The sequence below is a fragment of the Lonchura striata genome, chromosome 1, assembly GCF_050655825.1.
Source record: "Lonchura striata isolate lonStrDom1 chromosome 1, ASM5065582v1, whole genome shotgun sequence".
Taxonomy (NCBI): domain Eukaryota; kingdom Metazoa; phylum Chordata; class Aves; order Passeriformes; family Estrildidae; genus Lonchura; species Lonchura striata.
Genome location: NC_140703.1, coordinates 57,426,634 through 57,570,812, shown reverse-complemented (window position 1 = coordinate 57,570,812; position 144,179 = coordinate 57,426,634). Strand labels below are relative to the sequence as shown.

Genomic DNA, 144,179 nt, shown 5'->3' with positions numbered 1-144,179 from the left:
CAGGAGGACCCTGCCCAAGCAAGTGAGGCTCCTGAAAGAAAGTGATTTTGTCAAGTTCTGATAGAATGTTAGCTAAGAGTTAGTGTGCAGTGCCACTTTATGATGAATTGGGAGGTGACAGCAGCTTTCTAAGGGAAAGTCTGAGGTTTAGCTACACAATGAGATTTCTGAGATACACAGACATACAGCATAGCAATGATAGAGGGGACAATCAACTTCCTTCATTCCTAGGTCAAAGCACTTTCCCTCTGCTCATATAAATAAAGACTCTCTCTTGCAGTCAAGTACCATAATGTAAAAACATCTCAGTGTTTTTTTCCTAATCACATAAATCAGTATAATATATATCCCTCTTGGCTGAAATGTCAACTTTCTCCAAAATTAAATCTATTTCATGTTTCTGATCATAATACAAAATTAATTTAATTTCATGTCAATGAGACTGCAGGTGTGGAATTACTCCCATCTAAATAGAACCACAGTCAGAGTTTTTAAGGCAGATTGATCAGAAATCAGTGTCATAGAGGTAATGGTGGTGTAATAACATCCAGCAGGTGGCCTAGACAAGGAGCTGCAATGCAAGGGGGAAACTACTAAATTGCCATCCTCTTCATTAAGAAGAAAAGGTGGAAAAGAAACAGGGAAGAGGAATCTTGCAGCAAATATCTTTCTGTTGAAAAACTGTTGCCAGCAGTTCTATTAAATTTGCTACCAGTACTTGCAGTAAATGCAAGTGCTAGGAGACCATGAGAAGATGGGGGGGGGGGGGGGGGGGGAACTATCTGTTAAAGAAATATCTTACATTTAAGTGATGTTAAATAGAATTTAGTGTAAGAAGGTGTAGAAGCAGTTTCTGCTGAGCAGATCAGGAAAATATTCCTTGATAAAATATTACAACACATTTCCCTAATTTCCCTTCGTGCAAGGTTATATGACTCGGCATCTCTTGATAAAAAGATGAATGAGTGTGAGTGTTGAGTGTTCACAAGGTCATTAGTAATTTTAAAAGAATGATTCAAATATTGTTCATTTGTTAAGAGAAGGTAGAAACACTTATGCCATCTCTTCTGCCTGGTGTTTGCATGCAGCTGATACACTTAATGCCCAGGGGATGAAGTGGGTGAGTGTCCAGCTCGGGGCTTGCTCCCACAGGGAGAGCAGGGCACAGGAGCTGGCTCTGTGCAGAGGCTGTCGCTTCAGACAGAGCATTGCATGATCACAACTGCACTGCTTCCAGGGTCAGCACTAGTAAGTCAAAAGCAGTTTTAGCTACTTCTCCATGGCTGATTGATCAATTCATGACTCCTACAAGCCCGAGCCTGCTCTTTAGAGTGAACTGAGAGTCCTGGGGTGCCTGTTTCAGAGGCAATTAACTGTCCCTCAGCAGAATCAGCCAGGCTCATTTCCTCTGGCTCAGTCCCAGCACCCCGCTGAGCACCACAGAGCCAACCTCATGGCTTTGCATCATTCCTCCCAGGGCACTGAATTCCAGGAGGCTTATTAACTCCCTCAGCAGCACTTTTGGAGCAGACAGAGCCAGCTCAGATCTGCGGCCGTGTGCCAAAACCATTGATCAGAGGGTGCTACAGGACACAGCAAGGAGTCTGAGTCTCTTCTGTTCTCAGCTCCATCTCATGCTGAATGCTGGCTGACTTCAGTGGTGCTTCTTCAGTACCCCAGCACTGTATTTCCTACTAATCATATTTTGGGGGATTGACATTAGTGTGTCTTGATTTACCCCAGATAATAGAGAATTCAGCTAATATTTTTGGAGCTTACCTCATCAGCAGGTGGAAGAGAGAATTTTTCCAAGGGTGGCTCTTGGGTGGCTGTTGGGTGGCTTTGTGACCCTATACTAATCTCAACCCTAAAGCCTATCAAGTTGGAAATATGACTCAATTATTTTAACTGTACGTAGGCCATACAGCCCAGTATTAAGGCTGTGCTATTTAATTTGATATTTAAGAAGCCTGATGCTATTATCAGAAACTGCATATGAGAATCACCACCAGGAGTGATCGAAGGCACATCTAAGGTGGACACAGAGCAGATAAAAGAATTGCCTCACCCTCATTTTGGATACTACACACTCTGCAAGAGGAGGCAAGAACTGTCTGAGCTGGGTGTGACAGATGAAAAATCTGCTTTCCATTAGGTGGATGCAGGTGTTAAAAAATTAAGCAAGGTACTGTATCAGCTGTTCTTTGCAGCCCCTGCATACATCAAAGATCTGTAGGCCAAGAAGTAAAAGTATATCCTATATGCTTTTTTTCCCTGCCTTATGTTAAGGGAATAATCCTTTTGTGTCCTGCCAGCTCATGAAAGCACAAAGAATGAATTCATGTGCTTGTGAAAAAACCCTTCTGATAATACTTTCTGAAACCTTAAAATGAGCTCCCAAATTGGTCTTTTACGTGAGTAAGTGCTGTCAAAGTTACAGAAGTGCTTTCTGGAGCAACTGTTGTGTAGAAACCTGTCATAGTAAACACTCTCTTATTTCTGTTGCTTAGTTTTTATGTTGTTATGTGCAATAGGGAAGGTAATAAGAAAAGCAAAAGAATAGCTACTAGAACAATTATGACATTTTTAAAAAAGGGAAAACAGCAGTGCAAATGTAGCTAAGGAAGTTTATTTGGTTGCTGTACTTTCTAGAAGATATCCAGTCTATGCATTACTCTGTGAAAGCAGTCAGGACAGTTGAATCATTGTCAAAAAATCCCTCCTACTATGGAAAAAAAATGGGAACAAAATAGTTGCATTAAACTGAGGCACAAACCAAATTTCTTTCCCAATACAGGACTAGGGAAAAAAAATCCTACTTTTTTTTTCTCTCAACCTCACAGCAGGGTTTGACTCATTGTTGGGAATAATTTTATAATCTAAATCAAATAACCATCAGCTTGCTGATTAATTTGCAACAGTATTTTTAATTTGTTTGTTGCATTATCTCAGTTTTAGTTTAATAAGTAATGGCCTTTACATCTTAATGTGTTTATTAAATCTTTATATTGCGATCTAAATTTCTTCTAATATGCAATAAGGAAAACTGTAGAGATTCATTTGTTCTTTCAAACAGTATCTGTTTCAGCATGTCAAGACTGAAATATATCAGCTATAGTATTTGTGTACCCATTATTTCTTATCCTTATAATGAAAATGCTCAAAAAGAAAGGAACTAAGAGAAAGGAATTCTCAGTCTGGGGAGAAGAGAAAAAGTTTTCAGTGAAAAAACGGTAACAGCAGACAAAGAGTTAACTCAGATGGCTTTGGGGAAAATCCCCTCTCAAAGAAAATAGAAAACATATTGGAGTCACTGAGATGACAGGGTATATAGAACCAGAATCACCATTTGGGTTGGAAAGGGACCTTAAAGATGACATGGGCAGGGGCACCTTCCACTAAACCAGGTTTCTCCGGGACCAGTCTGAACTGGCCTTGAACACTTCCAGGGATAGAGCATCCATAGCTTCCCTGGCCAACATGTTCCACTGCCTCATCACCCTCACAGTAAAGAATTTCCTCTTCACATCTAATCACAATCCCTCTTCTTTTAGTTTAAAATTGTAAAAACCATTTCCCTTTGTCCCATCAATATCTGCCCATGTAAAAGCTCACTGTCCCTCTTTTTCAGAATACCGTTCTGGTACTGGAAAGTGCTATAAGGTCCCTCAGAGCATTCTTTTCTCCGGGCTGAACAGCCTCAGTTCTCTCAGACTGCATTCATAGTAGAGATACTCCTGCCTTCTCACAACTTTTGTGGCCTTCCTGTGAACCCTCTCTAACACGTCCTCATTTTTCTTGTACTGAGGACTCCAGATTTGGACATGGTATTCCAGGAGGAGCTCTCGCAAGGGCAGAGCAGATATTTAAGCAAAGTTGCATGGAAAACATAGATGTAGAAATGGAATTTTCCCAGCTAGTAGGAGTTTGTTACCATTAACTTAGGCAGGTAAGTATTAGTGACTATTAGGGTACATGTTACTGACCAGCAGTGGCTATGTCTGAGAAATGTGCCTTTATGTATTGTGTGCAAGGTGTGGCACAAGTGTGGTTCCTTGCAGTTAGTGCCAGCTGACTGATGGCTCTGTGAGTGCTGGTGCCATCAGGAGTTACCCCTCACGATCTGGATAATGAACTGCTTTTAGAGAATTGCCCCGAGGCTTCTCAGTGTCAGTCCTTGTTACTAACAAGTGCACATGCTACAGGTGAATCAGCTGTTAGCCAAGCTTGGCCAGTTTGCACCACAATGGGTCCAACAGTGCTGCTGGTGCTCACTGGCACCTCCCGCAGGGCTGCTCTCGGTCACGGAAAAGCCCAAGCAGAAGCCATGGGAATGGTGGAAGCCTGTTACAGCGCACAGCTGCCACAAATCCTTATGATGAGGGGGTTCCCTCCTGTTTCCTTCAGCAATGGCCCTTTGCTTTTGTTTTGGGTTTTGTTGTTGGTTTGGGGGTTGTTTTTTTGGTTTTGTGGTGTTTTGGGGTTTTTTTTTGGTTGTTGTTGTTTGTTTTGTTTTGTTTTGTTTTGTGAGGGGGGATGGTTTTTGCACTTTAGGCATTGTTGGTGATAAAAAAGATAAGATCCACAGCTGTCCAGTATTGGAGAATATCAAACATATTTCAGCATTGGCTATTTGAGTAGGCTGAAGAACAATTTAAAAAGAAAAATAACTAAGTGAAGAGAAAGTCAGGAGACAGTTGTTCAAAGAATGACCACAAGGAAACCTCTTACCTTCTCTGAAGATGTGTTTCTAGAACCTGTTTCTCTGGTAGTTGTGTTTTGGTTCGTTTTCTCTCAGCAGGGCTAAAGGTTGATCAGCTGATGATTTCTGCAGAAGACTTACCAGTGTTCATTTTCCTTTAAACCAAGACTATTGAAATAGTGTATCTGATAGTAGTTTCTTTGTATACAGGAGTGGTTAGTCAGTTGTTATTGCTGACCATATAAATGTAATTAAAGTCAAACTGAAACAAAGGAAAAGCTGAAAATTGAGTGCTGCATTAACCTGCCATGCTAGCCCAGATCCTGAATGAAATCTTAAAAAGTATCATTGGTCTGGCTGTAATTATATTTGACTAATAGCAGAAATTTATTCCTGGTTTCATTCATTTTGGATTATCCCTATTTGTAAAATGAGCAATTGAAAGGACCTTGATCAAAGAGTATTTTTAAATTGTTTGCTTTTTAATGAGAGAAAAGAGATCAAACAGTAAGCTAGATGTACCTCAGAGAAATGAATCTGTTAAGGGAGTGCAATGATTAGGGAAATTTTATCTGTGGAGAGGAGAGAAATCTGAAACTGCTCATTCAGATTCTAGTCTACTTCACCTGTGCCACCTAGTGAGGCAAAAGCTTGACTTTAAATTTGTACACAGGAGAAAATCTGCATGAATATAAGCTGACTAAAAGTGGGGGGATTTTCTGTTTTCCTTATTGTTTATTATAAATTTTTGTTTGGGTTAGATCTAATAAATTGTGTCTATGCAAACAACCAACACATATGTTCAGATAAAATGAGAATATTCTATGTTTCACTGACATGTGCAGGTAGGTGGCCCATTAGCACTTTTATCATGTGATGCTCACCCATGGGAGCATCAAATGGTGAAATCTGCATTTTGACCTAACAGGGCTCTGAGTCACTCACTCAGAAGAGAGAGCTCTGTATTCCACTCAACCACTCTTGTACATATCTTTAATATCAGTCCTCTCCATAGCACACTCGTACTGTATGTTATATTTTACGAGTAAATCTTCCAGCCATGGGAATTTACAATTAAAATAATCTTCATGTTGAGGACATTTCTGGTACTAGCTCTGTCCCTCCTTATCATATTTCTCTTTAAGCCTCTTAGATGTGAAAGTGAAATGGTTAGTTATACATGGTAAAACAAGGAAAATTTATTTTTATTTTAAAATGATGAAGCTTTCTGGTGTATTGTCTGGGACAGAACTTGAGCATGGTAAATTTTCAGCATGGTATGTAGGGGGTTAGCTACAGGACTCATTAACGTTAATTCCCATCTGTAAATAATTTTGAAATACTTTAACCAGCGGGGGAGCTATTTCATCTTTTATACTTAGCTGAATGTAAAAATGTATGCTGAAACCATCTGGCCTTAGTGCTTTGATGGACTTCAGGCTTTTAATAGCCAGTCTGATTTCCTTTGCTGAATTGGGGTTTTCTAATCCCTGGCCCAATTCTCCTTCCAAACTAGGCAATACTGTGTTGCTATTTGTTTGTCAATCAATCCCTATCTCACCAATTGAGATGAATAACAGAGTTGCTATAAAAACTTAGGAAGGCTTTGGGCCTAATTCTCATTCATGCTAAAGTTACTTTACACTACTCTAGTTGCTCGTTTACTGGGTGTAAATGCAATTTACTGCCTAAGCAATATAAAGCGACTGTAACATAAATGAAAATCAGGTCCCCTATGTTCAGAGCAGCTAACAAATTCAAATTGCTGAGTACTATTTTCCCACAGGAGCTAGTGTACTAGAATTTCAATGCATATAAAGAATGCAACAAGCCAATTAAAAATGAAGATATTAAAGGAGAAATGGAATGGTTATTTCTAAGGTCTGTTTAGAGACGGTTGATCCAAACAATGAGACTGACTTAGGCTGGCTGTTTCAAATATGCCAACTTCATCTAAAGTTCAGCCCTGCGTGGCGCTTGGAGATTTGCCACAGTACATGGAACAGACTATTCTTATTACTTGGAGAAGGAGGACTGCATTTCAGAAGTGCATGCAGGGCTTTTTGACTTATCTCATAGGATTTCCCTCCTAGGGACTGTCACTGAAATTCAACAGTTGTTAACAACTGATGCACAACAGTGTGTTTTGGTAATGGTTGACTGAGGGGATAATGACAGAGGTATCTTGAAACTGTACCTACAACAAACGCTAAAGCAGAAACCGCTACCTCACTGCTTTCCCAGTTTCTGAAGTCATGGTTTTTATTGCCTAAAATATTTTAAAAATGGGTTTCCTTATAGTGCTCTGTAAATGATGTTGATGATCTAAGCCAATGCTGGTGGTCTAGAGGAAGGAAGATATTTGATGGCAAGTAGACTGAGGAGTGGGCTATTCCAGTTTAGACAGAGGTCAGTCATCCCCATGTTCTCCTTAGACATCTTACCCCTCTCTTACACCTGCATATTCATATCAGCATGAATATCCATTTTGATGTGAAGTTCACATTCCTGTCCATCTCCTCCTTTTCTTTTGGTCTGCTGAAGACACTTCAGTAACCCACATACTAGTAAGGAGTTGTTCTATTGAGAAAATCACAGGCACAAGAAGACTGATTTGTAATTTGCTAATACACGAATCCATATATGCCATAATTGTCCCCTTTGTTCTGTTCAGTACTTCAGACCTATAAATCTGTGACTATTCTTCTCCCACCAGCTGCTAATCAGCTGATTTCAGTCCTACCTTCACCTTGCTGAAGAGCACTGGGGATGTATTGTATCTATCATCTTATACAAAGGTTAATAGCCTTCTGTGGTTGTTAAATGGCAGCCTGGTTGTCTAACCTGGGGCTGTGTTAAGGTGCACAGACCACAGTCCAGATCCTTCCTTTGTTTCAGCAGCATTCTCAGATATCGTGCTGCTGTCTTTGCAGTACTCCTCATGATGAGCAGCTCCTGAGGCTCGATTCTGTGAAGGAAAACCCATGTGGTTCCTGTTCTGAAATAGTAGGTGTGTTCCTGTCGCACAAATAAACATCAACAAGCTTTGTCCATTTAAAAGTGACTTTTGTACTTTTCTAAGGAAGACCTGTGCCTAAAATTACTTTGCTGATTTTTAAATGAAATGTAAAATTCAGTCTATTGCTCCTATAAGTAGACAATGGATTTTGTGCTTATGGCTGCTAATATACAGAAACCTCTTTTACACTGAGCATTGTGATTTACACCATTGTAATTGATAGTGGAATATTTTCCTAGTTCTCAGTTCAGATAAATCAGTGTAAAAAGGAAAATATTTTTGAGATGTTGCTCCTTATATTGTAATTTTCTGTTTTGCTGTGAGAAAAAAAAAATCTATGTAAGTGTTTTAGAGCTAAGTTGATCATCATATATTACTTAGGCAGTTATGATTAGTTTTGAAAATGTTAATATGCTATAACATTATTTAATGTTGTCGTGAATGTAGGAATTTGTAGTGTCATCTATTGTTGGAAGATATAGACTTGTTGGTTTGCATATTCTATGGTAAAAGAGTATTAAAAATTTAATGTTTTACAGCATTTTATTGCAAAATGAAATAGTTTATGTAATTGTGTATTTGGAATGTTTGTACTTGGCATTCTTTGAAATTTGTCAGTATTCACAGAGAATATTCTCTGGGTTTTATTTTCATTACTATCTTGCATTTGAAACCAGACTCTATTTCAGTTTTAGACACCAAGGAAAAGCTTGCAGTGATTTACTGTACAATAGGGAAGAAACCAAATTTTTGCTTGTTGGATACAGTTAATTTTGATTAGAAAATTCTTCAAAGCTGCACAGTAATTTGAGCCTGAGTGTTGTCATTCCTAAGCAGTGCTGGGATCTGCTCCACTGATTGAGAAGCTTGGGTCCATTCTCAGGTTCTTCACATCTTTGTGGTGCTTGAAAAGTAGTCCTGGCCTTTACTTACAGCAGAGTGACATGAGGCGTGCAAGGCATCTGTGGTGGAAGGGGCGAGTGGCTCAGAACATCTAACTGCCATTCCTACCTTTCAGCATTGATGCAAAAGGAAACCTCTGATGAGCAAACCTGAAAGAGCAGATGAAGAGACAGGGATTTTCTCACCCTCAGCGTGCCTGCGAGCGGTTGCCTTGGGAATTGCAGTGGTAAATTTTTTCCTGAGGAAAAGCTGAGACCTGTTTCCTACCACTGTTAGAAGCCCTGAAGAATTGCTACAGCATATCTAGAGCTCTGTGGCCTCTGGCTGCCACAACAGGTGACATTTGAATGATGTTTTCTTAGTGTTATTTTCCTTTTTTGCAACTGTTTTCTGCATTGCCACACTACATAGGAAAAAATCTTTGTCAAAATGGGCCAGTTTTACCCCAGGAGTGTTAATCTGCCTTGGAAATACCTCTAAACCCCCTTCCCAAGGGAAAAAGGAGGGATGGTCTGCAGGGACAACATTGCAGTCACACTGTGTGAGTACCTCAATCAAGTCTAAGTGGGAGGGAGCACAAGAAACAGCAGTCACACAAAGTTTGGATGCTGTTCCTGCCCTCAGTAGGTTGTATGCAGCTGGAGCTGAATCCCTTTGGCTCTGTTCTGTCCATGGACCTATACTGGGCATTCCCAGGGGCTTCAGGCACAGCGGCCTCCACTGGAACTGAGGGAGATGCTGGAGGAGTTCAGCTCATGCCTTGTCTGGGCTGTCACAGGATGCGAAGAAGAATTTCTTTGGACACACACTTCATCATCTGGATTTTTGGGGCACTCCTGCATTTTGCTGCTGTTACTGTACAACAAATAGCCAGAAGATTTTATCTGTGGGAAGAAGGCAGTGACTATTTACATCAATAGGTACATTTGCAGGATGCTGACATGATCAGAAAAAATGCAGTCTAGCTAAACCCTTTTTAAATGAGGCTAAAAGTCAGCTATGTTGCCCACAGCCATCCATTCCAGACTTACTCACTCTAATTTGGTAGTGGTGCGTTCCTGCCTGTCCCTTCTTCCTCCACTGCAGTCCCCACATAGGCAGGCATTCCTTTGGCTCAATTCAAATCCCTTCAACATATCCTGATTTTCAGACATGAGCACATCATGACCTATGCAGCATTGTGCAGCTCAGTATACAAGGTCCATGTGGAAAAGCAGAGAAGCAAAGCCTAAATAAAGGTTTGTGGAAAAAGGAATCATCCAAGAAGGAAGAGAGCAGTGATTTCCAGACAAGGCTTCTCGAACAGTAATGCTTACATTAAACTGTATTTGTTTAAAAATATAAGCAACCTTCAGAGCAAGGACCAAAACTTCCTCCCATGTTCCAGCAGAATGCCCAGAACACTTCCTATTTTAGTATAAGAAGATTGGGCAGTTTGTGTTTTTTCTTTTTCAGTATGTTTTCTTCATAAGAACAGAAATGTAAACTTTGAAAAGTTGCTCTGTTTCTTTACCACTGACAGCATTATTTTTAACATTTAAAAATAACAATGCAAGAAGAAATAGCTATATCACAGAATGATTAAAATAACTCTAACTGAAAAATATTCTATTTCTGTATGGCAAAATGGCTTTCTTGTGACAAATTAGCATTGCTGTTTTGCTTGGGTAAGTCACTTCATAAGAAAAATATAGCATTTAAATATAGAATAATTTACTTTTAAATTACAAACTGTATGTTTTAGCTTTAAATGAATGTACAACAATCCTTCATTGCCTCACAAATATATTTTTGTTTTTCCTTCAGTTTGCAACTCACAAAATATAACATTTTGGAAATAACATCCTTCTTTTCTCTTACAGCTCTATAATAAGAAGAATAGCAAGACACAATTCCACAGAGATATAACTTGGGAAGTTAAGAAGTTTGAGACCTTTCAGATTGTTTTATTTTCCCCTGAAATTGATTTTGCAATCAAAAATGTCTTTGTTGTAATCTTGTTTATTTTTGAAAAATGTACATGGAATCCTATTTTCCTGAATATGGTGGAAAATAAGAAATAGGAGACACATCTTTCATCTGATAACATTTTACTCTGAATTCTTTTCTTTGGACTGCTCTCTGACTTATTCTCTTGCTGTTTCCTGTGTTTTCCTTCCAGTGTACACACATGCACACAAAGTAATTTCAACTCTGGTTATCTATTAATACTTAATCTGAATTTAGAACACAAGTCCTGTGAGGAGCAGCTGAGGACTTTGGGTTTGTCTAGTTTGGAGTGAAGGAGGCTCATTGCTCTCTAGAGCAGCTTCCTGCAGAGGGGAAGTGGAGTGGGATATTCTGATTGCTTCTCCCTCCAAGGAGTGATAGGACAGAAAGGAATAGTTTCAACCTGCACCACAGGAGGTTCAGACTGGATTAGGAAGCATTGCTTCTTGAGAGGGTGATCAAACACTGGAACAGGCTTCCTAGAGAAGTGGTCCATGTCCCAAACCTGTCAGTGTTTAAAAGGCATTTGGACAATGCCCTTAACAGCATGCTTTAACTTTTGGTCAGTCCTGAACTGGTCAGTCAGTTGGACCGGATGATTATCCTAGGCCCCTTCCAAGTGAGCTATCCTATTCTAAGGTTCCATTGCTGTCTACCATTAGTGAAACAGTCAGAAATTTTATTGCTTCCTTCTTTGGCTTAATGAAATAGCTGGCCTTGCTAACCACATAAGCTTTCTAAAATATCTGGTCCTATATCAGCTAAAGACCTAAGAATTATAAGCCATTCATCTTCCTGCATAACAGCTGAACTGTGACAAAACATTAAACTTAAGCTTTTCTGTTGAGATATTTGCCTTCCTTATGTTTTAATGGCACTTGGGGCAACCAACGAGAACAAGACTTGAGTGTGCACAATGCTGATTAATAATAAGTTATGTCATGCTAAGTTTCAGAAAAAGAAGACTCTCATAGGAAAAAAGTAGTTATTAAACATGAAATAAAAAGACATGAGAGTACTCTAACTCCAAATTCAGAACTTTTTTGAAGAAGCTCATCTACAAACTTTAACTTCATTTTTAGCATTATGTTGAAATTTTTTGCTTTGGTTTGTAGCAATAGATGAGCCGCTGTCATAAATATAGAGAAACTGTTGTGTTTTTTTTAAATCTTATAAATGGCTGAAGGCAATTTAATAAAAATATAATTCTCAACTGTTTTGATAAAAAACATCTTAGCAGGTTCTCAGTTGCCAAGTATTTTTAATGTCATTCTGAGATTGGATAGAAGTTTGATTGAGTTGATGCTTCACTCAGAATAAAATTACAAATCTATAATCACATTTTAGATCTGCTAGCTCAAATAATTAGGTGTCACAAGGCAAAACACAAGTCAATGAGGAAGCTGAGTTTTATGGATCAGATGTGTTCATAACTCTATGGGGGCAATCCACTCGACTGAACACTGCATGTGCATAAGATCCATTAGAAACACTTCCATATACTGCAAATATATTTTGGAATGTTTTAAGGTATGTAATATAGGTGTTGAAATGTCTAATACCATTTGCAGTATTTCTTGTATTATATGGCTACAGCTTATATTGGTTCCAAAGTTCAACCATACCTCCTCTTGCATACTGATTTCCAAATTTGAGAGCACTGTTTATATTTGTCACTATCTGATGTCTTGAATTGTTGGAATGACAGCTGAAGCCATGTATGTATTCATGCTTGATTGGAGGAGATAATGGCAGAGAGCCTGGGCTGTAGAAAAAAAGAGGAAGGTACAGAAGGCTGCCTTGGCTCTGCTTGGCAAGTGTGATGCCTGGATAAGACATTAATGTCATTATGGTTATGTATTCATATATTGACAAATGCTACTTTGTGCATACATCTTACAAATTGAACATTTAGGAAGAACCAGAATTAGTTTTCGAATGTTATTTGGGGTAATTTGAATTATTTCCACCCCTTCTCTGTAATTAAAAATGAGAAATGAGGAAAACTACTAAGAATAAGTTTTGAGAAATTAAAAAATTATAAGGTGTATGTATGTCTTTTACTGGAATGTCCAGCTTTACCCACAAAGTGGCAAGTGAAAACTTTCATTGGCTTAGCTTAAGAACATGAAGTTACATGCTCATATTTTTCTAAAATTGTGACTTTTTCAATACTCTCATTTGATACAGTTCAAATTAGAGATGCTACTAAGATGATACACTGGTATGGTAGATTACCCATGGCTAACAATCTCCTACCCTGCTGCTCTTTCCCTGCTCCTCCTCAGTGGGACAGGATGAAAAAATAAGAAAACAACTCATGGGTTAAGATGAGGGCAAGGAGATTGCTCACCAATGACTGTTGTGGGCAAACCAGCTTGACTGGGAGAAAATTAGTTAATATTAACAATTAAAATAGAGTAGGATGGTAAGAAAAATAAAGAAAAAGTAAAGCCTCATCCACCACTCTCATCCCCCATTTCTCAGGCTTCACATCATTCTTTCATTCCCAACTCGCTCCTACCCCCAGTCTGGTGCAGAAAGAATGGGGATTGCACCCAGGCCATAAAAGCTTCTCTTTCTCACACCTTCCTCCACTTAGTTTTCCTCTGCTCCAGCATCTGCCCTTCCATGGACTGTAGTCCTTCAGGGTAAACTTGCTTCTGCATGGACTCTTCAGGGGCTGGCTGCAGAGTCTAAAGGGAATAGGATCTGAGATTAAAACTTCTGCAAGGGTTTGAAGATAAAAACTCTGAGATAACTTTTTATGCGAGCAAAGCTACAGATGATGGTGCCATTTTGTGGTGATCTCTGTGGGTCTAGTATTCAAGAAGGTTATAAATTAATGGGGGTGGGAGAATTGTAACACATTGACTCACTGGTATAGTTGGCATTCCTTATGATGCTATGATTTTATTTGGATACATGAAGTTTGTTTGTTTGTTTTAAATAAATGAAGACAGAAATTATGGGCAATGAATGACTGTCTAACTCTAGTCTTGGGTAGACCTGTAACAAGGAAGGGTATTATCTAAACCCAGGAGGAAAGACACTTCTGCCTCTGAAAAAAGAATATATGTTGAAAATTGGAAAAGGAGACACTTACCAGCTGAAGGACTTACATAAATGCCTATGAGTAAACAATTATTCACGGTCTCTAAAGATGGCTAATGTCAGAGCTCCGGAAGCGCACATTATTCATTGGAAGAGGATGTTTCTGCAAGATCAGCAATGTCCATTTGTTCAGTGTGGGATGGTTGTGATTAGGCTGCTATTTTCTCTATTGACTTAGAAAAAGTTAGTTTGGAGAAGTATTTTAGCCAGTAATATGGTGGGACACAATTGCCTAAGGATCAGAATCAGACTGAGATTTCTTTAGCTACAAGGAGAGATTGTCTTTGTTGCTTGTCCATTTATTTCTTTTAATACATGATAGTGACTCATGAAATCCATGCAGTGGCTCTTGTGGAATATCAGTGTTATCCTTCCTTTCCTCTTTCAGAGTATGTAGCCATTATGTTGCCCTCACTGGACATGTGACAAGGGATATCTGCTGTAGTTGTATTCTACAAAAGAGACGATAAGATGATATTGTAAGCTATCTGCCAGGTTGTAGAATTTAATTTGCAAGACCAAACTTCCACAATATTGTGTTTATGTTGCAGTGCCATTTTCTGTTTAATAGAAACATTCAGAATGCTCTAGTTCCATCTGTTATAAATAGCGAAAGCTGATAAACACTGCAAACACAAGATGCAGATTTGTGGCAAATTATGTTTAGTACGGCCCCCAAACATAAAGCAAGATTTATAATTTTTGCATTGCCTTTTTTTTTTTTTTTAATTTACTCTACAGTAATTACTCCAGAGTTTTAAGTACACGCATAAATAACACTCAAAATTTTACATTAACTTATGGTGTGAGAAGATAGGGACAAGTATATGCACACACACATAAACACATTTCACACCTTCAGTTGTAATGCAGTTACAAGTCTTGTTATGGCTGGAGAATCTTTGATAAAACTACATGCAAATACATTTTTTATCATGTCAAGAAATTTGAAAGGGAAGTCCACAGACTATTATGCATTGTATGGAAAAAAAATTCTTAGTTTTCAATTAAGAAGATGGAGATGAACCAGATGAGTAGGAATAGAATTGCAAAGGGCTCTGAGAGGAATAGCCGAAGATGAAACTACTGCTGTTCCCTGTTCTCAGATGAAACTGTGTAGCAACAGAGCGAGTGACTCATTCAGAAAGACTGCTAGAAGATGTGGGTGAGCTGTTGTAGCAAAGGAAGATTCCTGGTAATGCTGTTTGCCAAGAATGGAAACAAAGCCATTATACACAGTTAAAGAAAATCTAATTTATAATGTGAAACACCTCACACAGTCTACAAAGACACTTGAAAAGACAGAGTTAAAATAAGTTTATGTCTTCCTTTGCTCAGGCTGGATTCCAGCAGGTGACTGATGCATCCACTCAAAAATTGGAAGAAAGATTTTTTGTTTGTTTTATTTTTGAAGCCAAGATATTTCAAAGAAATTAACTGGAGAAACCTCACTGCAGCCACTACTACTTATTAAGACTAGTGAATATTTCATCTGCTGCAGAAAATATTTGTTTTTCCAGTCAAGTTGCCCAACTTTGACTTAGTTGCCCTTTCCAGGACATATTCACACCACTTAAAACTTCTGTCTGTGTGACCAGATGATCCTATAGACTGGGCCTTTTGACAGCTGAGGTAAAACAGCTGCTTTTGGAAGTAGCAATAAAAACGTCTGAGATTACTCTTACATATCAAACTCCTCAATTATAATTGATCTTGGAGTAATTAACTGGAGACATATTCTTTAAGACAAGAAGTATATTTCAGAAAACAATTTTCTCAGGGTGTCATCCCTGTGCAAGACATTTCTTCCATATCCACAGCCTTAGCTGAGCAACCCATACTGCACATATATTCACAGTTTGATATTCTGTTTTCCCCACTGTTAGAAGTAATGAGTTCTCCTGTCAATACAGGGACACGGCTTTGATGTGACCCTCAAACTGGAGAGGAAAACAGCAAAGAAAATGTGTATATTCATAACCTACTGGCCAAAGTAGCTGTTGTTTAAACCATTAATGTGTTTATTTCTCACTTTTTGCTGCAATAGAGTATGTTTGGTTTCTGCAATAAAAGTCACATGAAAAGGAGAGATGTCCTTAACCCTTAGTGTTTGTCTGCCAGTGCCCTAAGAAAGCTAAGACCCTTGTGTCCAACCACTCTGTCAGCATCCTGTTCTAGGGTCTGACAATCAGTCACTGAGTGATCCTGCTGGATCTGAGGGTGGTTTGACTGATTTATTCAGGGACACACATAGACACCACAATGGAGACTCCTCAGTGAGTCTTCCCCTCTATTCCAGTGTTTCCCCTCTGCTGGTGATTGCCAGAACACCTGAAGGATTCACACCAAGAGTTTACAGAATAATGCACTTTATTAATATAAAATTTTATATTTATATTTTATGTGACAGGTTAAGGTTTGAGGATTATTTGTGATGGTATTTGACTGCAGAAATATATTCAAAGCAATGTACAGACAAACTCTAATCCACAATAAAAGTGTTCAGGACACACAGAATGTGGTTCTTGTCCCTATGAGTGAGAGAACAGGTTCAGCCCATCAACTGATCCCAGCAGTTACTATGGAGTCTTCCCTAATTTTTCTCAACTCTCAATGTATTTTTATAGTATTCCTTTATGCTTAGGTGGAGCTTGAATAACTGTAGTCATATAGATGTTTGTTACTGATTGGTGCAAAGTCCCTTGCTTCACTCTTAAGGGTATAGTCACTAAAATGTAGACACTTGCTCAGTGAGGGGTGGTCATACCTTGGGGGAGGTAACTTTGGGATGGAGCTGTGTGTTGTATTATAATTAGGCTGTAATGAACCAAGTTCATCCAAGGAGAGCGAATTCTCCAGAGCTGCTGGCTTGGCAGCAAGACACCTTCTCCGCTCCCCCTTGGGTGGATAAAACCCTTTCCCGTGGGGTTTATCAGCTGCAAAGCACCATTGACTTCTCTTCCCTGCAAGGGTTTCAACAGACCCTTGGCCACAGGGTCTCACTCTGCTCCTCCCTCCATTCCATCCCCCTCAGCAGGTGCTTAAGGCTGGAGATTGAGTATGTGGGGAATCTTGGTGGAATAGGTTTCGAGCATACTGATCACATTCCATCCAGGGCACAGCAGCTGCATTTTGCCATATAATTTCTGTACCATTACAGCTTGTGTTAGGTAGGATGTGATTATAACTTCTCTGTTGCCTCTAATTTTACCCCCAGTCATCTTTCCACATAAGGCATATCTAATCAGAACATATAATCAGAAAGTGTCCTTAATCTGGAATACAGTAAAGTGTCAAGGAAAAAGATTTCTTTCAAACAGACAGAAGCCTACAAAAAAGGCAGGCCATTTATCCCTCTGGCCATTATTTCTTTAAATTCTGGTTTTAAGTGTGCATTCTTCTTATTCCTTCTTTGTGACCTTTCTCATAAGGACAGGCATTTTCTTATCTTTTTCTTCCTGGAGTCAAGTTAATTTAATTTACTGATCATATCAAAGGCTTTATTCTTATGTATGTATTTCACTAGATTAGTTTAACTGGGTGTAAAAGAATGTTAAGTAAAGATAATAGGATGATTATTTTGAACACAACAGGTACAAATTAAGTTGTTAACCATATTATATACCTTGCATTGCTTATCATGTCTGATAAGCAAGCTCAATAACATTATGCTTTGGCACAGCATGTAGTTTCATCAAGAACATAAGTCTTTGGACCAATTTTTAGTCACAATGAAAACAAAAAAGAGAGATGATGATTCAGAAATTAGTTTTGCCCATGGTTCTGCTTCTTCTCAATCATCTGCTCTCCATCTGCCTTGGAAGAAAGTGTTTTATGCAGGGGCTACTACAACATTGCTGGAAATTATGGCATGAGGAACTAAAACTTGTCTATTTTGTAGTACTGAAATTTATGCTAGTTTATCATATCAGGCTGAAGTGTTAAGAGAAGTAGTTTAGTTCATGCAGGAGAGACAGGGATGGCCAAGACAAGCACAATGGATGGTTGGATGAGATGGACATTTAGCTGTTGTCTGCTGAATAGCATTTTGTTTGCATGAACCAGCACCCTGATAAAAATCCCTGTTCCTTATCAAATATCATATAAGATCTTGTGCAAAGAAAGGTCTGCATTTCAAGCATAAATTACAGCACAGCTTCAGTTACACCACTGAGTTAGGCCAGCAGACCTAATTAATTAGTCATAGAGCCAGAGTCATGTAAACTGGAATGAACCTTTCTCTGGTGGATCTGCTCTGATCCACCCCTCAGAGTAGGTCTGGCAGGTTGATCAGAACACTCAGTTAAGCTTTGAATATGTCTAAAGATAGTGGTTCCTAATGGTGGAGATACCTGTGGCTGCTTACCCTCAGTAGGAGTAATTGTTTTTTCCTCTCAATATTTTACCAGAAATTCCTTTGTAGCAGTTAGCTCTCACTCTGCCTCACGTTTTCACTCTGCACCTTCAAAGAGAGTTCAGCTACATCTTCCCTACACCCCCCCAATGGGCTTTTTAGACAATGAATTCCCAAACCTGTTCCAGGCTAAACAAACTCAGTTCTTTTAAGCTTGTCCTCATAAGTCATGTACTTCAGGTTTTAATCACTAAGAGCAGATAAATGGTTTATCTAAACTTGTGCGTTGAACATCGAATAGAGTTCAACCCTTGGAATTCCAGTCCTAGACATATAGCAAATTTATCTTTGTGTTCAGGAGACAGAGGAGCCAAAGAAAATTACAATATTTATCTTAGATGCATGGAAATTGGCAGGATAACCTAATATCTAAAGTGTCTAAATTAATTGCTGTGGTCCTTAGATAAATTAACAAAGGCATATTTCTATGCTTATATATGGCATTACTTCAGAAAGGAGTAAGGAATAACATTATTTTCTTCTGTCTGGTATTTAAAAATACATACCAAATACTTTTAGTTTCTTCAGAATCTTTCTCAATTTGGTAAGGTTTTGAAATCCATACCTTAAAGCCAGAAGAAGTTAATGAGTTTCATTTAATAAGTTTAGGCAACAGGAAAGTCAGGGGTTATTTGATTTGTTTGTCCAGTGGGATGAGATAGATCAGAGAACAGTGGAATCAGTAAGATAACATAAAATTAAGTTCTGTAGTTGGAAGACAAATATACCAATTCAAGCTAATATAATGTACATCATTTTAGAATGATGGCAATTTAAAATCAAAACAACTTGCCTTGGGAATTAAGGAATTTATCACAATGTGAAGCCTTTAAATTATGACTGTGTGTCTTCCTAAGAGACGATCTCCAGCCCAGTCAGAAATTATGGGTCAAGAATTATCAGGTGAAGTATTGTGACCTCTATTATGCAACAGATCAAAGTAAACTGTCTGCATAGTTATTTCAAGTTTTAAGTCTGTGGACCCATAAAATAGAATCAAAGTGATGTCCTCCAAGGTCAATCCCCAATGGCTTTGTAGACTGGAAGAAACCCTTTCCTTCTGTGTTAGGTACTGCCATCCTCTCCATTTTACAACTTTCTTATTGCCTGCATTCATTTTTTCAATAGCGGTTTGAAAAGATTAATATCTTCTTTTGGTATTTCAACCTGGGTTGTATCTCCTATTGCAATTAACTAGATTTATTTTAGGGCAGTTTCTGACCACTAAGCATAATGAAAATGAAACCCATTAAATAATCTTGGTGGATTAGACTCCTTAAAAACATATCACTTTCATATCCTTTGAATTTATATGTTATTTCTTGAATCTACTGCATATGAGAATCTACAAAACAAACAAAACTGATGCATATAACTTCAGAAGAGAACAGTGTTCCAAATCTAGGAAATAATTTGTCTCTCTATTATTGGAGACTTGTGGAAGCAGAGAAACATTTAAATCACCCATAGAAAGCTCAAAGGGCAATTATAAGCTAAAACTTCTGCACTTCATCTTTCAGTTCCTAGTCAGAAAAGCATTAGGTTTCAATTTGACATGGTTTTCTCCAGTGGAACTCCTCCTGCTTTGCAGGGCTTGTTGTTCCTGGAGCTGTTCCTTCACTGCTGGAGTACTGTACCATGTGCATTCTTCTACCTCCTTACACAACAGATAGCAGTAAATCTCCAGTCTATTATCCTAAACCCTTTTTTTTTATAAAGCATAGAAATAAGCTTTCCTTCAGTAAGAGATCCTTTCTCAGCCTTCCAAAAGCAACAACTAAGTTGAGAAACCTAAAATAAATTGCATGCATGTTCTGTAGAAAGCCTCTAAACAAATAAAACTGAGAGACACTTTGTAGCAGTAATAATTTCTTACTTGCAAGTGTTTCAGCAGACTCCCACAGCAGCAGGTGTTAAGGAAGTATCCATCTGTTCTTGTTTCTCTGCACAGAAGTACATTGAATAGATAAGAGTTTCTAAATGTTCAGAGTTGTCATTAAAATGGGTTAGCTGTGATCGTCACTTAAGGCATTCCTGATATTGAAATTAAAATGAAGACAATCTCTGGCTCTGTTGCAATTTGAAAATGCGATCAATGGTTCCCTGAAGAAACATCCTGTCAACTGAGTGCTTTTTAAATTATCTTCTGAAAACCACTTCAGTATTCCTGTGACTGAACTGGAAGTGCTGTATCAGCAACATTACTGTTCTCTGAAAATATGGATCAAACCCCAGCTGTTGCAGATATGTTAATTGATGAATAAAGTTAAGAGATCTGAAGCCTTTATACTACACTTGAAACTTATGTTTCTGTTTAAATATTGAAGGCTTTTCAGCTTTCTCCTCCAAATGCAAAAAAATTACTTGAGTCACTTCTAAGGAAGTCTTCAGAATCTCTAAACTTTAATGCTACAGCATAAAGACCAGAGGACTGGAGCTTCATCAACACAGCAGTGAAATCAGCATGAGAAAAAGGAGATAGAAAACAAGCTGTAAAAAAACGATGTCAGTTTGTTTGGAGTTCCTTTGGACAGAAAATATACTGGGCAATAGTATAAATGAATCTACGAAACAGCTATGAAACTTCTACGCACTCCAAGGTGTTTTTATACCTTAAGTGTTATATAAGCTACTACACTATCCTATATTCAGATCAGAAAATGGATCTTGGCAAGCAGTGTGAAAGTGTTAAGAATGAAAACTCCCTCTCTGCTCTTTCAGCATTGTATCCTACTCAACAAAAGGAAACAAAAGGAAGTTTTTGCATGTAACACATGTAACAATTTAATATCTTTATAATTAAAGCTAAAATAATACCAACTGAGGTATTAAGGCTTCACATTAGTTTGCAATTTGTGAAGTCCAGTAGCTTCCAACTAAGAAAACACTAGCAGTACCTTGCTTACTAAAGTTTGATCTGTTCATTATTTTTTCACTTTCTATATTTCTCTGATACTTTCTCCTCTCAAGAAGGCACATTGCCTTAAGTAATTTTGCTATTTGTATGTGAATTACGTGGTCTGGATACTTGGTAGGCAAATATTCTCATACCTTGATGGAGCAGTCCTGGTAGTGTCAACTACAACTTTTTACAGCTGAATCAATCTCCAAAGCTTCTGGATCTCAGCTTTGCAATCATCAGTTAAAAAAAAAAAAATATAAAATGCAGACCTTTGCATCTCCCAAAGAATCCCCTCAAACAATTAATAGCTGGCCAGCCTTCAGCTGGTATGGGATCTTTCCAGATTTTCAGTCCAATCCTAAATGTAGTAATAAATATAAACTTCACACTGAATTTTTGTAGTTTATGCAATCTTTTTTTATTCCTCGGTTGTTATCTTTACTGTGATTGTTGGATGTACAAAACTGTGAGTAGAGGAAACAGGGTTTTCTTTTAGAAAATAGTTTATTTGCAATGTTACAGCTGAAAAGTGGTAAATTTTTGAGAATAGAATTGTTATCCAGGAAAAAAAAAACAAAACAAATGGCAAACAAAAACCAACCCACTCTACCATGATATGGACAACAGAGCATGTGATATACTAATTTGTTTGATGGAAAAGTATAGATTGCATGCTAGGACTGCTTTGGCACTTGGCATTTTGCTAAGTCACCTGCCAGGTTAAGCCACTCTAATCACATAACCATGGCAATACTGCTGGCGTCAACGTGAAGAACTGATTTGTGCCACCAGTAAGGACTGGGCACCTTAGAGCTCTAACTGGAACTGTTAGGAAATAAATATGTAAAATAGGAATAAAAGGTTCCTTTAGTGTGTTTAGTGTTTTGCTTCAGGCAATATTTGTTAACAGCAGGCCACCCTGTTTTTCCAGCTAAGAGAACATGGTTGTGAGCACTGAAATAGATAACAAACTGCTGGTAAATAACTGCTGGTTGATTCTCCTCTGCTGCTTTGCTTTTTGTGCTTCGATGGGAAACAACTGCTCCAGTTTTAGCAGGCAGTGCTACCCTATGTTTCTGCTCTGCTGAGGTAAACCGGCAACTTGCAGCAATAATTGCATAAAATCTGAAAATAAGAGAAACCCAACAAAATTTGAAAGTTTTAATTAGGTTCTATAAAGATGGTCAGAGAGTTGGTCAAAGTGTTGCTTCCATATATTATACCTTTTATTCCTATCCCTTGGTTGTTTTCCAAATGCTTTTCCCACACACACCTTTCCAGTCCCTCTCACACTTGCCTTTCATATGCCCCTCAGTTATGTGTTTTCCTAACGCCTTTAATTTGCAGCTACACTGCTCCACAAGTAATGAGTTTGTTTTTTTTTTTTTCCAGAGAGGCAATGATCTGATGATATACTGTCTCTAGCATCAGTGCTGGCTTAATTAATTTCTACCCCTATGTCAACAAGGTGCAGGACTGGAACGTGAATCAGACCAGAAAAGGGATCCATTTCAAAGTAAAAACTTCAGCATTCCTTCTCTCCAATTTCCCTTTCTTCAGCCAGGTGCCTGGTTCACACAGCAGTCCCACAAGCATAAGCATATGTAAACATAATTAAAGGAATGCCTCAGTGAATTTTATAGAGGGTGGAACACAGTACTGATTATTTCTGATTTTGTGGCCAGATGAGGGAAAAAGATAAACTCATAAAATCTGTATTCACTCTCCAAGCCAAAAGCCTCATTTTCAGGAGAAGAAAAAGGGAGTCCTTAATGACCTCTCTACACATTTTTATTCTGTATCTACTTTGGTTTGCTTACTAGTAGCATTACTTGATGTATTATTTTAGTGATAAATTATTTTCATTCATGGCATCTTATTTTACTGGTCTGAGTGTCAGTTGATGCAGGTAGCTCAAATTGTTGCACTCTGCTGTGGCCCAGTTGTTGCCAATTTTTCTTCATTCTCTCAATTTTTTATGGTCCTCCTCCACAGCTTTTTCTTCTAATCCCTTATTCCTCCATTTCCCCCCCTTTTGGTAATTTTTCATGGTGACTGCCAGTTTTCAGTGGTTCACTAATCTGCCAAACAGCATGGTGCTTTCTGGAGTACATTTGTGTCCTCCAGACTGGCAACTGTTGGACTCTGTACAGGACAGTTGCTGCATTAACACATATATTGGCTTTTGTATTAAATCACAATTTTTTGTAGGCTGTGAAAAAAGTGAAGTTATGATTTTGTATTGAAATAAAGGAATGAAAACTTTTAAAACAACTGTGGCAAGCAGGAGCTCTCTTGAGGATGTGGGACTTTGAATATTTTTTAGTCTGTGAAGCTCCTAATTCTGTTCTTATGGTCCCATTTCTGTATGGACTCCATTTGAAATGTCTTAGCTAGTTAGGATAAATATGCAAGTAAGGGAAGTTCCAAGTGTATCCTTACCAATAGTGAGAAATTGTTCAGGGCTCTAGCATTTCTGTTTCTTTTCATTCTTCATCTTGGAGAACAGGAAAATTTAATCAAAAAGAAGAAAAATAATATGCTGCTTTTAATAACTTAAAATTTGTAAGGCTGCTTTAAGGATGATTCTGTAATTTTGTAATCCCCTTGTTAATAATGCAGTTACTCAGAAAATACGGCCCAGTTCTCTCTTGAAAGCAGATTTAAAACCTACCATGAAGATCAGATGATTCACATTCTTTTGGTTTGTTGTGTTTTGGTAACAGGCAGGAAAGAAGGAGCACAAAGGACAGAACAACCAAAATCAACAGATACAGAAGAGATACATAAATAAATAAATAAGAATTAGAAAATAAAGGAACTGAATCACTCATAAGTGAAGGTCAGCAAACAGCATGCCCAGTTATTGCACTTGATTGTTAGAAGCATTTATTTTCCTGATCCTTGAAAGTTCTTACAAAATTTAGTTATCTTTCCAAACTCTACTGCTTTGGGCCTGCAGACTACAGGGGAAGAGCAGTGGCAGGCAGAAGCTGCCACATCTGAATAAAAAAGATGCCTAACAGTATATTTCCCTGCTAGGAAATAACAAAGAAGCATTCTTGCCTGTTTAGTGGGTATTAAATCATGGATAGAAAGTCAACTGCTTATCTGGAGCCTGGCATAGATTTCCAATAACTCGCTTTTCCTCAAGCACAAACAAACGATGACACTTGAGGAAAACCACAGAGTGAATCTTTTATAATCCAAAAATAACCTTTTCAGATTTCCATGAGAAAACAGCACTTATTTATTTAGTCTTTTTCTCTCACCTTGCAATTAAGTCAAGTGCTGACACAGATTACTGTGTCATTTATGCCCCAACTGTTCAATAGAGATGATGTCTTCTAGTATTGTAGATATACAAACAACTTTTAATAGCAAACCCAATATACAGAATTCCTACACAGCCACATACACGTGGTGTGTAGGTAATAGGTAGTGCATGTAATAGGCTGACACTGTAGTCACTGTTTTGCTGCACAGCTGTGCTCTCCAGTCTAATCTGTGTTTATAGTTAAGGACATATCCTGTTCATGTACTATGCAGGATGATAGTGTCTGTGCCTGTGTGGCTCTGACAGGCTGATCTACAGGCTTCCATTACTTTGGTGTTTGGGGCGTTGCTGTCCTACTCTAGAGAACTTGGCTTAGTTTTAACAGGGATGTCCATGCAGCTGGACAGGCAACCCTACAATGTTCCATCCATCCCCACCCTGCAGGTTCTTTACATCCTGATGAAAGCTCCCTGACACTTTGTGAGGTATCCTCTTGTATGGCACTTACTCCACAAGGCCTTTAGCCTCCACAGTAAAACTGCTGTCCCTAACTTGTCTATTGTATATAGGCCACCATTTCTTAGCATGCAGCCAGCCCTTACATGAGCAGCTCTGCCCAGTAGTGCTGACCTTAATTTTATTGAGACAAGCTTTCAACTTGAAAGCTGGGTAAGCATGAAGGAAGCAGAAGCCTGCAGAGAGGACCACACATTCCCTATCTGCTCTCTTCCTATTTGAGGGCAGTGTTCTGTCCTGTACATTGAGGGACTGTATGGCCAACAGCTGACCTCCAGCAGTGTCTCCATTGTCACTGAGCTTTGTCCAGTTGCATCACATGTACTGATTTCAGACACCAGGTGACAGTCAATGGGCCACTAACTTTTCCGTGTAACACCACATTCATGCTGCTGGGATAGGAGCTCTCAGGAAGCAGCAAGCTTTGGCTGTCCCACAAGAGAAGAAAGCCAGGAGCTGAGGGCAGTAGCAGGGCAGATAGGGCAACAATCCCACCCAGGAACACATAGTCCCACAGTACCTGAGCAGGTGCCATACTGGGAAGCAGGGTAAGGCAGTATTCAAGGTTACCAGACATGTCTGCAGTGGTGAAGCAGGTGTGACGTCAAGTCAGCAAATCAAACCAGTGGTTCAGGATCAGCAAGGCACATGGACAGGCACAGGCAGACCTAAGACAAGTCTCAAGGATGGAAGCCTGAGCTTCAATGCAATTCCCAAGCAAAGAGTGGGAGGCCCCCATGAGGCTTCCCATAGCCCCTCCTCACACAGCTCTGTCCCCGACACCCTGATCCAAGTCTACAGCTTCACTGTATCAGAGCTGCAATGGAGGATGGGCAACCAAGCCCCAGGGAGTGGGGAAGGGACTGCAGAGCCTCTTGGTGCACTCAAAACTGACAACAACATGCTTAGTTCCAGATTTTCATCCAGTCCAGAAGGTATCAGTCTCTTAAAAGTAATCTTGTTAGGGACAAGGCACAGCTGTTCAGGGCTGAGATGTTTACTGCAGCCCAGTAAAGTCTGCAAAGCCATATGCTGTTTGATCCTCTGCTCCCTGGCTATTTACCAAGTCAGCGTCCAGAGGGGCAATAGGTTGAGCTGTGCCAGAATGGCTGACAAACACCAGCCCTTCTGCTGGCCCACAAGGGGCCCTGAAAGCATCATAATTATATGGAATTACATTCTGCACTACTTAGTGATTCATCATACCCTAGTGATCATTGCAGTGGTTCATCTGCACTTTCAGGTCTGAACTGCTGAGATTTTGATAGGCAGCCATGCACAGAGCCAACAACAGCATCATCGTGCCATATATAAATGCCCCATCCTGACAGCCAGAGTGCCTCGCCGAGTGTGACGCTGTCTTTTTGACTGGCATAATGCCAGTGTGAACTATATCTTTAAGGTGCTTGACATACACTTAGTGATTTTCAGGACAAAGTGGGGAGTGTGGTCAAACTGAAGGGTTCCAGAAGAGGACAGTCAGGTGACAAATCAATTAGAGCAGCCTGACAAAAATGTTAGTCTTGGCCTTTAGTGAAAATTCTCTCTCCTTGCAACACCACCTTAACAACAGTCTGTGGCTATAGGTGATGGTATTATGCCCAAGACTTCATAATCCTTTACCATTTCCATGTAGGATATGTACTTGCTTTGTCTTTCCTCCATCCTGCTTCTTTCCAAGCCTCTCTCCTTCCTCTCCCCCATGAAGAAAATCTTTAGTTCTGTAACTCTCCCTTCTTCTTATTAGTCTGTGAAAAGTTAATCTCTTTTCCAGCTGCCATATAAGAAAGACTGTGTGCTGAGTACTGTCCTTCACATAAATCATACACAATATTTTAGCTGACATGCAACAATACAGGTAGAAAAGCTAATCCTTCTGACTGCAGTCAAATCAGTTTAGGACCCAGTCCATCACAGACCATGGAGAGGCCACCACTTTTGTTCAAAACTCCAGCACACTCCTAGAAATAGTGACCAGAAGGAAAGGCCCTTTCCATTCAGTGCCCAGTAACTTTCAGCTCCAGATCCAGGATAAGGATAATCTGCTTTTATGTTCAGTAAGCAGACCTGTTCCCTTCAGATAACGCAATGAAGAAAGCATATTTTATGGAAGACAGAAATTGAGACCAAAACAGACTTGCTGCTGCTGTGGGGACCTCCTATTATACCTGGTATTCAGGGTCTTCATCCCAATGTTGGTGCTTTCAGCACATCAGGTTGGGATGAAAGATGCCATAACTCATGATGAGTGTTACAGGTTTCTGCTCTTGCTCATTTCTGGAAAGTGCGGTCAAAAGTTTCAGCTCCCCAGTTTTGTGAGCCTACTGTTAACCAAGAGAATTGAGCCTGGAACTGGCAGGAGATGAAGGGAGTAAGGATGAATCAATCCAATGAATCAAGGAGCCTACAGGGCTGCTTCAAAACCTGGCTCTTGCTGTCTTGTGCTGAGTGCTAGTTCTGTTAGAACTGTCTCACCAGAGGTGCTCGAGTAGACCAACCCTTTCAGGTATTTAAAATTACAGAACATTGTGAAATAACCTCTTTGGCACAGATTAAGCTGTCCCAGGGCACATGGGCAGCAGTCAAACAGAACTGCATTTTAGGCAGTTTGGACAGAAGAAGTCCATGTGAATTTTGTGGACAGTGATGCACTGATTCATCTGGAGCAACAAGCATTTTCCAGAGAAAGCTCTGAAGGCATAGAGCCCCTTACAGGAGTGCAGAAGTTTAGATTGGTCCCTGTACAGCCCCAGGTACTTTGGTGCTCATTACCTTCAGCAACGTCGTTTATTCTAAAGGTGATCGATACAGAGAATATACTCTAAGAATGTTTTATCACAAACAGCTGGTACTGAGGGTCTTAGCTGCAGGTTTCTGACTGTCTGGCAGGCACTGCATCACCTTTTGTTTTACAGTGGAACTAATTGCTCACCTCGGTTCAGCACAGCCAGCAGCAGCTACAAACTACAAAGCTCAGGCAGTGCCCTCTGTGAGCAGAGAAACATCCACTAATGGGGACTTCTCCTGTACAAAAGGAGGCATATGTGAATACATACACAAACACATCTCAGCTTGCATATAATTAATTTGTTAGAGCAGATGCCTGCAGACCTTTAAGAAGCATATACATTTTCTTTATAATAGATGGTGTTTAGTGCCATGAGGTGCAACAGCTAGCCCTATGCCAGCATAAACTGCTGGTATAATTGCCTGGTGACTTTAATGAAGATTTAAGTAAGCAAAACCTTCCATGTCTTAAACTAACACTAGGCAATGCAAAAGGTCTGTAATTCTCATTATCTTCTCCTAGGTCATACTCCATCCCTTACTAATTGGCTCTATGGGCATCCCATTTTGAGTTACAATACTTACAACCTTTTCTTGATAATCTAATGTGCAGACAGGTCAGACTCCAAATGCAAGTTCTTTTTATTCCCATTTCTTTTGCATCATAAGTTCTGAACTGAAACCACACTTATCTGCTAGTGCTTTTCCATGTCAGTGGCTGTTACTGCTGCAACATGGGTGTGACTTGGCCACTGACATTTCAGTGTGACTCTTCTGCTTTACGGTATTCCTCGTCACTAATTCAAGAGTTTCTTTTGTATAGACATACAGTAGGTCTGTTTCGGGGCTCTTGGGTGGGCTAGTTCTCTTCTAGTTCTATTCCTTTTGCAGCTTATGAGCTTATGCTCACCTGGAGCCTTGTCATGACATAGGACTGCACAACCTCTGATAATCCACTTTCCCAAATAATAATGCTCCCTCTGCTATTTTTTTGTGGTTATTTAATGACCACAAGGATTAACAATTTCCTATGGCTACATTCATTATTTTGAGATTTTGTTGGCAGAAATCCCATGTTAGTCTTCCATTTTTAAGCTGCCTTTTTTTTTAAATTTTATTTTAGGTTTATGTTAATGCTCATGACCAAGAAAGCTTCAAGAATATATATAGCATTATGCATTGTTCAGTTGAATAATATAGGTTTTATTTCCTTCATCTGTGTCAAGATTTATTATCAATTATCAACTTACAGATATATGTGTTTTCTTAAAATTAGCATCCACACAGGCCACATCATACCTACTTATGACAAAATTTTTGTCCTAGAGTACATAACCTATAGACACAAAAGAAAATACCATGAATGAGCAGCACAGAGTGTTGTGTGCAAAAATCCTTAGTGATTTGTACTCAGTATGGCAAAGAGAAGTTTTCAGGTGGATCAAACAATGAAACCAAAGAAGACTCAAAAAAACCCTCAACAAAAGCAAATTAAGCTTTGGCTTGAAGATGCTGCATAAAAATTGAAACATCTTGAGGGTGAAAATAACCCATAAAGAAAAGACCACCTTTAATAGACAAGCACAGCAGATAGACAAGTTTCAAAACCTCAGTGCTGAAAAAAAACATTTGGCATTGATGGGTTACAGAAGTAGCTGGACATGATGCACTAATGCAAATGGTCAGTGTTTTCTGCAGAGCAGCTGACCTCACCTGCAGGCAGAAACCCTGAGCACCAAGGCCTTGAAAAAGCATTTTCTTAACTCCTGACCTGCCCATGTTCACCTTCTGGCTCTTTCTCTGGATGCTGGAACACAGAGTAAACAGGGCGACGGTGTTCCCACCTCACCTATCACTGGCACCGGAGGGCACTGGGCACTTGTAACAGCAATGATGAAAGAGTGCTATTCTGTTAAAGTATAATTCCCTTTAAAAATACACATAAAACCCTCCCAAAACATTCATATCAGTGCCCAGCATTTTAGGGCAAATCATTAAAGAAAACAACCCAAACAACAAATTGCCAAAAATAAAAGAAACACAGGACCAGTCTTTCAAAAAGAATTATTAATGTTGCGAAAGACCATTAACAATGAGCCCAACCATTAAGGAGCACTGCCAAGTCTACCATTAAACCATGCCCCTAAGCGCCACATTACAGCTTTTCTGAATACTTGCACGGACAGGAATCCCACCACTTCCCTGGGCAGCCTTTCCAATGCTTCACTCTTTCTGTGAAGAAGTTTTTCCTAAAAAGCTTTCTTTTAGGAAAAATAGGAGGTTTAGACATCTAAACCTCCTGTGGCACAACTTGAGGCCATTTCCTGGCCATTTGCATTCATCCTACCATTTGTCACTTGGTAGAAGAGGCCGACCCCCACCTGGCTACGAGCTCCTTTCAGGAAGCTGTCAAGAGCGAGAAGGTGTTCCCGAGCCTCCTCCTCTCCCGGCCAAACACTCCCAGCTCCCGCAGCTGCTCCTCATCTGACGTGTGCTCCAGACCCTTCTAAAAATCCCTCCTCGCCCGCAGCACGCGTTTGAGGGCCCGAAGGAGAGCCTTTTCCAGAACAACGCTACTGTCAATAATGCTATCCATAGCCGGAACGCGTTTAAGCAAGCCCTTCCGACACTGCACGGTGGCAGGAGCCAGCCGCCGGAGCGGGGCCGGCGCTCCCCGGCCGCGCTGCCCTCACTGCTTCCCTTCCCCGCCATGGCGGCAGCGGCTTCCAAGCAGCCGCCGGTCGCGGGCTTTGTTCGTCTCTGCCTGCGCCGCCCCCGCCCCTTCCTTCCCTCCGCTCCCTCCCTCTCCCCTTCCCTCCCTCCCTCCCCTGGCCGGCCCGAGCGCCCGGAGAGGCCCGCGGGGCGAGGGAACGAGCGGGCCCCGCGTCCCTCCTCCCCTGCGAGCGAGTGCCGGGGGTCTCCGCAGCGCCCGCGGCCCCGAGTGCGGCGGGGGAGGCGCCATGGCCGAGCGGGCGCGGGCGGCGCTCTCCGAGTCGGGCTGGTAAGTGGGGCCGAGCTCGGCCGCGCCGCCGCCTCCGCCCGCGGTGCGGGGCGGGCAGCGCCCGTGTCCGAGCCGTGCGGTGCGGGGGATGTCCCGCCCCAGCGCCGCTGGGAGCCCCTCGGCGCCGGGCAGGGGCTGCGCCGCCCGCTGCGCTCGGGCCTGGCGCTGGCTCGCCCTGGAGAGCAGCTCCCGGCCCGTCCCGCCGGCCCTGCCGCGAGGACCGGCACCCCTACCCCGCGGCCACCCCCGAGGTTCCTCGGGATCGGCGGCCTCCCCGCCTGCCCCGGGACCGGCCTCGCCCGCAGGCCTGGCGCCTGCCCGTACTGCTGGGGCTGTAAACTGCACCGTGCGCCCCTTCTGTAAGGCAGGCAAGAAGCAAAAGTGGAGTTAAGGTGGGGTAAATGAACCACACGTGAGGCTTGAACTCGGTTGCTTATGTTTTCTTAAGAGTCCCAGTCGCTGGGCACACAATATCCATTCTGGAACAACGTGTTTCAACGAGTTGTGCTTTTCAAATACCTACTGTAAACGCTTATTTGCTAGCCTACAGCTGAGATTGCATTGTAGGAAGTTTTTATTTTGATTTGGGGCTTTTTTGTTTGTTTGTTTGATTATTTTGTTGAAGTGATTCACTTATTAGTCAATACTGACTTTTTCCCATAACTACTTGGAAAGTCTTTCGACAAACCTAAAGTTTAGTGCTGCCTGCTAAAGCACAAAGCAATGTACGCAAAGTTATTTCCAACGGCATGTTTGAGATATTTCTGGTTTACTGTTTACATTAGTGGTTGTCCTAGATTGTGGTTTCATGTACGGTCTAAGATGGAAAAAGTTAAAGTGGGTATCCTGTGATTTAGAATAGAACAAGACAATTTACTTAGAAGGGACCTATGATGATCATCTAGTCAAGTCACTTGATGAATTCAGGGCTGACCAAATCTTGGTATGTTATTAAGGACACTGGCCAAATGCCTCTTAAACATTTGACTGCCACCCTAGGAAACCTCTTCCAGTGTTTGATTATGCCCTCAGTATAAAGAAATGCTTCCTTATATCCAATTTGAACGCTCTCTGGCACAGCTCTGAACCATCCCCATTCATCTGGTCACTAGATCCAGGCAGAATCTGTCTTTGCTTCCCCCACTCAGGAGGCTGTAGAAAGCAGAGGTTTGCCCCTCAGCCTCCTGTTCTCCTATCGAGACAAGCCAAAGTCTTCAGCTGCTCCTCACAGGACATGCCACCAGCTTTGTTGCCCTCCTCCACATTTAAGGACCTTCATGTAGCTTTCCAGTTTTTTGCACAGTAGTCCAGGTAAGGCCCCACCAGTGCTGAATAAGTGGGAATCACCTCCTTTAACCGCCTGGTGATGCTGTGTTTGTTGGGCCAGCTTTTGCTACTTTGTGGTAATAGTAACCAAACAGAGTAATTAGGTGTCCTTTGCTATGCCTCTTGAATAAGTGTATCAAGAGCCAAAACATTGTTCTAAATGGTTCTGGAGAGCACAGTCCTATGACTCCTGGCTATTGCCAAATTGATACAATCAAAACTAGTTCTGCTACTTTTTATAACATTTGCTTATTTGACGGGAATTTTGGACTGTGACTTGAAACTTGCCCCTCTACTCTTCTGTTATGTAGACCTCTCCAAAATTGGAAAAGTTTTACATAAAAGTAGTTTTATTTTCTTAGTTTTCTTTTCTTGCTTTCTATTGCCTATTCAAAGTTTTTTCCCAGTTTTCAGCTCTTGAGTTGTTTTGCTGCCTTTTCAGCTGAATGCATGCCATTGCTTAATGGCTTTCAAGTTTTTGGCAGTACAAATATGAGGTGCCTCTGAAACAATCTGTCCCTTTGCAGTGTTTGCTGCCCTCCTTGGTGGCAGAGACTTTTGAATGGCTGTCAACAGTTGTTACTCTTGCAGTCCTGTAGGGTGGGAGCCAGAGGCTGAAAGTTGAAGGGGCAAGTAATGGGCTCATTATCAGGTCCACTGGAATTATGCCTTGACCAGGTTGTATTGGGAAAGGTAGTATAAAAGGGGAGGAATTAATACATATACTTTTGAGGAATGTGAAGTGGAGTGGAAAAATAAATAATGATTTGGAAATCTTGCTTAGCTGTGTTCATGCACTTAAAAAAAGAGTAGTAACCTGAGCACCCATGCTTCTAACTGCTTTGCTGTTGCTCTTATGATTTTTCTCATATTATTAGATCTTAGAGTTATTTACACATCTGTGAGTGAGCCTTCAGTGATGTTTAATGTCGGTTTAGTGTTGGTGATTAAGTAAAGTTTTGTACCAAATTGGTGGTTACTGCTGCTGTCACCTGCTGTCAGAATGATAATATTTCTAGTACAAAAGAAAAACTGAGTTTATGTGTTAAAATCTATCCCCACTTAAACTGCAAAAGCACTGCATGGCATGTCAAGTAAAAAATCTTTGCTTAGCTTAAAATCTGCTAGCTTGTAAAAATCTACCTGTACTGTGGATTTTACAGTAAGTTTCTTATACATTACAGAATTAGAGAGTTAAGGTAGACACTTGTTTATTTCAGTTTCTGCAACTAGTGTTTACCTTTTATAATTCTGAATGAAAAATAAAGTTATTTTTCAAGTAGAACAGTAATAAAGTGTAGTTAATACTGAACAGTAATTATAGATCTATTCCCCTCCCCCAAGCAGGTATTGTCAGAGTAATCTGTTATAAAATTGTCTCTGAATTTGTAATGTTTGCCTTCAGTATATCAATTACATTTTTTGTCAGCTTCTGAAAGGTAAAGGAGCCCTACCTAGTAAACATAACAGTGGTAGGTAAAGCTGGGAGACATTTTTTTCTTTTTATGATGATGGTGGTATTTTATGAAAATGAGTAAAAGGCTCCTGTAGTTTGTGTGCGGAATTGTAGTTTTTTTCTCAAGACAGAGCCCTTTTTGGTGCTCGTTCTTTTTGTTATGCACTGAACTTTTTGTTATGCACTGCACTCGTTCCTTGGAATGAGATATTGGCTCCAGCTAGGGGAGAGATAAGGTGTTTGTATTATGTGTCAGTGAAAAAGATATTCTTCTCTTGGAACAGAAGTTCTGTATTAACTTTTTATTTAATTATCAAACTTGAGGAACGCCAAGTGGCAGAATTACCTTTTTGTATTGTTATAGTTACATTAATAAATTTCAGAACCAGTTTTCCAGTGTTCTTATTAAAATATGGGCCTTAATGGAGCATGAATTAGTGAATCCAGTTTTATTACTAGAAGTGACGTGCAGAAGAACTGCTGAATACATCCCCTTATGTAAATAATAAGTTGTAAAGCACTTCTTACTGGCTTGCAACAGAATTTTTGGTGGTGTATTTTTTGGTTTGTTTGTTTTTTAAATTTTCTGGGTGGCATTTCACAAGTGAATATGACAAGCCAAGACCTCTACAGTGTTTGTAGATCTTTGCAGGACTTGGGAATTTATTACACATAGAAATGCCAACCTATTGTCAAAAATGAAAAATATGCCACAGCCTACAGCAGGTTTAGCCTGTGGTTCACCGATCTCGGGTCTGGTGATTGATCTCTGTGGGAAAGAAAGAGGTGCAAACTGGATAAGTAAAGATTTTTTCAGTACTGCTAAATGTACTTGCGAGTTCTTTGTCAACTAGTGGAGATTTTTTTTATTGCACTGTGTGATGCCATAGAAATTAGTGACTTTATGGGAAAAAATACTGTCTTGTAAAACATAATGTATTTTGAAGATTATGTAAACAAAGCTGTGACTATGAAAAGTTACTCCCAGACATGAAGAGGAAATGGAATTGTACTAGGTGTTTGGAAACTAAAGAATGCTGTGTAATAGTCCCTGAGAAAACCTTTATATTAATGTCATTGTGGTTCTATATTCTTTGTAAGTGAAAAATATCAAGTTGATGTACAACAGACTTTTAAACTGAATTTTTGGTATTTCACTGAGTGAGTGATGTGCTGCATACTGGGTAGCTCTGGGTTTAAGATTGGTTTGTTCACATGTACCCTCTTGTAGGACTAATCATCTGATATGATCCAAGCTCCAAAGCAAAAGTAGGTGTATGCCTGGAAACACAAGGAAGTTCTCAAAGGGATGAATCTTAACACCATTTTCTGAGAGCACAGCAGGCATTTGGCAAAGTAGTCAGTTCCAGAATTCTGCAAGATTATCTGCTTTTCCCTTGTGTTTTTTTTGCTATTCCCATAAAATGTTTTTGGAAATCACAGCTGAAATTGGTTCCTGCATATTGAGCAAGCTCAGGCAGGAGACAAGATTTTCCTTAGACACAAGCATAATACACATCTCATGTTTCACAGGAGAGATACATCTGTTTTGAGATTCTTGAGACTTCTTTTGTGATGTGCAAATTCTTGTGAAGTTTGATTAGTACCATAAAATCTCAAAATGCCAGTATAAAACAAAATGCCACATCATTGCATTTTTTTATTTGTTTAGGTGTATCCCTTACTGGCTGATCTGATTGGTTTACATTCCTTCTGGGTCACCAGTAATTGGTAGCTAGAACCTGAATTCTTCATGTCATTTTCACTCTGGAGGAGTGCAAAAGGTCCAGCATTTTGCATTCTGTTAAGGGGAAGCAGCACCAAGAAACTAATTCAGATGCTATTTTTTTTTTCCTTCTTTTTAAAGAAGATGAGAGATGTTTGAAAAATAACTGTTGCTAGCTGGAATTGTTACAAGAAACAAATTTACAGCTATCATTAAAAGTTACAAAAAAGGATGGGTAAAATAAGGAGATGGAGGGAGGCAGGGGACTAACGTTTCGAGCGCCGCAGTTTGCAGAAGAGAAAACTGAAGGGGGTGAACTTGATGGGGTTTATATAATCTGCAGGCAGGACATAAAATGAAAGTAGATCTCTTACTCACCAAATCCTACACAGTTATTGCTCACTGAATGCTGCAACGCTAGAATTGGAAAGCACTTATTGAAGTCAGTAGCAGATTAATTTAAAAGTGGGTAAAATTTTTGACTAAGGACCTCAACCAGAGCTTATTTGCTGAAGACAAATGGTTATCCTGTGGGTTAGTATTGTTCGTTAAAAGATGAGAAACTAGGTAGAGAAATGATTGCTTCCTGTTGGAACAACGTTAGCAGTAGGTTTCTGCTAGGATTAAGGGGTTCATTATATTAAAAATATTCTTAAGGAGTGACAGTATTGTGGCACTGTTTGATCTTTGAGGATTGGTAAAATCTGAACTTATTGGGTACTTGCATCAAACTCTTCCAAAGCCATTGTCCAGTTCTCTCACATGCAAGTGTAGTTTGGTTCTGCTGAATGCTGAATGATGCTCATAAAGGGGAATATAATGTAAACCTGTCTACATAGTGATAAGCTCTAAATTTGCTCCTGTTACATATATACAACCATGAGAAAGGCAGTGGTCAGACATCTGTTGGGAATTGTTCACAAAGAATTAAATCATTATTAGGTCATTATGTTCATCGGTGGTGTGTTGAAATCATTAACAGTGTGCATTAATGTAATCATCCCAGCACAGCAAGGGTTTAATAGATACTGAAAAAGTGGGTGAGAGGTGTGGAAGATAGTCTGTGCTGAAAGATACTCTATGCTGAGAAACAGAACCATAGGGGGACAGATGATAGAGATCTATAAAATCCATAGATCATAAAGAAATGATGATTAGAAAGCAAGAGTAGCTGTTTTTCTTCGGACAAGAATTAGGCCACATGTTGAATTAAACTTGCTACCTGATGAAAATTAGAGTAGCTTGGTAAGTAATGTGTAATTAAATTGTGGAACTTATTTGCCATATGATCTTGTGGAGCAGAAAAAGTGTGAGTGAGTTAAAATTGTAATTAGGCAAAGCCAGGTAGGGATAGTTGCACTGAATACTGAACTCTACAGTGAAGTTGGACTACCAGCTCTAAAATGGCTGATAGCCGGGAATTACTGTGGACACTTTATGTCTAGATATTTGCTGTGGTTTGCATTCTTGACCTGGATCACCTGCCTCTGGCCACCCTTGACAAAAATGGAACCGTGTTAGACAGCCCTAGACTGCATAAGTTAAAACACCATTTAGGTTCTTATTTTTATGTTGTTAGGTAAGTGTCCTCACACCGTAGTTCTGAAGAAAGGATTTTCTCCTCTTGATTGGAAATGAGGGGAGAGGGAGTGAGGATTTGAAGAGAAATGAACTGTTGAAAACAGAGTGAAAAGGCAAAGCAAGTGTGACAGTCCCCTATGTACTCCATCTCAGCCGTGATTTCCACTGCCTTGCTGCAGCTCACCCTTCTGGTTTTCATCAGTTGCTGGGAGAGACTCTCCCTACATCTTTTTATGTGAGATCTCAAATCGATTTATGCAATGTCTTGGGAAACACAGACTTCACTTGCTGGTTTCTCTACTAGGAAGCTAAAGCACTAATCATAAGGTGTCCTTGATTTGTAGAATTGTTGCAACTTGGAATGCAGTTGTTGCAAGTGTGGAAAAAAGAAGGAGGAAAGAAAAGTGCTTTTTCTACTTGTACTATATCTAAAGTTAAAGACCTTTAAATTGCTGTAGATCTCTTTAACGCCCACCTTTTCAGTGTCCTGACTTTTCTTGGTATAGTGTGTCTCACATTGATTCTTTCCAATCAATGAGTTCCCTGGAAATGTGTAGGTTTCCCATAACTAGTCTCCTTTTCGGACTTCTTGGAATTTTAATGTATTGAGTCTTGTTTCAGAAGTTACTCACTTGGCATTGTAATTCTTAGGCTTAGCCTTCTTTATGGGATGCAAGTACTTTGTTAGGATAAGTGTTATTTAATAGGTTTGACTCAGTAACTTTCTAGTTTCCTTCTTTCTATCTCTTTTGGTGTTGTTGCTCTTTGAAGAACTCATATTAAATACTGCACATTATCTCCTGTCCACTGAGTTTCATAACATTTTCTATAATTTTTTCTGTTGCTAAACTGGTTTATATTGTCACTGAGCAAGGTGATGGGGTGAAGCTTGTTACACAATTGAGATTATTGTTCTGGCTTGATTTACCTCTTCCAACAGAGAAATTTTGTTTCTTGGTGTAGTGTTAATGGATTTTGGTAGGGATTTGAGGGAAAGATAGAATTAGCAGCATGCTTGATTGTTATTTGCCTTTTCCAGCAAACCCAAATGAACTTCCCAATGGAAGGGTTAATTAATAAAAGCAGCAGTGTGTTTAAGAAGTCTAAAGTTTTATGAAGGTCAGTATTTTATGATTTGAGCAAAAGTAGGTTCTTTTAAACTTACATTTCCTGGTAATTTAAATTATTAGTCAGAAAGCCTGTGTCATCTAGATTGTGGAAATTTGAGGCATTTGGAGTAGATGTTGCATATAGATGAACTGGGTCTCGGGAGAAAGACCTTTGCAAAGTCTTTGTGTTCTGAAATAATGTTATAAAACTCTTGAGATTTTTTTTTAATCTCTTCCAGTGAGTACTTTAACAGCAAGCTGGTGGGAGGTAGCTGGTGATCTTGGAGTAAGGTACTGTTATCATTCATACTGATAACAGGGTGGTACTCATTAGGGTTTTCTATGTGTATATTTTCTGTGTTACTGCTGGCTAAAATACAGCTTTATGTAAATAATACATGCAGGAATACATAGGAGTAAGGAGCTGTCCTGAAGTTTTAGTTAGCGAGAATTACACTTGGAAACATTGGCTATTAAATATCCTATGCATCGGTTTTGTTTTTTTTTTCTGATTGTCATAGAAATAAGATTAAAATAAATTTAAGACTGATTCTCCAAGCTGTGCATCTTGTTCATACTTTCAGGAATAGTACATTTTCTACTTCTTTAGAGCAAAAGGAGCATATTTAATTCCAGTAAGAATCATTCTAATAGAGCTGACAGGAAGAAGGAAAGGCTCCCTAGGGGATGAATAGTATATGCATGTTTCTAATCACTTTTTATGTACTTAATGTAATGCATAGTCATGAGGTGTCAGATTTTAGGAGGGCTGGACAGCTCTAGGAGTGATGTACAACCTTTGAGTTTCTATGCACATTTAAGGAAAAAGAAAGTCGTTTAAATAACCACTGGTAAGTAATTGAAGCACAACAGGTGTTCTTGTATTGGCACCATTTTGAACCCTTGACTTTGGGAAATGTAGCCTAGGTTTTGGAAATTAGAGTGATGGCATTAACTGACAGCAAGTGAAGACTTGCTGGGGAACAGACTGCTGAACTTGCTTCTTTGTGAGGGAGTGCTGTCTGGGGGCAGTGGTCAGGACTGGATTTTTCTTTCTTCTTGTTTGTCTCCCAGTGCTCCAGGAACAGCTAGAGCTTCTAGTGCTGTGTCATAAAAAAAAAAAAAGCTGTTGAAGAAAGCCAGAGGAGAAAAAGCCATGTGTGTTAAGACAGCTTCAAGATACTCTCTGTGGCGTGGCAGCTGTGTCTTTGGCATAGCCCCAGCTTTAGTATATTTGTGTTCGACTTGGCACTTTAGGGTGGCTGCTCAGCCTTTTCTTGGGAAAATGTGAGTGAGAAAGTGTTCACAGCTTGTATCTGAGAAGAAAAGAAAAAAATAATTTTAAGAATTTTGTTACATGAGCAAAGTAACCCCTCCACAGTGTTGTGACTTTTGTATATCAAATTACTGTGGCCTGTTGGCCTGTTATGAATCATGGAGTAGCAAATCTTCTCAAGGAGCAGAAAACTTGCAAGAGCTCTTGTCCAGCTGTTTATGACTGCAGGGGCTGTTTCTAGCATCTGCTGTTTTACAGCAGTGCTGCTTGCTGGAAGCTTATCTTATCAAAGTTTGGAGTTAGTGAGGTTATCTTGGGCACATCTCTGTGTGTTACCTGGGAAAGTTTGACATTTTTGCATCACAACTATTACTGTTAGATAACAGTATGCCTGTGTTATCACTAAATCTGTTCTATTAAGTAGTTGTTAGAGACTCATGTTCACTTGTTTTTTTCAGTCTGCTGAAGTTTCACTGTGTTATATTCTTCTACGGTTGTAAAATACAATGTTTGATCTTATTGTTTAAATACTTACAGATGTAAATTGAGATACAGCATTAAATCACAGGCTAGAAGTGTGCATTATCCAGTACCCTTATGAAAGGCATTATTAATGTTATTCTATTTTGTGAGGATATGAAATCACTTAGCTCTGATACTGATGGCAGTGTAGTGAATAGGTAAAATACATCTTTCAGCGGGTGGATCATCTTGTTTCATGGTATTGCTTGTTAGAATGATAGAGATGGAAATTACCATTTATTATTATATATATCAACCAACTTTTTTTGGTTGATATAGCTGTAATTTCTATTAGGTTCATTGTACAGTGGGAGTGCGGGAGACTTTAAAAGGCATCAGGGCAGTTTAGTTTACTCAGAGTTTCCAAGTACATACTTTTTTTTTACTTTTGTAACTGTGATACTGTGTCCAAGACAGTTTTAAATACAAAGCAGAGGTGAACTTTAAACTACTTGTTATAATTGTAATGCTAATGAATGTTACATTTTTCATCTAAGCACACTTTCTGAATACAGTTGAAAGTACTAGTGATTGTGAAGTTTTCAATTTAACTGTTACTTGGAGAAGAGCACGAGGGGGGAAAACATCAGTGAAGGAGCTGAAGAGAAGGTGGGTGATTTTCAAGGGTCTGGTTCTGACTGTGCAGGGTAGTGATTTCCGAATGAGGCACACTTTGTGTTGAAGTAATGAGCTGCTAAGGTATGTGGAGAGGATTCTTAGGTAAAAATGTGATCCATCAAGCTGCTTTTCATTAAAAACAGAATGTATAATGAGCACAGTCATGATTCTTGGGTTTAAAACTTATTTAAAGTTGTATTTTTAAATTCAGATGTAAGGTATAATACACAGTTGTGTGTAATACACAGGTAGGTTTTGATAGATTAGAGCATTGCAGTTCAGCTAGTGTAAGAAACAGCCTGGAATTCTGCCTTTTGGCAAATACTTGCTGAATACCTCTGCAACTTTTCAGTTGAATGCTATCTACAATTTTTGATAGGAAATAGCATCACATTTGTTTGTAACTATGAAAATCAGAGAAAGTAAAGGAAGTGGATGCATCATTGCTTATACTTAATATTTTAAGATTAACATGTTTGGGTTTGATTAATAGTTAAATCATTGTTGAAAAGTAGCATAAAATTGTTCCAATCAATTTTTTTGTCATTAAATAGTAGTAACAGTTTATGGTAATCTCTTTGTTAATGGCCAGAGAAATCTCTCACTCTGAGTTTGGTCTGAAAAATTTCTGGGGTACATTTCAGAATTTAATTTTGAAGAATTGTTTAAAATAGAGAGAATAGCTATGGAATAAGCAAATGAATAAACAAGAACTTGAAGGTGTTTTTATGTTTGAGGATATGAAATGCTTAAAGCTAAGTTTTTTAAATCCACTGAGTTTTCAGCCTTGATCAAATAACTATTGCAGAAATTTGCAGTTGATGTTCATTTATGATTTTGGAAATAGGGAAAAAGATTCTCTACTTGTGGTTTTGAGATGGAAAAGATTTCCTTGGAGAATGCTGCTGACAGTTTCCAAATGTCATTTTCTCTGGGTTTGGGAATGGGGAAGAGAAGGAAAGAGAATGTCTTTCTGAACAGTACATTAGTCTCTGTTCTGTTTTCTTAATTTATATTTTAGTTCCTAACTAAAGCATGCCACCATATGATCATAACATGATGAAATGGAAAAAGCTTAATTTAGTCTAGAAGAGTAATTGTTGTTATGCTTTAGCTGTGTCATATTGTCCTCATGCTGTTGTACTAGAGATGAGCTTAGTGCTTTGTAACTGCATGGTTCTACTCTGAAGTGTCTTGCAGTATTTTTTCTCTGTTCAGAATAATTATTGTGTGTTGATGTTGTTTGATTCTTATAATAATAATTTTTATCTTTTAATAAGATAAAAATTCCTTCCCCTGTCCCTTCCCTTCCCTCCCCCTCAACTTACTGACAAACCAGAAAATTATTTTCTGTCAGATGAAGTGCTTCTGTGACTGACTTGGGAAGGAAAGGAAGCAAAAGCTTGAATTAGAGGATCATTCAAAAAAAGCAGGAGAATAAAGAACATATGTTCTCTGGTTACACATCACCTGGCTGGGAGGTTAGATAAATCTCAAATGCTAGAGCCCTTAATTTAAATCCTTTCTCTTCTTGAGCCTGCAGTGCCAAAATACTAAATTGTAAGTATTAGTTAAACCAAAGAATATGAAAATTAATCTTAATAGTGAGCTACTTCAACACCTGATTTTCACTTGTTACTTCAAATAATATTTAGGTAAACAGTATGAAAAGGAATATAAATTGGTGTCTTACTATGGTAGATTTTTTTACACTTTGGCAGTAGTAGTGAAGGGCAATAAATATTTTCTCTTGTGCAAAGTGGTCTTTAAATTTTTGCTAACTTTGAAAAAATATTTCTCTATTACAATTCTGTGGGCATTACTATAAACATTCAAATGAAAGAATACAGTTCATTTTTAATGAGAGAATACACTTAGGAAAAATATGCTCCTGATAGCATGTTTAGACTGCACTTCTGGATGCTTATCTTCGTTTTGCAATAGTTTGGATGATCACCTTTACATTTTTTACAGACCTGTACCTGGATTTAGGATGAGAATGCTATTGATAGCATGCTGATGTTTTAGTTGCTGCCAAGCAGTGTTTATATTGTCAAGGACTTTTCAGCTTCTCACTCCAGCCTACCTGCAAGGAGGCTGGTGGTCACAGGGAGCTGGGATAGGACACAGCCAGGACACCTGACCCCAGTTGTCCCAAGGCATATTCCATACCAGATAGCATGATGGTCAATGTATGTACTAGGGGAAAACTGATCAGGGTCTGCTGCTTGGGAACTGCCTGGGCCTTGGCCTATAAGAGGTGAGCAACTGCATTGTGCTTCACTTATGTATATATTAATTAAGAATAATTTTTTTATTATTTTACTTCCTTTTGTGTCCTATTAATCTATCTTTATTTCAACCCATACATTTTCCTTTTTTTTTTTTCCCCCCAGCTCTTTTCCCCATTCCACTGTGGATGAAGGAATGAGCGAGTGGCTGTGTTGTGTTTAGCTACCTGCTGGTTAAATCATGACAGTCCTTTTTTGGCACCCAGCATGAGACATAAGGGTTTCAAATAGTGGAAGATATGACTGGAGCTTGTTGAAACAAATCTACAAACAAAGTTGTAGAATGGCTTGGGTTGGAAGGGACCTTAATGATTACCTGCTTTCATCCAACCCCCTTACCTCCAGCAGGGGCACATTCCACTAGACTCTAGATTGGATCGCTCAAAACCACATCCAGCCTGGCCTTGAACACTTGCAAGGATGAAGCATCCACAGCTTCCCTGCTCAATCTCTTCCAGTGCCTCATCACAGTAAAATATTCTTTCTAATATTTCATCTTCATCTACCCTTGGTTTAGAGTATTGATTTGTGTGTGTAGAGCTGCGTTGTGTATTGACAATACTTGCTTTAAATGTCTAAGTGAATATATGTATAAGCATTTATATGTTGTATAAGTAAGAATACTGTGCCGTTGATCATCTCTGGCAGCTGAGTTGAGGTTTTCATTGTGTTGAATTTTGTAGTGCTGGCTCCTGGTAACATCGCGGCTGTGAGATTGCCGTGGTGCTTGTGCTTCCACTGCCATCATCTCCGAGCTTCGGGAGCCATCTACGGGAACCAGGAATAATTGCACTGTGCCCCTTTCCTTCTCAGACAGTCTTGGCTGCAGGGGAGACACTTCTCCATCTTCCCCCTCTCCTCCAAGCTAATTGCAGTAGCTCTGGAGGAACTTCTGGTATCCTCGGTATGTTCGAACCAGCATGTTCCTATTGCTGTGTCTCCTTAATGTGTTGCAGGTCAAAACAACTATTTAAGAATATGACATAGACATTTGCCTCTGGTTTTGGGTAGCTATGGGTGGTAGTAGGGTGTGTGGGATGGTACAGCCAAGTGCCTAGTACAGCGGTCGTTTCTAAATTTTGCAATTTCTCCCCAAACAAAACAAAAAAACAAGGGCAGAGAGTGAGTGTTTGTACTTTTGAGTCATATTTTGTAAATATGCTCTAAATCTAGTTTTAAGGGTCTGTAGAAATGGTTATATTAGCACAAAGTAGAATAAAAGTAAACAAGACACTTTTGCAGGGTTGAAAATACTGCTCTGTATCCAGAAAAAAAATTCTGTATGGAGTTAAAATTGCACGGTAGTAGTAATAGGGATGTGTGTCTGTTTTAAGCATTGATGACTACAGCTGTAAAAGAAATTACTTTCTGCCTGGTGTTTCAGTTTTAATGTACTTCATTGTTTCAGTAGTGATCCTCATCTTTCATCCTTTTCTTCTAAGCAGATTGTAACTTTTTTTTGTTTGTGACAATTTTGATATGTAGAAGGGAAGGCTGTGCCTTGAGTGTCTTGAAAGGCTAAGGTTTTTTTAGTTAGAGCACTTGAATTGATACTCTTAAGAGCAATACCCACTATGGCAGCTATTCTTGGTGTCTTTGTGTTGGTCATAAAATTATGTTTTAAATGTTTCAAATAAAACTGAAGGCATTTTCTTAGCATCTTGCTTTTTGAGTCAGCAAACTGGGTATGTTAAGCTTTTATTATTTCTGAAATTAATGTGAAGTGTCTTGAAGGAGAAGTAGTCCAGGTCTTTGACACTGGTATGGAAGATATGCTTTAATAACAAAATAGCAATTAATAATGTTTCCAAGTTTCATTTTGTAGTTTTATGGTTCAGTACTGCTTTTGTGTGGTAATGAAGTAAGATTTTACAGCTTGAATTGAGAAATATTAATAGCCCCCTTCATGAGTATAGTTGATAAGCTAAATAAGGTGATTAAAAATGATCAAATTTATACTTGGTCTACTAAAAATTGAGACTTTTGTTATTTATATGTAAGAATATTATGTTACATATTACAGTCTCAATAAGCCAGTTTTTAAATATTCTTGCTTGGAAAAATGTAGAAAAGGTTCCTCTGAGAAAGTATTTTTGGAAATTAATTATTATAAAGATGCCAAGTTTTGCTTCTTTTGCTCAATATATAATTAAAAAAAAAAGTTTACTCGGCCAGATTCTGAAGAGGCAATCCTAGTCCCAGCCCTTGCTCAGACAGGGCTAACTTAAGCTAGGTCACCTTGCTTAAGGTCATGTTTAGTTGAGCTTTGAATATCTTTAGGTGGCCTGCTCTAGTGCTTAGCCACTCTTTGGGAAAATTTTTCTCTCTATGACAATTTGAGATTTCCCAGGTTTCAGCCCATATTTCTTGCACTTTCTCATTTCACTTCACAGCACTCAGAATTGGCTTTGTCTCCTTAAGCCATGTTTAGATGGTGGGAAGGGCAACAACTTCCTTTTCTGGTCTGCTCTTCTTTGCGATGAACAACGATGCTCTCAGTGTCTCCTCCTATGAACATGGGCTGCAGCCCCCAGAATACCTCAGTGGCCTGTTTTCAGTTTGGGGATGTTCTCTAATAATGGGTACCCCTGAAACTGAGCACAATACCTAAGACATGGCTTTGTGCTATGGGGAGAAAAATAATGACATTTTTTTATTTGCTGACTAGAGTCTTGCTGTTGCAGCCCAGCAACACATTAGTTTGTGTTCAAATTGTTCTACACCATGAACCCACAGAGCTGCTTTCTGTTCAGCTATTTCCTAGTCTCAGTAGTTGGAAGGAGGAGTATGGCTTGGCTCTTATTGTTGGGCTCTGTGATGTTCCTTTGAAACAGCTAGCATTGTTCAGTTCTTACTAGTATGTCATCCTCTACACTCTCCCCCCACCCCAAAAAAATAATTTATGTTACGTTTTTTTGATGAAAAGTTGTGCATCTATTTTAATGTGGTCATGTTAATAAAATTTTGACATGCTTATGCTAGCACAAGCTATGCTGATGTGTAGGAAAAAATGTAATGTACTTCTTCATTATAGAACGTATATTTCAATGAAAGTAAGTATAATAACCATTACTAGAATGACTTTTTTTGGTCTGGCTGCTTTGTAAACTTCTGGTTTCTCTAATTTCTGAACCGGAGTGTGTGGAGACCAGCACAAAAGAGCTCTTCATTTTAAGTGAAAGCAATATTTTGAGTTGACTTTGCTACAGGTCCAGGAAGCTTAAATCATTCTGTTCATGCACATCTTTCCTTGTTTAGTCTTTACAGGGGATGATCTTCACCTGTCCTTACTGTGTCAAAATTTCTGTCCCAGAACTGTCTCTAATCAAGTGCAATAACTTACATTTGCAGAGAAGCCTGAGAGTGTGACCAATGTGCATAGATGTCTCACAGTGTTTCTCCAGCTTTTAACTATTGGGTTTTTTTCAGTGATTTCCTCAGCTAGATGTTTTCTTTCTAGTGAACTTCTGATAAACTTCTTTTGCATGGATCTGTGCAGTGCTTTCTTGAACCCATGTTAAATTTTAGCAGCCACTGAATAGTGAATAACACCTTCATATGCTGTATGAAGCACCTTTTCCTAAGTTCGCTCAATTTCCCACCTGCTAACTCCTTTTTTATCTCCTTAATGTCACTTTCAACTATATGGATATGTTAAGTACCCTCCTTGGTCTTTTTCATGGTGAAGAAACCTGGTCTTTCTAGTAAATCTTCAAAAGAAAAGTGTTCTGTATTTTTGATCTGCTTTGTTACTGTTGAGTAGAGAAGGGCAGACAGGAGGGAGAGTTTAGGAAAAGCAGATGAGGAAAAAGAGAAAGATGAAGGGAGATACATATTCCATTTCTGTCATTTTAGAGGAGAGTACCACATGACTGAGAAAATGTGATGTGATGCAGTTACAGTATTATTCAACTTCCTAGACCTCAAAAAAAGTTAATTACCAACTTAATAAGCTAAATACTGTGCATGGTAAGTTACATGAAAGTTTCAAAATTGCAAGTGTATGGCCTTTGCTTGGTGCTTTTAGCCTGTCATGTACTTGTGATTTTGGGTAGAAGAATTGGCTGTAAGTCATTTGCATATACAAGAGGTACAACTTGGCTTACACGATTCCGTGAGAAGTGGTGACTGGATGTGGTATGTTCCTATGCAGAATGAAAAAGTTTAGTGTTAACATGCCATCTCTTTGTGAAGATGATATACCTGTTTTATTTCAGTTCCTACTTCTCAGCTGAGAGGTAGATATTGCTTGAGGTATCTCTGCTGGTTCTTACTTGCCTGCCTGCTCCCATTTTTCTACAGGATGCAGATGTATATTTCATTATGTACCTTTTAGCTTAATATTGTTTCCTAAATGTTGTGGGACAGACTTGACTTCATTATTTCTTAATCACAGTATTAGAACATAAACTTTTAAACACTTGTATTAAAGAAAGTAAATAGTCCAGTTTTGAGTCATAGCATCGTATGATTACTTCGCTCCATTGATGAAATGAAGAAAAAGTTGCAAATAGGCTTTTCAGACCTATGGAAATCTGAAAGTGTGGTTGTCTTCAAGCTCCTAATACTTTAATTATTGTAAACTTTCCCCTTTGACTTCCATGATGGGGCTGCTGCACTGCCCTTGGTACTCCCCAGTAGCTGAGTACTATCATGCCTTCATTTCCTTCATGTCCTACCCCAGGACACATTTGGCTTCCTCTCACGTCCCTCTGCATTTGGCAAGCACCAGTCTGTGTTATGGCTGGTTTGGAACTAGGCGAGTGCTTCAATTGACCAGTTGATTGCTCCTGCTGGAGATGGATGACAGCCAAGTTCTGTTTCCTTTTTCCACAATGCAACTGCTAATTTGTATGTCTTGCTCCTACCAGGCAGCTGATTTCTGGGAAACTTAGGGGAAACTTAGGTGTCTTTGAGACCTCTGTTTCTTTGTAAAATTTGGCTAAATTTGGCTTGTGTGATTAGAATTCATGTGTGTGACAAGGCTGCTGGACAAACTGCATAATATATAATCATTGTTTTTCTAAGACTAATTAAACTGCATTTAAAAAACTTTTGGATTTGGTCACTAAGACAAAAATGAATAAACTAGACTTCATGTGAAACAGTTTATCTATTTAATCTTCAAAGTTTGCTTTTTCCAAATACTGAATACAAAAGGAGGGGAGAGAAATTTGGCAAAAGTGCCTGTCTCTGCCTTATGCTCGTTAGTTTAGCAGCTGGAGTGTTTCAGTCTAGATAAAATGGATACCAGCTTAGGCCCTGGGGATTTGAGACATGTATTCTGCCTCCTTTGTGCTTTGTGAATCTGTAATACACACTGTTGTGAATAGTCATTTCTCTTTGATGCCATTCCCCAATTTGTATATAATCAAACTTTCTTCAGAGTTGCCTCAGGATCTCAGGCAAATTACCCCTTAGGCTTAGTGAGCCAGTCTGTGGGTTTATTTGATTGTTTTTTTTCCCCCTTTTTGTGTATTTTAGCATTTAGAGCAAGTTCAACAGAAGAAAGTGACAAAGGGTCAGATACCTAGCCCTGAAATTGTGGGGAGATGCTATGTTTATGCAGTGCTGTAAGATGAATTCTAATTTTTGTGCACAATGATATTTGATATTACAATTATCCACTGCAGTTATTCTTTGCTAGGACAATGTGCAGCGGTGGTAAAATGTCTTTTAATCCCTTCATGCTTTCAGAAGCAGAAACTAAGCTCTTAATTGAAGACAGGTTGAAAGTGGCTGTTTCTTGAAAAATTGAGGTAGATAAAACTTAAGCAGGTGCAGGGAAGACTATCAGAACTTGTCCAAAATGAAACTGGCTGAGGGATGATGTTCTCTTATGATTTATTTTACAGAACATATATAGGTATTGGCAGATAATTATTCTTCAGAACAGGAGAGGATAATTTTTGAAGATAATTTTTGTCCTCATAGATACAGCTGAACATACCTTGATTTATTCAAAATAAGGAAGATTATGATCCTGAGCATGATTTTTAAGATTTTACTTTTTCCTAACTGTTGATGAGGCACCATAACTTGTCCTAACTCCAAGTTAGCTGTGTTCTATTCTCCCTGGAAATCAGAATGCAGCAATTGTGAATTTTACTTCTCTATTTATTCTGATGCATTACTTTTGCCTTTTAACACCTCCTTCAGCTGTTAGAGATCAAGAGCAGGTGTGTACTAAGGTGTTTAGCTCTTAATACTTCAGATGGAAGTAGACTGGAATTTAACTATCTGTAAAACTTGTAAGGAAGACAGAACCTGAAGTAGTTGAGCAGGGGGTGGGTGTGTATGAATGAAGGATGGCAGAATTGCTGGTAATTAGAACTTTCAGCAGTTAATCAGCAGTACCAGGAACAGATTACAAGAACATGAGTCTCCTTTTAGAATGTTTTCATATTTGCTAACATATTAGATCCAGTCAAATAATCCTAAAGCAAAAAGAGAAAAAGGAAAAGCATTTTTAAAAAAGCAGCTAGTTATTTGACAAAATGGCTGTCATACTAGTTACTGTTCAATAAAGACATGTCTCATGTTGCTCCATTTTTTCTGCATATCCTTTCTGAAATCTACTGAAAAGACATCAGAGTGTAGAAAAATGAATTATCTTAGTTGAAGCAATGTTAAAAAAACAGCAGTTTACTTATTTTGTTTTCTTCTACCTGTGTTCTTCACTCTTATTTCTCCTTTGACACTATTTTTTATCCGTGTCCTTTGCATTTCTGTGTACCAAAGTTTGCTGTTTTCAGTTGTATGAGGAATTTAAAGAGATGTTTTTGGTCAAGGGAAAGTTGGAGTGTGTAAATGCTGCTCGTGGCTGGAGGTGAACATCTCAATGTTTAGTGCCTGTAGAACACCACTCTATATCTCAAGGCTTGCTCACAAATTACCCCATTTCACCTCACTGATAAAATAGGTGGAGCCATGAATACACTTGTAGTTAGTTATGTAAGTTTTGATGATATACTGCCATTTGCCTATAGAAGATGGAGCTGGAGATTACTTAATTCAGGCCCATTAAAATTTTCAGAATTAGGAGCAGAATGTATGAATTTAATTCATGTCAAGAATACTTGGATGTGTGCTATTGTGCAGTTTTGTGAGGTGGGACTCTTCACAGTAAATTTTGTGATTGCAGCTGTTAGCACAGAGATCAGGAATTTTGTCTACCCATTAACAAAACCTCAGAGGAGATAAAGGTGTATGTGCAGATAGGCAAAATGTATAGCAAAGACTGGTGAACAGCCAGGTGGTGCCTGGTTGAGGAAGAAGTCTGTGAGTAAAGAGGGAGTTCACTGATCAAATTTGTATGGGCAAAGCAACTTTATGAGATCAGCACTGTGACTCATGGCTATTTGACCAGTCTGCATGAAAGCCAAATTTTTTGTGGTCAAACCATTAACTTCTCTTAACTTCTCACTAGTAAGCAGAATAATAGTATTGCCAAAGTGTAGGCAGTGACTTGATCTTTCAAAGAGTTATGAGTAATATCAAAGAAAAGAGAGCAAATTATGTTTGTGGAGAGGGATGTGAAAATATGGTAATGAGAAGCATTTTAAAAAATTTTATTTGCTGTCTTGCATGAAGAGCAGACAATGTCTAGATCTTAATGTCTTAAATCAGTAAAGACAAAATAAATAGTTAGCCATAAAGGGTAAGCATAGGCTGAGTGTACAGCAAGACAGAAGTCCTTACTGAGTTTTTTAGTTAGGCATTCACACTGGAATATAGAGAGGGGGGAGTGGGGTGCCTTCTGTTGAATCTCTTTGTGAATAATATTAAAAGTGTTTTCCTATGTTCAGTGTGAATTAAAGAGCTCTGGTGTATGACAAATATTTCCGAGGCTTTAAGGTCATGAACAAATTTTGTAGCATGCATAGCCGACTTCATGCCATTAATAAAATAATTGAATAGTATGGGTCAGAATGGACATTTAAAGGGCATGTAGTCCTGCCCTCCTGCCATAGGCAGCAACAACTTCAACTAGATCAGGTTGCTCAGAGCCTCATTCATGATCTTGAATGTTTCCAGGGATGGGGCATCTGCCAACCTCTCTGAGTAACCTCTTCTAGTGTTTCCTCAACCTCATAATAAAAAAATTGCTTACTTATATCTAGTTGTAATTCCACCATTACCTCTCGTAGTATCACAATAGGGTCTGCTTAAAAGCTTGTCCCCATCCTTTTTATAAACCCTTTCACATATTTGAAGGCTGCTGTAAGGTTGGTCACCCTTCTCCATTCTGAACAACCCCAGCTCTCTCAGCCTTTCCTCAGGTGAGGTTCCATCCCTCTGATCATTTTTGTGTCCCTCCTCTGCAACTGCTCCAGCAAGTCCACATCCTTCCAGTGCTTGGGACCCCATAGCTGGATGCAGCACTCCAGGTGGGGTCTCAGCAGAGCAGAGTCACCCCTTTCAACAGTCACCTCTTTCAGCCTGCTGGTCCTGCTTAATTTGATTTAGCCTGGAATACCATTGGCTTTCTGGGCTCTGAACATATGTTGCCAACTCATGTCCAGCTTTTCATCCAGCAGCACCCCCAAGTCCTTCTCAACAGGGCTGCTCTCAATCCCTTTGATACTAAACGTTGCTGCAACCCAGGTGCATGCAGGACCATGCACTAGGCTTTGTTGAACCTCATGAGGTTCCCACAGGCTATTTTCTTGAACTTGTCCCTCTGGATGGCATCGTGGCCCTCAGGTGTGTTGACTGCAGTGCTCACTTTGGTGTTGCCAGAAGACAAAAATGGTAAACCAGATGCCAATGTGTTTTGCCTGAGCACACAGTGAGGTGCTCTTTGTCTGCCTCTCTGTACATATTACTGAGTATCTCTGTAACAGTTCACTGACGCTGTCCTCATTTTCAGACAGTGTCTGAGAAAAGACTGTTTTCCATCAGATAGGGAAGGTTAAGAAGTGAAAGGGTGGGAATTCTGACTAGGAATTAAAGCAGAGCAATGGAGAAAGCTGGAGTCAGGATTTTCAGAAGTGTGGGTTGCACATTCAGTGCATCTCTAAATTCTTATCAGAGTGGTAACTACTCAGGCCAAAAAACCTGCAGGTGTTTCAAGCAGGACATTCAAAGTTAAAGCTTGTCTTTTTGATACTTTTAACTAAAATCTAACTGTGCCTAATTCCATTTTGTGAAAGGTAATGTCATCTCACCTTATGGAAACCCTTGATGGCATGTTTAATTATTTCATATTGTTCACTTGGATCCTGTGATCACAATATCCTTACAAAAAAAAGGTAGCAAAAAAAAAAAAAAGGCAAAATTAAAAGAAAGTTCTAAAGGTGGCATAATATTGTATTTAGTGTGGACTGCAAATAGTAGCCCTTCAGGATAGAGTTACAGTATATTATGTGTGTATTGCCTATGCCTGAAGTGATGTGAATAAATACACATAAAATTACTGTTTATGAAACCTGTCTGACATTTAATGTTTGTATTTTCTCTCTCTTCTGGTATTGCTTATGTTTTTAATGTAATTTTTGTGTAGTAATATATAGGCTTTGAAAACAACATGTAGTTTTTCAGTCTAACCTATTTGATAAATTATGGAGAGCTTTATTTTCCTATTCCTGAATTTTCTATGTACATGTGAAACTACAGTTAGAAAATCAACTTTTGAATTTGCTAGGGGCAGTGCAAAATGGAAGAATTTTTGTGGTGCACATAGGATGAAACAGAGTAGAAATTGTAAGATTTTTGCATTATTGCTGCTATGAACTGTCTGCATACCATTTGTTGCAAGTCTGAGTCACACAAAATAGAAGTTTATGGGGGTTTCTGTTAAATGAAGAAATTTAAAGCCATTTTTTTTAAAGCAGACACCTGAATTTGCAGACTTTCAGTTTCATAGTTACATGTATTATTTGATTGTCAGGGCTTTCTTTTAATGTTGAGGCAGTAATTTACTTTTTGGTGTAAAAATATTCTACACTGGACTGTCCAAGCAGTTTATGGCTATAGTTGTGCTGTTGGCTGTTGTGGTGCTGCACATGCTTGGAGATGGTGATTCGCAGAAGGACATAATTCAGTCATCCTGATGTACACTTTTGTCCTTCTGCACATTTCTGAGAACTACAGCATCCACTGGTGCTTTAGGTATAGAAGTAATTCAGTTTTGGAAGCAGCCATTTCCCTGAAATCATCCAGATCAATTTGTGTCATACTCCTGAGTCAAGAAGTTCAGACATTGGTGAAGGGTGGTAAAATGATGGGTTAACTTCTTGGGCAAGTCCTCTGCAAGACTGTAGTAGCTGTTTCTGTCTTCCTAGTAGAGGAAAGAGGAGGAAGCACAAGTTCAGTTCCTCCTAAGAAGAACTTTTTCTTTGACATTCAGGAAACTAGGAGATTTCGTAGGACTCTCAGCAGAGTCTGAATGTGTCTATACGTATTTTTAATTGCTGTTTATAAGGACAAAATTTCGTTTTCCCTAGTATTATGATTCTGCCTATTTTGCAGAAGTGTCACCCTGATTCTTAAGACTTCCTAAAGCCTTCTGAGTTGACATTCCTTTGGAGAACTTTCCCACACAATTTCTGTAAACAACATATTGTTTACATTCTTTTATGGGGGTGGAGAACACTTGATGTACTGGTGGTTTGTCCAATGTCTTTGGAGAGGTGGCCCATTCACTCTCCAATCCAATGTCACCCTTGGGAAGGTATAAAAGACAGAGTCAGATAATAAACGTCCCTTTTTTACCTTGCAAGCAGCAGGTGGTCTGCGTTGTGCTTTCACGTGTCCCACAGCGACACAGAAGCTTTATTTATTCTGACAATACTGAAAGCTCTTCTTGCAGTTGCATTCAAACAGTAGGTAAATATTAGTCTGTGCATTTCAAAATGTAGCACTTATGCTCTTGTCTTGATGCCTGTTGTCAGGAATGTGTAGTCTTGGAGTTGCGGTCCAACAGTAGATATGAGTTTAATTCTCTGTCCAAATTTAATTGCCTAAAATTTAGGTGCCTGTGTTGAGCTGGTTACTCTTATATCTCCATTAAATTTACAGAAATAATTGCCTCCAGAAGGCCATTCATCTCTTTCTAAGCTAGGTGTCCAAGATAAGAAAGATAAATTGCTGTGGTGATTGCAAATGGGGCAGTGACTCATTCCTATTCAAATATCCAGCCTACCCTCTGCAGCGAGGGTCACTGAATCTCATCAGAACTGTTCAGATGGCACTGGTTAGTTGCAGATTGCTTTTTCCTGTTTTTAACTGTGTAGGTTTTATTTTTCTCTGTATGTAATTATTTTTATATGTACGCATTTATGTATACATGCTGGAGATGTCCAAAGAGGAGGAATGAGTCTGGTGAAGGATCTGGGCTAAAAGTCACGAGAGTGGCTGAGAGAGCTGGGGTTGTTCAGCCTGGAGAGGAGGCTCAGGGAGCACCTCATCGCTCTCTGCAACTTCCTGAAAGTAACTTGAAGCAAAGTGGGGGATCAGTCTCTTCTCCCAGGTGATGAGTTGTTGGACAAGAGGAAAGACTTCAGTTTGTTCCCAGGGGAGGTTTAGGATATTAGGAAAAATTTCTTCACAGAAAGGGTGATGAAGACTTGGAGTAGGCTGCCCAGGAAAGAGGTTGAGTCTCCACCCCTGAAGGTTTTTAAAAGATGCATAGCTGTGGTACTCAGGGATATGTTTTAGTAGTGACTTAGCAGTGTTTTGTTAATAGTTGGACTTGATGATCTTAAAGGTCTTTTCCAATTGAAATGATTCTATAAATTTTTATTTGTTTCTGGAGTGTAAGGCCTCTCTTTATGCCTTTGAAGCTCTGGAGATTTGGATAAGTTCCTGTTATTTGCTTCACCTTTGGTTCTAGAGGCCCAGTTCAGAGGGACAGTGGTAGTTCATAAAATGTTCCTTTTCATCTGAGCCATTTTTAAAGTAGTATTTGTTTTCTAGGTTGGTGAGTCATAGTTAAGATGGATATATGATAGAGTCCAGTGTTTTTGTTTTTTTTTATCATAGTGGACCATATTAATTGTTTTTCCTTTTTAATTATGTTTTAAATTATAGCATCAAATGCAATATATCACTGCATATAAAATAAATGTGCTTTTCTGTGTGGCATTTCCTTGGAGGATGTGAAGGAAGGTAACAGACTAAGGACTGTGGTTTTGTGTATGTGATCTTTGCAGTATTTTTGAATGCAAGGTATAATAACTATGTTGCTTCAAATGTTTAGTTGCTTAGTTGATTTAGTTTAGTTGATTAAACAGACTTCAAACTTGCTCATAAAAATATCCACTTTTTGTCTCTGAATGTTTCCCACCTCAAATTCAATTTTCCCTGCAGTACTTTTGTGAGGCAGAGGTGTTGTTATCGCTCTTTTATGGATGGCAGCTGTGGCAGAGGCTTTGCTTTTCCATTGTGAGCGGAGTGGGCAGTGTGCCCATGTGAACCAAGTGCCAGGTCCTGCTGGCGCAAGGGCTCTGCCGTGCTACCTGACTGGCAGGTGCCTAATGCTGCATGAGGCTGGGGGCTGCCAGGTGTCACACTGCACCCTGGCCTGCTGGAAGCTGGTGCTGTCTCACATGTTACTACTTGGTACCTCCACAGACAGCTCTTTAACTCGAGCACATGAAGATTTCAAAGTCCTTGTTCCTGGAGTACCTTAATTTTTGACATGTTTCTGTAATTTCTGAATACACCCGTTCCCTGGGGAAGCTAAAATCTTCAATCTGAACTGCAATTTTTTGCACGACTTGTTGATTATGATGAGCTGGTAAGTGAATTTAAGTAGAAAACTTTGAAAACTACAACTATTTATACAAAGGAAACAACGTTTTTTTTTACAAACATAGGCTCTTTTTATTTGTAAAAAGCATGTTAGCATTCATGACAGCTTGCTTATTGGGTTTGTCTGGCAAGGTTTTGGTAGCAGGGGGCTACAGGGGTGGCTTCTGTAAGAAGCTGCCGGAAGCTTCCCCCATGTGCATAGAGCCAATGTCAGCCGGCTCCAGGACACACCCAAGGCCGAGCACATCGACGACGATGGCAGCAGCACCATTCATCGGAGTTAAGTAGGGGGGGAAATCTCTCTGCCAGAGCTAATGCTCTCTGACTGAGCATTCTCACTTCAGAGAGAGGAGTGAGAATGTGTGACAGAAACAGCTCTCTAAGGTAGATGCACATCAACACAGATGCAGTTATTCTCGATCAGCAGGGGGAGTGAGAGGTGTCAGGAGAGGGAATTCAGCATCCAGTAGGCAAAGGGAGGAAGAGGTGGAAGCAGGACCACTCCTTGAAAATCGTGACTGAGATTTTTAAAGTGTATTATTTGATTTATGAAAAATGTTCTTCTTGATGTCTGGGAGTTTTGCTTATTTATTGTTTGAATTCCTTTTCTGATGTACTAGCTTAGTTTTGTCTAGGAAGTTTTTCTCAATATGTTCAGCCTCTCAGATGTGACTACTTCTATACCTAGTGTGTCTTGGCTTTATGTATTGATAAATCTTCATGAATGCTGCATCTGTGGGTAAAATTGGGATACTCTGCCATAGCATGCATGATATTATTTTCTACTTAGCAGAAAAAAGATGAATATTGGTATACAGCTGCATATCTTTAGCAATGCAAAGATGTTGAGGCATGCTGAAACTGAATTTGCATTTAGTTTATATACTTGCTGTTTTAGTAGAATGAGAGTCGAAACAGATCTTTGCTCTAACATAGCTTGGACTAACAAGTGAGCATTTTTCTTCATGGGTTGCCAACAGGGTAGGTTAGAACCAGCATATTTCATAAATCTTGATTTAAATGATTGACAAATGTATTTAAGAAGATTGTGAAGCCCCTGTACTTCCAGTTAAAAAGCTGGCACCTCCTGGAAGTTTGCAGGGTCTAGGATTGGGAAAATGGTGCTGAGTTGCCTAACAAGCTTACTGTTTGTACAAACTAAAGTATTTTTATTGTAGAAATATGTTGCTTTGTTCAATGAAGGAAAGGAATGCATTTACCTTTTGTAGCTAAAGGTGGTTGTAGCTGCTTGAACTACCTGCAAGCTGCTCTTTTGATGGCAAAAGTATACCATGTCTCTATAGAAAGGATTGGGACTGCCACTGAGAGGTTCCAGATAATTTTGCCCTGAATTTCACTGCTACAGATAGACAGTTTCCTTTTTCTTTCCCTAGGAAAGATATATTCATTCTTCTCTATTGTACTGGTACAGTCACCTGAATTAGTCATAGCAAAAATTTTGCTGTAAGATGCTGCCAGCAGCTACTTGGCTGCCATCCCACAACAAGAACAGACTGCATCCAAGTTCTGATGCCAAATCATGTGTAGGTTAACCTTTGTAACCCATCTCAAATCAACACGTGCTGTCTCTGGTGAATAAATCTGGTCTATTTATAGGAATACTCTGTCTGTATTCGATAGCTTGCATGCAAACTATGCAATTAAATCTTCTAGCAGTTGTTGCTGAGAGGCTTCCCCACTGTGAGGCAATGGCTGTGAGAATCTACCTTTGTAGAAGGTAAATCCTCTTTTCACCTTAAGATTCTGCACAATTGAGTCATTGAATATGGAAGTATCAGTAGTGTCATGTCCAGGAACATGTCACAGTTCCTGTCTGTTCACTTTCATCTGGCATGTGATATGAGTGGCAACACCTAAATGAAGGATGTGATCTGGGATGTCATACGAGGAGAGGACTATGAGCACTGGCACTGTAGGCTGACATCAGAGAAACTTGAGATGCCATACTTGAATGCCTGTGCTTAACACAAAGTAAAGCTCCAGCCATTAGCAATTAGCACAGAGGGAAAGTTTAAATTACCGGTGTTCTCCAAAATCTTGAACAGTAGAACAAATCTTTTGAGGCAAAGCTTGGTGAACATTTTGTGTTGTGATTTTGGTTTTTTCCTTTCTTTAAACTTACAGTAATTAGGGGTGAGACATATGCTTTTCTTTCTAGAAGATAATTCTTTATGTCCCCTTATATAAAAGAAACATCACAGGGAACAGGTTTAGACAGGGGTCTTAGTCTGTGAAGTACTCTTCCTTTCTCATTTTGTGTCTTTGATCTATTCATCTTCATTATCTCCATCCAAGATAAAGTTAAAATTATGTGCCTGTAGTTGGGTAACAAGATTACCTCCAAAATGCCTACTTTTTACTTTATGTAAAGTTGAATGATTCACACTTCACACTTCTGTAAATGTGGCAGTAGAAGAACACTGTGAGAAAAGATTAGTGGGCTTCATCTATTGTTGCTTCTCTTTTAGTTTCTTTCCCTGTAAAAATGAGAATCTTGAAGCTTTCAGACTAACATGGTGTTTTGTAAACAGTTTAATAATTTTCAGTGTTTTTTTAGACAAACACAATAGGATGACAAGCAACTGCAAACAGAAATTTAAGAAATAAGGCAAAACAAGTTTTGACAAGGAAAAAAGCAATGCTGTCTTGTTCATTTAATGAAGCTTTGGTTTTTTTTCTTTTTAGGTACTTAAGAGAAAATGTAGTTTATATACAGCAGACACAATTGCTTGTGAGATGAGGGATTGCTTACAGTATGAGACAATGTCTAACCTGAAGGGTTGCAAATACTTCAGCAGCAACTCTTTAGAATTTTAAATTAACTTTGAAAAGGGTCTGGAATAGAACAGAAACAAATGTATTTCAGTAGATTTAATGCAAAATTTTTTGTGGGTGTAGGTAGGAGTAATCACCTGCATATCATAAGGGTTCATGAGAAGCAGTTCTGCAGGAAAATATTTTGAGGGTTCTTTTTTTATATTTTGTTATATACATAAAAAGGATGATGCAGTATCATGCTGTTGAATGGAGTATAAAAAGCAGCTGTCCTGGTTGTTAGTTATGGTGTTTGTAAAATACATTAAAAGGTTATTTCAGCTTGGTCAGTGCTGTAAGGCATTAGCTGGAGTTGATGTCCAGTTTGGGTACAGTACTGCATGAAAGCTGTGTGAGTGGGGAGAAGGGGAGAAAAAGAAATCTAAGTAGAGAACTAGAAAACAACATGACCTTCTAGGGAAAGGCTAAAAGATATGGGTAGTTTAGTTGAAAAAGAGAAGCCTAAGAAATTCAAGTGTTCAAATATTAAACAAACTAATCTCTTCTCATAGATGTCTGTAATACTTGAAGGGCAGTAATGCTTGAGGTGTGGCCTGTGAACATACACCTGATTTCTGCACCTAATTCTGCATCATATTCTACAAAGTAACTTCGGATAAATTTATTTTGTTGTATGATTAATGTGTGTACAATTCTGAAAATAAAGCATTGAGTAGATCAGTTGCTATATGATTAAAAGCTAGAACATAAATCCTGTATCTAAGAGTATAATAATACTGCAGTGACATGGAGAATGATGTACTTTCAGGGAAATGAATTTATGTTGTGGATCTTCTCTCTGAGAATATTTTGACCTACCCACTTGAAAGCTGTCAGGGCATATCTTGGTTGTAAAGCCCTGGTATCTTACATGTCTTCTTGCATATTATTATAGAAGATCAGCTGGTTTTTTTTTTTTTGTTTGTTTGTGGGTTTTTTTTTGTTTGTTTGTTTTTATTTTTTCCTACAGTACTGCAGTTTAAGAATAAGAACTGTGTAAACCCATGGGGAAGAGGAAGATAGAAAACGGAAAGAAATAGAAATGAAAAACAGTGATTAATTCATGGATGTGTTTATGCTGGAGCTGCTTTTCCTTTGTCTGAATTTTGATTTGGTTAATGGAATTTACTTTTTCCTGCCATGCTTTCATATTTCAAATTTTTTAAATGTTTCTTTTTGTTTTGGCAGAGAACTAATTGTTGTCATATGGTAGACTTGGCTTTCCTATGCAGTGGAATGCTGGAAGCATCACAAACTCACTTTGTAATGATAATTTAGGATAAATACTATAATTGCTGTATTCACCTTCATTTTATAAACTGGAAAAACATAGTTATAAATTAAATGAATTTAGAAGGCAGTACCATCAGCTTAAGTGCAGGAGGAAAGGAGAAACACTACTAAATTAATTTCAAAATTAAATAACCAAAGTGGTTCTGGAACTATGTATTGACAAATTTGACAATAAGATAATGACTTAATTGTATGGTTTTATGCCTAATCAAGAGGATTTTTTTGGTGATTTTTATGTCATCAGGCTACTGCTCGTAGTACTTAATTACTTGATAGCCTTACTTTCATCTTTCTCTGCATCCTAATTCTAATCTTGCCTTTTCTTGAGCCTTGAGAAGGAGAATAGTTTCTGTGGATGACAGACTTGTACTGGGTCAAGTTTTTCAGTGCTGACATCTAATTAGAGACATCGGATATGGTGATGTTTGGGGTGCTGTGCGTCATCCAACTGCAGACTTCTATCATTTGGTTAAAAAAGTGATAGTGGGAACTTGGGATGACTGATGGTGTTGGTAGACTGCAATGAATTGCTGTGTTCCTGCCAGGGACTGAGCAAAGTCACATTGAAAGATCCAGCCAATTAAAACCTCAAAATATCAATTACAAAATTGCATTCAGATTCTTAAAAGTGGTTTTTATGACACTTAGAACTTGTCATTGGGACTCATGTAGGCGGAAGAGAACAAATCAATATTGGTAACAGAAAGACTCAATTTCCTACATTTATGTATGCGATAGTTTCTTACACATCTGGTTTAGTGTTGGAGGGATTACTGATTCTCCACACCTTCCCAATTCATTCATTAGTTGATCAAAATACGTGCTAGGTTTGCTGTACAGTAAATCACCACTTCATTGTTTCCGTTGTGTATGCTGAGAGCTGGTTTTAGTTAATTCTTGTCTGGCTTTTTATAAGAACCTGAGGACTCTAATCTGTTGTATAATCAGCTTGGTTACACAGAGGCCACATGGATATCAGCTGTTTGCTGTATGTCTTAAATAGTGAGCTGGGACATTACACTAGAAAATAAATGTAACATTTGAAAACATATGCATTGAACCTATGCTGAAGCAGCAGTGCAAACAACATTTCATGCTCTCAGAAGGATGGAAAGCCTACCACACAGAGTGTTAAATGTATTCTGAACTGGGATTTCCTATCTTTGTCTCTCTTTACCAGTATTAGCAACAGACTTTACATTTCTCTTGTAATTAACTGTAGAATGTATATGCTAATTAGGTTATTTGTTAAGGGATCGTCAATTCAATTTGTAGATGCTAAACAGCTTTTGATCTAAGGTATGAAAAAACATACAAAAAAACACTGACCTGAAGGGCCAACAACATAATCTATGAAATTGTGCCAGAACTCCAGTAGATTTTAAACCAATGGAAGTAAAAATTAATGTAAATATGTAAAGCCAGCATGGAATGAAGAATAAAGTGTATTAACCAAGGGCCACATAACTTGAAGATTTTTAAAACTAAGCCTATGTTTTTGCATCTTAAAATGTAATATGTTAAATGTAATATGTTTCAGGGTTGCAAATTGCATTGAGTTCTTGAAATATTCTAAGATATTTCTGAAAGTTGTCCTAATTAAATCTTCTGCTCCAGGAAGGACTCTAGATTAGATCAGCTGTAGCTTTACTTAGCTATGTCTTGGAAAATGTCTGTGGATGGAGGTTCGGCAACTAGTCAGGAGAATCTGTGCTGCAGAGTGTGACCTGCAGTGGAAGTCTGTGTTAAAAATTAAGCCACTTGAAATTTTATAATAGAATGTTACATGCAGCAACACTGTTACTTAGTGATTATTTGATTTGCTTTGTTTTATTATTTGTTTTATTATTTAATATTTGTTGTATTATTTTAAAAACAGATCCTAGTATTCTTTGTGATTTGGACTGCTACTGAGCCATGACTTACTGTCCAGAATGACTACATATTTTTCATGAATGATAATTAAATTAGAGCTCAGGATTGTACACATTGTGTGATCTTTTTTTAATTCTCATTGTGCTGTGCTTTGTGTTTATTAATGTTGAAATTCATCTGACAGCTTATCCTATGGTCACAGAGAGCAGTAAGCTACAGATTTTTGTGTCATCTAGAACTGTATAATCATCACCAAGTACCACGTTGCTATCCAGTCCTTTGCCTTAAAATTTGTGGTTTTCTGTGCAAACCAGAGGAATATATTCAGTGTTAACTAATCCTTTAGAGGAGAGACCATTGTGTTCATACCCTTCCTTTTCCATATTTTAGTACATGAGAAGGGATTCTTCTCTCTTCTTGGGCCTTACTTAATTCTGCTCTCCACTCATTTTCTTCATCTTTCAGATAAGTCTAATAGCTGTGGGTAGTACATCTTCTATCTTCCAGAAATATTGTCTTCCCCCTAAAGCTCAAAAGGTTCTCACGAGGCTACAGTTTCTAGTCTTTGTTATAGCTTATATGAGTTTGCTCATGTGGGTCTGTAAATTGTAGGATTTCATGTGATCAACATGTCTGATGTTCTATGTTTTCCATTCTTCTGGTAGAGGTGTTAATTTAAAGCATGTAAGCAGTTCTGGATTTTAGCTGCTGTAGAGCTATTGGGTAAACACATGCTGGTCCCAGTGGGGTTTGCAGTCACTGCTGTATATATTCTAAGACCTTTTGTATTGTAATAACAATTTGAAAAACTTGCTTAGATATGTGTTTTAAAAAGAATTTTAGTTTGGAGAACTTCTAAATCTCTGTAGAGATTTAGTTTAGAAAAAAATATTCAAAAAAACCCCAAACAACCAAAAACCCAAAGAAAACAAACTTAGATAGCTTAAATTTTTTTTTAATCAATCCTTTTGGCACTCATTCATTTGTCATCCTTGTCACCTGTCAGGATTTTTCTATCTGCTTTGAAAAGTCTTTATTATTAACTTTTATCAAATTAATCCTTCAGAATATTTTGTTCAATCTTTCTTTTGACTTCTTTTTTGTTAAGTTGATACAATTAACCTCCCTTTTTCCTTTTTCATTTTGATTTTAAATATAAAATTCAGTACCTCTTTACTGTTTTGTCTAAGCTATCAGTAATAATGGCCCTTGAATAAAGTTCTCTAAGAAGTCACAAAAACCTGAAACTATGCTTATTTCATAATGAAATAAAAACTCCTTACTGTTTAAATATTATTTTTTTTGTTATCAAAGTCTGTGATTTGTCTTGAGCTTTTAATGGTTTTCTTGAACTTGTTGAACCAACTCATTCACTCAAAGATTCTGTATATAACTATATGGTGAAGTGAGAGCTATATACCTTTTTGATCTTCACTGTAGAAGTGTAGTCACTGAAGCAGAATAGGCAACTCAGTTTGACTCAGGCATTCCTCGTCTTATATACACTGTGGTGAAATAAGTAACTGCCGTGCTTGCATTCTGATGTGATTGATGATTATGGCTGCATTATGGAACTTGGTTGGTTACTTTCAGTGGAGAAAGTTATGCTCTGTGTCTGCTGTGTTAATGCAGGGCTCAAGAAGTAGAAATTAAGTAATGAGTGAGATGGGCAAAATTTCCTTCTAGTCTGATGCTAAGCAGCTGGTGATTTCATCTATTTGGGGGAAGTTCTGTTTGCTTTCTTTCTTTCAATCTCCTTCATTCAACACTTCCTAACCCGTACTTTGGATTTTGCCATCTTTAATATGAAAAATTTATAGTTTTTCAGATACATTTTGAATGTAAATTACCTGTCAAAGTATTTATTGGTAGCTTTTGCAGTTGTTTTAAGGTGGAAAATTTAGTGGCTCTTTACTTATTTAGTAGTTACCTTTGCATATACTCACAGTGCTCCTAGTGCAATTTAAAACTATACCACAAATAAGACCTAAAATTGCAGCAGTACAGTTTTTATAAACCTGTCACATGTAGATTTGAGATCTCAATTTGTAGCTTTTTTCCTGACCTTCAGTGATTTCTCACCCTGTTTAGAGATGCCAATGAAGAGATTAACATTACATCACTCAGTGAAGTCCATCTAATCTGAGTTTTTTGAAAGCATAAGGAAGTGAACTTATTATTTGTGCAGCCCTTTCAGAGAATACCCTGCTTAGTAGTTCGTTGTCAATTCAAGACAGGCTTTTCCACATGCATTTCTCCCTTTCCCAGTTATCTGCTTGTAGAAGAACTGTAGATGTCCTGAAACCAGTTTCTTAGACGTCTGTGTTGTGAGACATTCTCCAGTTTCTGGGATTTCTGACTCTGGGTCAGGGCTTTGCAAGCGATTATTTTGAATTCTTCTGTTGGGAACTGGAATTATAAAGGAAGGTTGATTCTGGTTTTCAGTTTTGTGTACATAGCTTAGGTAAAGCACTTGGTGAATGAAGTATATTGAATTTGCGAAAGAGCAAGTGGAGAGTGTGAGGTTTTTGATGATGAAGTTATTAATAAAGGTAAACAAGCTTTATGCTTTGTTCAAGAACCAAACTTTCCCTTATTTTTTATTGTGAAATACTTGTTAAAGATGTATGAGACTGCCAGTCTCATACTTTTAAGTATTCCCAGCAGTAGGAATTTTATAGACGAAAATAGACTTAGAGCATCATACTATGGGAGGTGTGACTGTAAAGACTTCACTAATGCAGCTGTTAAAATGTCTTAAAATACATGTTTTGTGTGCAAGAACTTGATGCAGAGTATGCTTAAAACTTGCTTTTCATACTTCATGTTTGGAACAGAGTAATTTCAGGGAAGCTGGGAGGGGAATCCCAAAATAGTACAAGTTCTAGGAATTAAAAAGAGAAGGGTGGTGTGTGGGGTGGATCTAGAGAGGTGTGAGAGTGACTGACTGTCAGGCTAACCCAATAATAGACTTACAGTTCTCCTTGCATGTCAAACGTATTAAAGATTAATTCTAAAACTACCACTGTTCCAGCTTTTGTATGACAATAGTCCCTGTCTTTTGGAAATGCATAAGAGACTGGTTTGATAGAGGTGACTAAAAAATCATAATAGAAATATGACTTGGAAGCCCTTGAAGGATTTCTGGGGTGCACTCTGTCTCTGACACCAAGCAGAAACCTCCTTGCCACCAAATCCTGTCTCAGGACTTACTGACCCAGGGATAAGGCAGCTCTCTAGTGTTGGTAGGAGGCCAAGGAAGTGGCTCCACATCAAGATGGGGTAGGCTGGCTGACGAGCAGGAGGTTCCTGAAGGAAAAGCACAGTGGATGCTTGCGTTGGGCCTCGCTATCAGCTGCTGGACTACTGTTGCCTGTGCAGTGAAATAATATTTGTAATGCTTGATATTGTGTATGTTTAGAACTGTACTGCTTCTAAGTTATTGGTCTTTATCCCATTCCTACTGAAAGTGTCAGGTAGAAGTAAGCCAGGAAGAAGCTAATGCATTTGGTGTGGTTTAAGTACTACACTTTTGCATTTTGTTTTCATTTTGGTTTTTCTCCTGTTCCTTGGCACTGAGCATTTACAGTGCTTTCTTTAGGTCAGGATTTTGCTGTCAAAATAGATTTTAGTGCTAATTAACTTGGATTTGCTTTCTCGCATTAAAAAAAAGGTGGGGGCAGAAATGACAGTCATTCTGCTTCTATTATGTAATGTAAAAAAATGCCAATCTTTATTTGTTCTAAAAATACATTGACTTTCTTAGTTCATGTTTTTTATTGAAAGTCAAATGTCATAGACATCTGAGGGAGGTTTAGGCCTTAAGTTTTGTCAGCTAAACATCTGAGAACATGAGCTTATGAATATATATTTTATGAGCTCCTTTCTGGGGTTTCAGCTTGACTTGGGTTGGAGACTGGCACTTGAGGAAATGGTGTATTCCCAGGAGTGAAAAACTAGGTAGCTGAGATGCAAGTTTAACTGCCTGGGGAAATCAGATGATGTAGTGGCTGTGCACCAGTTTTAGAAATGTCAGTAATATTTTAAAGATAGGCTTAAATACCTTGGTGCCTCTTCATCTGCAGGCTTACCGAGTTGTAACCAAAATTCTATATTTCTCAGTGTGCTTTTTTTGGATTATTTAAATTGGCTATTGCTAGCAAAAGTGCACTTAAAACTTAGTGGATTTTTAATAGTGATTCAGTACAGTCCAGTTGTTTTAAAATTTTGGATTTGCATCTTTAAGGAGTGAACTAGAGAAACAGTTTAGATTAAGTTACTGTAAGACAATTATTAAAGTAGTTTGACCGGCTATGGGTGGTTCACTGTCAAAACCTGAGGCTACAAGAAAACATCTTCTTGGTCATACTTGATTTGATACTATCATGAAAAACCTGGGTGAAGTACTAAGCTCAAACATGAGATAACGCTCCTTAAAACTGCAAAGCTGTGAGTGCTCAGGTCAGAGTTCAGAGTGTTGTTAACAAATTGAAAAAGTGGTAGGAAAACAAAAATACAGTTTATAGCAATAATCATTGGTGCATGTGCAAAACACAGAGGAAGATATACTAAATGTATGAGACAAGAGCAAGATAAAGGAAATAAATCTTTAAATGCAACTGCAAAACGAAACAGCATTTCTTGGTGTGAGAATATTAATAAGTAAAATTGCCAAGAATGCCACTTGAATCTAGGTTTGTCATTCCTTGCAGATGTTTGCCTTGTGGGTAAAGGAACAATCGACTAAATTTTGGCCATTTAGGTCTTTAAACTAAAAGCTCAGTAGGTGAAGGGAAGAACAGTGTTAATTGCTTTCCAGTAGTAGTTACACTGGTTAAAGGAAAAACTTTCTTGGCGATCTGAGTTTTGTATTTGGATAATGATGTCTTAAAATGTGGTTTGTTTTAAACAGCTATAGTGGATAGCTCCTTAGTGAAATTTCTAACATTTTGTGTAATTCCTTTACACCACTGAAATTCGGCAAAACATTTTGAAGCCCTATTAAGAGAACGCCCAAGTTTTTTAAATATCTGGTATGCAGTTTTTCTGTTATGGAACAACACTGACATCCAGTGGTGGTCTTGTACTACTGCGGTCTTTTAAGATGCTCTTATGCTTAATTGCTTCAAGTGTTCTCTTTTCTATCGAGGTGTTATCAAGTAAGAAAAATTTGAAAGCTCTCTGCGATTTTTTTTTTCCTGTGAAAACCTTACCGTTTTATGGCACAATTGTATAAAACTGCTTCTGTAGCAAAGATATGTAAGGAACATTCTGATTTTTGTTTAAACACAATGAAAATAGCTAGATAAAATTTACTATAAAACCCAAACGTTGATTTGTGTGGCTGGCAATGAATTAGAAGTGGTAGTACAGTTTGTGTTTGATGCTAATATCACAATGATTCTGGAAGAGTTGGGAATCTGAAATGGATAAATTTTATAGATCATCTTTATTTATATTAATTTTCCTTATTTGCTTCTTCCTTTAAAGAAATCTTCTACTTAATAAGATGTTAATTCTAGAGATGGTAGAAGAAAATGAAAGAGGATTTATAGAAAAATGATGTGATAGAAAAAGCATGGAAGATTAAAGATTTGTGTTTGTGCATGAACTGTTAATTACAAAGAGAGAAAAGATGCTTTTCACGAAAGCTGCTCATGAAAAAAAATATTATTTGGAGAGGTGTTTACCTGGTGGATTTAATTATAGAATAAGGCTCTCATTTAAAACCTCTGTGTATGTGCGTGTGTATACACGTGCATGTTTGTCTGCAGATGCAGTGTTTGATCCAGCAGTATAGAGCAGACAAAAAATGCATCTTGCTTTGATACCGCCAATTTCTTTGGTGTTTCAGACATAGGTAACAGAGTAGCAGTACAGAAATCTGTCTATTCAGGCCACATCGGGTCTAATTTGTTCTTTATGAAGTAAGGCAGAACATAAAGCAAGATAGGCATAAGCAAGATTGGTACTATGGTTATATCCCATAGCAGTGGGAGATACTGAAAAGGAGAATGCACACCTATAATGTACAAAAGTGGGTTATTAAATTGACATTATGATGCTCCTTGATATGAAGTAGTGGGAAAACAGCTCTGCCTGTCACTGATGTAATATTGTTTTGTGTATGACAAAGGAAGAATTACTAAAATCTGTTTTTCATAGAAGCTTGTTGAGAACATTTTGACAGAAAAATTGCAGATTTGAATTTATATGTGGATGGCTTATGTAGAAAATGCTGATTCATTACTAATGGTTTTGTTTCAATGTCTCATTTGAAAGTGGGAATGCAGGTACTTTCTAAGAGATGTTTTTTCTGACAAAAGCTGTTGCTAAGAGAATTGTACTGCTTTATGTCTCAGATGAATGGAACTGGAGTGGGGGGAAGAATAGGTGAGGGATCCCTCAGGTTTCAGCAAGCATAATGCAAAAGAATTGCAGTAGAAACATTTGTTTTCCTTTCTCTTCTGATTTCCTTTCTCTCAAGAATGCTTCACAAATAACCATCTCAACCATTTGGGGGGAAGCATTATGCCCATTTGGTTGTAAGCTGTGATTTTTTTTCCTTCTAATTTATATTAGTGTTCCAAGGCCACAGGATCCCTGTGTGACTCCTGCAGCATTACTTGTTAAAATTCCCTTGAAATCAATGTAGTTGTTTTCATAACTTCAATATGTTTTAAAACATGTAAGAAAGAAGTGTAGTGAGTACTTTATTTCTTGGAAACTAAAGGTACTTTTAGTGTATCTTAGTCTGGTTACCAGTCTTCATGATGATAGGTTATGTTGTGGGGCCTGTGTTCTGGGTTTTTTTTTTTTTTGGTGTCATTGTAAGATGTTAGTGGTCAGCCACTGGCTTGCTTTGGACTTTTTGGAGAGCTTTGTGGAGCTTGGCTGCTGTTCACTCTATGCTTCTCACCCATTTATTTTACCTTTTATTTATTTGCTGCTTCACGTTAAGCAAAAACGCTTAATTCTGAAATGTTTGTTTACAGAAGGAAAAAAGGGAAGTTTGTTGATTGTGACAGCAGCATTTCTATGTCAGGTTATTCCCAGTGTCTCCTTGATTTATAAAGGAAAGTTGGGGAAAACGGCTTGGAATGGAGGTGTAAAGAGCAAGAATTGACAGGCACTGCTTGTACAGCACAGCCAGGTAGATCTTGGGAATTGGGGAACTTATATGCACTTCCAGCTGTGTGATCTGGTTCATGTGTGGTTTGGGATTGCTTCCAACTAGTTGGCAATAGGAAGTGTGTTGGATTAATGTAATAGGATCACACTTTAGGTTACCTTTTGTTATCTAAGGTCATGGTATTTTGCAAAATGGGCAGAACAGGTAATGCAGATTATGAGACACTTGTGTGGATAAAATAGACACAGAACTGCAGGGCTGTTCTCTTTGACTCCAGAGCAGGTTTTTACTGTTTTTGGTTTTGTTTTTTTCTTCCTTGATCTAATACAGAGAACAAAGAATTGAGTGACCCTACCTTCAGCATATCACATGCCTTCATTATGAACAGATAGAAAAAGGGTATCTGATTCCTTCAGAGTCTGGAAAAAGCTCAGACTTAATAATCCTTATGCTGTTGGGGGAAAGATTATACCATCTGAAGAGGTGGCTTTATATGTTTTAACTCCTTTTTCATACTTGAGCAGGGTAGATGTATTTTTTTTTGTAGAAATAAATTTATTTTAAAATAAATTTAATAATGATTTAATATTTTAAATTTAATAAAATAAATCTGATAATTTATTTTCTTAAATAATTTGTGGGCCAAAACTCAAAAGCTAAAACTTAGATAGTTCTTATAGGAGACTGTACAAACAGAAGAAAATAAAACAGTTTATTTAAAATAAGTTTTTGTAAGTTTGTTAAGAAAATATAAACATGTTTGGAGTACTCATTTCCATATTAAGTAGTCTGTATAAATGTTATTATGACAAAATGGAAAAGACTGACTTGATACACACTGGTTTCAAGCTTCTGTTAAAGCAGGAGAGATCTGTCTTTGGCTAAATCTGGAGTACAGTGTCTCCTGGTTGCAATTTGCTTCCTGGCCAATTTGTGACCATTTTTTACTAAATCTGTAGTTTTGCATCCTGTTGCACAGAAGCAGCACCTGGCACATTACTGGAAAGCTCTTTTTTTCTCTGTTCTTTAGCAAAATTCTGCTGACAGAATTGTTGATTTTATTTTTTTTTTTTCTGGAAAGTAATTTTGATCCTGATCTTTTGCATTTACTGAATTTATACTTTCATATAATAAGCATCTATAATAACCAAACCAACCAACACCAAACTATAAAGTATCCCCCCCCTACACTGATATTCACAGATTTTGATTTTTTTGAAAACTCTTAAAATAACCAAGTCAGTCAGGTTTTTGCTAAAAATCTTTGATGTTTGCTTAAATCAACCTAACAGATGTCCTCAGTATGACTGGTGTCTCTGTGAGGTTGGCAGAGATTTTAGTCAGGCCATGTTTTTGCTAAATGCTGTTGCTTAAATTAGCACAAGTCAAAAATTAGTGGTCTTCTCTGGTGAGTTTCTCTTTATCCTTCTGTCTCAAAAGCTTTTCTAAATAACAAGACAAACTAAACTGAAAATTCATATGTACATTTATATATAAAAAATATAATGAAACCTGCAAATTTGGACTAAACCAGAATGCTATTTTGACAGTTGTGATTCAGTCTTCTTCACTTTGAGGTGCAAAATTAAAACATGACTCAGCAGTGAATTTTGTAATAGCAGAATTAATCTTGCCTTATGTAGAGAAAGTTTAATTGTAGGTCAAATTCTTGTTTACTCATTCTTTAAAAATGTTTTTTACTTACTGGAAAGTGGTAATGCTTATGTTGAAGTACTCGGCTTAAATAACAGTACTCTCTGCAGAGAACTGCAGTCTCTCTAGCTTTAGTAGAATGAAGAATGACTTAATTTGCATTTGGAGCAGTAAAAGAAAAATCCTTCCATGACTTAGCCAACAGTCTAAAGCTCAGCTTATGGATTTTGTACTCACTCAGCCCCTGCTGTTCAACTTATGTTCAGTTTTATGCTGAAGATGGCAGAAGGTAAACTGGTAAAGTTTGATACTGCTCTTTCTAGGAAGTCTGTTGGTGTAATTAAGCCACAATTGAAGCCTTGAGAGCAGGATAGTCTGTTGGATGTATCTGCTTCCCCTGGCACAGAGTTGGAATGCTGTTCTGGTTTACCTTCTGACTCCAGCTAATGAGAGCTGCTAATGCACTGGAGTTGCATAAATCTTCCCATATCATAGTACTGAAGCTTAGAATTACTCAGCTGGGAAATTCTGTATTCCCATGCAAGCCAACACATCTTGCTACCTTGTTCTTCCTTGTTCTTCTCAAGCATTTGTCTTTTATTAAAAAAATAGGATTGATTATTTTATGCTTCTCTCTCTCAATATATATATATGTATATATGCTCTTTTTTTCTTTTTTTTTTTTCTCCATCTGAATTGCTTCCTTATTGGCTTTTGTCCTTTTTTGGTTATGGTGGGCTAGATACTCAGGATTTGCTAGATTCCAGTGTCTGACATGAGCAGATAAATCCCATCAAGTGTCTGGGTTAGAGCACAGCTGGGACCAGTAATTAGTCTTGGAACACTGGCAGGACTGGAAAGGGCAATGATAAAGTCACCAGGGCTGAAATCAAAAAGGTCTGTCAAATGTACTTCCCTTCAAGTATTTTGCCTTGTTTGTATGTAACACTGTGCATGTTATTTTCTTCAGAGCAAAGTATTTCTTGAAGCACCCAGGAATATTTATTTTTAGTATTTTTTAGTGTATCTTACTCTTTGCTTCTTAAATCATTCTTTTATTATTTGGGAAAAGGTGATTTCTTGGTGAGTAGTTATTTAAATGTTGAGGAGGAATTGTTTCAGACAGGGTGTCTATCAATTATGTAATGGTTGCTGTGATGTATTTGAAGAAAATGAAGAGCTGTGCAGAAGAAGGCAGGTTGCCAGCTACAAAAAATTGAAAACTGGAGCTGCAAATGGGTTAGAGTAGGCAAAATGTACAACAAATGTCACAATTTCTGATCACTCAAGATAAAATTATCCTTTTTTAAAGAGATTTTGAAGGTTAGAATAGGTCAGCCCTTTAAAATGGATTCAGGTAATCAACTCAAAACCTAGTGTTCAAAACTTATTGTATACTTACAGAATTTTTGCAAAAAGAGACTGATCCTGCACTACCACCATCAGTGTAAGAAAACTATTTACATTAAGTAATTTTTCATGTATTTTTGTATCTGTGCTTCACCAGTACAAAAGATAGGAACTAATGACAATCTCATAGACAGAAGAAATGTTTGTCTCATTGATACATCATGTGATATTCTAATTTTTTTTTCTTTAACAGGTGTCTTTCAGATGAAGGAATTGAAGCTTGCTTAAGTTCATCTGAAAAAGTTAATACAAATGATATTATCCTAGTTGCCCTTAATGTAAGTTATGGTAGTGAAAATGTTTTTTTCTGAGAAATTATGCTAAAATGATAGTTATAATGGCTCAAGTATATGTTTTTGTGTCTAATTAAGTGTATTATTGTCTGTGTGATTTATGTAAAGGACAGAGTACTTACCATTTTCCTTGCCTGTATGAATTGTGAGTTTTATTTGGAAAGAACATCTATTCCAAACTGCAAAACCTCTAGGAGAAAAACTGAACAGACTTAGCAATAGGAAAATATTTCTTTTGTTTATGAAATGTAAAACTAAAGTCAAACTATAAGCAATAAGACAACCAGAAGTGCTATGTAATGGTATGAGAAATTTTAATACAATTTTTTTGGGATTAATAGAACACCCATAATTTGACTTCTGGACATGATACTCCTTAAAGCACATTCAGACTACATATCCATTGTTGTCTACATATTTATGTAACTGAAGCCTGGTTTTTTTACTTTACTGTAGAAATCTGGATTAGTACTCATAATTTTGGCAAAAAATTAACAAGGAATGTAGAAGATAGAGCAACATCTTCAAATGAATATACCATAATATTTTTAAGGATATGAGACAAGTGTGCATGTGAATCCTTTTTTTTTTAGAATTCTAGTATATACTTTGTTGGTTAACATTAATAAGTCTCCTGCTTTTCTTATTTCATGTATTTGCTATTTTATTTTAACATATTTTACCAAATCCATATTCAGATGTTTTAAATGGTTTAATATGTACTTTATTTGGTTTAATATAAACTTTGTAATAACTATATGTAGTTTCAAGGGGAAAATTATGCAGTTGGGTGCTTAAGAGAAAAATATTCTTCCTTGATGAAATTAGAAATAATAAGATAATAAAATCATGTGAGAGCTGTTGGGGATTATTTTGTCCACCTTCAGGATTTAGCCACTAGATGGTTTTAGATGATACTCTGAAAAAGAGGGCCCCTTCTGCTCCTTTCACTTTTTCTTTAAAGCATGTGTTCAGTCACTCATGTATGCAGGCACTAGTTCATGTAAGGAATATGAAAAGAATTAAAGTAAAATTATAATGCAAAGATGCAAAGAATGTAAGACAAAACATGCAGAAAGCAAGCGTTTGATTTCTGGACCAGAGCAACATGCCCATATATTTGAGAATGCGTTGCTGCTTTATACAAAACCCAAATAAAGTACTTGTGAATTGCCAGGTATTACCCTGCATGTAATCATATGGTGGAATGAGTACTGACATGATCCTTTGTGTCTGTGTTGGTATTTCAGGTTTGTTTGATAATAAAAATAAACCAGAATTTTTTCACAAGTACTCCAAAGCCAGAATTAATGGCTTATCACTTTTTATCAGTAAGTAAGTTGGTTTTGTGCCCAGAAGATTGTCTGTTGAGTTAGTAGAGGGAAGCAGTGTGTCTTTAATGGCACGATAACAGTGAATTTATGTTCCACTTCTTACAAATTCTTCCTTGACTGCTAGAGGCAACTTTCAGGCAGAAGAAATCCAGAAATCAGCTGATCTTTTTTACCTTTTTTGATTATGTATGTGTGAATTGCTTAAATAAGTATGAAGTAGACATAAATGTTTTCTCAGTCCTTCCTTTTATTTTGTCTAAGAACTTAAAATTATTTGTAAAAGTTTTCTGCCCTTCCCGCTACTCTGATTGTAAAGCTGGAGATTTCAGCAAGGGCAAGTTCTGCCTGAGCAACCCAGTGGCCTTCTGTGATGAGGTGACTACATCAGTGGACAAGGGAAGGACTACAGATGTCATTTATCTGGTCTTCTGTAAAGCCTGTGACACAGTCCCTGAGAATATCCTTCTATCTAAACTGAATAAAGATGGATTTAATGAATGGACTGCTAGAGGCATAAGAAAGTAGTTGGACAGTTCCATCCAGATGGTAGTGGTTAATGGCTCAGAGTCCCAGTGGGCATCAGTGACAAGTGGTGTCCCTCAGGGATCTGTATTGGGATAGTGTCACTAAATATCTTCATTAATGACACAGATGAAGGGTCCAAGTACACCCTCAGCAAATTTGCAGATGACATCAATCTGAGTGGCGCAGTTGACACATGTGAAGGACAGGATGCCATTCAGAGGGACGTGGTCAGGACTGAGAAGTGGCTGCCTGGGAATCTCATGAGGTTTAACAGGACCAAGTGCCAGGTGCTCCACCTGGGTCAGGGTAAACACCGGTATCAACACAGGCTGGGGGATGAACAGATGGAGAGCAGCTCTGCTGAGAAGGACTTGGGGGTGCTGTTGGATGAGAGGCTGGATATGACCCAGCCATGAGCACTCACAGCCCAGAACAGAAAGCCAAATGTGTCCTGGGCTGCATCCAAAGCAGTGTGGACAGCAGGGAGAGGGAGGGGATTCTATCCCTCCCCTCTGGTGAGACCCCACCTGCAGTGCTGCACAAAGCTCTGGAGATCCCAGAGCAGGAAGGACACAGACCTGTTATAGCAAGTCCAGAGGAGGGACACCAAGACGATCAGAGAGATGGACCAGCTCTCCTGTGAGGAAAGGCTCGGGATGGTTCAGCCTGGAAAAGATTTAGGGGTGACTTAATTGTGGCCTTCCAGTGCCTGAAAGAAGCTTATGAGAGAGATGGAGAGAGAGTTTTTTTACAAGGACATGTAGTGAAAGGACAAGGGGGAATGGCTTCAATGTGAGAGTAGGTTTAGGCTGGATATTAGGAGGAAGTTCTTTACTGCGTGGGAGGTGAGGCACTAGGATAGATTGTTCATGGATATGGAGAAGTCATGGCTGCCCCATCCCTGGAAGTGTTTAAGGGTGTGTTGGATGGGCTCTAAGCAAATATCATCTTAGTGGAAGGTGTACCCTGCCCATAGGTGGGGAGTTAGAATTACACATTCTTGAAGATCCCTTTCAACCCAAACCATTTTAGAATGATTCTATGGTATGTATATGGAACACAGAGGAACCATTTATAGTACCCTGTGTGCTATTCAGAGACCACAACTGACAGATGAGTTTCCCCAGATGTGCTCAGATTGAAAAACCAAATGTGCTTCCTTATCATTACCTGGTTATCTTGTGTAACAGAGAGAGGATTGGGCATTTATTCCCTCTATATACTCAGTAAATATGCTAAAAGTGTATTCTTATGATTGTTTTTTAATTTGTAATGTACCAGTATTCCTCACTTAAAACCAGAATAAATCAATTGTTTACAATATTTTGGATACTAAAATACAGGCCTGCTCAATTCTAGATCTAAGTGCCAGAACAGTTGGCCATTGACTTATATTAATGGCAAAATATTGTTCAAGTTCTTTTAGTAATTACATTTAGCACATTTTCTTTTGAAAGAGTTGTTTATGATCCTAATAAGTAAGGATTTGTACATGTAAGAAGACAGAAACTAAAACTACTTTAAGTGCCAGATGGAGAGCAGAGAAAGACGTTTTACCTCTATGGAACCTCACAGTTCTGTTTAACCATTAAATATTGCATAGCCATTTGGTTTTGTTGATTTAAAAGCATTTTAATCAACATTGAAGATGTATTTAATGCAAGAAAATAATTTAAAATGCAAAAGGATTTATTTTGTAAACTCTTGACTTGTTGAATTTTTTATCACATGAAGGAGTGGATTTTTGTAATAAATAATTGTCATGATGGAAAAAAAATCCTATTCTTTTTCCTCTTTTATGTTTTTTTTTTAAAGTGCATATTTTAAGTTAATATTTTCTTGTCTTCTGTAATCATTTCAGACAGATTTAAGAACAATTGGCAAGAAATTCCTCCCCAGTGACATCAATGGTGGAAAAGTGGAAAAGGTAGACAATATTTTTACTTCACTTTTCTGTATTCTGTGATTTCTGTGTAATGACAGCCTTCTATGGCACATTAGTCTGGTTTTGTCATTACTTTACATACAAAAACCCCCAGTGTTTGAATATGTTATATTGTAAATACATGAACATAAGCTCCATAAAAGAGGACTTTTTGGGTTTTATTTCACAACTTTGAAATTATTAAATAAAAATCTGAACAATCCTGGCAACTTCATTTGTTGCTGGAAAGTCATTTAACTTGTTTGGTCTTGGCATTGTATCAGAATTTCATTTTCCCCCCTCATTATCCTGAGAAGGCAACAAAGCAGGTCAGAAATAAATCAAAGTAGCTGTTTGATTCTGATACACAGTGGTACACGTTAATGCTGGGTCACTTGCCTACTGACATCTGTGGCTATAGCACTTTATGTAATTTTCCTATGGCTGTGTATCCTAGAGGTCATGTGGACAGAACATGTTAGATGGTGTTACACTTTATGTGCTAGAGTAGAGTATTATACTTGAAACTTGGGTGTGCTAGATTTTAATATGTGTTGTGTGTTTAAGTAAAAATGAAGTTTGTCCTCTTCTGTATACCCTTCCTGTTTTGTTCCTTACATGTGATTCAGAGAGTGGGTAAATGAAGGAATTTTATTTTAAATATTCCAAATTTTATTTTAAACCTAGCAGTGATTCTTAGTTCAATTCTCTACCCCTTACTTAAAATATTGACTCTCTGTCAGTGATATGAAAGTTCTGGGGACACGTATTTCTTTACTGTTGAAATTCAGATAGTGGTAAGTTAAGGTGGGTTTGTTTTAAGAAAGCTAGCTTGATTGATGAGGGAGGCTGCTAAGAGCTGTTTGCATTTGTTTATTTTGTGTCTAAATGGAGTAGTCACTGCTGCAAGCACAGACTTCTACAAGAAAAAAGCACAAACATCATTGCCATTTGTGCAAAGCACACTTGATAGACAGTCCATTCCAGGATCATAGATATTAGTTAGGCAGCAGTCAGTGAATGCAGCATATTACTTAGCAAACTAATTTTATGGGGAGAGTTTTATTGATTTGATCTATATTCATAGATCTTTAGAAAATTATTCTAAAAAAGCCCCAAACCAGACACATGCAAACCATTTCCTCGAGGGCAATAATCCTTCAGGTTTTGGGAAGAATTATACAGAAAAAAATCTGTTTGAGAAGGACTCCTATTTATGATTTTTAAAAAGCTCAAGCTATTAGATAGTATGTTTTCTTAATCCTTGCTTTCTTAACAGTAATTTCCTTCTTTTGAGTAAAATAAGGTGAATTTGACTCCTTAATCAGTGCTGCTGTTTAGTTTTCAATGTCTGCAAATACATTATGTTATAGAGCTATGTGTTTACAAAAAATAATTTTACTTTATGGGAGAGGAACAACTTCTTAGTATAATCTCTCTGTAGAAAGTAGTAATTTGTTGTTCAGAAATGTTTCACTGAAAAATAGAAATTATGTGCTACTATTCTTCCTCTCAGCCAAGACTAAAATCAGTATTATTTACCTATATCTTGAGAACCTATGATGCATTTCCATCTTAAAAAATAACTTTTTATGTAACTATTTGCCTGCTATAATAGGCAAGTAGTTGCATAAAAGCTGGGAGAGTCCTAGTATGAAATATGGTTGTTTGACCATTATAGATGATTATCAACTTCAGTTATTAATACGTGGGGCTGTTTCACTCATTTATTTGATATCTGTGTTTAGTATGGGTTTAGAAAATATCAGTATTACCAGCATTAACCACAAGATGGCCACATTTGCATAGGATTTGGGAAAATGGAATCCTCCCATTTCTATCTAGGTAACTATATACCATAGAGATCTGTTAGGTATTTTTGAAGGAATTGAAGTACAGAGAAGACTATAAAGTTACAACATATAATTTAATAGCTGTTACGTTTAAGGTGTTATTTGTTTTCTTTTGAGAGCTTATGTCATTACAATGGAAACATTAACTGCAGAAGAATTCAGAAAGGATTAGAGTTGTGATCTCAGAGTTCCTTTCTGAGTTCTGTCAAATTGATGGTAAACAGTTGAAAACATAAAGTGCCAGCAATTTAATTCCTGTTAAAGGTTACTCATATGCTTCCCAATTGCTGTTTCATTGTTTTTTTTGATTGTGTATTTTTGTTTTCTGCAGCCTTTTTCAACTTTTTTTTTCAAAATGATAATCAGATTTGTTGTTCCAGTTAAAACTGATCTGCATTTAAAAAAGCGTCTTTCAGTGAGAGAGATTGCTACATCAGATCTTCTACTGCCATCATAGTAAAGCTACTGTGACCCTGTTCTCTTATTTATTAATTTATCTTCTTTTGATATATATTTACTTTCTGGTTATCTGCTCTCATTTTGTGTTCTTCTGGCTACCTATTCTGTTTCTTCAAGGTTAGAAGCTGATGAACTGTGCACTTTTTCATCTTTTTGGTGTCATTTAGGAACTAGACATCAGTTGAGCAACCACAGACAATTTTTTTTCCAAGAAATTAAAATGACTTACCTATAGCTGAAATGGGATAAATGGTTTGGGCTTCAGTTTTTCAGGTGGATTTATTTTACTTTATTTTGGTGGTTTTTGTTTGTGGTGTTGTTTTTTTGGTGTTTTTTTTTTTTTTTTTTTTTTTTGTGGGTTTTGGCTGGTTTTTTTTTAGTTTGTTTGGTTTTTGATTTGTTTTTTTCTTTTTTATTTTTAATTATAATTTTTATTTTTTATAACATAGATTGTGGTGTGTCTAGTAGGGCATTTATTTTTGCACAATCAGTAGATGACTGATGTCCCTTCAGTTTGTTATGTTTTGATTGGACCATTGTTTAAAAAAGCTGTGTTTCTAGTTGGTATTTACAGACTAGTGGTACTTGAAATTTCCTCTTGATTCAAACAGAGAGTCTTCTAAGGTTTTTTTGTTCTTTAGAAGACTTTGTCAGTGACACCCTGCAGTGAAGTCTTATCTGGACTCCATGCTATGTTCGAAGTGACAGTATCCCTGTTTTTGTTTTGCCTCCTCAACTGTTTTCATTCACTTTTATTTTATAATCGGTATTTCAGAGATGTGTAAAGCATCACAACTGTTTCTCTGAAAAGCCCATTTTTATCATGTTTTAGAACACAGAGTACATGAGTGATAGAAATTCAACATGACTGCCTGATCAAATGGCACTTTTCTTTGCCTGGGGGTATCTGTTGGTATGTCTAGATACTGCAGTGTGTTTGTTTAACAGTGCTAACAATTGTGTCTTTTTCTGTTTGACTTATCTAGCTGGAAGGGCCATGTGTCCTGCAAATACAGAAAATTCGCAATGTTGCTGCACCAAAGGATAATGAAGAATCTCAGGCTGCTCCCAGAATGTTACGTTTACAGATGACTGATGGACACACAAGCTGCACAGCTATAGAATATAGTAGCATGTCAAAAATAAGGTGAACAGCTTTCTTTTTCCATGTTTTCCTGTGATATTTAAATGTCCTTGAAATAATGGAAGTGTCCTTAGTAATTTATGAAAAAAATTACTCAACAAAAGAGACTTCCTTTTTGGATTTGCAGATAAAGGAGAAATTTAAATTCAGCATGCAAAGATACATATGAATGTAATTTACTGTTCTGTTTATGCTGAACTACATAATGGAAAAAAGTAGATTTTTGCAGCCATCTACTGAGTTGTAGTTTCACACACAGCATTTTGGGAGTGTATGTAAACTTGGGCCAAATTCCCAATTTTTATTAGTAACAGATCTTTTGTCTTACCTTTGTAGCAGGAATGCCACAGGCTTGGCACTCCTAAGCCAGTGCAACTAATGCTACTTAACCATGGCCAGGTCTTTAACTTGGATATTTCTTCAGTTAAAAATGAAGGTCAAAAGAACTGATTACTGCTGAACATGGGGATGTTTTCTGTGTTTGGTTATGGAGGTGCTAAAAACAATCTCTGGTGTTTAGTCTACAGTCATGGTGTACTCTGCACGCTTCTAGTTCAGATAACTTTGATTTAAAAGAACCCTTCTTCTGTCTTTCTCTGCTAGTTGCAACAGTTAGATATAGATGTATACTTAATTTTTGAATGTCATCTTTTACTCTTAAACTGTTCCTTCTGAGCAGGAGCCAACTTGCAGTTTAGAGTGATGCTGTTAGAACATTTAATGCTATTTTAATTTTAGCTTGAGCCAGCATAACTTGAAATATCATATTCCACTGTGAATATAAAGAGCAAAAAAGGAAGGCAAACAGACTTCTGTGTAAGTAGATTCTAGATCACAAAATGTTTATGGATGAATACCCAGTACAAGACATAATTTGAAAGCTTTTTGATAAAATCTCAAAAATGTTAGAGAACTCATCACTCTAGTAATATTGTGAGCACTTCTTTTTGTGTAATATTTAAAGACTTAATTTGCATTATATGTAATTTTTTCAGGTCTGATGTTGGACTATTAAGCTGCAATAATATGCTATTTCAGTATATAGTGTTACTTAAAATAAAAATCACAATTTTCTTTTATATTATAGGTTTTTCACGACTATAGTTTCCATTTACCCCTTTCCCCTTGCCTAATTTTATTTTTTTTCTGTATTTCTTCCATGTCTGTTTTTTGCTCACATTTTTTTGCCTTTATTAGAACAATCAAAAAATCCATCCAAACATTGCTAAGGTTAAATGCCACTGGTACTGTAATTGGCTGACTCCACTATGAATTTTCCTCACTGTGTGGTATGGGCCTGTGATTGCAACAGTAGCTCTAGCATATTTTAAAGAGATTATTGTCTCTCAGTTGAAAGGTTTTAACTGGCTGTGTCCTGTTCTCACAAGAAGCAGTTTCCAGATTGCACTGCTTGTCATATCTTTCAATAGCATGTTGGAAATACACGATTCTTTTATGCTTCTGCTGTTGCTTTTCCTAGGGTAGATTCATGTGAGAGGAAGATAAGGTTGGCTCCATGTGGGAGCTGATGACAGAAAGTATTAATATGTTTTTAAATTATAGAGTAGTGAGAGACAAATTGCTATGAGATGCAAGGTTTTTATATTTATTCTAGTACATTCCTAGCTCTTAGCAATGTGCAGAAAGGTTCCTTTCTAACCACTCTATGTGTCTACTAAGTTAAATGTGAAAAAAAAAAAGAAAATTAGATGATTAACTATTTGGAAATCTGCTCATAACTGTAAATATGAGGAACCTGCTTCAAATCAGCTGTCTAAGAATATCATCTGATAATCGAAACAAATCATTAGCTTAGTTTGGTATTATGAAATTGGATATTAACCAAACAGACAATTTGCCAGTATTCATCTCTGTTAGAATCTAATTTGCAGTATGGCAATTTTTTATAATGGATAGGAAGTGTTTCAATAAAGCTATTGAAAAGTACTGTGTTTTTTGATGCTAATTTTTTATTATGGCATTTGAAAATGTTGGTTTTATAATAAGAGTAGTTTTTTATATGTTTCTCTGGGACAGAATATTAATAAATCTATTTGAATTTTTTTACTTTGTTTCTGCCTCTAGCCTGAACACTCCACCTGGAACAAAAATTAAGCTTTCAGGAGTTGTTGAAGTGAGAAATGGATTCTTACTGTTGGATGACAGTAATACAGCAGTTCTTGGAGGTGAAGTGGAGCATCTTATAGAAAAGTGGGAATTACAAAGGGTGAGGTAACACCACTGGAAATGCTTGCCTTACAAGTTGCATATTGCATTCAAAAATGTCAAGCTTATTCTGTTGACTCTGAACTTTCATATAATAAGCTTTTAGAACTGTACTGTCCAAATAGTTGTAGGGCTGCAGCCAAATGTATGCAAGTAGGTCTCATGTACAATGTTGTAAATTAAAAAATTACAAGTGATCTTTGCATGGGTACTGATTCCTTTCTGCAGGGATTGAAAACATTAATGAAATATATTAAATTTATGTTGGTAAATAGTCATGGGTGGTTGCTTTTTTAAACGGTGTGTTTGAACCAAAATACTATGGAGTTCTGCCTTTTACAGTTACTGTCTGCAGACTGTGTCTTTTGGAGGCAAAAGTAATAGAATAAATATACAGAAAGCAGTGAAGTTGTGTCATGGTTTGACACTGGCACAATGCCAGTGCCCCCCATGAAAATGCAATCTCTCAATTGAATGCTGTGAAATGCAGTCAAGAACAGAGCAAAGCAGGCCCAAGCTTAATAACAGGAAAAAAACTTTATTAAGCTACTATTATAAAAGAAAAAAAGAAAGAAAAAAAAAAACCCACACACAAAGATCAAAATGAAAACCTTGCAAAGCATTTCTCCTCCCACCACCCAACTCCAACAAACCACAGTGAGACACAATCTGGGCCCCAATCAGGTTTCCACCCTCCAGACAATCGATACTCAGTCCATTGAGGGAACAGAGTCTCTCCTGTGCCACAGACCCCCCAAGAAACACAGCTCCACATCCTGTGTTTCCATGTCACACATGGCACCGCCCGGAGAAAAGTTTGCCAATGGTGACCCTTCTCCTTTCCATGCACAGCAGTGCTCTCACCACCAATGCATGGATGGACAGACTGCCTTTAGGATTTTTCCTTTTAAGGATGCCCTGCCAAGAGGGGAGAAAACAACAGTTCAGTTTTTCATTTTTTGGGACCACAGTCCCCCCCATTTCCCCCTGGGGCCGAGGGTCCAAGAACAGAGATCTTCTTCTCTGAAGACAGGGGGCACCACCACAAACCTCCCTAACTTTTCTCTGTTCACTCCACTTCTGTCTTTTCCCAGCTGAAGCAGGTCTCTTGACTTTGCTCTGGCATCCTCCCAAAATACAGTCTCTCTTGGAGGACAAAATTGGTTCAGTCTGTGCCTACCAAGGAAAAAGTCCAGCCAAAAGCCACTCCATCATCCCCTCCCACCTAGAATTTCTCCTTCTAGCATCCCAGGGTCCAAGCTGTCTCTCTTCTTTTCTTTCAAACCGAGAAGGAGAAAAATTTCACAAAGCTTTCATTTCTCAAGGAAGGGTTAAAAGTCCTGACTCCCAGGGATGGCTCGATGCCCAGACTCCGGCTCCCACGGTCAGCCGGGCACCTTGCGGCCCTCCTGTTCTTCTCCTTCCCTGTGGTGAACTGCTGACAAGCTGCCGCTGCCCTTTTCTCTTTATCTCTCTCTCGAAACTCTGGCGGGGGGGAACGGAGACATCCCAGATTTCTCCACCCTACCATCTGCAGGGGGTTCCAGTCCCTCCACCCTTGGGCCCACCTCAGTCAGGCCATGGGCCTTCCCCTCCCCACCCAGCCATGGGCCAGACAAGGGAGAGCACAGCACTGCGGCTGAGCAGAACCAAAGAGAGCGAGTTCTCCTGGGAATTCTGCTGTTAACCCCTCTGTGTTCTCAGAGGCGTGTCCACCTTCAATTGGTCAATATCCAAATTGACCTCTTCCTTCTGAGAAAATTCTTTTTCTGTGTCAAACCACGACATTTGGTAACCTTTGGTATGAGCCCTGTACTGCAAATTTCATCAGTACTTTAGGTAAATTGTTGTTACGAAGTCAAATTGGAGATTTAATTTTCTTCCAACAAGTTATAAATATGTGTAAACGCCTTTACTTTGGTTTCTGTTCCAGTAGAACAGAAGTGGCTGCAGGAATATGTTTTCATACATTTTCTCACAAACAGGTGGAAGTTCCTAGGGCAGGAGCTGTGACCCTACTACCATTAGTCCAAAATATTTGCCAGATTAACTATGGCTACTGCAACCATGCACATCTGTATTTTTGCATCCACATCTCTGAAACAGAGTAGCTGCTTATGAACATGATAGTTAGTTCTGTATGAAGTACTCATTTTATTGTTGTTCCTGCTAAGTTGGGTTCAGTAATTTTTGTTAGAGATAGCCTTCTTTGGTGTTTGGTATAACTTAATAGATTCTGGCAAACTGGGCCAAATTAATTTGAATTTTAGAGTTATGCATTCTAGTAGATTCTGTTTGTCATCCTTCAGCCTTTATAGCTGAAAATAAGGTTTTTTTTAAAACACAAAAGCATTCCTGGTTTTAAATGAAGCTTTCAAAATAAAAACAGTTTTTATCTCATTTTATGATTTTTATTCTTACTTAGTATTTAGCCTTGTGAGTTGTCTCTTCAGTTAAAGAAGGTAGATGAGGCAGAAGAGAACACTTTCTAAAGAGCGAACACTTTCTAAAGAGCTAACACTTTCTTAAGAATGCTGTAGAATTCACAAAACAAGAATAGAACTGGTTTGCTTTCTTGATGATATTTTGGATAATCTATTTTCCTATTTCTTCTATCTGGACTTCAACAGATAAATTTTGCTTTATATTTGGTTTTTGAAATCACTATCAAGAAATAACTTGGAACAGACTCTATTTATATAAATAGAAAAAGCAAAGCATTTAGTAACCAAAGGCATGTTGCTGACTACAACTTTTAGCACTTGTTAGCCAGGTTTCTTGGCTGTATGCACTATGTGTAACAGAGTGGCAGCTGTTGTGATTTGTTCTGGTTGGATATAGAAAGTTAACTATTGCCTGCTGCTATCCCCTCTGTGTTCTGATTCTCAAACGTTTGGAGTTTGCCAGAGTACTTTCTTTTTTTTGTTGACCAGCTCACAGCACATGAATGTGGCCATGTCAGAAAAGCTGTGGGTGACAAGGAATCAGTTTGGACAGGTGAACCATGACCACTGGAAATTGTAGTTCCAGTTCTATATCCAGACTGACAGCTAGACAGATAGAGCTCAAACAAGTTTCGCTATGAACTCAATGCTTCTATCCCGTCCAGAAGGTTTGTAGAAGAGTACAGCTGACAAATAAGCATACTTGCTAAAATATCTGAGAGGTGATAAGGACATTGCCACTCCTTGTCTAATCTTGTCATGGAAGCTTAAATAAAATGCTGAATTGTGTTTGCATAAAAAGACATAAAAATTTTATTTGTGTAACTATTTCAAATTACTTGTTTTGAAGCTATTTTTTATTTTTGATGGCAGTTTTATATTTTCTCTCCACTAGGAAGTCTAAGATGTATTAATTTGGCTTCTTCTGTAGATGATGAGATAAGGGGGTTCTATACTTAGTATAAGTTAGTGTTATTAAGCCAAATAACATGAAACTTTAGAATAAAAGTTGTCTATTCTGTCTTAAGATATTGCCCTTGCACCTACTTGTCAGCTTCTACTTGTTCGATTGTATTACTGATTTGTTCCATTCAGAGCAGTGTTTGAAATTGCTTTCAGGAGGAATCAAGTTTTAGTAATAAAAGACTCATAATACAATGTAGCATATGTGGAATAAATATAGTATTATCACACTGCATGAAGAATAAATGTGCTCTTCCTTGTAGCATTCAATTTTATCATAAGGTAAATTCTTGCCTGGAAATTTCAGGTCTTTTTAAGTATCCCTATTTAAGTGACATTAAATAAATGAGGAAGGAGTGTAAATGAGACTGTTACTGTGAGATTTTCTTTTCTAGACTATTTGGAAGTATAAGGTGAAGTGTGATGGACATCTTTAAGAAAAAATACAGTTCCAAATAATTATTGCTTTGTGGTGTTCCTCATGTTCTCATGGTGGCTGATGTTCCAAACATGAATGATCAATATCTGTAAGATATTGCTGGTACCCTTCTTTTGAAGGAAGAGTTTTGTATTGCTATTAAACAAAACACCAGACAATATTTAAGTGAAGTCTGAAGCAAATCTGCTGAGGGGATTGGTGAGACTGTTTGGTAGGCTCTTAAAATTTTAACATTTAGAATTACAGATCATCTAAAAGTAAAGCTCTTTAGTGTACTTCAAGATTTTTCTGTTTTGGTGAAGGTGAGACTAAATATTGAGATTACCTCATGGGAAAAGGGAGTAGTTTTAGGTATACTTCAAAATACATGTATAAAGGCAGGAAAAGGTAAAACAGTACATAATATCTAGCAATCACATACTGTAAACCTTAGTTTCTTAAGAGATTCTCTAGGAAATACATTTTTAGTGTCATGATGCAAATAGAGCAAAAAAGGTAAAAGAACTACACTAAATGTGTTTATTGTTTAAAGTTTATTGTAAATGATAGTTACTGCTGGGTTATGAGGAAATTTAATTGTAAGTTAAAAAAGATTGTGTGTGTTGCCAGTTTGCTTTTTATTCAGTGCCATGTGAAACTTAGTTTCTAAAACAGCTGCTCTCACTTCACAGCACAGAGTGCTCCTTGAGAAGAAGGTATCAGATCATTAGAATTATTTCATTATGGATAACAGTTTTATGCAATAAATTGCTATGATTCAAAATTCATGCAGGTAAATGTTGGTAAATAGGCAGTCAGTTTATAAGGGCTTTTTTGCCATTTGCCCAATTGTACATTTGAGCAGTAGATTGGAAGTCTTTTTCTTCTATGTGATTTCTTGATTCTGATTTGGGAAAGAAAAAAGTGTAAATTCAGCTTGCTCTTCTTAATTATAGGACATGAAGAATTAATCTGATGCTTGAGTTCTTATCTAGCCTATAGTTATTTATTTTAATTATAATTTGATTCAGTATGGGAGTTCATTCCAAAATTGCCTGCATTTCTCTAGGTACAAACAAACAAGCAAACAAATAGAAACGCCAGAATAAGTGCAGGGTTTATTGCACCTGGAGTGCCTGCTCTGGGGAAGTGAAGTGACTTGGCCATGAAATCATTGTTGTATGTGCTGCTTCAGTTAATAGGTACTGGGAGGTGTGAGTATGCTGCAGTGATCAGCGCTTGGTTAGCTTGTATTTCTAAGGCAGCATTTTAAGTGAACTGGATGAAACTAAAGCACAAAAAATTTATGGTTTCTGCACTTCTAAGTAATTTTTTTGAATAATTTATTGAATACTTTATCAGTGTTTTTTGCTCTAAGGTATGAGAAAAAGGATTATTCTTTTTCTTCAACATTGAAAGGAATTAATGACTATAAATGATTTAGGAAACAGTCTTTGGCTCCTGAATAAAAGTAGTTAACTTGAAAGGAGTAGACCAAAAGTTTTAATTTGGGTATGTATTAGCTAAATGAATCTATTACTTAGTTTAAGAAATTCTCTGGTAACATAGTGGCTTAAAGCTTATTCATGATTATACTCCATTTCTCACATGATGGGTTTAAATCAGTTCTACATCAAGGTAATAAATGTATAGGTAAATGTCATACATATATAGTCTTAAGTAATTAAGGCTGTCTCTGACAACAGAGAATGCATGAATGTACATTGGGTGAAAAGGACAGTAAGAAATTAAGCTGATAAAAGAGATACATTATAGGAAATGCAATTTTGGTGCATTTTAACAGCATTAAGGACCTGTTCTTTTTCTTTTCTTAGTAGCATTCTGTTTCCAGCAGTGGCAAAAAGGCAATTGTTTGCAGGGAGAGATCACAGCTTTGGCATACAGACTTGCTGTACTGTATCAGGGGGTACAATTCTGATAAATCCTGTCTGTGTTTGCTTATGCATGGGATTATTAATTTCACAGACTGGTTGAGGATGGAGGTCATCTGCCCCAATCAAGGCCACCTACAGCCAATTGTCCAGCACAGTGTCCTGGCAGCTTTTGAGTATCTCTAAGGATGGGGACTCCCCAGCCTCCCTGTCTCAGTCACCCTCACAGTCAAAAAAAGTGTTTTGTGATGGAAGGAATCGCCTATGTTTCAGTTTCTGCCCACTGTCTCTGTCACCTTACTGGGCACCACTGAAAAGAGCCTGCCTCCATCATGCAGATTGATAAGGTCCCCCTGAACCTTCCCTTCTCTAGGCTGAATTGGTCCTATCCCTTTTTAAAGGTGCTGTGTGCCTTTACAATCTCTACTGGCAGCAAGTTCATTGGGCGTTGTATGAAAAAAAACATCTGCTGCCTATTTGTGTTCTGCTTTGTTCTATTAGTGTAGATTTTGGTATATAACTGCATTTTTTACATGTGCTCTATGTGCCTTTGTAATTATGCAAAATTCCATCATTTTCTTTGTTCCTCTGCCTCTCCTCCAGCCCTCTTTTTAACTTAGGTGACCCAAGATTTAAAAATATGATTTTTTTTTCTGAAAATACCCATCTTGCAACTTCCATGTTCTTTCTGAAATAGAGACATTTATCATATAATTGGTTTCTGTTTATAATTTATTAATTATCAATTTTCTTTTACAGAGTTTGGCAAAACACAATAGGAGTAACATTGGAACAGAAGGTGGTCCTCCTCCTTTTGTACCTTTTGGGCAGGTATAGTGTACTTCTCTTTGTCACTTCATAAAAGTACCTGTATTATGATATCTATGTACCTTGTTCCAGTTAGGTAAAGGCTCTCAGAACACCTAAGATCTTGATAACTTGGATATAAAAAATGCGCCTATTAAAAAACCCTCAAAACTGTGTTAATCCCGTCTCACTGTTGTGCCAGTTTCCAGTAACATTTTTCCTCTCAGTTCCAGACTTAACTTTATTTAGTTGATTTTGCTGGTCAGATTGTGTAGGCATTTATGCAGTCCCTTCTTAAATGTCAAAGAATTTGGCAAGGATCAGCGAATTTCCAAGAATCATTGTGTTTACATCACGATGTCTAGCTACATGGTCATATTCTTTATCTGAGGGTCTGCTATTCTAATGGAATAAAACTTGGGTGGGTCTTTTTTCAAATGAGAGCAGACAGAAGAGTAATTAAACATTTCTTTTGCATTTTCAGAAATGTGCATCTTATGTGCAAGTGGATAGCAGAGATCTTGATCGCAGAAAGACTCTGCAAATGACAAATGCTGTAAAACCTGTTGCGGACAATGATGAATTTGAAAAGCAGAGAACAGCTGCTATTGCAGAAGTAGCAAAGAGCAAAGAGGTTAGAATGCATGTGTTGCAGCATTTTACTTACTGTGATTGATCTTTTCTTGTCAAGTATTTATCTCTTAAATAACAAATGCTTTCTGATATTTGCCTGTGTATACTTCTAATCCTGTATCTTTAAAAAGATGAATCAGGCTTACAGTCCTTTTGAATTGATGGCTATGTTCTTATTTTAATAAAGCTAATAAATGTCTCGTAATGTCTTATTGTAGATATGATTTTGCTACCACTAAAAAATGAGGGGTTTACAGTTTTGCTAATAAGATTGAATAATGATAACCTGTAATAAATACAGGTTATCAATTTTCATCTGTTCCTTTTAAGTCTCAAAACCACCATGATTCACTGAACTCAGTCTGAAAAAACAGCTAGGAAATTTAGTTCTAATGTGTCAGGTTTTTATGTGTTCCTTTGGTCTTCTTTTTTATTTCTCAAAGTGCTTAGTCAGTTGTAACAGCTAGAATTATATACCCTTTTTACACCCTCATTTGGGCACAGGGGAAAAAAATTCCTAATTAATAAATTAATCTTTTTCTCTGTGTGTGTAAATTAGTACTTTATTTTTGACTCAGAGTATAATCAAAAAACCCAAAAAACCCACTGCAACACTAGTTTCTACTATTTCTACTAGCTAAATATTTTCATTATTTCTGTTTGCTGAAATGTTATTTTGTGCTTATCTAAAGACCAAGACATTTGGAGGAGGTGGTGGTAGTAGCAGAAGCAATCTTAGTGTGAGCACTGGAGGGAATCGAAACAGGGAACTGTTCCAGAAAGAGAAGATAGCAAAACCAGAGGGGAAGAATGAAGGTGTCTACCGAGAACTGGTAAGATGGAAGACTTTAATGTAGTCTTAAATGTGTGTAATATTAAATACAAAACCCCAAATAGAACAAGAACAAAATCAAAATACCTTGATGAATGATGACTTTACTTTCAATTAATTTTGGTGTCTGCTCAGAATACTTATGGTGCTTTTGTACCTTACTGAGATAGTTATTAGTTTCACTGTGATTCTGGGCTAAACATTTATTCAGTAAGATTTAAAGGTATCTCTGAGGTTAGATTCCATTAGGCTTGGGTTTTTATGGGTTTTTTGTAGCGTCTTGATATGGCTATTTTTGAACCTGTAGACAGAGTGTTATATTCATGGGATTCCAGTTAAGAGTGTTTTTGGTGACAGCTGTTGAAGTAAGTGGGTAACTAGTATGATTTTGGTGCAGGTGCAATGTCATTTTCTGTACTTAATGCTTTGTGATTCCTGTTTTGACATTTTGTCATCATGCTCTATACAGTTTGGAATAATGGAGCCTGCATTTCTGCACAAGTAAATTGTTTGCATTTCTTAGTTTTCTTCTGTAAAACATCTAGTTAGCTATGTTTTATCCATATTTTAAGAAATAACTGTGTTTTGCATTGTCTGCAAAAGTTGTGAAACGGTTCACACTGGAACACTTGGCTAGTTTTGATACTCATAATATTTTGAGATAATTCTTAGTTTTCATATAGACTAGGAGAATTTGTGCTTGAAGGCCTGTAGTAATAGAACTGGAAATAAATGAATTAAAACTCATACTACTAAAAAAAATCCCTTGATTATCTGGTTCTTTTGAGCTTATATGCAAAGATTTTAACTAAAGCTAAAATATTTATAATAAATTAAACAAGAACTATTGTTTCAATTAAAAATAAAAGAGAAATTAATGTAAAATCTGGTTGTATTTATTACTTTTGTGTGTACATTTTATTTCAGGTTGATGAAAAGGCTCTAAAACACATAACAGAGATGGGTTTTAGCAAAGAAGCAGCAAGACAGGCACTTATGGATAACAGTAACAGCCTAGAGGCAGCATTAAATTTTCTTCTCAACAACAGTAAACAGAAACCCATTCAGGGACCACCACCTAGAGGTAAAGCTTGCAAAGAGATGCTTTAAAACTGTTTACAAGCAAAAAATTTGTGTATGGTGGATTACTAATGTAGTTACAGAAGGGCATATTTGCATGTTTTTTTTCCAAGTTAGAATGCATTATGAACTTGAAAGCAAATCCCTAAGAAAGGCTTCTGTGTATTATATTCTTGTCAAAATTGTTGAATTGGAAATCAGATATTTAATTAGCCTTAAATGGGAAATGTGTACCCTAGAATCACACAAGAACATGGGTTGGAAGGGACATTAGAGATCATCTTGTTCCACCTCCCCCACATCCACCTCCCAGACAGAGAGGCCACCCACTAGGCCAGGTTGCTCAGGGCCCCATCCAACCTGGCCTTGAACACTTCCAAGGGCAGAGCATCCACTGCTTCTATGGACAACCTGTTCCAGTGGCTCATCACCCTCATAGTAATGAATTTTTTCATCACATTTAACCTAAATCTTTCCAGTTTGTAGTTTAAAATTGTTCCCCCTTGTCCTATCACAGCCTTTCTGTGACAGAATTATTTAAAGGCAGAAAATACAAACATTTTGTAAATTGAATGAAAGGATGTGTATGCTTTTTAATTTTTTATTGCTCATTCACAAAAAGCTTTTAATGCTTACAGGTAAGGGGAAGGGCCGAGGCCGAATAAGACCTGAAGATGAAGAAGAGCTAGGAAATGCCAGACCATCCGCACCAAGCACACTGTTTGATTTCTTGGAATCCAAAATGGGCACTCTCACAGTAGAGGGTGAGTTACTGAAATTAATGTATCTGGAACAAATGTTGGATAGTGTAGTTAGATTTAATTTTCCTATCTTTGTCATCTAAAAGTTGATTCCTAGAACTTCCTCTACAGTCAGTCATTAAAAAAAAAGAGTGCTTGGAGAATTATTCGTCTCACGAAAGGTCAAATAAGTTGCTCAGTGGTGGTTAGATGTCTAAAAGTCAGTAATTTGAAATAAAATGACATAAACCACAATTTGTTAATCTGACTGGATTTTTCCTGAATCATGAATCTTTATTTATGATATCATAAGTCTTCACTGTATTTATCAAAAATCAAAATATTCAAAGAAAATAACTTTTAAATATGCCAACATTTTGCATTATATTTGTAAACTGGTCAGGTAATGAATATAGCCACATTTTCAGAAAGCAGATATAGGGAATGATACTTCAGATATTTCTTGGCAACTCATTTTACTTACCAAAGTTGCACTGGATTTTTTATGATGAGCAGAAATGAAAACAGTGGTAGTGTTTTTGGCTTTCACTGCAGACATTGATTTTTCTTTGGGTACATTTTGTGCTTATATTGAGATATTACAGAAGGTTTTTATGTTTGACTGAAAGATGTTTAAAGGAAAAGGAAAGAAATAATCTCTGTGGGTTATATAATTTTCTTATTGTCAGTGTTTTTGTAGTAAGTAGGTCATAGTAGTTTATCAAAATTCGTGAAATGAGTGAATTGCTTTTTTTAATTGATGCTACTGATTGCTTAGGGGTACTTACATGATCCTTTGGATTTAGTGCACATATGTGGACAATAAAGCATAGTGTTATGTGAGTAGAAAACCGGATATATTTATTACATTTACTTCTATTTATAATCATCAACATTGTGTTTTAAAGATAAATACACATTGCTTTTAGGAGTTTTTTTTCCTCTTAAATGAAAATAAAAAGATTCCATGAATGTCATAACAAGAAAAACATAATTTTATTCAAACTTTTTAAAGGTTTTATACTCCTTTAGTTACCAAAGGTTCTGGCATATTTCCTAGCATGACACACAGTGTTTTAGCTTTTATGTTTTTTATCACTATGTTGGTTTTTCTCATTATATTTGAGTGATCAATATGAAATCCAGTGTACTATTCGTGAACCACGCTTTCCTGGAAAAAACTTGTTAGCATTTTTGAAGTGTTCAAAAAGTGTTCTGATTATTTTGTGAAATTCTTTTCAATCTTTATGCCTTTTTTTCCTGAAAAAAAAAAAAAAGTTGTACTTTGTAAGGCTTTGAAGTGATTGCTTAGTTTCATGTTCTTAGCTTTTATTTTCCTTACCAAGTGTGTATATCCCATAGGATTGCATCTCTGTTTCTGTGCCAGGTTTTAGTTTTGCTTGCAGTCTTTTAAATGGATATTTCAAGAAATACATAGGCATATATATTTTTTACTTCCAAAAGTGATTCTTCCCTTGCCAAGTTTGAGAAAAACTCTGCAATCTGATGAATTCAAACACATTGTTAAAATCATATATTGAAAGTTAATTTTCCACCATTTTATTGCCTCTGCCTTTGAAAATAATTTCAATTAAATTCTTAATTATTAGTTGTCTGAAGTTCCATTCAATCTGAGATGACAGGAGTTTTAAAGGTATTTGCTGAGTGATCTATCTGCAGTGACCATACTTAGCACTGTGAACTCTTCAGTCACAAAGTCTGCATCCAAATGTCTGCAGAAAACAGGATATATATATAACTAACTGAATTTAATTTGATTGTGTAATTTGTGAGCAGTAGAGAAACAGTTTCACTTAGAATTAGAAAAGGATTGGTCAGACTTGAAAGGCACATTGGACACACTGAGTGAAACAACTCAAATATTTAATATTACAAAGCCAAGAATGTCTCTTATTGATTTTCCTGCACAGTAATACACTAAGGCATGCCCAGGCTGGCAGGTTTTTCTCCATTTATATTCACCAAACATTGTGCTATACTACATATAAAAGAAGATAGATTGTTCTGCAGTATTTCTGGCATCTTGCTATCCTGTATGGTCTATAAAATCTTATAATGGTTTTTAGATATTCAGAAAGAAAGCGGTTTGTATAGGGACAGTGGTTTTGAATAAATGAGCACTCCCCTACTGTTACATGTTTGTGTATGACCAGGAGCAGATAATTACCTGGAATGGCCATATTTATCATTCTTCAGACAGAGTGTAATTCCTTCTAAATGACTGGGAGTCGATGTAAAATACAAAAAAAAGAAAAGGTGGTTTTGCTGAACTGAGCTAAATATTTTTTAATCTTGTACTACGCCAAGTTTTCTTCAAAATTTTATGTGATCTGGGAGAGAAAGTGTCTGAAAAAAAGAATTGTTTCTCTTTTCAATACACAGAGGATTGATTTTCTTTGTGCATCCCTCCTTGTTTTTCTTATCTACTGTTTCTAATTACACCTGAGACCCTAGTAGTGTGGAGAATTTCTAAATTCACTTCTGCCTGGGTGGTTCTATAGCTGAACAGGAACTGCAGAACTGTTTTTTGATTTGGTACTTTTTTGTACTTGCATTTAGACCAAGTAGAAAAACATTTATGAGTTGAAATACCTTTGTATTTTTTAGGAGGCACTTATATTCCTTTTAAAAGTTAAGAATTTTCTTGTTCTTTGCTGTTTGCTTTTTTAAAGTACTTATTACTTACAAGAAAACATGTTAGTGTTTTGCCCTGTAAGTGATCTTGTGATGTTTTTGTGTTTTATCACCTCTTTTCCATTAAGGAAATATTGTTTCACAGCTATCAAAAGTATTAAATGCATGACTCCATGATCTGCTAGCTCTTTAATTGTAAAACACAGAATACTTTAAGCATAGTTTATTTAAATGAAATGCAAAGAATGAAAACAAACGTATCCTTAACTTTAAACTGCATGTTTATTTATTTTTTTATTACTTTGAATGGTTGGTGGCACGTACAAAGTATTTCTGTGTTGAAATTAAGTAGTTTTAATTTTGGCAAGAGAAACCTCCTGACTGCAAGAGATAATACAAATAGCAGACAAAACTGCTTTCAATTGCAAGCCTATGCTTGCACTTGGTTAATTTCTGCTACTGAACACAAAAGATTTTTTCCATTAATCTCCTTATTGTTTTCTTTTGTTATAAGGAACAACTCATCTATCTTTGCCAGCTTAAATAAGTAACCACAAGGATTATCAGAGAGAATAAGATGATACCAAGAGCTCTGGCTGTAGTATTAAGGAATAATGAACATTATTCTTTATCTAGTCCCAAATAAATGGAAGGTTTGAAATAAATCAGTAATGCAATACAATGTAATTAAAAATATTTGTTTCATTTTGTGGTCACACATTTTATTTGAATATGTGAGAATGAGGATACTTGGAGGGGAAAAAAGAGTCTTAACTTTTTGAAGTTAAAAGGAATTTGTAACATTTGAAATCTGCCATGTTTTCAAGAAGCATGGGATGCTATTGACAAGAGATCCAAATTGAATAATAGTCATATTTCTCATTCAGCCTTTCTTCTAAAAATTGAACTGTAGTCAGAGCTAATTGTGACTATCAAGAAAATCAGTTCTATTTGTTTTATTTTTATGTTAGCATTGATGATGTATGTTACAAGGCTTGTACTTTTATTTTGTCTTTAAATATAAAAGGGACAAATAGAGTAAATTTCATACATTTTAAAGTATAATAAAAAATTATCAGTTTTTGTTTTAATCCTTTAATCCACTTAGTTAAAGTTTGTAGTGAATACAATGCAGAATGTTTTGGATTTTTTTGTTCACTTCTTTATTATCACTCTTCTCAGCTTGTATTTGATTTGTTTCAACAGAAACATGTACTCAGGTCCCCATTCCTCAGTGTTGCTACATTTTAAAAAGAATTATATTGATATTTATTTAACTTGACAAAGCTATTGGGTAATTGGAATTTTACTTCATAACACAAAGTGTGTGCTAATGTATCACTACTTATCTTCTAATTTTTTAATCTTTTGGCCAGTACAAGATAGAACATACCCTGGAGGTAGCTGTCTCAAAGATATATTTCCATTCAGTTACATAAAAGTATTATTCAGTTTGAGAGGAGAAGCCTAAAACATTGCCACCAATGTAGGAGAGCCATGGTTGTTAAATTTAGCCACATTATTAAACAAGATAAAATCTACAGGAAAGGACTATGGGAAACTGTACTCTTTAAATTCCACTATGCATTGAGCAGTGCATTATAAATTGTGCTGGCTGGGATTTCCAAGTGCAGCAGGTCCTGCTGGTTTCTTGTAATCAGGGGAATGTGATTGGTCTTGTATGGTCCTCTTGTGTCATCACTTACAAAAGCCAAAGTGAGTAACGTGAGTGAGTAAGGGTTCCAGACTGACAAACACTACTTGTCATCTCAAAACTTCAGAGTAGATGTCAAGAACCTTATAATTAATTTTAAAAATGTATTTTTCCAGAGTATGTTCCCAAACTTCTGGTTATAACAATGAAGACTTTTATCACTGTTTGAGAATAGCTTGCTACATCTTTTCGTTAAATACCAAATTAATATTTGTTATTGCTGTGTAGGAGGCATTACTTTTCTGGGAACAGTTGCTAATGATTTGTTGGAGTTGGGGCAGGAAGTAGAAGCAGCTGTGGGAATGTGAATGGGATCCCTTGATGCTTTTTTTTGATCCCTATTTATCATAAAGAAACTTTAGAATCCCTTCATGTTTTTGGTGATCAGGTCAGACAGCACAAATACCCGAAGAACCAGTACTATTCTCATCTCCTGGCATTTTTTGTTGACTTACTGTTGACTAAGTAACATTTACTGTTTTTGAGAGTTGTCATTTGCGAGTGACTTGTGCTTGAATGTCAATCAACCAGTTAATGTGTCCTGCTCATTTAAAGCTGCTGTGTATGATGCAGTCCCCAGGGAAGCTTTTAGCACAAGAACTGCACCTCTGTAGAAAACATAAGTTTATTGGATTTTGCATACCTTAAGCTTAGACTAAAAAAACTCAGGCATTTCATGTCAGCTTTTGTATGTCACAGTAAAGAGACCTACAAAATAACCACCATGCTCACTGTTTTGAAATTCTCTAATCCCTTTACCTGCTGTCTAACACGTAGTATTATTTTAACTTTTCAGTACTATTTAGAAAAAAATCTGTAATAAAAGGATGCAACACACTTTCAAATCACCTTTTTGCTTTTATGTTATGATCACATTATGTTGTGTAGACAATAGTTAAAATTACTTATTACATGCTATGAAATTGAATAGAAATTTCAGTAAACTATTTTGAATTATAGAAAAATATGTCTATATTTTGGATTTCCCTTGAGGCTTTAACTAAACTGTAACTGCTTTGCATACATTTTTGTTGTATAGAGTCCTTCTACCTTGTATGTACTAAGCATTGTCACTACCTATCTCAGCTCAGGAAATGTTTATTCATTTAGAAAAGGGGCAAAGGACAGCCCTTAGGAGGAAATATTTTGAGTCTAAGTCAAACTTAATATCCCGCCACCTAGGAAAGTATTACCATTCCCAATCTAGTCATGAACCCATTCCTGTTTTTCTTCTGTTGGAACAGTGACTTTAATTATTATAATATTACAGAATATTAAATATGATGATTTATTGTGAATTAGGTTAGAGTTTTATACACATTGTTCTGTAATGGTATACAAGGGAGTACACATTCAGGGGTCATTGAACTGTTCAGTCATTTTGTGTGTAATTAACATTAGGAATAGACCTAGGAGCTTAGGTTGGGCATATGAAGAGTGGAAGCCTGAGCATTTTACTACCAGAAGAGAAGAGGTATAAATTAGGAATGTTGTGAACAAAGACTGTTAATTAATTAATTTGGGAGTTACATCTTTCTAAATGATAGTCTGTAAGATTGGTATTATACAGAAGTGGAAAAGTGTAATGAAGCTATTTAGTGAAAAGTTACAGATATAAAGTAAAGAAAAAACAGTATTTTCATGTTTCATTTGCAAAGAAGAAATAAAGAGGTACTTCTAACTTTAAAGGTGTTATTATAACAAAACAAATTTAATTATTCAAGATTTAAAATAATCTTTGCATTTTTGAAAAGAAAATGCATATTTATGAAACTTGTATATTTCAGAAAAGTATATATTTACATATTAATGCATTAAAAATGTAATGGGTTTCAAAGTAACATATTATAGAGTAAGATGTACTTTTACCAAGATTATATTCAAGGTAAGACTTATGTATGCTTATGTCATGTTAAAAAACAAGAACACTAGGTCATTTTAGTAAAGCAAATGTGACTTCTATAAGTTATGCTATGTCAAATATATGTAAAAATTGAGCTAGATTCTTACTGCACAGTTTAGTAAATTAAATTGATAAAAATTCTGTGATCTACTACTAATAATGTGATGCCTGAAAGGGTTTTTTTAAAAAAATAAACCAGGTAAAAATTACATTTTAATTTTAACTTGCCATCTTGCATATAATTATCAAAGTTGATACATTTGCTGTCAGGTATCAGCATTCATTGTTTCTAGTGGTAACATTCCTTTCCATGGGAATGTGTGAGAGCCTGAGTTCACAGTCCCTCCAGGCCCATGCACACACCAGGCTCATGGACACAAACAAGAGAATGACACCTTAGCAGCAATGACACATGGCACAAAATTGATCATGTAAACATGAATCCCTTTAATGGATTTGTGTTTTCCTTTTCCATCAGGTTTAAAGTCTGCTAGCAGATCACATATCCAGTCACCAACACGCACACACCCATGTGAGTCTGTCCTGGCCAGGAGACACTTCTGGTCCAGCTTGTTGGCTGATACGGCCTGGAGCTGGTAGGAGTGTTACATTAATGTATTTTATATAGATCTGGCCACTGTGTGAGCCCAGGCCTGGGGTCTCCTTGGCAGATGGCCTTCAAGACTCATTCTCTCCAGTGTTCAGCTGCCAGGTCTTCCTTGTCCCAGTTGCCGGCTTGTCCTACCTCAAATTTGCCAGTTTAAAAACATGTCCACTCACATACACAATAGAGAATTTAGAAAGAGAATTTAATAAGAAGATGAGAAGTTACAGTGATCACATGCAGAACTGTATTGACCAGGAACCTACTTACTTGCAGCTCTCCTAATCTCATTTCTTTATTTTCCCCTGGGTTCATCTTCATTTCTCCCTTCCTTTTGCTCTTCATCTAAACGATCCATTAAAAATTCCATGTTTTTCTAAAAAGCTCATAATTCCATAAAAAGTTTCATAGATACCCACAGCTTTCTTCCTCTCCAGCAGGCTGTAGCATGTTTCCTTTCTTTAGTGATATTCATGATAATCTGTTCTTTATTCTCATCAGTTAAGAGTTCTGGTTGAAGCTCTTAAAGGTGATGCTTGAGCAGGTCCTGTTATGGCTCACTGATCAGAATCTCCAGAGGCCTGGGCTTTGCTACTATTCTTGTTATCTACATTTTTCCAGCTCTGTTCATTTTATCACTTCTGTTTCTTGCCTTTTCTTTTTTATCCTGAATAACTGTTAACAAGGTATTTTTGCAGAAAGTTTCAATTCAGATTAGAAGTGTTCCCTTTTCCTCATTTTCCTCCCTCCTCCTTTTTCCATCTTGGAATTCTCTTTTTATGTCTTAAATAGCTCTTAGTCAATTGGGTTGTTGATGTCCACAGGGAGGAACAAGCAATATCCTGGAAATTTATGCCTGGCTTTTCTCTTGTTCATAGGTGGTTTGGTTCTAAGTACAGCCCAGAGTAGTGTATATTTTCCAATAACTAGGAATTGCACTTCAAATGTGTCTGACAAATTCTCTGTGTGTACCATTCCATTTCCATGTCACAAAGATGCATACATTTCTGAAGAATACTGTTGTTTTATTAGAGTCTGAAACAGTATTTCTTGTGGGAAAATAACATGCTCCAGCACGGTGTGGATGAATGGAGGCTGAGATCTCTGAAGTTTGCTCTTGGGGAAAGAGGTTTATTGGGGGTGCAGAAGGTCCTGCCTTGTGCTCCCAGGCACAGCACGTGGCTGGGCCAGAGAGGGTGGGGAAGGGGAGAGACAAAGGATGCACTAGGAGAGGGGAAGCCCCAGGAGGGGGGAAGAGGTTCCAAGAGACTGCGTGGCCCCTCGAAGCCTCCTTATCAGGAGAGCTTTGAGGTGGGTTGGGATGTGGCATATCCAATGGGGTTACAGACACTAATGTTTTAGGGGAAGGTACAGAGGTGTGGGATGAGCCATACACCTTTTGGGGGGTGGGATGGAACAGTCCATTTCACCCCAGGACTCATCCGAAGGCAGGGGTGTCATCCGGCCAGCTGGGAGAACTGTTCTCATCCTAGCTGTATTATTTATGAACAATCATATTTATCTATCATCTGCAACAATTTCTTAAATGTATTTGTGTGAAATACGTTAATTGAAATAATTTTTTTCTTTGTAGAACCAAAATTGCAATTTCAGCCAACACATCAAGTACAGCACAAAGTTATGAATACAGAACAGAATGGCATCAAAGAGAATCATTCAAGACACGTTTCTCGCAATGACATGAGACAACCAAGGAATGAGAAACCCCCTCGTTTTCAAAAGGATTTTCAGAATTCAAGGCAGGCTTTGGAAAGTGGTGGGTTACCAAGAAACAGAGGTCCTGAAAGGCACAGCTCTTTAGAACACTGGACAGATGAAAAAAATAAAAGTGACAGACATTATCCTAGAAATGATAGGTCAAAGGATTTGAGTTATCCCATATCCACTCACCAGAGTGATAGTACTTTCAAGAAAAGGGATAACAACATGCAAAACAGAGTTGGAAAAGGAGTGTCTTTCTCAGAATTCAAGGAAAATTCTGCTGCTCAAGATGTGACAGAAAACAATAACCAGAAACGTGGGAAAAGGGAAAACCAAACACACAATTCTGAAAATTTTTGTGATAGGAAGGCACGAACATTAAGTACTGAAGCCTTTATGGTAAAACGTGAGCAACATTTTGGTGTTAATAATGATTACCAAAATCCCAGTAGGACTGATAATTTTAGTGCTGTACCAAATGGAGATACTGAGCATCATCAGAAAGGAAGACGAGTAGGACCTATCAAATCATCAGGACCGATTGCAATCCCATCTTTTGATGATAAAATGTTGTATTACAACACCGGTCCCAAAAGGAGAACTGGGCCCATCAAACCAGAGAAAATACTGGAACCATCGAGTCACATGGAGTATGGAAAAAGTTGGAGACCAGGGGATGAATGTTTTGCTCTTTATTGGGAAGACAACAAGGTATGCCTTTGCCAAATTGTACCTCTAATGTTCTCTTACATATGTGTGGGAGATATTTAGCACACTACCACAGAGACATGGCCTTTGTTCATAGGTGTGTAGTGTGCTTCTTGCCTAGCTCCATGCTCTGTTTTTTATATTTATGACATATGTCACTTAATCTTCACTGCACAAAACTTTTTAAGACCCTAAATCAAGTCCTTGTTTCTGTCATGTAGGTGGAATTTAGGATGTCTTAAGCTCATTGCTGAAGCATTTAAGTGCCAAAAATTTGAAGGGATGAATATTGGGATGAATATAGGTATCCATATTCTTTGCTGAGGAACAAAACCAGGATGCTGTGCTATCTAGAATATCTATAATGGTAGATGTGTAATACCTTTCTGTGGAGCAAGTCAGCATGCAGCCTTTAGTAGCACAAACAAAGAAGAAAGTCTGCAGGAATGGAGCTGTAAAAAACCTGCCAGTTTTCTTTCAATCATTACAGAACAGAAGCAGCAAAAGGCCTTATTTTGATTAGCATTTGTATCCTATCAGCTAAAGAATTTGTGGACAAATTAATTATGCTGCATGATAGATTTATATTACTGATTTTTTAAAAGTTTAAATACTTTATTTTTAGCTCTTTTCTCCATTAATAAGATTTGTCTTGCAGCAGGACCATTTTGATTTCTTCTCCTTTGCTAAGAAAGTATTAGGCTGTTTTCTTTGATTTGTCATCACTTGTTCAGGAATTGTCTGCCAGTCTTCTTGGGTAGTTTCTTTGGGTTTTGCCCCTTTCTGATAATCTGAGAACTACCTTAAATATGGTTGTTCTTTAAGTACATTTTATTCATACATTTTCCTGCTTTTTAATAATTTTTTGTTAAGTTTACTTTATTATATTTATTATAAGTGTTTTCCTTTTTTTTTTTTTTTTTTTGGTCTGCATTAGCTCAGCAAAATAACTTTATTTTTCTCTTTTTTCCTGGTATGATTAAAACTAATGATAACCCATGCAGGATTTTTGGTAGTGGCAGTCAGTTGACTCTCTTAAATAGGAATATGTAGCTTGAGTGGATGGATTAGTGTGAAGTATAATGGCGTATTACTGAGTTGTTTTGAATTTTGAGAAGCATACTTGCATTACTCTGAAATGAGATCTTGAAATTTTGGAAAGTACAAACCTTGCAAGATATATACATATTACATAATCCCAGACTCTTACCTATTCAGCAGATTAGAAGCTGTGTTTTGGACAGTAATTGGTTTCTTGGTAATTTAAGTAAATGCTGCTACTCACTTCTAAGACAATTTTGCAATGTGATGATAAAATACAGTAGTGAGCTTAACCATGTTAGGAGGCAGTGATTTTTGTTTTGTGTTTAGCAAATGGACTTTATAAAGAGGCAACTTTATAATATTTTCATCATATTTTTATCATGTTTTATTGTGTGATAAGATATACAAGTACATGCATACAAGCCATATCAGTATGCAGCTAATAAGCACTTACAGTTGCCTATTTTAAGTAAATATGTTGCAATAGCATTTCTCTGTATACAGCAGCATTTGTGTTAGTGATGAACTTGTTCTGCTTTCAGAGAGATGAAAGCAGGTCTTTTAAATGCTCAGTCTACTTAAATAAGCTGTGTATCTTCTCAGTGAGTATTCTAAATACATTCTGCCATGTCCTTGGAGTCTGACATGTAGAATTTTAAGATATCTGGTTTCATGTCTTATACAAATTTAAAACAAAATATAATACTGACTAAGACTAAGTATATATACACACACACACAGACATATATGAAAAGGAAGTTGTTAAGTATTTGTGGTGTTTCTGGTTGTATTTTTGTGACATTTGAAAATTTCTCTTTTAAGTTCTACCGAGCAGAAATTGAAGCTCTCCATTCTTCTGGGACAACTGCAGTTGTTAAATTCAGTGATTATGGAAATTATGAAGAAGTGCTTCTCAGCAACATCAGGCCTGTTCATGCAGACACATGGGTATGTGATAACAAATTGTATTAAAAAATATAAATTGCATAGTCTGTACAAAATATGTAACTCTTAATTAATTAATACCTACTCATGCAAAGAATGCTACCTACATGTGTAGAAAAATAGTTGTGAAATACACGCACAAAATCTCAGATTTTAGTTGTCTATATGAAACCTGATAGACATGTATTACAATGTGGTATTCTTCCTGTATAATAAATTTCAACTGTATTGTTTGAAAATTAATAATTGATCTGTCAGCCAAACACTTTTATGCATGTTTTCTCTCTTAAAAGTTGTTAGTTACTCTATTCAACCCAATTTTTTGTTTTATTTCATGTACATTGTATGTTGTTCTGTAAGGGTTAGGAAACAGTCATTTAAAACATATGTTCTGAAGCTTTTCACTACATGTGTATGTATGACTAAAAATACACATCTGTATCCCTTTATTTTGTATCATGATTTTATTCTTGTTTCAATGATTTCTTCTTTGCCAAATACTGTAGTGGTCATGTATGCATCAAAACTTGTTTTGTGAAGTTTAGAATGTATTAGCCTTATGGAATTTGGAAATTTCAAAAGGCTTTACTAGTGAATATCATGGAAGCAGAGATGCGTTTTGATTTAAAAAAATATCAGGAATGCACATTTCTTTGCTGTTTACTCTTACTATAAAAGGCTGCACAAAAAATATACATCTGCATATTGATTCCTTAATTGTCAGTTGACTGTGCTTATGTTAAGTTCTTAGTTTTGGGTCATAGAACCATGTTACTACTGCTGCAGAGGCTGAACAGTCAACTCCTGTTTCTTCCCAGTGGTCTTTTAACATTCATTGTTGCCTGTAGCTCTCAGATGCCTCTGAGATAGCCTTTTTGTACTTAAAAATAACCCTGAACCTTTTCCCAGCCGATGCATTGCTGTTTGTTTGAAAATTTACCCTTTTTTTCTGCCTTCTTTTTGTCCTACTAGCTGACCTGTAAGGTGCTAGTTACTTACTGTATGATTGTATTATTTTAAGCCTTTTTCTGGGTTAATAATCAGACTTTTCTTCATTTGATTACAGTTTTGAGGAGTGGCTTTTACTTTACTTTAAGCCACTGAATATTAGCTCTCATAGTCTAAGAACTTAGCCTTGTATTAAGACTAAGTTGATCCTGGTAGTGAGGTCCCGTTTCCTACTTGATCCTGGTAATGATGTGGTCATTTTCCCTGCCTCTTCTGCCTATGTCTGACCACATGTTCTTCCTCATCCGTCTCCTCTCATGTTGGATTGTCAAGTCACATAGCCACAGGATGAGTTGAATGAAATGGACCACATTTCTGTTCCCCCAGGTTGTCTTATTTTATTTTAGAGTTAGTTTGTTAAAGATGACACAAGGGTGGGACAATGTATGGAGGGGCGATTCTGACAGTAAGTACCATAGTCCTGACACCATGCTGCATCCTGATTGAGTCATTGAGGCTTCCTCTGTTATTACTGGAGACAAAAGAGGAATTTCCAAGGACTTTGAGTCCATTCAAAAGTGAAAAATACCTTTCTCAAGGTTCTTTTTTCTTTCAAGGTAGCCTAGTTGAATTACATAAATTCAAACAAGGAAATTTCTGATCCTGACAGTTACACAAGATAAATGCCAATCAACATCTTCACAGTAAACATAATTTTAATTAGTTATTTTCTGACTAATTACTCTTTTGTTGCTAGAAGGTCCTTGCAGCTATAGGATATTTGCAGAAAAAGTTGATTAGGACCCAACTCTTCACTTCTTTGTTTTTGGGTGCTAAACCTATGCATTTGTAGTTCTTAATCACCCATTAATACTTAGGTTTGTATTTTAAGCTGAACGCTGTTGGCCATTTTTTTTTGTCTCAGTGTTCTTATTATATATAGATCTAGTTAGCATGCATGAATGCAGAATAAATGCTACTTAGTTCTTTGACTGAAGATTCAAGCAACTAGGGTGTATTTCCTCTTTACAAGAGAACAAAACAGATTTTAAACGGACTTCAGTAGTTACTTTTCTTTTACTGATCAATGCTATTGGCCCCAAGGAGCATTTATTACTGGAAATATTATGCTGATTTTTATGTCAGTTGTTCTAGATAATTTCCAGATAGCTAAATAAAGTCCCTTTGGAGGTGCTTGGGTCCATCAGTGATGGTCACTTTTAAACATCACCTCCTGAGGGCACTGGAGTACACAATTCCCAAAAGTCAGAAGTCAAGCGGCAAGGCAGAAAGCTGGCTTGGCTGAACAGCAATCTTCTCTTGGAAATGTAGCAAAAAAGGAAGGCGTATGCCCAGTGGAAGCAGGGTCAGGTGGCATGGGAGGAATAAAGTGCTTGCCACTGTAGGGAGAAAATTTGTGCAGCTGAAACTGAATTGGAGTTGAAGCTGCCAGAAATGTGGGGGCAATAAAAAAGAGTTTTTTTCCTTATATATTAATGGCAATAGGCAGTGGAAAAATAACATCAGCCTATTACAGGATGAGGATGGTCACCTCACAAACAGGGACAGGGGCAAGGCAGAGATGTTTAAAACATTCTTTGCCTCCATCTTCAACATGGATAATGGACCAAGGGAGTCTCAGTGCCCTGAGCTGGAAAACCATGACTGCAAGAATCATCAACTCCCAGTTTACTCTGGAATTGTGTGGGATCTGCTCATCCAGCTGGATCCCTACAAATCTATGAACCCTGATGGGATTCATCAAAGAATCCTTAAAGAACTGGCTGATGTAATCACAAAACCTCTCAATGATTTTTGAGAAGTCTTGGAAATCTGGAGAGGTCCCAGCTGACTGGAAGCTGGTCAGCACTATCCCAATTTTCAAGAAGGTCAAGGAAGACCCTGGTAACTACAGACTTTTCAGTCTCCCTTCAGTGCCTGGTAAAATAATGCAAAAGATTATTCTGGGAGGTATTGGAAAACACCTGGAGGACAATGCACTCATCAGTCACAGCCAGCACAGCTTTGTGTGGGGAAAGTCCTGCTTGTCAAACCCGATTTCCTTCTATGACAGGGTAACCCACCTAGCTGACCTAGGAAAGCCAGTTGATGTAATGTTTTTGGATTTCAGTAAAGCTTTTGATGCTGTCTTTCACAATATCCTCCTGGAAAAAATGTGCAGCCCACAGCTGGATAAACACATTATGTGGTGGGTGAGCAGCTGGCTCTCAGGTCAGGTGCAAAGGGTTGTTGTGAACAGGGTGACATCAGAGTTTTGGTGACCGGTCACTAGTGGGTTCTGCAGACTTCATACTCAGCCCTGTGCTCTTCAACATCTTCATTAATGACTTAGACATAGGTCTCAAAGGAGTAAGTTTGCCAATAACACCAAACTGGGAGGAGCTGTTGACCCCCTCCAGGGCAGAGATGCTCTTCAGAGAGACCCAGACAAATCAGAAGCACTCATCAAATGTATGAGGTTGGACAAGTGCTAGATTTTCCACTTGGGATGGGGCAGCCCTGATTGTGTGTATATACTAGGCAATGAGAGGGTGGAAGCAGTGTTGCAGAAAGGAACCTGGGGGTCCTGTCAGTGGCAAGTTGAGTCATCACTGTGCCCTGGCAGCCAGGAGGGCCAGTGGTGTCTTGGGGGATGTCAGATACAGCATCATCAACCATTCAAAGAGGGTATTGTCCTGCTCTGCTCTGCACTGATGTGGCCTCACCTCAAGTCCTGTATGCACTTTTGGACACCACAATATAGGAAAGACATTAAGCTATTTGAGAGCATCCGGAGGAGAGCAGCAGGCATGGTGAAAGGCATTGAGAGGAAGCCATGTGGGGAATGGCTGAGGTGCTTTGGTTTGTACAGCCTGGAGGAGACTGAGGGCAGATCTCATTGAGTTCTTCAACATCTTTATGAGGGGAAGATACCTATCTCTTCACTCTTGTGACCAGTGACAAAACCCAAGGAAGTGGCATGATTCAGGGGAGGATATCAGGTAGTTGTACACTAGAACAGGCAGCAGGGAAGTGGTTGCAGCACCAAGCCTGACAGAGTTCAAGAAGTATTTGCACAATGCACTCACATGGTGTCATTCTTGGGATGACCTGTGCAGGGCCAGGAGTTGGACTCGATCATTGTCGGTCCCTTCCATTCAGCATATTCTGTGATTACACTATTCTTGATCTTTCTTATTTGTACTGAAAACTTGTAGAAATATACTGTGAGTTCTAATTCAGACTTCTTTTTGAAAGAGTTGCCAATACTGAGAGAAGACTTAGCAAACTCTATAAAGGCATAAATTTAGCCTATGTCTTAGAAATGATTATTCCTTATTGTTTGTTTCAGTACTGTTTATTTAGTACTCATGTTGAATTTAATTTTTGTCCAACAAATACAAAAAGTATGCCACTGGGAGGAAGAAAAAAAAAGCAAAGCAAAACATTGCTTGGTTAGTCACTTGAAAGAACAGCCAAAGTACCACAGTGACCTTATTTTGATGAAATTACATATTATTTAATCACCTCAGGTTCTGGTCTGCTTTTGGCAACCTTTATAAGTGATTTTTTGGTTTGTTTGGTTTTCTGGTGGGTTTTTTGCTTTGTTTTGTTTTCTCTTAACTGTAGATCAACTCTGCCTCATATTCTCAGAATACATTGTGCTTACCACCTTAATGAAAAAAGTATAATAATTGATTGTGTACTGTCCGTTACCCAGTTTGTTCAGAGTTCTTGTAAATTTTCAGTCTGTCTGACACCTTACATGCAGCTATTTATCTTTCTGATGGCTAGAAGATAAAGCTGAGTTTTACATTAGGTAAACCAAAACGGTAGTGGAGATTTTTTTCAATAATCACATACGAAAGCAATATAAATACATTTAAGAACACTAGAACTGCTTATTGTTTTTCTTGGTGCCTGAAAAAATATGTCCTAGGTATGCAATTCATAGATACTTTTAATAATAAAGCTGCATTTGGTTTCCACTATTCTAGAGTTCTTTTAAGTGTCCTGTATGTACAATACTACAATACTGTATTCCAGTAGTTCTCTCAATGTAGCAGGGGTCACTTAATTAAAGTATTTTAATCTAAATAAAAAAAGGTCACTGAAATGCTATTGTAGAAGTAAGAACTGCTTGTTTTTTCTTGTAAATGATGTAAAATGATACTAACAACTGAAAAGCATTGAAAGGACCTTCTTGAATCACTTAAGTTGTTCTGTGGAAAAAAAATAAAGTCAAGATAATACTTTAAACTCTAAGTCTTAATTTTATTCTCTATTTTGTAGGATATTTTCCCCTTAATAAATTATGAAAATGTACAGTCTAAGTGTTTATCTTGTGACATTTTTCCCCAAAGCCAAGTAAGTCTTTGCTTTGTTTTCCATTCTGTTTCCTTAGTAATGTCATAGGCTTTTTTCCATCCTATTTACACTACAATTATCTTTTTTTCTTTTCTACTGAAATAGAAATAAAGAAAATAAAGGAAATAAAGATGGTAGTATTCCCTATGTATATATGTAGTTTCACTTATATATGTTATGGTCTTAACTGCTTGTTTGCTAAACAAGCTGCAATTCTTGCAGATTCTTTGCTTACAATTATTCTGATTCCTTAAGCATTCCAATTATGTAACCTATAGTTTAGCTTAGTTTTCTCTTCCTGCAGTATCTTGCACTGTATTTCTACATAAAGATGAAAGAAGGCATAAATATTATACATATTCCTGATTTTTCTAGAGTTTGTTTTGTTCTGTGGAGACTGAAAATCCACTGTGCAGGTTTTCTCAACTCATTTCTCCAGTAAGGAATGAGCTGAGGAAGAAAAATAACAGGATCTTGGATTGCAGTTAATTCTTGCTGGCAGACAGTTCAGAGTTCAAGTTTGATAACATTGTGTCTTGTCACAGGGCTTTTATTGCTCCTATGTGTGTTGAATTACCTTAAACTGTAATTCAGGGCTTGATCATAGCTTTCCATTTCAGGTAAGTGAAGAGGTAAACTCCTATTAGTTTTCTGAAGGTGTTTGAACTTCCCCCCAGCAGTGTAAAGAGCAGTGCTGAAAACCACTAAATGGTAAATGTTTACAACTGCTTCTTTAAGCTGGAGAAGAGTTTGCCTGCTTGTTTTATGGAGGTGTTAAACCCATTCAAATGTCTTTATGACATTTGAATAATATATAACTATGTAAAGTATTTGGTATTGTTTCTTGCCCACAAGCCTGTATGCCCTTGGCATCACACCATGGTCTTTTTGTGTTGTGTGTAAAACTGGAAGTCTTTCCCACTGAATAATTAAGTAGGTGCAGTAGATAAATGTGTCCTGGTTGGATCTCTTATCTGGCTTCGGTCCTCATTGACTGCACAAAAACCAAGGCTGGTAACAGAGAATGGTACAGTCTACTTAATCAGTTCTAAGATTCCTGTGGAAAAAATGTCCCTGAGTATTGCATCAGAGAAGACTTTGATGTCTTTAATTCTTTGGTTTCTGTGCTGTTAGGAGAATATCGAGAATAATTTTACAGTTCAAAATAATTCAGTGACAATTCATTAAATGAAGGGTGAGTGTTTTGGACTACTCATCTTCCTGAGTGATGGTGGACATTTGTTGAAATTAATCTAAAACATTACTAGTCTGACTTTAGTTTCCACAAAAGGCTATCTTTTGGCTTTAAGAAAGCACTGGAGATGTAGGCAGTAATTTTGTTGGGATGTACCTGATTTTCTGTCTTGTTAAGATATCGTGATTTCCCTGACCTAGGCTGAAAAATTGCTTTCCATAGTCTACCTTAAACTGTTTTTTTCTTATCTGAGACTTTTTGTACTCACTGAAAATATTGCCTTAAATTCCATTGCATCTTTTACAATACACCATCATAAATGCTCTACACACAGTTAACCTTCAGGTTCTCTCAGGATAATTCTTTATGTAATTATTTCTTTCCCCAGCCTTCTTTTAAGGGAATTATTTTGAGACAAACTTTTTGGAAACCACTTACCCTGATCAACTGCTAGTAAATGTTTTTCTTTAGCACCTTGTCCTCTGAGAAGCTACATAGTTTTTCAGACTTTCATTTGTTATATCCATGTTGGAATATAGACAGATATTCACAATTTTGCTGTTATTCTGAAAGTTATTAGCCCTTAGGTGAAATATGGTAACTTGACATTGAAAGGTGGTTAAAGAACAGCATTTTACTTTTTAATAAACTAAAAGGAGGCATATTTCAATTGAGGAAGCAATTTCTACCAAGTGGGCATAAACTTTCCATTTTATGGTTTTATCAAGGCATTGTAAAATATATTTGAGTCCTCATCTTGAGCATTCCATATTCGTCAGACTATGAAATATTGTTACTAATTATTACCAGCTCTACAGTTCAGATTAAGGACATATTCTTCTTGGGGTCTACAGTTATTGAAAATAGTCATGACAGTTAAAGCAGCACTCTTGGAACATTACACTGTTCCTCTCCTTCTCCCATTGTTATTAATTGTAATTGCATATAATGACAATTCATTATTTGGAGACTGCATATGGGCTCCTTCCTTGGGTTATTTTGAGACTGTTGCTCACTAAATATCTTCCTTTAAACTGAGTTACAATTTTGTTTTGAGATAGCATAGATTTACCTTGTTTAAAGTATTGTTTTTGATCCTGCTCTAGTGTGATTAAAGTTCTTCAGAATCTCACTTTGAGAATTCTGAAAGATTTTTTGCTTGGATTTCCCTGTATTGCCTGTGTTGATATTGCATCTGTTGAGTAAAATAAGTTAGTTGTGTAAAAATATGTGGACTGCTCTTGCCATCACTGTTTCTCTTCTGATTTCCTGGTCTCCTTCACTTTCCTATCTTCTGAGTTTGTCCACATGTCATAGATTAATTCAAGGTACTTTAACTAAAGAGGAAATTAGAGCAATTGGTGTAGTATTCCTGACTGGTTGCTTTCTGAGGAAGGAAGACATGATACTGTTGGTTTGGTATTGCAGAATAGAAGTGATGATGAATATAATTTGTGGAGTATGTGGGGTATGTGTATGTGATTCCAGATCTTACTCCTATGTATACAGCACATGTTCAATAGATATGTTACTTAATGTACTTAATTGAAGTTTCCTTATACAGCAATGGTTAATATCTGGAATGCTTGAGCATTTTTCTTCCTCGTTTGATAACCTAGAGGTGTTATCAGTAATAGTATCTAAAAAAGGAAGTCTTTTATAATAAAAGAATTAAAAATAGCTGTTTATCATGAAGGCAGTTTTTTTCAGCAAGGTGATTTGTTTTCATTCATAAATACTAGAACATAGGAAATTACTCTTCTACGCTGCTTTTTGGGTGGATAAGGGGAGAAGGAGGGAGGTTGTGGGGAGTTGGGTTGTTGTATGTTTTTTGTGGGTTCTATTTTTTAGTGTTGAAGAGATCTTTGCCAAAGGGGAGCACATGTTTCTCTAATGAGAGTGAGAGTTGATTAATAAGAAAGCAATAAATATATGATGCTACACAGAACGACTTTTTATCCATGTTTTATGTGTTCAATGTGTATGTCACACGTATTAAACATCACATATGATGGGATCTTCTAATGTTCTAACTTGGAACATTTGGTTATGCAGGCAGATACCAGGGACTATCTCATTGCTCAGTTCAGATTCTCCTGTGCTTATGAAGCCTATTTATGATTGGTCTTTTATTTTTTGGGGGCTTTTTGATGTTTTGTTTTGATTTTTTTTCCTTTGGTACCTATTTGGAAGTGTTGCAGGTTTGCATAGTTATGTAATATTTTCCTATTTGATGAATTTATTCCTTCTCTTCATCTCTTTTCTGATGTGGTCATTTTTGTTCTTCCTCTAGGCTGTATGTTCTTATATAGGACATCCACTGTGGGTCACAAGGCATATAGGAGCAAATTAAAGCAGTGGTGTTTAGTTATTGCCATAGTCCTTGTTCCTTTCTTGACAGAGCTCCCACAGTGTCCTGTTTCAATACAGGACATTGCTGAAGAATGTTCTTGAATGTTCTACAACTGACAGTAAAATTTTACAAGATATTGAATGCAGACTTGTGGGGTTTCTCTTCTTGCTTGCATTCTTTCCTGGCCTATTCCAGTCTTGCTTCTTTTCCCTGCACGAATAATCACCCTCTTTTTGATGATGTCAGACACACTTTAGGTTACATCAGTACTCCTCACAGCTGGGCATTTCAATTAGGATGTGATGGAAATCACATCATAAGTCACAGAGTTTCATCTGTGTCTGGGGGGAGGAATGAAGCTGAGTCCCCACTGAGAGAGCTGAATTTTTCATAGATTCAGTCCAGTTGAAGGAGAGAGTTACTCAATAAATGTTCATCACTCAACCTGGAAATGGACTTGTTCCATATCAAAGTGGGAAAGGAAATACCTGTGAATGTGAGTAAATTAGTGCTGCGGGGTTATTATGCAGTAGTTTTACTTTTTTTATACATGGAAAATTTTGTAAGTTTGTTTTTTTCTTTTTTACTTTGTTCCTAACTTACTGTGTAAGATGTAAAAGTTTTTGAAGATTGGATATTACAGTTTTAGGATAATAGAATTGCTTAGGTTGGAAAAGGCCTTGAAGATCATCAAGTAAAATCATTAGTCTAGCACTGTCAAGTCAGTCACTAAACTATATCCCTAATTTCCACATCTACATGTCTTTTAAATACTTCTAGAGATGGTGGCTCAGCCACTTCCCTGGACAGCCTGGTTCAAGGCCTGACCAAGGCTTCTGCGAAGATATTTTTTCCTTATAGCCAATCTAAACCTCCCTTGGTACAACTTGAGGTGATTTCCTCTTGTCTTGATACTCATTACTTGGGAGAGGAGCCTGACCTCCACCTTGCTACTACCTCCTTCAAAGTAACTATGGAGAGTGATAAGGTCTCCCCTCAGCCTAATTTTTTTCCAGGCTAAGCACAACCCCAGTTTCTTAGGCTGCTCCTCATAGGATTTGTGCTCCAGACCTTTTACCAGCCCTGTTGTCCTTCTCTGCACACACTCCAGTACCTCAAGGTCTTTCTTGGATTGCAGGGCCCAGAACTAGACAAAGCATTCAAGGTATGGCCTCACCAGTGCCCAGTACAAGGGGTCCTGCTGGCCACACTATTGCTGATACAGGGCAGGATGCCATTGGCCTCTTGTACACCTGGGCACAGTTGGATCATGTTCAGCCCGTACCCCAGGGACTTTTCCAGCTGAGCAGCTTTCCAGACAGTTTGCCCCCAACCTATGGAGCTGTCTGGGGCTATTGTGATCCAAGTGCAGGACATGGCACTTGGCCTTGTTGAACCTTTTAAAATTTGCCTCAGCCCATTGATCCAGCCCATCCAGATCCTTTGTAGAGTCCTCCTACCCTCCAGCAGATCAACACTCCCACCCAGTATGGGGTCATCTGCAGACTGACTGAGGATGCACTTGATCCTCTCATCCAGATCACTGATGAATACATAAAGCAGAACTGGTCCCAGTACTGAGCCCTGGGGAACACTCATTGTGACTAGCCACCAACTGTTCTGTAGCAGTATAAAACGTTCCTAATGTTTTTAAACATATTTTGACCATCATCATCTTTTGAACCTGCTGTAGAACTTGCTGGATAACATGGTCTAATTTTTTAAGTCATGATTATTAACTAAAATATAGGTGCAATTCAGCAAGTTTTATTTTAAAATATAAAGCATATAAGGTGTAAGAAATGTAGAGATCCTGACTTTAAAGTTAAGATACTCTCTTTTTTATGGGGCTGATCTGTGTTGTCTCATGGGCTGATTTCAAGACTCTTAAATTGCTGTGTCCCTGCACTACCTGTATGCAGTTTTGTTTTGTTTTTAATGAGGTGTTGGTTTATATATTTTTCTTTAGAATTTTTCTGTGTATTTATGGAAATAAATTTTGCCATGTTTAACTTTCTAATTTATTTTGTGTGCGGTCAGTCATTCACAAATAAATTCACATAGGTGTTTGTTTACTAATATACACCTGTGTGTGGGACTTGGGGGATTTGTATGTCAAATTCTGTCATGGGTGAGGTTGTGCACACATCTTTCTTTTTCATGTAAAATGTGACCAAAACTCTCTTATTCCCTGTTAAGATTTTGATAGTGATTTTATGTCCTAAGAGGGAAGCATTAGATAATTTCTCATCACATAACTGAGTGTTTTCTTTCTGAAATTTATGTTGGCAGGATTTTCTGTTTACATCCTAAAACAGATTCAGCAATACAGCAAATAATTCCCCCTTCTATGAACTTGTATGATTTTTCTCACAAGTGCACTTTGTGCAGAGAAATTGAGTGCTGATTTTTTTTCCCAGTCTATGCAAGTATTTTTTATTTTCAGTAGTTTAGGACTGTCTGTATTACCAGCCTGGCAAAAACATTTCCAGTTTGTGGCTTTTTCCTGGATGAATGGAGAAAATCTGATGTGTACATTGGTTCTGTATTAATTTATATAGAATGTCTCACTTTAGTGTATAAACTTTTCTTCTAGAAATTGAAAGTAAACCTTTAAATATTTATAATTTGATGTGGATATTGCTCAGTGAAGAATTTTTCCCCTGGTGAAAGGGATATAGTCTGAATGGCTTAAATATGTACTTGTAAGGAATTTTTAAAATCCATTACTTTTTCCTGTATTGAGAACACAGTGACAAATTTGCAGGAAAGTGTATCTATTTCCACACAAACTGCACAGTTCAAGTTGTGTGTTTATTTCCATGTGTGCCAGAGGGAATGACTGTAAGTATGAATAAACTCTGCAATATCCTTAAGGGGAACCAATAAGCCATCAATATGTCTGTGGGATAATCATGCTCCACACTTACATTATTGTAGTTTTATGGAAATCTAACCAAAAAATTGTCTATTTAGAAAATGAATAAGTGTTTTGTTTCCACAGTTGAATCAATGAAGTAAACAAAATGTCTGATTCCAAGTTAACTGTTGTGTTGCTTTTAGTTGTCTCAGATTAAGTATGTTATTATTTTCCCTGCCCATCTATTTATTTTCTATTTCTTGATTTTTTTCTGAAAAATCTATTAATTTTCTACTGCTTTCTTTCTAATATTTATTGCTTCACTTGAAAATCAGGATGTGTATGGTTTTAGCAGAATAATTTAAAAATTACCTGGTTTTGAATCTCAGGTTATTTATATTTTCAACAGAGGAAACAGGAGATAATTCTAATTAAAATTAATAGTGTATATTAATTTTTTTCAATATATTCAAATAATTTTATTATAAATCTAGTATCTTTAATTGATATGTAATCAGGCATCAGTTGAAAAATTGCTGGTCCTGAGCGTACTTCATAGAACTTTACAAAAACTGGCCAAGAAAATACAAAATTTTCTGAGGTTTGGTTAATGAAAGTTAACAAAATATATTATTATTATTAATTTATTTCAGATGCTAAAGGAAAAGCTACTCAGGGAAGGATCATCTTCAAGGTGTTATTTGGAACACAGGAAAGCAACAAATATTATGGAATACTTCCATGCCACTTAGTTTTACATAGTTAGGAGCGTATTTGCTTGTGACCTATCTGTACTCAGTGGAGGAAAAGACATATCCTCATAAGGATAATTCCCTTTTCCTAAGTGGAAATAAGGGTAACAATGGGTATATGTTTTATTGTTTTTCTATTTTGTTTTTAAATGCTGTTACAGCAAGTTTGCTGTAAGGTAGTCAGTAGCTGTTGAAATGGACTGTTCTTGCATTAGGGAAATATTAAGTGATTTCCTCTCTTGGATAAAAGGCTTTGTACAGAGCTTATTTGTATAGTACATCAAATTCTCATAGAATTTGAGAAACAGTGAAGGAGAAAGACATCACTGGTATAGTAGATTAAAACATTTTGTAAATGGGTAGAAATTATTCTGGCTGCATATAGAATGGCCACAAACAGTAATTGTGTAGTTTCAGTTCAAAATCACAGGGTGTTTTTAGTAAATCATGCGGTACCACATTGCAACTCAATTTTATCCCTTTGAGGACAATTAAGTTTTCTAATAGTTGCCATGATACATTTGACATTTCCATTTCTGTCACCACTGTTTTACCTAATACATAATTTTACCAGAGTGAAGCTAGGGCTAAAAACTTCAGCAGAGCTATTGATGGCTGAGACACAAAAGTCAAACCAGAGTTACCTATGGAGGACTGTACATGCAGCATATATGGGTTTATACTCACGTATATGTACTAATTACCTAAGGTTTACAAAGTCCGATATGCAGCGAGGTGCTTATTGGGTCATGAGGTTCAAGTAGGAGAAGAACTTGTATACCCTTTAAATCCTTTACAATTGCTTATCCTGCATGTTCATTACAGGCAGAAGATAGGGCAGAAATACGGCTGAGTGTTTATATTAATGATCTGATGTCAGTGAGGAGTTAGCTGTATGCAGATCTAGCAGTATAACCTCAAACCCCACTTGCTCTGCTCATCATTATTTAACTCAGGAATTTGAATGCCCATAGGCCCAGTCTAATACAGATGTGTTAGACACGGGAAGAAAAAGTGAGCATCTGCAGGTTTACAAAGTTACTCTGGGAGAAGATTACTCTGTGAAAGGAACTGATATTTTAGGTAAGAAGACTATCTTGCAAAGAAAATTGATGAAGAACAAATATGTTGAATTATTCTATAGTAGACACCTCAAAAATAGTCAGTATTTGGTTAAGACCCTTGAAAAATCTACATTAGTCATACTCCCTCTTTTACTTAAAGTTTTTACACCTCATTTGATAGTAATTTTTGAAATTACAGCCTGAAACCACTCTAAAGTTGTATAAGAAACCCTTTCCCCCACCCCCTACAAATCCTGTTTCATTCTTAGTTATTAGAGAATTCAAAGAATCCATTTAAGTATTCAGATAAAGTAGAAGTTCCAGAGAATACTGTAAACACTTCAGCAATTTTTTTTCTTACAAATATAGTATATATATTATATTGTATATAAAATAATTAAAAATTAATTACATTTAGCTATTTCTAGAATACTTATGAATTTCTAAGTGTGGCCATAGTATGAGTTTTCTCTGCTTTCTTTTTTTTGATTCATCTTGATTATCTGTTTCTGATTCATCTGGATAATCTATTTTTGATTGATCCAAGCGCTGGTAAGTAGAAAATGCAAAAACCAAAACAAGGATTCAAGGAGCTTGACACTGGATGATTAGGCAAAAGAAGCAAAATCTGAGAAAGGAATTTAACCAAGAAAAAAGAGATCACTTGGTGTTTAAACAGTAAGAGACAGCTGTTGCCTGAGGAGTGGGCAGTGCAAAGAGGCATTAAATCTGGATCAGGAAATGGAATTTGATATGCACATGAAAGGAAAAGTCATTTTACAAGGAAGCCAACACTCTCTTTGTACTGAACCAGCAAGTTCCTCATGCATTCAGTGTGTGGGTGAAGTTAAAGCTACAGCTTAACTAAAACAGAGGTTTGACACTGCCTAAATGGAAAATATCTTCTGCTTTCTTTGCCTTCTGTCTCCTCTTTGTCCCACAGTCCCTGGCCCCACACTGTTTCTACATGCTGCTTCTTCATGCCTCCCTGCACTGGCTTGGGTGTTCATCCCTTAATAGCCCACAGAGAGCTATAATTGAAAAGCTTCAGCAGAAGGCCCCAGTGAATGGAGCAGAATTTTCTGTCTGTAAGCAGTAATAGACAGAGGTAACTACTTTGTAAGTAGCAAAAGTGCAGGAGCTGATCAGCTGTGACTTGCAACTGCTTCCTAAATATATGTGAACACAGCATTCAGCACAGCTTTTGTGTCAATGCCTAAGTTCTGTCTGGTTCTTTACTGTAATCCTTTTATTAATTCTCAGAAGTTATGTATGTATGAAGTATTCACTTCAAATGACTGTGTTTTAAAAATAAGTCTCTAACCAGTTCTTTTGAATGCAATGAAAGTTGCAGTTGAAATTCAGAGAGAAAACTTTTAATGAAGTATAAATTTACTCTGCTCTAATATTGTTCATTTGAAGAATAAATTGTTTGGTGAAGTATGTTAAATGCTGGATTTATAACTGTATTCTGTAGCTATGAAGTCCATTGACTTTTTTATGGAAAAGCAGGCTGGTAGTCACTTGGCTGGACAGGAGTTACTTGCTGATTCACTAAACTCAGCTGGTCAAATGTGGTGGTACAAGCTCTTGAGAGTATACGGGTCCAAAATACAATCACTGGCTGTGCATGTGTTCCTATTTTACCCTTCTTTAGTTGTTGCTGTTCTTATGAGATGGAAAAAAGCCATCAAAATTCTTGCTTTTCTTATGTGATGGAAAAAAACATCAAAAGTCACAGCAGATTTTTACAGCAAAACATTGAATGGAAGATAAATTTTCAAATTACTTATCCTTCCCTCTTTGTCCTTTTTAAAAGTACCTAAAGAATGCTGGCATGTTCCACCCCCGTCCCTTCATTCTAATCTGTTAGTGCAGAAATTTCTTTGTGTATTTCATTGTTTGCATTGTGAACCTTTCCTTGCTTTATCCTATGGATCTGCCAGTTTCTCGTGTCTTTAGCAGTTGTGCTTAGTGCTTTCATTTAATCTCAGTGTTCATAATGCGAGGTGGGCATTGTGTAAGTACTAACAGAGTCCTCCTGGAGAAATCCTGGAATTTTAGATAAATAATGAAAAATAAGCTGAAGTATGGAGATAATAAAATACATATGTTTTTAATGCAGTGTGCTAATATAAAGCTTCTGCTGATAACAGAAGGAGAATGAAGATGCTCTAAGAGAGATTTGTGGTCACCTGTGCTTTATAAAATGTAATCTAGATCTTATATGGATAAGAATAATTTAGAATTAATCCCAAGCAACTGATAAATTGACAACAAGCAGTGAGAAAGATTGGAAAAGTAGAGTTGATAGCAAAATGTGTGACCCAACTGCAATTATAATGGAAGAAGTATAGACAGATAAAATTTTTTGGCTGAAGAACAGAAAAAACAAGGGAATGAATATAAGATACACATAGTTTTGTCTACAAGGAGTGTATACTGTTTCAGAAAGTGGCAGTTTTTAGTAGGGTGGAGAAATTTTTTAAAAAGTGAGACAAAAGTCCATAAATTGGAATAATTTTTTTCTTTAAGGTAGTAAGAATTTTCCTTAATATAGAAATACAGATAAATAGGCTGTGCCTGTTTTGCTTGAACAAGACTGAGAGTGAAATCTTAACGTAGGGGAGGTGTCCAGAGGATGGAGCCAGGCTCTTCTTGATGGTCCAGCCAATAGGCAATGGGCATAAACTGAAGCACAGGAAGTTCCACTTGAATATGAGGAAGAACTTCATCATTGTGCAGGTGACCACATGCTGGAATAGATTGCCCAGAGAGGTTTTAGACCGTCCCTCACTGGAGAAATTCAAGAACTATCTGGACACAATCCTGTGCCATATGATCTGGGATGACCCTGCCTGAGCAGGAGGCTGGATCAGATGACCCCCAGTCGTCCCTTCTAACCTTTATCTGTTCTGTGATTCTGTGGAAATAAAATGGCAATAAATGGTGAAAGATTAGCAGTAGGGAATTGAGGGTCAATGATTAAGAAATGATGACAGAAAAGAAATTCAGTTACTTGTAAAGTAAGAAATTTTTAATGAAGGTATGACTTGGCAGATTGTCATTTTGGTGAACATTAGTTCCATTTAGGATCAAATGTGAATAGGTAAGATCCAAGAAATGACAATGTGTTATCTGATGAGAAGATGGCAGAATTCAACAGGACAGTCGGTAACTGTGTGGAGCCACTGTGCATAGAAAGGAATCAGAGAACATTTAAAAAGTGTTCTGTTACTAATTTGTTATTACCATTTGCTGAGTTGCTCAGATCCACATTATTTAGAGCCTCAAGAAAGTAAATGTGATTTCACATTTCACTTTTGCCTATTGCAGTAAAATTTCTTAATTTGGAATGCATGCATGTGAAGCTTTTAATTCACTGTGTAAAGACAATTACACCAAAATAGAAGTGCTTAAGACAAATACTGGCTTTAATTTGGCTTTATTGAGTTCGAAGGATCAACAACATTAACCTTGAGATTTGATGATTTGCTGCTGTAGAAATTAGCTTTGATGTGCTTACCCTCAGAAAGTGTTTGACTATTACAGTTGAGATGCAATACACTGAACTTTTTAATTTCTGTGCTATTTTCAGCTATTTCATGTTCTTAGAGTATGCCAAAGGAGCTAAAGGTATTTCGACCACTTTAGTCATTTAGCTTCATTTTTAACATTTGCTGCTAGTGCAGCTTGCATTGTCAGTGATGGGAGATGATCTTGTATACTAAATTGAGTATCTGAACTAGGGCTAGCAATATTGCAAACTGTGTGGACTTTTGTGTTAGACATCTAATGCTCTATTGATTTTTTTTTTTTTTGGTTAGTCAGTGTCTTTGAACCTCTTTATATGAGGGTATTTATAGTACTATGGGTGGTAAAAGAAGTACAAAAGAAAGGTTTTATGTCAGAACTGTTTCTCAGCCTTCAGCTACAGTGAAACTAAGAGATATAAATCAGTTATGCTGCATTCAGTGCTGAAAATCTATTTCCTTCCACAATTGTTTCAGGCTCTATGTAGTAATGCTTAATCTGGAAATACAGCTGTGACCACAGATGTACCCTCTATATAGGAGACCATACCATGAGGAATATGGTTGTTTGTAACTGTTGCTTTAAAAATACATGTTTATTCATATTCATACTAATTTAGAAAGGTTTCTTGAGTAAGATCTCAGTTTTCACAAAGAAACTTAAACTGTAGGTTTTCCTTTCTGTTGCTTAAAGTGAAATATTTTACTGCTTTGACTTGCTAAATATGTTACGTGCATGCCACACTCTGACAGCTACTGAGTGTTGAAAATGTTGATAAACTTCTAATGAATCATTCAGTGCTCTTGCTTTATGTTGCTTTATGTTCCTATGTTTTGAATTAAAGGGACTGAGAGTTACATATCAAGTACTTTTTCCCAAAAGCTAATTTCTTCCAGCAAGTTCCCACTAGACCTGGTGTCTGCTACAGCATAAAGATATTAAAGAAATGAAATCAAACCCGTTTTCTGAGACAGCATTTGGCAATCATACTCATTCTTGGCAGCATTTTTATTTTTTCAGCCTATAATTTTTTCTTTGACATACACTTTTACACTTTTAATATTTTTCTCTCTCTCCAATATGTACCACCTTAAAATATTCCACTAGATGAATGTTTTTCCATTCAATATTTATTGACCAAAATAAATACGTAGTTATTTTAATCTTTGTAAGTAATTCTCCAGTACCTTGATTATTTTAAAATTTATTATTTTCCAGTATCTTGATTTTTTTAAAAATTTATTACTTTTTCACCTCTGAATTCTATATACTTTGTGAATATCTTTCTGGCATGAAGATACCTAGGAGTAACTGAATATTGCAAAGACATTTACCTCCCCTCTCATTATTCAGAGCATATATTTATTATTGCTGCACATAGAAAATACATTTCTAAATTCTTCACTCTATTTGTAGGCGTTTTTCATTATTACTGCATCATAGATTTTTATCTAGTGTTTCGGATGTGTGTATTAAGCATGTATATTTCCAGGTGCTGTTACTTGTAATTATGTTTCCTAATACTTTTATTTCATTCCACATACATTTGTGAACTCCTGAAAGTAGATATTCCTTTTGCTGTGGCAGGTTATGAGGTTATTTTGCTTCTTGAGTTTATTGCCTATATGACTCTTTGAAAATAATTTTTTTTTATAGATTTTTTTTTTTTCTTCCCTGCAAATATTTAATAACTTATGCTGCCCTGGGAATTGAGTTTTGAGATTTGCCAGCTTGATTTTGTTAGCTTTCCAGGTTTGAAAAGCCCACTCCCATCCCTTGCTTATTTTAGTAAGTGGTCATCAGCAAAGAAGCAGCAGTTGCTATGTGTGCATGGATTCACCCTTCCATGTATATGTCTGTATGTGGTGTGTGTATGTATGTGTGCATATACCAACTCATGTATAATGCATTTTCCACCTCTTTCATTTAAAACAATGCTATTTACCTGCAGGAGGAGGAAGAAGAAACGTATGAGCAAACTCTAGAATTCCGCAGAGGAGGCGATGGTCAGCCACGGCGGTCCACACGACCCACTCAACAATTTTATCAACCCCCCCGAGCTAGAAACTGATTAATAACAAAAGAAAGGTAAATATAAGGTACTGGTGCTTTATATATTGGTTTAGATTTGAAGATAAACAAATCTGCATTGTTCTGTATTTTTCTTAGGGATATTGGTATATTTATGATGGAAGTTGGATATCTGTTTCTCTGAATTTTCTGTCTTAGGAGGACTTTATATATCTGTGGGAAGAGGGAAAGCAATAAAAACATTTCAACAAATATCTTTTGGCTTTTGCTTTATGTCAAGACTCATATCATCTCAGCAAGCTTTTTCCTGATGCTTTTTCACCTGAGAAAAGCAGCAAGATTCTCTAATTCACATACATTTGAAAAAAGCTTATTTGAAACTGCAGGCAGCTGCAGTCCCTGCTGAACTCAGGACTGTCTAGCTCTGTCCAAGGTCCCATATTCTACTTTTTATAAGCCATTTATGTGATTAAATATCCTTTTTGTTATTTTGCTTGCATGAGAAGGAGAAATATAAAATCTGTAAGTTCACCATTAGATAGTGAGATGGACAGACAAAGAACATTGACATAATCTGATTCTTGAGGATATACTTGCACCTATACTTTATTAATTAATGGAAATTAAGGGATTATGTATCATCCATAGAAAAGACACCTACATACATTAAGTACATAAATCAGCCAGATTAAACAGTTACTGTAATTTCACTGAACAAATCACATAAGATGTCCTGCTTTCATTTCACTGGTTGATCTTCTAAATCTTTAATTTATAAAAGGCGGTCAAAAGTCTATCCTCACTAAAGATCGTTTCATAAGTCACATAATATTTGATGCACACCCACAGTTTGTCTTTATCTTGAATCTGATTTTTTTTGACTAGCCAGTTTTTTTTTTACCAATCTCTTTTTTGTTCTTTTCATTACTCCAATCCTCCATGTTTTGTTGGCTTAACACCTGCAGCTGATCTCTGTACCTTTTGATATTTCTGACATGCAATAACATATGATTCTACTTTTTAGAGTATATTTTAAAATGTATTTTTCATTTATGGCAGTACTAACAATGTAAGAGAGGTGATAATTGTTCTATTTTTACCAATATAATTTGAATTTCTATTTTAATTACTTGTATCAATCATTATTAGTAAACAAGTCTTGAGACAGTTCATGCAGAAATTATTCTGGAATATGCATTGAGCAGAGTTTTAACCATCACAGTTGGCCTTGAGCAGTGTCTGGTTGATCAGTTGAATGAGAGATGTGAAGTGTACACAGCAGTCAAAGCCAGGGAATTTTTTTGTTTCTTAAGTAATATTTTTGTTATTTCTCTAATTTTGCAGTATAAATCTGGAAAACTCTACTTAACTTTGGTCAGCTATGAGGCACCAGGGAAAGTGGTAGTAACTCCTGAATCTTAAGAACAAGTTACTTGTTGGCAGATAAAGAACAACCTTTCTAAGGCACAGATGATTTTTCCTTGCAGGTGTTCCTGTACTTTATTTTAAAGATTATAATGGGATCCTGATTTAAATGGACAGCACTCTGGTATCAAAACTTAACCTGGTGCAGAAAATAAGCCTTCACAGCTCTTCCTTTATATTGGGCTTTCCCAGAAATAAGTGGTTAGTGTAATCAATTCTTCACTGGTTTTAAATGGAGGAAGAAAATCAAACACAGTCTTTTTCTAAATTGTTTTCAGTTTACCTGGACTTGTGCAACAACATAGCTTTAATGTCTTGACATGTAAAAGTTCAGGAATATTAAATGTTGCTAGAAGTGGATTTCTATATGGATTCTGCCTCCTTTTAATTTCTTAGGTCTTTTGAGAGCATGGCATACTGTTCTTATTTCAAGTTTTTAATAACCTGTTAAATGAAAATAGGATTTATTAGGGAAGTTTTAAGGGATCCAATGAGACATAATTTTACCACAACTTTCCACTGCAGGATGCTTTAGCTCTTCAACAGATCATTTGTTAGTGACACCTTTACTTACTGAAAGGGAGTATCTCTCTATTATGTTAACTAACTAAATGTCTTTTTCCTAAAGAGATGGGAAACCATTGATGATTATTATTTTGTGTTATAAATTGGTAAATTCCATATAATATTAATGTTGTCGTTTGTAACATTTAAAATTCCAAGGTATCTTGTTCTCAAAGGCAACTTAAGCAATACTAAAACTGGACTTTGCTGACCATATTTGTATTGGGTATGATAGGGATGTATCAAAGATGAAGCATGAGGTCCATACAGTCAAAGTATCAATTCATATACAGAGCCTTTTAGATTTACCTGTATAATCTTATGTCACTTGACAAGGAGGACTTAGTAATACAGTGTTGCAGCAATGCAGAAATGAGGCTGTACTGCTTCCTTGATTAGTGTTCAGCACACTCATTCAGGTGTTGAATTTGGGCATACACATATGGAATTAGTAATACCAAATAATCAGTTCAAAATCTTTGTACTGCAGGGGTCTTAAGCAGAAGGAGGTTCAAAATTTTAAAATTCTGAGTTGTTTTTTAGAAGTGGAATTTGGATCAATGGAGCTGTTGAGTCTGGGGAAGAGAAGTGTCTAAAGGGATCTTATTGCAGTATTTCAGTATTTGAAAAGGGGGCTTCTAAAAACTATGGAGAAGGACAAAAATTGCAGAGTTGCAGGAAGTCTTGACCTGGTGATTTTTCTGAAGATAGATAAAGTACAAGTATAGTATAGTCAGTACCTCACTGTAGTTGCAGTTGACTCAGACATTATAATTTATTAATGTCCAGCAGTGTGGTGGAGATAACTAAGTCAGCATTTTAAGTCAGAGGGAATTTTATGTGGGTATGAGTCAAATACTAGGTTTAACAGGTCTGTAAAATAAGATACTCCTCCTAGAGAGTCAAGATACAAGAATTAGAATCTAACAATAATAAAAATAGAACCTGAGGTTACATTTTCTATATAGGATATCTTTATAGTATGAAATCAAAGGGGAACAAATAATCAGAAATGAGTGTTTTGAAGGGTCAGACCTTTTGGAGATTGAAAGAACCTATAAGTGCTTGGTCCTTACATGCTTTTTGGGTCTTCCTTTACTCCATGACACAACTAATCAACAACACCTTGTCACATTTGCTATAAAATCTGTATTGAAGTCCTTAACAATGGAGAAATTGTGGTTTTGTGAGAGAGAAGTCTTAACCAGAAAGTGTTCTTTGTATTAGACCAGTCATATTTATTACATTGAAGTGCAGCCTTCTGATTTATTCTTTTAAAGAATTGTGTCTCTGTAAGTACTGAAAAGCAGATAGTCATTCTTTTTGAGGAAGAAAACAAAGTGACAGTGAAGCCTATGTTGCACAGAGCTCAGGGATGGGGGCTACTTATGGTTTCTTGAGTGCCAATACTTTTTGTACTTATCTGTTGTATTTTAGTTTTTTTCATTTAGAAACCTTCTTGGAGTCGGGGGGAATTCACTGGCAGCTCCCAACTTGCTGAACACTTCTTCTAGAAGAAATTCTGGGGTTCTCCAAACAGCAGGATGGAAAAAAGAAAGCTCATGTGAGCAGAAGGAATTTGGACCTGACACCACAAAAGACTTTTTTAAAGTTCTTAGTTAAATGAAGCTGAATACTTTTTACATATGAAAGAGGCAAATTGTCATTGCTACCATCAATAAAACCACAGTGCACTATTCTAGTCTTTGCCTTGTATTCTTTTTACTGAGCCTCCATTGTTAGTTAACATAATAATGTATCATGATTTCTCTTAATTTTGAACTGATTTTGCTTCTAATATTGCTTCTAGTAAAGTAAAATTAAAACATATTTTCTCAAAAGCTGACAGGGTTGGGCATTTAATTTAGATTTTTGGTTCGTATTAATGAAACGTTAAAAATTTCAGCTAATTGTACAGTAAAATTCTGAATAGGCTTTTGACTATGTTTTTCTGTTTATTATCCAAATTTGCTGAAAGACAAATTATAGATTTGCTTATTGTGTTTTTCAAGATCTGTGACCAGAGGGTCAAATGGGAGAAAGAAAGAAAATAATCAGTTTCAATAGTCACTTTCTATATAATTTGAGGTAAATATTTTCTTTATAGGAATATTTATATTAAAGGAATAGAAAAATTTCTAAAACATACAGAAAAGTAATTTAAACAAAAAATACTGAAAGATGCACACTGGTATTTTAAGCATAAATAAGTGTATAAATGCACACGTGCAAGCTGTTGGATAGTAGGTACTAACTTTCTTGTAGTTTTAAACTATGCTTTCATTGCTTCATATTACTAAAATTTTTTCAATTGTCATTAATGTTTGAAAGAATCTTATGTCAAACTAACTTTCCTTCTAAGCTGTATCTTTGAATCTTATGTGATTATGGCAAACAGTTGAAATTTCATTATTTTGTTAGCTGAGAAGCACTCAAAATCTAAGTAACATGCAAATCCCTTCTAAGCTTTATGCTGATCATTTAAGACTGAAATAGCACATGTGTTTTGATGTAGTTTTGTAAAGATAGAATTATACCTGAGAAATGTATTGATGGTATAAATTGTACAGTTAATTCTGCTAAATTTCTCTCTGGTGCTCATACAAAACTGTTTGAATAGAACCTTGTTTATTTGGATGAGAAGAAGTTTTATATTGAGGATGTAATTGAATGTATCTGCAGTACAGAATGTGGATTATCGTCTGAATGCAGTCAAATCTTACCAACCACATAAATTTTTGCAGAATAGTAAGCAACCAAATGTTTTGCTGTCTTAATGGATCCTAAGCAGCTTCTTCATAATTATGATAAACCTTGCCAATAATTCTTAAAAATTTTGGAAATTTTAAACATGAGCTGTCCAATGTTACATTTTCTCACGATCAACTAATACACAATTAGTTTTACGAAGTTTGTTAGATTTACATTAGAAACCACTTTCCAAATAGTAGGAAACATCCTGGTCTGTTCTGCTAAATTGTACCAGCAAATAAACTGTAGATCTAATACATTGCATGTTGGATATTTTACTTCCAGAATTATTGCTGAGACCACTGACAACAGCTGTTCAGCTTAATTAAGAAATGCAGCCATAGCATTGTTTTAAAAAACTGTTTTGACTTTCCTTTGCAAATAGGATGTGCATTAAACAAGCCCTACAGTCAGTGTACCAAAGCAATTTCTGAAATGAAAATAACTTTTATGTTCTTTAGAGCTTTCATTTTTGCTGTGAACTAAATAATGAAATAAAGAAAAACTACAATCTGATTTAGTGAACTTTAAAAAATAATGCCTAGTTATGAAATGTTAAGACTCTACAAATACAAAGCAGCATTCTTCTCTAGTGGCTGTAGCATTCTGAGATTATGACATGTATTTGCAGCTGTAGACAAATGAAATATCCTTGAGAATGTTATTTTTCTTTGTGAAACAGTAAAGACAATATCCTGGTCTTTTTACTGGGGCTGTGAATCTAGAAAGCCAGACTAAGCAAATAGCTTCAGAGTCTTCTTGAAAAGTCATGTAGTCTTTGTATGTTTTATCATTTTTTTCTGCTTTGGCTTTAATTGAAATAATACTGCTGAAAGTTCTGCCTTTCAGTATCTAAAGAACTGCTGTTTGAATAGTTAAAAACTTATTTCATCAACCTGTTTTGAAAAGCAAGAATTCATATTTTCATGCTTATTGTTTCCTGTATCTGGAAACAACATGACAATAAACTAGGTAGGTATATAAATTAAATTCTTGATTTGCACAGTCCAACAAAACAAATAATACAATAATTTGCCGTCATACAATAGTAAAGTTTGCATGCACAAGAAGAACATTAATTTATTTAGCTTTTGTGTTCAGAAGAAATTACTGTTTCTAGATAGGTCTTCAAAACTGATCTGAAAGTTAGCTTCCAGTTCATCAAAAGCAACAGCAAGCTCCTGTACTTGGTGTGGCCGCACCTGTGTGCACGGAACAAAGTGATAAGGAGCACTGCATCCTGGTCATGCACACTATTTATTTACTAGCTTGATTTGTGCCTCTGTATTGGAGTGTTCTTGATTTGCTGTTGCTAAGACAAACCTGTCACAGAGGAAGTTTGCCCTTTGCAAGGTGGACATAAGACAACCTATGCTTCTTGACCTGTGAACCCTGGTTCATGGCTTTCCTTTGCTAGGATTATAGCTAGAGCATTAGAGAATTTCTGTGTTGAAATTAGAAGTGCAATTCAAATGAGGTGTTGTTCTTACCTTGAACTTGTGTATAGCATCTTTACTGAATGAAAAAAAAAATTCAGAATTTCTTGTTTAAATTATTCTGAAAGCTTTATGTCAAGTTGGTAATGCTATCATTGACTAGGATTTTTTTTCCTCTTTATATTTGTGAGAGATAAAATAATTTTGAAACAAAAAGTGAAAATTATGTGGTTTTATCTTACAGGTTTTCAAAATTTTGTATTAAAATCTGATTGAAACTGTCATATTTGCATTTAAAATTCTTCCTTGGTCTAACATCTTCTGATAGACACTCACATGTATATTTTAATATAGCTTTTTGTCACTAGCAGGTACTTTCTTTTAAAGTCTTTGGCAACAGCTGTGCATTTGAGGATTGCTTGTCAAGGACACTTTTCCAAGAAACACTGCTGAATTTTTCTCTGCAGAATTTCTTGGCTTGAGCCTTATGCAGATGAAACTTGTTGGGAATGTAGCTTTCCAAGGCAGTACTAACAACACATATTTTCATTGGGATGCAAAATGTTGCTATCACAGGAAAGACAAATCTTATCTGTAAGACATACTTGGCATTAGATAAATGAAGATTTAGCTTGAGGTAAATCTGAGGGGATATTTATAAGAGAACTCCCAAACAGCCAAAGTAGCTAATGAATGTTGTTAGCTGAAATAATCTAGTAGTGTGGGGTTTACAGTTCCTTTTTAGCATTATGGTTGGAAGGAGCTTCATACAGAAAAATCTCCAGTGCTTTTATGCAGGTGCAGGAATATATCATTTGGAGTGATTCTCTACAGATGCATTCTTGAAGAACAATTCTATTTCAGCTGTCTTTTCATCACATGATTTGATCCAACTCTAGTAAAATGCTGTAACTTTCTTGAGAGAAGTGTAAGTCTGAATAATGAATGACCAATTGTACAATTAAGTTCACTTTAGTTTTCTGCTTACTATACAGCTATTAGTTTATTCTCTTGGGGTTTTTTTTCTTTATGGGATTTTTTTTAGTGACTTACTGTAGGAGAGCAGCTAAACCATGGAAGGTACTCCCAACTTGTAGGCACTGACCTTCTCATAGCATGGTATGCACATGAAAAGCTTTGTAGTGGTATCCTTAACAACAATGATAAAGACTCTTAATTACTCTTATTTTCAGTATTTACTTCATATCACTTGCTTTATGTTGGCCTATTCTCACTTAAAATTGCAATTTTGTTCTGAGAGTGATTCAAAATAATGTAAAGGAATCAAAATTATATCAATACTTAATTTTCCCACAAGATTGAGAGGCAGTAAAAAGTCAGTTTCCATGCAAGCACATGGGCTGTTGATGGACATGATTATGTCCTGGAAATTATGATGTTATCAGTGAAACCAAAATCTAGTATATACTGAATATATTGAAAAAAAATCTTACATGTACTCAAATAAACAGGAACTGTGGGGAGGCAAATGATTAAGTGTATAAGACCAACAGAGAACTATAAACTGTCTACAAAAATTTTTTCAGCTGCTTCTATGGAAAATGTTTAGAGTAATTTCATAGTGCCTTGCAATTTTTCATGCAACTTGACTACTTCTATTATAAAATGAATGCATAGGTAAGTTTTGTGCAGAAGATATTAATGTAATTTTCAGACATTTTTGGTTTTTCATGGGATCTTGAATGCTTTGCATTTACATCATGTATTTCTAAACTCCAAAGTTTAAAGAAAATAAATAACATTTTATATTTGTTTTATAGTCATAATAATCCCAGGCATATTTTGTTAGTCATTTGATGAATGGCTATACCTCTGCTAAAACAGCTATAATCTAAATTGACTATACACAGATTTAAGTCTCAATCTAACTGTATTTGTGCTGAATATTTTTCTGTAGCTATTTTGCAAAGGAACTTGTTTACAGTAATAATAAAAGTGAAAAGCAGAATAAGAAGGAATGCTTATCATTTTGATAGGCCATGAAGGAAATAATGTTGTTTTTTTTTTTTTTCACTGGGGGACTCGAATAGCAGATACAAAGCCTATGTTCTATGTACAGTTTGAATGCAAAATAGCTTTTCTCAAAATTTATATTTTTAATTTTTTTCCCCAGTCTGCTAACTAAAATATATTTTAGTCCAGTGTAATTCATGGGATAAGACAGGTGATCTGCTCTGACATTTCTGTGTTCTTGCTGTATCAGTATTGTGATCAAATGCTCCCAATAATAGATTTTCTTGATGGCCAGGTACTAAGTGTGGTTTTTATTTCAATTTATTACATTAAAATGTTTATCAAAACTTGAATTAACTTTGTACATGGCAAAGATAAGACATGTTATATTGACTTTCATCACAAGTAGGAGCTACAACTCAGTTTCATTGTACTCCAGCTGCAGAAGTGACAGTAGCATTCAGTTGTGCTGCTCCATTTTGCTTAGTTGCGTTAACTCTGAGCTCTCATTTTCAAAAAGAAAATAAATTCTTACAGCTGTACATAAACCACTGAAATGGACTGAGTTTAAAACAAGAAGCTGGTGCCTATTAATTCTTTAGAAAGAAACAGAAAATTGCAAGTAGTGTGAAAAGTGAAAACTTGCCATTCATATCAGCCAAGAACCTTTATGCTCTGTGTATGTGGAATTTGGCAATTTTTTCCAAAATAATGAAGATCTGAACAATTTCTATATAGAATAGTTGTATTTGAAAACAATTTATTCCTGTATTTCAGTCTATGTATCCTGTGAGGAACCTGTCTTTCATAGCCTCTGTTGCTTTGGCTTTCTCACAGCACTTGCAAGAAGCCAGGTAATGATTGGTAGTATCAGATGAATATTGATAGAGAAGTGTAGATACTGATGTTGGTGTATGAGCTCGTCCAAACTTACTGTGAGAAGCTGTACCCTGGAAGATGTGAAAGAAGCTGTGACACTGTGGTTAAATAGCTGTAGAAGGTGAATGTTGTATCATTAATGCATCATTAATGTGCTGCAAAGTGCAGTTGTGCACATTGGAACAAGGACAAGACAGGTGGAAAAATAACTTTAATGATGATACGGTAACAATTTTTTCCAAATAGAGTTTGCCATGTGCTGAAAATTACTTGGCATCTTGAAATATAGATACTGATGTGCAGAATGTACAGTATTTATAGAAAGAACCTCAGATTTAACATGCTTTGAATCTGTCATCCGTATCACCACCTTTTTTTGATTTCCCTGTTTTGCAGTAATGTTATTCTTTTGAAGCAGGTGTTAAGAAGGTCTTTAACACTGTTTGCCTGACTTACAGGTGAGATGCTGTTGCTTTCTAGTAGGCCAATAAAACCAGTCTGCCACTAGATTATTCATTTTCTCTGTTCATTGGTGCTAAGAGATAGCAGTAGCTATATATTATTGTTACAATTGATACAATTGGAGACCACTTTTTTTAGTAAGAGCAGACCATGTAGTCTCTTTTGGGTGAAGTGTGGGTCTTATGCTGAAGGCCAGCCAATCTGTATAACTGAATTTATGTGCTCATCTGAGCAAGACCTTGACGTCTCCTCCTGTAATTGTTCTACCACCTGCAGTGGAGAAAACATTAATGAATGATGAGTCACATTGTTTCTTTGTTACAATGCAATTATGGTCTGTTTAGGCAACAAGTTCCCATGGAGTCTGTGTATCTCAAGAAAATGTGTGTCTGAAGTGTTTGGGACACAATGTTCACTTGGGCCATTTCTGCTCTGCAATCTGTAAGCCATTAACCACTGCATTTTTTTTTTTACTTTTCCCTAAGTAACATAGCACCTATATCTTTAATGTAGTACAGAATACTAATGATACTTGGTTTAGATTTTGTATGTTGTTTTGGTAAGTGGAAAAAAATCTACTGTTTCACATGGAAAATATTCTGCTTTTGGATGGACTGGGCAGGAATAATACTACTGTGTACTTTTGTCTCCGGTCCTTTCATCAAAGGCTGCTTATCACTGCTACTTAGCATTTTAATATCATATTTTTAAGGAAATTTTCACTTTGATCACATAGGATGCAGACTTTTATCCAGATATATTTTCAGCATAGTAAATAGCACTCTCCTGAGTCCTTTGCATATGAGGTCTTTGTTAATTTTTTTTTTCATGGACATTGATTAACTTATCCCTTTGATAAAGCTCCTTGAAAAGCACTTAGCTCTAATTCCCTATTACTTCTATTACCAGATTGTTCCAGAATTTAATTCCCCAGAAGGCTAAAAATCTTCTAATTACAGCCTAAAAATATTCAATTATACACACTTGTGCTTGTGTCACTGTTGACCTTCACATGATGGGAGCTCTTATCTGACCCTTGAGGTATTTTTCTGAACTGTGCTGAATGACAGTGTGGAAGAACAATATTCTGTGAATCATGCTCAATAGCCATTTGCAATGTGGTAGCACACTGTTGCAGGAGGTTCACATGGTCCTTCATGCTTAAAATGTGTGCAGCAATTTCTATTCACTTGTATATATCTTCACTGAACTGATTAATTCTTTAAACTTACAGTCTTATGTGCCCTTCTAGTGGGCAGGGAAAACAATTCTGTGGTGTTACAGAGTAGATGGGACCTCAGGAAGTGCATGTCAATGTCTACCTCCTACTCAGAACCACGTCAGCTGTAAGATCAAATAGGGCTCACTGCTCATTGCTCAGGGCTTCATCCAGTCAGGCCTCAGAAACATTCAGGCATGTGGAGGCACAGCTTTCTGTGCAGCCTGCTCCAATGTTTGACTTGCTGTCCTCAGGGAAAAGAGTCTTTCATTTACATAGGTTAATCTGTCCTACTTCAGTATGTAGTGGTTGTCTTTTGTGCTCTTGCTGTGCACTGCTGTGGAAAGCCTGGCTCTCTCCTGATATCTCCCTATTGGGAGTAGGTTCCCCAACAGCTGTCTTCTCTAGCTGAACAGTCCCCTGCTCTGACCACAGTAGCCCTCCACTAGATGTCTTCCTTGTATTTTCAAACCCAAAATTGTATATGATATTCTAGTGGGGTCTAATCAGACCTGAGTAAAGGAGGATGATATCCTTTATCTACTGTATCTATCAATATGCACAGGTCTGTTTTTTTTCAGAGTCCTCCCCCAGCCTGTACAATTGAAAGGGGTTCCTCCTTGCCAGGTATTGGACCTTTTGTTTGTCCTTTGTTTGGTGAGATTCCTGTCAGCCCATTCCTCCAGCCTGTCTAGGTCCATCCAAATTGACCAGTCTGTGAGCACATTATTTTGTTCTCTCAGCCTGTCTCCAGTTTGGTATTTTGCAAATTTTAACAGCAGCCACTTCACTGCCTGTTTCAAGTCACTGATAAAGATGTTGAAAGGGACAGATTCCCCACAGGGCAGTCCCCTGTTGTTAGTGGCATCCAGGCCAGTAGGTTTGTTGTCTTTCTGCAGACGCGCAGCATATCAGCTCTCAGTGACCAGAGATCGCAAAGGAACATTGGCAGGACAAAGTTTAGTTGATGTTCTGACAAGAGGTAATCAAGTAGTTGGGGCTCAGTTTGTAATAATCTGTGCTACAGAAGGCAAGTGAAACCTTTGCTCAATATGGCAGACCTGCAGTAAGACTCTGTGGCTGGGGCTACCTGTTACTACAGCATACCATGGACTATTTTCTATTCTAATTATAGTTTCTGTGAGTCTTTTTTCCTATGTTAAAATGTCTCATCTCTATATTAGGAGTATCCAAACCCAGGCTACTTTAAAAATTATTCAAAATAAGGACAGATATTATGGGTGCAATCGTGATGGAAAGAGTTACTTGGATTGTTCAGTCTCTAAGCCTGGCTGATCTTGCTGCTAGTGTGAATTTGCTCTGACATGTTTCTAAAGTACTTTGACTCATACTGCATGTATGCCAGGTGTCTGTCACTCAACAGAACAGAACGGTGCTCTGCTGGCAAATATTGGAGTTCTGTGTCAATCTCCTGATGTTTCTTGATGAGGTGTTGACCTCAGTGGTGGTTAAATTCTACCTTGAAAGAGTGAGCACACCTGATACACAAACTTGGACAGTAGCAACTGAGCCTAGGGTAGAAGAGGTTACTTACTCTGTTGTTGATGTTGTTCGCATGAAGCAACTTTTTAAGTCCTAAATATACTCTTTGGAATGGTTTGAAGTATGGCAGGGAAGACATCCACTGGCAGGGATATATAATATGATATGGTAGGACCCAGAAGCAAAGTACTCTAGTACTGTCAGAATGAAATCTCTCAGCTAGCTACTTTTGTTTCCAATGTGGAATAGAAATGAGTGTCTTGGACAATGTCAGGACTAGGGGTAGCCTTGGGCACAAGTTTAACAAAGTCTGATGAGCATTGACTTGGCAGCAGAGAAGCTGGGCTAATTTGTCTATTCCCAGCAGTAGGACCTGAGGAACAGGGAACTCCAAACTGCCTCCAAAGAAAGTAGAAACTGTACAAATCATGAGGGTAGGCATATCCTGAAGTACCCATTTAATGAAAAATAAATGCCTGTTTCCTCCAGGATTCGCTCTCGATGGGTGTGTTTTATTGCTAGCAGTTACTAGCAGGCACTGTAACATATATATCTGTTTATCCTGTAAAACTTGGAATAGACTGTGCTGGTCACAGGGTAATCTCAAACATTGGAATATATAATTTTTTTATTAGTTTACCACATCACTTTAAGTACATCTCTTACTCTATATTTGCCTGTGGCCTTCAGAATTAAAGCATTACCTGAGGATTTATGTGAGAATAAACTTTTAAGAGCCTACATTTATTGAACCTTTTTTAGTCCAGTTCCTCTAGCTATTTATTTGAGTGTTCTGAATATGAAAGTTGTTAGCATATTTAAAACTTTACTTTGCATAGAGGTTTATACTGTGTGTTCATTTATTGTGAGCTATGATATGCTGTGAAGAGAAATAACCCAAAATACTGTCGGAAAGTCAACATCTATATGTGTTTAATTGAAGGAATTATGAAGGAGAGACCTCAGCTGTGCTTGGCAAGCTCAAAAATTGCTTCCAGTTTATCTAATGCCACGTAATATGAAATGAACAAGATCAAATTATAATGCTATGGTTCATTGGGCGCATTTGATTAAGATCATTGTTCATTCACCTAAGAGCTGTCATTTAATACTTATATTGTTGGAGAAGTGCACAACTTGGAGCCTAGTGCTGCTTACCTTTCAAAAGAGCTATTTCTAGAACATAGTTTCTTATGAATATCTTAGCACAGATAAACATGAGCCTGGACGACATTGAAATATATTCTCTGCCTAATAACCTTTTCCTTCCTGAGTAGTTATATTGGTAGAAATCCTCTTACTGCAAAGTCTTATCATGATTTCAAGAGTCATTCCCTTTCCCTTATGGAAACAGATTAGGGTAGTATAAACACTATGGCTGTACCAGTGCAGCCAAAGCAGAGTGATTTTTATTTGTGTCCTTGTGACATGTATCTGTGTCCTCTGTCATATCAGCACCTGAGTATGCTCTTGAGAGTGTTGGTTGATATTTGAAACAAGCTGCCTCACCAGCTTCAGGGAGCATTAGGAGATACCCAGTCCCAGGTGGTGGGTGCTTCTGCCCTGTGGGAAGACAAGGCTTTGTGCTATTCTACAACACAGAGAATTCCTTTTGAATACCTGTAAGTCCTAATGACTTTTTTTTTTCATAGTGCAGGAAAACTACAGTATTAGGCTATATGTTGTGATAGAAAAAATATACCAAAAAAGAATGTTACAGTTGTAAATAAACATCTGTCTCAAAAATGGTTTATGAACTTTGCAAATACGTTGTTGAAATCATCACTTACATGAAAAAACTTTTGCTTTCAGAAATAACATTTATTTAGGATCATGGGTTCTAGAATCAGTTTTAACACTGTTTATGCTCTGGTTTCATACCTTTGTTTTTGAATTGTGGCTTCTCTGATACTCTGTTTGGGTAATTCTGATGTTCACTATGATTTATAGGATAATTTTATTCTTCCTAGAGTATAAGATTTCTTTTCCTGCTGATAACCCTAAATTTCAGGCTTAGATCTATTAAAGGTAGCTCAAATTTGGGTTTGTCCAGGATATACAGAAATATGGATTAGAAATTTTCTTATCTATATAGTAAAAAATTCTGAAAGGAGATCTGAACAGCTTTTGTACTTCTCAACTTAAGTGAGGTCAACTTGAATGACAGGAAGCTCATGGAATTTATGTGTTGATCTTGATGACTTTAAAGATCACATTTCTATGGTGAAAGAGAAATAAGCAGATAAAAGGTAGATAACTTTTTTCCTAAAGCAAGCAAAGAAACAAATCAACCCCCCAAAACCCAAAATGAAATTACACCAATTTCCTATAATGTCCTTTTCTGGCTTCTCCTTGCTTTTTTGACTTTTAAAAGATATGTTCTAATAAAACATTTGAAATTACCTTTCTGTTTGTGCTGTGCTCAAAACAGTAAAAAGGTGTCACTGATTATGAATGTTGACAGATTCACTATATAAGCTTATAAACCCAGAAATATTTTACCTCTGATCTTTTATTTACAAAATGACTGATCATATGAGAAGTACTGTATGAGAATTTATTTTTAAATGTTTAATTAGGAAGTGCTTAATCTAAACCTACAAAATCACTTTCTTTTCCCCCCCAAGATACATAGAAAATTGACAAAATGTTCTGCATACTAGTCCATATTCCTCATTCTAGTTTTGAGGGATAGAAGAAAGGGGTAGTCATGTTCATTTGGACAGAAAACACAGTCAGCCAAATACATAGGTTTTGCGTCAAACTTCTCAACACAATGTGCTTCACTTTTCCATTTTTGAGGGAAGGGGAATTAATGGACTTTCTGAAGTCAGTAAAAAATTAATCCCAATTCTTCAGCAGTATTTGTGTTCAGAATATCTAAGCTGCTGTCTCTGATGTGTGTTCTTCAAAGTGCTTGTGTTGATTACTTGGATTTTCAGCACCTCTTCACAGTTTTGTTATTCTCTGGTAATTACTTTGAGAAACATCCAGGCAATCTTTCAAACTGAATCCCTTTAGTCCTAGATGAAAATTGTCTAAATCAAAGTTTCTCAAATTGTGCAGAAATTTAGGAATACAGCTTGTTCATTAGGGATAATTTCAAGCAGATGCTACTTGCAGCGATGGAGAGGAATATGTCTGGCAGCTGCAATTTCCTTTTTGCCTCAGATGATTTGTTTCTGTAATGGCTTTGTAAAGGCATCTCACTTCTAGAAAAAAACTTTTTTGAAATTGAAGGTACAAAAATGTGAAAAAAATGAAATTTGATTTATTTCCAATTTCAGTTATATTTGCCTTTTAAAATAAATTCAATATGTTATGCCTCTGTCCATACTGGCTAAAATTGCATTGTGTTATGTTTCAACCAAGGATGCCCATGATTCAGTCTGTGAATCTTGTGTTTGTGTCTAAGAAAGCTCCTCCCAAATTCTTGCGTATTCTATCATTTAAGGCTCATCTAAAAGTAGTCATTGTCATCATTGTATCAGTTAAAATACAGTTCTCGCCTTTTTAAATTGGCTTATATTTCAAGGACATTTTGTGTCCTTTGCCATCATTAATAAGCAGATTGTTGTTGATTAACAGACCTAGATTTAGGTAGCAAATTTAACAGTTTCTTTGGAAACATGAGTTGGAAGCACTGATCTACAGAGCATAACTACAAGGCTATCTTGAGGGCCATCCCTTCTTCCTCCCTGCCTCTTATGCCAGGGATACAAAATTAATAGTGCAAGCCAGAATTTTGGATTTTCCTCAAAACATCTACATGGAGCTTATTTGTTGTAGGGTGTGAAATTTTGGGGAGAAGACCTTGACTTTTCATAGGGAAGTTTTAGCATAAGTTGTTACTGACTGAGTGAAGCGCTTGAACTTCTAAAGAGTTCTGTGAATTGCCAGGTGGAAGCAACTCTGGCAATGTGGTTGGCATTGTCTGCCCAGCCAGGGACCATGTAAGTGCACCTTATGTAACACCTTGTGTATGTTAGTACAGTTCTTACTATGGGAACTCAGCAGTGGGTTATGTTTGGAGGCTGTACATGCCCTACCTGTTCCTGTTGCAGGGCAGCAGGTCTTGGTGGATGGCCACAAGGCAGCTCTTACAAGAGATTTCTGGGAATTTCCTGCTTTGCGCTCTCCATGTTTGTGTCACTGGACTTGTTAGTCTGAAAGCTCAAAGGAAGCAGTGGAGGCTGACAGGCTTTGCAGAGTGGTTTACCCTCCTAAAGTGTTGTACCTTACTGTGAAAGGCAAGACTGTAGAGGCGGGCAGTAATGGACAAAATGGTGTCACATGAATAAATACATGTGATAGAATGTCTTTATGCCCAGCTGAGGTGTATACTACTGCATTGAGATGTCAGTTTGAGTGGTCAGTATTTTCACAGAACATTTTATTTTCCTTTCTGTTGGTTGTTTTCTTTTTTTTTTTGGAACACTGATTCTGTTTGTAAAGTGATTTAAAGAAAGTTTAATCGAATATAAATGCTAGTTGCTTTTTCAATCCTGTATTTAAGATTGTTTTTTTTTTTTTTCTAGTAATAGAGCAATAAGTCTTACTTCTGATAAATACTTCTGTATTTATTCTGCTTTGGTATTATTAGTTTCATTAACCAGATATAGTTTGGATAATTTGCAGGTTTTCTGTTACACAGAATTTTGCCTTTCTCTATATTCCCTCTGTTTCTGTTCTTAGAAGGTACTTCTTGCAGAACATTGCAGAAGGTTCTGGTTAAATGGATTGCAAGGATGAAATATATTTGTCCTATTTCCATTTTTATTGCACAAGGATTCTATTAATCTGTATTTTTATTGATTTAAAAAATAGAATGAAATTCAACTACAAAGGACTGCTTTTCCCATTGTCTCTCATGTTTTCATATAAAAATTGTTTCTCTGTTTCAATTTTCTCTTATATTGCAGGGAAAACCTTGCCTTTTGTTTAATATGCCTTTTCTTCTGCATTTGAAGGGAGATAATTTAATAAATTTTGGAGTTAGAATCAAGTCATGCAAATGTAATTGAGTAATCCTAAGAGAAGATTTGCTAAGTCGATTGTATTAATGCGACTATCCAAGTTGCTATGAGTTTCAAGACATTTAATTAGTACCTCTGGCAGCATACTCTTTTCAGCTTTAGGTATCGTTTTCTGCTCTTCAAAATATCCATAGCAACTTCAATGCTTAAGAGGTGAAGCTAACTTCAACTTTCTCACCAGTGTTCTGCCTTTGCATATAATTCGATTTCTTTTTGGAAACACAACTCTTTGGGGAGCAGGGCAACCAGCAGGTATATAAATCTGCACATGGCAATGCTTGTTAGTCTGGGGAACACAGCATACAGAGTTCTGTGGTTAGAACAAAAAATTGAGATGTACAGTTTCATTTGGATCACCCTGCTCCCAAATGTATCGTTGTGTTTCCTCCATGCAGCAACTCTGGTTGGAAACTACTTGGATTCATCCTGTGCTGGTGGCTTCAGCAGCACATTATTGTAGGGCCTTTGTGTGTAAGGGTCATGTGTACACAGAGACAGTAAAAAAAACCACACTAATTGTGGAATTTAGTTCAATGGTACATAAACATTGATATCTATGGAGTTTAGAATGGCAGATGTGCAGGTCAAGATCCAATTCCTAAAGTTACACACACAGAGATTACATTATTAATAAATTTGGAGTTTAATTTGATAGAAAATAAAAGACATGGATGTACAAATAATTTAATCAGATAGGAGTGATATTCCCAGGAATTCCTATGAACAAAAAGTCCCCCAGAACTGGGAGATGATGCCATTACAATTTAAAGAGCCTTATAACAATGATGACTACTAAAGGCAGACGTTTCTAAGAGCATTAGGAAAAAAGAAATAGGGTGAAGTCTGTGTGTGAGAGGGAGGTTCACATTCTCAAATGAATAAAGTGAGGATTATACATGTCATTAGTATCTGTTTTCGAGTGGAGTCCAGGTCCCTGCTGCTGGGCTTGGACTGCTTTCTTTCCATCCATTTTTCTTTTCTTCTGCTTCTCCCTCTCCCAACCATTTTGCTGTGTGCAAACTTCATATTTATGTGAAAATCCCTGATTCTTATGGAGCCTTGTCAGATTTATCTATGCTAAAAAAGGACTCTTAACCTGCAAGCTGTGTTTGGGGCAGTAGCAGAAGAGTAAAAAGGACAGTCCTGGGTTGAATCAGGAGAGTAATATATGGCTTCTTCCCTTTGGGGGGAAAACAGTAGGTTTTCCCATTATCTGGGAAATGTTTTCCAAGGCTGGATTATCAAGAGCTACCAGCTCTTGCCATCTCCTTCTATGTACTGGCAGTTGTCCACAGACTGAGGCTATAGCATCATGCCTGAAAGGAGAAATGCATAATTGTGCTTTCCCATTCCAAGTCCATTGCCAGTATTGCCATTCCTGAGCTAACACAGACAGCATCCAATTGATACAGGGGCTGATGAGATTGACCTCTGATCAAGTCCATCTACTCTTTGTTGCTACAGCTGCTGGCTGAGCATGCCCTTATACATGGCTGGGCAGAACCTCAGTTTGTAACCCGTGGATCTGACCTGCAGTTTCAGCCAGTGTGACTATGAGTTAGTGAACTGGGTGCAAGCCAGTGCAACTGGGTGTTGCTGCTGGTTGTTTGGGGATTTTTGTTGGGTTTGTTTGTTTGTTTTCTTCCTTTGGATATATAGCAGGACATAGCTCTCTTCCAGCTATAATTTTCCAATTTGTCAAGTTTTCCAGTTCTAATGGAGAAATAGGGACAGACTGAATGTAATTATGGCAAATAGTAATGAGTGGAACAGCAGAGGAACAACAGAAGAGAAAAGCATACTTGTTGAATCACCCAGAAATTTATTAAGAATGGGGTGATGATGGGGAGGAAATTGTTATAGGTCTGTTCCTCACAGGGATGACAGAAAGGAATTAGGTTTATGGAAATGAGTGTGTGAATCTGAGTGTGTGAGTCTCAGAAAGGGGAGTGGCTCTGTTGACTGACAAACAGGTACAGCTGATGGCAGTCAGCCTAGAAGAACTAACTTTCAGTTTAGAAGTTTCAGAGTTCTCCACATTAGGTAAGGAAAGCTTTGGATAAAACAATCCTTGACCTCAGAGGGGTTATAGTCAAGACAGGGGAATCTGCAGGGCCTGTTTGATCATGTGAAGCAGAGCAGTGTGCCCTTGTTTCAAAGGTGGCTGATGGTATTCTGGGCTGCCAGCAGGTCAAGGAGGTGATCCTGTCCCTGTGCTGAGCACAAATGTGGTCACACGTGGAGTGCTCTGTTCTCATGCGGCTCCCAAGTACACAGTACCAATGTGATTGTAACAGGGAGAGGCAAGGGCAAAGAAGCTGATGAAGGGAATGGGGTAACTCACATATGAGGAAAAGCTTAGAGAGCTGTGACTCTTGAGCCTGGAATAGAAAAGGCTTAGGAGGATCTTGCCACTGTGTGTAAAATACCTGCAGGGAGAATGTGGCCAGGCTCTTTTCCGTAGTGCCCAGTGACAAAACCAGAGGCAATGGGCACAAACTGAAGCACAGGAGGCTCCCTCTAAATGTCTGGAAATATGAGGATGACTGATTACTAGCACAGATTGTCCAGGGAAATTGTAGAGTCTCCATCCTTGGAGATATTCAAAAGCTTCCTGGACCATGTTGCGGGCAACCAGCTCTAGGTGGCCCTGATTGAGTAGGGCTGTTGGGCCGAGTGACTTCCAGAGGTCCCTTTCAACCTCAACTACCTTGTAATTCTGTGATTTTGTGAAAATGGTTATTTTCTTTGAAAATGTACTTGGTAGAAGTGCCCTTTTTCCCCCTTCTTCTTCTTCTCCCCAGCCCTGACCCCAGCCTTTGTTAGAATGGGGAAAAAAGCCCCAAAGTTGAAACTTTTCTTATTCTCGTGGTTAATAGGAAATAGAACCAGTTTATACAGACTAAAATGCAATCAAAGTGGCCAGAGTAATGAATGAGTGTGTTATGACAGGAATAGCTAGAGCTCTTGTACTATGTAATTATTATAGCAGCAGTTCTTGTTCTGCCTAACAGTTCCTGGGAAAGGGAGACCTTAAGTGGGTGCAAGGACACAGGAATCTGCAATATATGGTCAAATGTTCACAGCAGTGGATAAATTAAAATCTGCCTGCTGTGATATCTATAACTGGCCCTGAAATGGATTATCCATTAACGGATACATCATTAACTAATGAGAAGCATAAGATTCCTAAGACTATATAACTATTCTAGTTTGGTTAGAATTAAGATAAGACGCCTTTCTGAAAGCTGGAGTTGATTTAAGCACAAGGTAACTATATCTTGGATTTTAGCTCTGCAGGAGTGACTAAGGAGTTACTAAGGAGAGCTCTTGAACCCTGTGTGTGAAGATAGAGGTAAATTTTTTCTGAAAGAGATATAACAAGTGGCCTTAGAACAACTGACCTTAAAAAATCCCTCTGGGTGTTCCCAAAAGGAATCTGGGGATGAGATTGTTACAGATGCTGGATGCTGGGCCTAAGGATGGCAGCAGTAGTGGTAGAAATTCAGCTGAAACTGTACCTACACAACCACCAGACTCTAAGGCATTTTACTTGTAGGAAGGGAAACTTTTACACATTTGAGACAGAATCATAGAAGTCTTTGGGAGGATGGATTGTAAGAGAATAGAGATAGTACTGAAGGCAATCTCATCACTGAGGAGTTGCAGCTGCACTAATTACCAAAGAGTTGGAACAGCCTCACCTTTAATATGTTTCAGCTGTGTCCAGTAAGGATGGGTGTTATAAAAGGGTGGGTTAGCTGGTGGAGAGGTGAGTTGGAGTTTGTTGGTGCTGTGTGAGGGTCAGGCAGTTGTGCAAGGGACAGGAAGGAGTCAGACAACCGTATGGAAGGAAGAGAAAAGGAGTGAGTGTTGTGAGGAGCTGCCCGTGAGAACTCAGAGAGAGAAGGTATGAACATCTTATGGTAGGGTGATAAACTGATGGTGACAGTCAGTTCCCATCCACCATTGATTGGTGCCAAGCACTGACACCGACAAAAATCCTTTAACAATCAAGGAAAATGTCTGGAATTGCTGAATAACAAAAATAAGCTTAATTGACAATAGGCTGAGAGTATAGATGTCCAAATATTTACCAAATTTCTATCATCCATTTAGGAAAGAACAAAAGTTTTCAATAAGGAATCAGCCTCATGTACAGGCTCATTTTCAGCCTCTCATGTTTGGGCAAAAACTGCATTTATCTTCCAGCTGTTCTGGTCTTTATTCCAGTTCTCAGAGAGGGCTTCATTCTCTCTGAATTATCCCTGAAGCTGTTCTTGCTTGTGGGTATTCACTCCTACATTTTTTTATTTCTTGTGTTGGAATTTAGAAGAACTGCATTTTGTGGATTTGTTTTGTTTATTTTCAAGAAAGATCTGCTTAACTCCTTAGGCATCATTCAGCTATCGTCTGAGTTAGGAGAAATACACAGTTGCTGACTCTGAGCTCTCTTTTCTCTTTGCTGTTGATCTGAAAGTGAAGGGTAATTCATTACTCTTTGCCTGTCTCTACACAGTCAGGTCTTCTCATCTTCTGTCTTTGTTACCTATGGAATGAAGACAACCAGAGAAGGCAAAGCAGAATCTGTGCTGCTGCCTGCAGCCCTTGGCAGCAGCCAGTGAACTGTTCTCTTGTGCAGGGCTCTCTGGCTCAACTGCAAAATAACCTTCCTAGGCTGCAAGTAAGGCCCACACAGACTGTTCATCTGATTTAGAGTTGAACAGGGTTTTTGTGAGAAGCTGATTTTAATTGCCTAATAATTTGAACATGGATATAGTGATTTCTGTGTCATTGGCTCATTAACTGAATGCAACAACAAATTAATATAAATTGGTTATGAATACATGGAGGTGGAAAATTAGGAGTTACCTAAATTATCTTTGAAACAGCCCAGCAAAATACTCAAGTTCATTCTGAACCCTGCAAAATTTGTCAAGGACTACCACAGATCTCCAAATGTGTTGAAGATTATGGATACACTTAATCTTGATTCAACAACTTAACACTGCAGTCTTTCCTATCTCAGGAGTCTTCTAGCCACTCTTCCTTCCTGGCAATGTCTTTCATCTTCAAGGTCTGCACAATTTAGTGTAACCCCTGATTTGGTTTCCATCCCCTGTCTTGATTCAGCTGAATCCCTGGATGTCAGATGAGGGCATAGTAACCATAGCCCTGTTTCTGCCAGCACTTTCTTTCATCCTAGCCATGTTGGTCTTGGCAGACCTAATGTCTTTGTACTCTCCAGGTGTCCAATTCCTAACCCAAATTTTATTTAATTATAGGTAGACTACTGGCTAGATCACCTCTCCTATTACACAAACCCCTGACTACTCCCTGGCCCAGATTAACAATGTGTCAGAAGTTTAACTTTCCCCTTGTTGTTCCAAACACAAATCCCAGTCACAACTCTGACCATAACCTGAATATCCTGTTTTTGTAAATCAGGTATTCTCTGTTCTCTCTGATGTGTATATCTT

At 37.2% G+C, this 144,179-nt stretch overlaps 1 protein-coding gene across 7 annotated transcripts; it reads left to right on the top strand.

Moving 5' to 3' along the window:
- The first annotated feature begins 30,439 nt into the window (after positions 1-30,439).
- On the top strand, positions 30,440-127,910 carry TDRD3 (tudor domain containing 3). 7 transcript variants are annotated; one of them, XM_021530792.4, is made up of 14 exons: positions 30,440-30,624; positions 71,677-71,761; positions 75,497-75,562; positions 78,858-79,018; positions 81,101-81,242; positions 87,718-87,789; positions 88,250-88,399; positions 89,091-89,231; positions 90,158-90,314; positions 90,949-91,074; positions 99,521-100,359; positions 102,223-102,348; positions 121,371-121,507; positions 124,877-127,910. In XM_021530792.4, exons 1-13 carry the CDS (start codon positions 30,584-30,586, stop codon positions 121,488-121,490), a joined length of 2,226 nt encoding a protein of 741 aa, XP_021386467.3. In that variant the 5' UTR covers positions 30,440-30,583; the 3' UTR covers positions 121,491-121,507; positions 124,877-127,910. The 7 variants fall into 7 exon arrangements, with proteins under 7 accessions (XP_021386467.3, XP_021386468.3, XP_077637496.2 ...); XM_021530793.4 differs by having other exon boundaries at positions 30,454-30,624; positions 121,371-121,518; XM_077781370.2 differs by having other exon boundaries at positions 30,569-30,624; positions 75,501-75,562.
- The last annotated feature ends 16,269 nt before the right edge of the window (positions 127,911-144,179 follow it).

What these genes read in the sequence shown, in the direction of transcription:
- TDRD3 (XM_021530792.4), top strand. Translation starts at nt 30,584, where the DNA reads ATGGCCGAGCGGGCGCGGGCGGCGCTCTCCGAGTCGGGCTG. An exon ending in AAGGTGTCTACCGAGAACTG is followed by an intron (nt 89,232 to 90,157) that starts GTAAGATGGAAG and finishes ATTTTATTTCAG; the next exon opens with GTTGATGAAAAGGCTCTAAA. An exon ending in TTTATTGGGAAGACAACAAG is followed by an intron (nt 100,360 to 102,222) that starts GTATGCCTTTGC and finishes TTCTCTTTTAAG; the next exon opens with TTCTACCGAGCAGAAATTGA.